This window comes from Phocoena sinus, chromosome 7 (assembly GCF_008692025.1).
Source record: "Phocoena sinus isolate mPhoSin1 chromosome 7, mPhoSin1.pri, whole genome shotgun sequence".
In the NCBI taxonomy this organism is placed as follows: domain Eukaryota; kingdom Metazoa; phylum Chordata; class Mammalia; order Artiodactyla; family Phocoenidae; genus Phocoena; species Phocoena sinus.
Genome location: NC_045769.1, coordinates 67004458 through 67148236, shown reverse-complemented (window position 1 = coordinate 67148236; position 143779 = coordinate 67004458). Strand labels below are relative to the sequence as shown.

Below are 143779 nucleotides of genomic sequence, written 5' to 3'. Positions count from 1 at the left end.
GCTCCAATTCCTTCATCAACCTACTCCCCTAACATCATCTTCAGAGCCTATTCAACCATCTTAGGTCCCCTGGTGAGAAAATGACTGGTTTATGCTCCAAAGGAGAGCATCCCCTGACACACTGCCCTTTAGGATGATGGGTTCTGCCTAGTGCCAAGCGCTCTAGACTAAAAAAAAAAAAAAAAAAATTGTCTTAAACAATACCTTATCTAATGGCTCTCCAGTTTTTTCATCGGCTCAGACCCTTACGCTTTTCACAAACTTCCAAGCCTTTTTGCTACTATACATCAGAAGGTGGAGATCTTTGTGTACTTCTAGAGAGCAGATGTCACACATTCCTGACTATATTTAAGTTAACTTAGCAATCTGAAGAAAGCTGCAAATGGGAGGAAAAAAATAGTTGCACTGGCAAAGTTGTCCAAACTTCCTATCATTGCATAGGACTGGTTCAAAATGTGGGCTGTGGAAACAATTGATCTTAGATCAAACCTGATGCCACTATATACTACCTATGTGACCTTGGGCAAGTTACTTAACCCTGAGCTTTTATTTCCTCATCTAAAGAGATAGAGATAGTTATAGTTATCTTCTTCTTGTGGTTGTTGAGAGGACTTCATGACACAACAGCGGAGCTCAGTAAATATCTTCTCTTGTTACCACACTGTGGTCCCAACGCTCAGACTTATCTCTGCTGTCACTCAAGGACCAGGTCCTCCAGCATCCCCTAAGCACACTACACATACCTTTCTCCTCTCCCCAAGATGTCCTCCTGGCCTCTTGCAACCTCTCATTCCCGAGTTGGCATTATCCAAGCTCAACCTGTATCTCTCAAAGTGTTGGCTAGGAATAAGCGGCACTGGAATCATCCGGAGGACCACTTGGCCCTATTTCAAATTTTACTGACAAAATTAGAATATGGAATTGGTGAGTCTACATTTTAACAAGCTCCAGGTAGTGCTATCAGATAAAATACAGAATTTTCAATTAGCTTTGAAGTTCAGATAAACAATGAGTAAGTTTTTTTAGTATAAGCATGTCCCATGCAATATTTTGGACATGTTTATGCAAAATTATTCGTTATTTAACTGAAATTTAAAATTAATTGCATTGCAATTTTTTTTTTTTTTTTTTTTTTTTTGGGGTACGCAGGCCTCTCACTGTTGTGGCCTCTCCCGTTGCGGAGCACAGGCTCTGGATGCGCAGGCCCAGCGGCCATGGCTCACAGGCCCAGCCGTTCCGCGGCATGTGGGATCTTCCCAGACCGGGGCACGAACCCGTGTCCCCTGCATCGGCAGGCGGACTCTCAACCACTGCGCCACCAGGGAAGCCCTGCATTGCAATTTTTAATTGCTGAATCTGGCAGACCTATCCCAGGGATTCTGATGTTTACTAAATTTGAGGACCACCAGTTTAAGAGATTTGGCAAAAATGTCAAATTCAACTTTGTAAAGTTCCCCCTTAAGGGAAAAAAAATAAGAAAAAAACAAGCCCACAGAAATAATCTAGGTATCTCACAAGTCCCCAAAACAAATATGCAGAAGAGCAAGGGTACAGTTTTTTCTTCTTCAGAATATGTTGCCTTCTGTTCCAGCAGCTACAATAAGCAAAAGTAGACAACCCAGCAGCCAGAGAAGACGCCACATCTTTATTTCTCTCATACTATTCTGTATGTAGCTTTGGGCTGGGCTTTAACTATCTCCTCTCTCTCTCTCTTTTGTTTTCTTTTTTGGTTGTTTTTTCGGGGTTTTTTTTTTTTTTTTGTTCTAAGATCCCCATACTCATCTTCCATTGGGCACTTCCTCTTTCACTCTCCCAGAAGGCATCTAGGGTGCATCTTCCTCTGTCTGCCCCAACTTCCCAAATATCAGAATACGCCACCACATAGCCAATTTTCTCCTAATATTTCAGTACGGTCTCTCTCAATTTCAGTCCTCTGATGAGAACTTCCTAACTCACAATCCATTCTCTTTTATGTGCAATATAGTAATGCATTGTGTTTGTATGGTTTGTATTTACAAAGTCCTTAAAGTAAACATTATCTTAGTTGATTTTCACAATAACCCCATAACCTAAGTAGATGAAGCACTGAGGCTCAGAAAGTTTAAGAAAAGCTAGGACAACAAAGGGTCTTGTTCTAATTCCTAGAACAAGACCCTTTTCATTCATTGGTCATTTTAGGACAGTGATTAAAGCATAGCTGTGGGGACTTGGACAAGTTTGTTTAACTTGTCTAAGCCTCCATTTCCTCATTTGTAAACCTAGGTTAACAATAGTACCTACATGGGGGAACTTGATTTAATGGGATGATCCAAGTCTTAGCACGGTGACTACATGTTGTCAACACTTAGGAAATATTAGCCATTATTAAAACTATACTTTGGGCTACTTCCTTTCCAGACCCAGCTCTTCTCAGTGTTGTGTTTAGTAAATAGAGACAGAAAATGGGAAATTTAGAATAAAATTGGCACAAAGAGAAGTATCAATAGCTGTACAAGGAGGTAATGATGATCTATGCCACTTTTTCTCTTAGCAAATACTTCCTCTTTCATACTAACCCCCTCCCTGAACTCCAACAATTTTATGTTTATGTACAGTTAAAAATATAGCCTTTAGAAACTAGACTTGACAATTCAGAGAATAACTGGTTGAAATATTAGGGTCTTTAGTCAAGAGCAGGAACTAGAGTGTAGTACCAAGAAGATTAATTTTAATTATTTGCATCTTGTCTAACTTTTGCATTTATACTAGCCTCGTTCACTTTTCTTTTGCTCCACAGTAATTACAGTATCCAGGGCCAGCTATTTGGAGACACAATATTGTTACTATGTTCATCTTTTTTTCCCATTAGGATCTTTTTATGTTAATAAGCAATGTGATATCTTGATATCCCCAATGGATGAAATAGAATGCCCCATACACGGGTGACCTCAAAGTAGTTTTTTGCATTGCCTCTATTAAAACTATTTTCTTCAGAAAATACTCAGGCAATGCTGCTGTGGGTAATGGGAAATAAATGGTGGGTTTTGTACAAGAATAATGCACATCAAACTATTGAACAAGGAAAAGAGAGGCTACCTAGACCAGCAGGTCTCAAGTTAGGGTCACCGTACAAAGCAAAGAAGTTCTCTTTTCATGACTGGATGAGCACTTGTATTACTGTTGCCTTCATCTTTAGAGGCAGCACACAACTATCCCGAAGAAAAACAAACAACATGCTTGAGGCACAGCAGAGCAGACTCCTCCAAAAACTTTTGTGAAAGAATTTGATATCTGATCCTTTTTGGAAAGCCTAAAAGTGATCATCAGTGGGAAAAATTAGCATTTTATAAGACTTTGTTAGGTTTATTTTTGGCTTATAGTTTTGTTTTGAACTATAGTTCTAGAAAGGTAGAGGATAGGTGGATATCATAATCTTTGTTTGTTTGTTTAGAAACTCTAAAGGTCTTAATCAAATTTAGATTAACGCTGCATAGAGATTACTTGCCTTTTGCCATTGAGATAGAGGTCTCATGAGCCCCTTACTCCTCTATCTGGAGAATACTGATGTTTTTCTTCTAAGACATGGAATTTGTCAGCTTCATTGCTCCTTCATGTCTAACAGGTTAGATTATGCACAAGAATTCTACGTGGGCTCTCCCATGAAAACCACCTTGGAAACTTCCAGTGACTCAAATGCTCTGTCTTTGAATGGTACCAGGAAGTAGAATATACCTGGGGCATATCCTTGACCTTTCTCTGCCTACTGGGGTTCTAACACTTTGGTGAGGCCCACTTTATTTGCTATCTTGTCGAACAGTCCAATTTCACAAATAGTGAGTAAGCAAGTACCATGTGCAAGGTATTCAGCAAATATTTTCAGCCTCTACTAGGTATCGTGCATGTGAGATGTACTTACAAGAAAAAGAGGAGAAAGAGATAAAGAAGAAGAGGGAGGAGGAAGAGGAAGAAGAAGAAACCATTCCTTCTTTCAAGGAACTTCAAACCTTCCTGAGAAGAAGACATGTGACCACAACAGGAATGCAATTCATTTGTTGCCTCCATGTGCTGAGGGTAAGAGGGGGTAGATCCTTGAAGGAAGAACATGGTGCTACTAGAAAAAAGGAAAATGGATGCTGGGCAGGCAAAAACTACTGCTGAAAGATACAATCTGAGACGTTACCCTAGGGAAAGGTAGGACTTTTATTCACGTTGAGGCACAGGCAGTAGAAAATATATGGACTTGGGAATTAAACATAATTTTGATCTTGTTTTTGCCAACAAGCTGTGTGACCTTGGACATGCTATTTTGCCTCTCTGAGCCTCATCTCCAAAACAGGAATTGTGATGCCTAGCTCTAAGTGTTAATGTAAACATCTGCTCAAGCCTCTAGTCAGTCTCAAATAATGACCCAGAGTGTTTGGTGCCAACACTTAGCAATGAACTTGGGCAAGATACTGAACCTGTCAGTGCCTCAGTTTCCACATCGGACAATGGGAATGCTAATACTAGCAAACCTACCTCCCATGGTTGCTGTGAGAATTAAATAAGTTAATTATGTAAAGTGCTTGAAAGAGTGCCTACACACGGTAAGCCCTGTGATCATTTGCTATTATTACCAAGTGTTTAATGATCCAATATGAGCCATTAAATTAGCATCCTGCCCAGATAGCAGACACCCAGTAAGCTTTTTTAAAATGAAATATAGAGCACTGTGCTAAACGTTGTGAGAGATATAAACTTGTATTTTTAGAGAAGACAAAGAAGGAAATGATAGCCTAGTTGTAAATAATATTCATAAGTAACCATGACAAAAACAGCATGTGATAATATTGCAAGAAAGAACACATAGTTCAGAAATACAGGAGGTCAGGAAGAAAACAATACAAATGAAGGAATTCCCTGGCGGTCTTGTGGTTAAGACCTGGCGCTTTCACTGCCGTGGACCTGGGTTTGATCCCTGGTTGGGGAACTAAGATCCCACAAGGTGCGTGGTGTGGCCAAAAAAATTAAAATATATATATATATATTTTAAATTTATATATATATATATATACACTTATATATGTGTGTGTATGTATTATATATATAAACTATGATGGAGATATTCCCTAGAAGCATGGGAGTGTAGGGGAAGGAAAGGATGTATTTTCCTGGGTGGAATGAAAAAATAATGATCTATTGAGTCAGCAATGCAAGGATAAATAGGCTATTGCTGGGTGGACTAATATAAGGAAGACATTCAAAGGCATTGAAACTGGAGAGGGCTGTGTGTGTTACAGAGAAAAGCGAATCATTCTTGGAAGATGAGTCATAAGGTGTTAACTTGGGGCCATCACTTGACTGATGGAGATACAAAGATGAATAAGACGTGTAAGAAGTCTTTTAGGATGATGCAGGCTGGAGATTGTTTTTCATGTTCCTTCTTCCTTGCTTTCCTCCTATCCTTCCTCCATTCTTTCTTCCTTTGAAATAATACTTATTAATACCCGTAATATGCTAGAGAAATGTGTCTTCCCTTATATCACTGCTTACTTGACATAGCTTTGGCATGTGAGAAGTGACATGATAAAGATTTTTCCACGTTACAGTGAGCCCTCCTTCCCCCCAGATGAGTCGGTTTCACTAAATACCTTGCCTGTGCAGTTATCTTCTCTCACTCTCAGGTCCCTGGCCCTGGCCAGCAGGGACAGTATACAATTCTTTTTACAGTCCATTGGGCTTTATAAGGAGTAGGCAGGCAATAAATACTTGCAACATTGAATTAAATTGCTTTGAGAACTTAAATGCTCTAGAAGTTATCCTCTTCACAACTTGGTGGCAAATTCTTTCAGGAGCTGAAAGTTGGCTTTTTTTTTTTTAAGGAAGTGTAAGCTTGTAGAGATTCTTTCTCTCTGGTTTAGTAGCATCTATGTGCTGATTTTTGGGGGGCCTTGAACATTCAAAACTGAGTGTTTCATTGACCTTAAATCAACAACCATCACTGTTTCTATTTTATATAGTAAATTCCTTGGTTTTTCACATTTTCATTGTGAAATGATTCAAGTGAAAAGACAAAATTTTGTCAAATCTACTAAATAGGGAGAATTTAAAATGAGCTACAGACTTTGACCTAGCAACTCTACTTCTAGAACTTACCTACACATACTTACACATACATGCAAAGACGTATACATCTGAAAGTTTATTGAAGTGTTGTCTGTAGGAAAAAAGAAAGAAGCAAGTAACAGCTTTCTGTCCTGCAACAGATAACTGATTAAATAAATTATGGCATAGCCATATAATTAAATATTGTATTCTATTTTGCAGTCATTAGAAAGAATAATGTAGAATTATGTAAGCTTATTTGGATGATCTCTAGGATATACGTTTATATATTTTTTTAAATATAAAAGAAATAAAGAAAGAAAAAATAAAACTAGGTAAAAGGAAGAAAATTCCCATTTGTGAGACATACAAATATCTCTGTGTATGTTTTTTTTTTTTTTTTTTTTTTTTGCGGTAGGCGGGCCTCTCACTGTTGTGGCCTCTCCTGTTGAGGAGCACAGGCTCCGGACGCGCAGGCCCAGCTGCCATGGCTCACGGGCCCAGCCGCTCTGCGGCATGTGGGATCTTCCCGGACTGGGGCACGAACCCGTGTCCCCTGCATCGGCAGGCGGACTCTCAACCACTGCGCCACCAGGGAAGCCCTCTGTGTATGTTTTATATATTAATTTATTGCATGCACATGTGTGTGCACAGAAAATTTCTAAAAAGATAAGCAAGAAAGTACAAATAGTGATTACTTCTGGATGGGAATCTGGACTACGCAGCAGGTATACTTCTCATTGCAAAGCCTTTGTATTTGCATTTTTGCAATTCCAATGTATTTTTCATTAAAAACTAATTAATTGAAGAAAGAAAACTAATGGAAAAAGCCATTTTTGGTCAATTCTATGGCAGCTTGCTGGAGACTAAGTAACATACAATCTTGATATGAATGTCCATATTTATATACTAATATTTCCCAGCCCTGGTTTTATTACAAGGACATTTCCAAATAGCTCAAGTATATGTAGTATTATTTTAAAGATATCAAAATAAAAATAAATAGTACTTTACTTTTGTTTTAAAAGGAAACAAATTTTACTTTGGGAAAGAGGGAGGTATTGTTTTCCAAAAAAAACCAGTGCCCTAAAGAACAATCCATTTGCCTTTCTGTGTATTGTTAAACTGAGTACAAACTAAGAAAAATTGTTCTTCCAGACCACACAGTAAAATTGCTTTAATTTTCCTATATTCGAAGGTCAAAAACACCAGAGAGCCTATTGCTCTTCACTTCAGCTCATTTGAGTACATTTCTCCTTGCTCTGGAACACAGTTAGCTCCTGGGGAAAGAGGCCAACTTTTCAGTTTCTGCTTTTCATGGTTTCTGTCCTCCCCTGGGCTTCAGCGCAGGTCACTCACACAGATAAGCATTATGCCCAGAATAAGACTGGCTTTGTTTATCTGGACTAATAAATGAATGGAACCAGTTATTTTCATTGGCTTGGTCTGGAAGGAAACCAAACTAATTTCCACAGACCTTAAATTGGACCTAAATCAAGCTCCTTGTCTTCATTAGTAATAAGAGCAATAGCGGTGAACTCCAGTATAAAAGTAAAAAAAAAAAAAAATTTACAAAGGTAATACATATTAACTACCAGGAAAGGATATTTGGCTAAAACTACGAACTGACACTGGGGGCTCTGAAAGTTCTGAGAAGATGTATTCATTTTCATTTTAATGGGTTTGAGGCTTGCAGGTCAACAGAACCTTTCTTTCTGTTCTAGAGGCTCCAGTTTCCTTGTGGTCAATTATCCTAATTAGGTTATTCTGCCTTATGCTGATGAGCAGAGAATATTTGTGTGGTATCCTCAGAACTTTTGTACAGACCTCTGTTTTACTCTGGAAACTCGTAAAACTCACAATTGCATTTCCAGGGTTCCTGACAAGTCGGTATGCTTTATTTCCCAATTCATTAATGGAGCAGTGAGATTCTGACTTCCATTATGCACATATAATAAATAATTTTATCAGTGACCTTCAGTTTATGAAAGCAGCTACTGCTTCTGTCCAACAGGTATAGCTGTCCCCAGGCAAGATTCATGGCTGGCCTTTTAATTATACTCCCAACATTGCCCCTAAATATCTTCCCATTAAAATAGACAAAAGTGTTATCTTGTTCAAAGATAGCGACAATTTCTTAGTCCTGCTTCCAGGACTATTGTTTTATGATTTGAAAGTTGTTTATCTATTTTCCTCAATAGTTAATTTGGATATATTAAGAATGGAATAAACTCTTACCAAAAGGATTTGTAAAGAACTTTACAGGGCTTCCCTGGTGGCGCAGTGGTGGAGAGTCCGCCTGCTGATGCAGGGGACACGGGTTTGTGCCCCGGTCCGGGAAGATCCCACATGCTGCGGACTGGGCCCATGAGCCATGGCCGCTGAGCCTGCGCGTCCGGAGCCTGTGCTCTGCGACGGGAGAGGCCACAACAGTGAGAGGCCCGCGTACCGCAAAAAAAAAAAAAAAAAAAAAAAAGAACTTTACAAACTTCTTTACAAAGAACTTTACAAATCATGATTTGTAAATCATGATTTCCCACAGTAGGTATTTTTAAATGAAAATGATTTATTCTTTCTGTGATTAAAAAGTGATACCTATTTGTTGTAAAACAAAACAGACAATTCATTAAAATGTAAAAAGAAGAAAGAAATATTCCTAAGCACCCAAAGAAAACCACTATGAACGTTTTCATGTACATCCATCCAGACATTTATATGGATAGACATTAGATACACACACACAGACACACACATTTTTAAAGACAAAGATGAGGTCATACCATACTCTTTCGATTAACAATATACCTGAGCTATTTAAAATATATAAAGATAGATAATTAGATAGGTATATAGATAGATAGACCATCTCCACCTCACTATTTATAATTCTTCATAGTACTATTGTGCTTATTTCACCAATCCAGTATTAATGAATATTTAAGTAATTTCAGTTCAATTTTGAATACTGAAATATCCATGTGTGTTTGTCTGATATCTCTTTAGATTTTATTCCAGAAGATTTTTGGCTATGAAAATTTTAAATGTTTGAAATGTATTCTCAGCTTACCCTCCAAATATGTTAAAACCCATAGTGTGGCTTTAATATCCTTAAAGGGTAGTTTCTACTTCATAGGAAAGTTATCTGGAAAGAGCCTTTGGGTGACAGGTGGTGAGGAGGGAAACAGCACTAAGAGATGAAGACAATACTAGATATATTTCTTAAAGAAGAAAAATTGTCTGTGAGAAGATAGAAAAATGAATATAGTTTGGAGATTTTTTTTTTTAAGTAATGAAAAAGGTATGTGTTACATGAAGTCAGGCACCAAATTCAAAGAAGTTGGTGAGAGAACGCTCTTATGTGCCAACAAGCTACTCAAAGGCGAGAAACCCAAATAGTTTAGCTTGAATGAGCTGGAATGTTACTGTTTTGCTCTGTGATTGGACAAGATAACAAGAGATCTTGCCTAAATCTATTTTCAAATATAACATTCCCAATTTTTCACTGAGCCATAAAAACAAGCCCTCCTTTTCCGATTACACTTAAAAAATGCATTGTCTTCTTTTTCCCTCGCACATCTTCAGTTTGGACCAAATCTAATTAACAAATGTCCTCCAGGAGAAGATACATCTAGAAATAGAATTTCTTATTTTGAAAATTTTCCAAAGTGAATTAAGATACTTCTTACACTTCTACAAGTATTTAAATCCAGATGTGTTTATTAAATGGATAAAACTACAGAGGTTACTAGTTTTGCAAAACAAGCTCTCAGCAAATCCATGAAAGAGAAAAATGTATCCTCCTGGATACAGTTTTTCAATCTTCCTACTCTTTTTCAGATGTCCAAACTCACTAAATGACACCACTTTGCCCCTGCAGACCTCTCCTCCCCCAGTCCAGCTTGGTCCCTTCAAGACAGGACGTTCAGGTGGGGATCATATTTACCTCAGTCTTTACACCTGCTGAACACTTTAGTTTTTGACTTTGTTTCCTCAGGGCACTCGTAAATGGTGCTCACTTATCTGATGAACCCCTTTCACAATTAACGACTGATTATAGTTCAGCCCTGTTACTACCCCAGATAACAAGAGCAATTTAAAAGTGACCCTTCATGCCTGGATGGAAAGAAAGTCTGTTACATAAAGGGAAGTCAGGCTTACTGCAACAAGATGTTTTCAAGTAAACATCAAAGTGTTGCCAAGTGAGACAACAGCTCCTGGTTTCTATTCACAATTATAGCCGCTGGTAGAAAGGTATGGGAAGATGCAAGAGTCTGTGCTCATTGAAATTATTCCTTAGTTACGCATCTTAATTATCTAGGGCCAGTATCCTTTTTTTCTCAGTGCTGAGCTCCCCTTCAGAGCGCAGGGGGTGACTGCAATGGCAGAAGGTTTGATGGCAGGCAACATTCTCTGTTTAGTGAAATGGCAGGTGACATTCTTTGTCCACAATAATATGTATCCCCCAATTTTTCAACTACTGTTCACAGTATTGACTTTTCAATTTGAAATACCATTACTGATTGATTTCCCTGCATTTAGAATGATGATCAAGGGGTCTGACTCATCTCTCCTACCACACGCCACAAACACAGGTCCCTCTTTCCGTCTTCCCACTGTATTTATAGCACACTTTCAGGGAAAATCAGTGTTTACTATTTACATTGCTAATTGCACATATCACTAATAGCCGAACTACATCATGTTTTGCAACTTACATTTCTTTTCTTATATTAATTTTTGCTTTCCCTGGACTTTAACAGAGCCCTGCACTGTTTTATTTCCCTAGTCTCCTATGAACCTATTATCCACACATCCTCAAATTTTCTGACACTGCTGTTAAACTCCTAGTAAAATCAGACCCATTGGGTGATCTATCAGTACTACTTTTTTCATGGAAATAGTCTTTCCGGCACTGTCTGTCCTTCTGTGCTCCAGGCCTGCGGCACTGCTGCAGTTCTGGAAATTTCCTCTGTTCTTATCCTGAGCATTCCCATCCATTCTCATTTGCAGTCTACCCCTCAGAGTTCGGATTTCATGTCTTCCTCTTTTTTATGTACTCCCTCATTTTGAAGAAGCAAAGAGGTGTGTTGAGAATGGGGACTTGAGAGCTAAATGTGTCGAGGGATTGCATGTCAGAAAATACCTTTATTGTGTCCTCAGGTCTGGTTGTGGTTTGGCATAGCATTCAAGGTTGGAAGTCATTTTCCCTCAAAATGTTGAAGGCAGTGCTCCAACTGGAACATGGCCCATGTTGCTGTTGAGAAGTTCAGTGGAATCTGATCCTCATTCTAAATCCTTGTCATGAGAGCTTATTTTTCTCTCTGGAAAACTATTAAGGTCTATCTCTGGCTTTTTGATGGTGAGTCTTGATATAGATCTTTTTTCACTCATTGTGCTAGACCCTCGATAGGTCCCTTTAATCTGAAAATGTGTCCTTTAACTCCGAACATTTTTATTCTTTTACTTCTTTGATAATGTTGTCACCTGTGTTTTATCTCTTCTCTGCTTGTAGAACTCCTATTAATTGGCTATGCAGCCTCTCATTTTCTTGTCTCTTCCATCTTATTTTTCCATCTCTTAGCTTTTTATTCGAGTTTCTGAAAGATTTCCTCAAATTTTGTGTTATAAGCCCTCTGTTTTTATTTGTACCATTACATTCTTTTTAATTTAAAAAAACTCTTAATGTTCCTTGTACATAGCATTCTTTTCTTGTTTCATAAGTGCAAAACCTACTTTTGTCTCTGAAGATACTATGTATAGAGACTTTTCCTGCTGCTCTGTGAATGGTTTCTAGTATATGATGTAATGGTTATGAGCTTAGAGTCTGCAACTAATTCAAATGCCAGTACTGCCACTGACTATGTATGACCAGTGACCTTAGGCAATTTACCTGACCCCTGTTTATCAGTCTTCTCAGTAAAAATAAAAGTAATAAGAGTACTCATTGCATAGAGTTTTGGGGAGGTACAAATGAGATTAGTATGTACTAAGCACTTAGAATAGTACCTAGAAAACAGTAAGCCTATATACTATATTATTATATCCACTTCTGAGTCCCCCATCTTTTTTTTTTTTTTCTGTTTTGTTTTAGTCTTTATCTTTTGTGTTACACACTTTCCTCTAATACCTGGTGATCCTTGGCTGTGTGTTCCTATTTAAGAATGAGGAACTTAAAAGCTGATTGGAAACTCTTTGTGTGTGCCTTTGGGCCCCTGAATTGCCATGTTGGAAATCTGATTCCCTGAAGCTGTTGTGCTAGAGAGACCACGTAATGATACAGAGAGATGCCCTAAGAGTGCCAACCGTCAGGATCACCACATGCAGCCACAAGAGACACCCCAAGTGACAAGCACCTTGCTGGGTCCAGTCAACCTCCAAAACGATGAGAAGTCATAAAAATAATAAATGATTGCTGTTGACTTATGCCACTAAGTTATGCAATAACCTATGCATAACTTAAGTTATGCAATCTGGAAATAATATATAGGAGAATAGGCTCCGGAATAAGTAAAGGCCCCACCTTGTATCAGATCCTGTGACTTGTAAATTTCAATTAGTTGTTCAGAAATAGCTTCCTAATCTCTATTCTTTGAAAGTCTAGTAGACAACATCCTTGTTTGACCTCTAGACGTTAAAACTGTTTATCTCTCTATTCAGTTCAAAATAGTCATAGAATCATGACTGGGGGGGTACAAGAGGAGATGCACCTCTAAGGCATAGTAATTACTTATTTTCTAAGTATTGAGATAATGCATAATAACAAACCACCTACAGCAAACGGTGTAATTTTTACCTAGATTAACAGCACGCTTTTTCTCTTTTCATCTCATCGGTTCTCTCACTCATCTAAATTCATTCTTGTGCCAGAAACAGGATTTCAGGAAAGAGATTTCTTTGCAAACTCAAAACAGTACTTACAATTAAGGGAAAGGAAAGTGAAATGAGAATGCCAGAGAAATCCTCTCAGAAGGTAAAACAATCCTTTGAAAAGAGATGCCCACAAAAATAAGCCTTGACTATTAGATTCAGATAATTCAGCATTAAACGATGTGCAACATAATTGCTAAGAGTGTATTTGTTTAAACCGTGGTGCAACTATTACACTATGAAGAGGGATTTTGGACTTCGAACATCTTGACAGAGACCTTGTGTCTAAAACATATTTCTTTCAAGTCAATAGACATTGTTTACATTTCACTGCTCATTTTATTCCCACACTGAGAATGAGATTAGGCTTCCCCTAAAGAAGCCATTGCTACAAGGATGAGTAAAAGCAGAGTAGTCAAGGAGATCTCACAGGGAAGGTAACCAAGTATCCAAATTGAAACGCTTAAATTTAAACAGCTGTAAACCATGAAATCAGCCATTCAGAATGTAACTGTCAAATTCAGCTACACTTATTGAAAATTTTACTCTGTGTTTATTTGAAATGTTTCAAAACTCTGAGTTTAAGATAAATATCATATTAGGGTAGCAGGGAAAATTTTATCTATTCTAATCTTATTCAATTACAGTGGATTATGGGGATCTACTGTAAGTTGCCCAGAAGATATTTACTGAAAACTACTGTCATCACCATTCACTGGATAAACCTTAACCCTCAGCAGTTAAGTACTGTGTGTAAGAACACGCAGAGGATGAACACCTATTCTTTAAGTGATTTATAGTCAAAGAAAAGATTTATACCTTTCAAAATCTTACCCTGTCCCCAAAATAATTCAGCCACTGTTTTAATAGATCACCTTCTTGTGAAGTGGGCCTGGGCCATGGGTTGTGGTCTAGCCGTTGTAAACTATGGTTTCAAACTTGAACATGCATTAGAATTACCTGGATGGCTGGATGAGCCACAGATTTCTGAGCCTCATTTCCACAGCTTTCAATTCAGTGAGTCTGGAGCGGAGCTTGAGAATTTACATTTCAAACAAGTTCCCATGTGATGTTGACGCTGCCAGTCCAGGGACCGCACTTTGAGAACTACTGAAACAGAGCAATCAAAATCATCATCATTTAAATTTTGTGTTTGTGTGTTATCAAATACACACACAAAGAGCAAAACCTGCTATTTCAGGAGGAACCACTTACAATCTCTGATAGTTTACATGTGTTCCCGCAAAAAAGTAAGATAAAGTAAAATAAAATGAAAGTGAATACAAGCTCAGTGGAGATAATAAAACCCAAAACAAGATTGGTGGCCTAGAAACATGCTATAATCACCTTCATAGTGAAGGCACCATTGTTAAGCACTCTACTTATGTTACCTTCTTTAGACCTTATAGCACTATTCTGATGCATGTGTCTATCCTGCCCCACCAACCCCTACATATGAGGATACTGGTGCTTAAAGAGGCTAAGAGATAGGATAAACAACCATCCTGGTGTGCCTAGGACTGAGAGGTTTCCCGGGTTGGGACTTTCACTGCTAATACCAGGAGAATCCCCAGCAAACTAGGATGATTGGCTGCCCTACACATCAGGTGAACTACAAGTAACTAAGTGGTTAGGAAAAGACATGGCTAGGCCTACCACACTGAAAATTTGAGAACACTCCATGGCAGCAAGCATTGCTTTGTTACTAGGGTAGTTTTTTGAGTTTCAACTTAGATTGCCACCGATCCTTAGACCAGACAGATCTCATTCCTTGTATGATCTGTGAAACCATCAAAATTTGAACATGCTTCTATGCCCCCGAGAGGTTTAAAGGGCAGAATTCACATTTATCTCATATAATACCTTAATTGTATTATAGAGGAAACAAACCTGGAGAGGGCAAATTGCTTGACCGAGGTGCCATTTAACTTGACTTCTATAAATTACCTTGGAAGTGAAAGGAATAGGAATAGATTGTTTATCCTCTAAATTAAATATTCTTAATTCCTGGTCTAGGTTCAAAGGGTGAACTGTCAAGAATATAAGATCATAGGTCTCTTTCGAGAAGAAAGAGAATATTTCAAATCAGTGGTACTGAATGAAGAAATACATAATCTATAATGTGTGCTTACTACCTTGTTTCAGAATACTTAATTAAGCTATAGAAGACGAGAAGACAAATGGGATGGATAAAACTCAGAAGATGATTAAGCATAGATTAAGTAAATAGTAACCTGTGAGATATGTTAAATACAAATAGGGTATATAGAGCATGTGCATTGAATATAGATAGAAAGGAATGGAAGGACAAAGTGACATTAGCTATACATCATACACTAAATATATCTGAGTTGTGTGAGGCACCAAATAGTCACATTACACAAAGTATATGATTTACCAGGGTAAGCACTCAGAAGAGTAGCTCTTAAACCAGGTGTGAAAGGGAGAGTTCCTATAAGGGCTGATACCTGAACTGAATTATAAAGGCTCAGAGGAGGTGCAGTGGAGAGGGGCATTCAGACAGAGACAATCAGTAGTTGGTTGAGTATATAGACCCAGTTTTAGTTGATTCTATGGAAATAATCAATGTCAAGAGGAAAGCACAGACTAGGCAAGTACCCAGGGTGGAACTCAAGGGGCTCCCAGACTGCTGAGGAAATAGATAGGACAATATATAACCTTTGACTTGCTTATATTGAAAAGAGCTCAAAGCATATATGAACGCCATCAGTAATACTAGATCCAGGTTGGGCCTTGGGAATATATGTAGATTTGAACTTATCAGAAGAAATTAAAGTTCAAAAATGTTATGAATATGTTATCATAGATGTCTTTACTGAAGGTTCTAAGGAGTTTTCTTTTAATACAAATAGAGTAACTGGAAAGGGCAAAATCCTGACTAGTGCTTCTCAAATAGCTAATATTATCACCATTGTTCTAGTTGTCATCATCACTATATTATTTAAATGAATCTGCATTGCACTAAATAATTAACATGTATTATATTACCTATTAGGAAACACTGTAAGATAGGTATACTTAAATTCATCTTAACTGAAAATAAGGCTGAGAGAGTGAAATTTATACAGCTAACAAATGGCTAACCTGGTATAAGAGCCCTAGTGTTTCTGACTCCAAAACCTTACTGTGAAATACATTCTGGTAATGAATGTTTTAACAATTAGAGTTTAGTTCACATACATCAATAAAAAATTCGACAATGTTTGATAGTTACAGTTGTTATTGCAAGTGCTTTTCATTATTATATGACACTTTTACTTTCCTCACTAGCCACATGCAAGAGGTAAAAAATAATCTTAGTGCCAACCCTGCCCACAATGTTCGGTAGCCACAGGTTTTCTTTGATACTCCAAATTACCTATTATAGACTTATCTACCACCAATACCACTGTGAAAATTTATTTAGAATCTTCATGGTCTTTGCATTCTTCTCTATCAATATAACTCTTTGTTAAAAACTTCTAACTTCTCGCTCTGTGTATCCATTCTTCTCCGTAGTGCTTCGATCATCTTTAAGATCCCTACTCTGAACTCTTTCTCGGGGAGGTTACGCTTCTCCACTTAGTTCTTCTTATGGGGTTTTATCTTGTTCCTTCATCTGGAACATATGCCTCTGCCACCTCATTTTGCCTAAGTTGCTGTTTGTATTTTTATGTACCAGGTAGGTTACATTTCCCAACTTTGGAGACGTGGCCTCCTGTAGGAGACATCCTACGCATCCCAGCAGTGCACTCCCCCTTGTCAGCTGAACTATATACTCATATAGCTTCCCCCTGTGAGAGCTCTCTTAGATTCTCTCTATGAAAGCTGTGTGGGTCCTTCTGTTGTGGCAGGCTAGGTGTGTGTGTGGGGGGGGGGGTCTAGTAGGCTTGGTTGGCAAGCCCCCAGTCTGGTTGGTTGCCAAGCCCTGCCTTGTGCGGAGGCTTCCAGCTACTGGTTGGTGGGACTGCGTTGAGAGGCGGCTTGCTGCAGGACCCCAGTGGCTCCCTGGGGCTAGTGCTGACTCACTGGTGGGCAGACTCAGAGTCCAGAAGGATCCAGGGTTGTTGCCCACTTACTGGTGGGTGAAGCCAAATTCTGGTGTTAGTGCCAGACTAGTGGCAGGGAGAGCTGGGTCCTGGAGTCTGGTTGCAGAGTCCATGGATCCCAGAGCTGGTGTCAGATGGCTGGTTGGGGATGGGGAGGGGCAGCTCCTGACACAGTGGATCAGGGTCTGAAGTGTCCGGAAGCTCGTGTTGTCCTGCTAGTGGGCAGGGTCTGGCTTGTGGTTTTCTTGTATCTGGTGTCTGTCCTTTGGTGGGTGAGGCTGATCCAGTGGCTAGAACAGGCTTCTTGAGGACAGGGCTAGGGCCCAGGGGATTCTGTGGCTGGTGCCGGCCCACTGGTGAGTAGAGCTGGGTCCTGAGGGCTCTGAGGGCAGGGCCATGTCCAGAAATGGCTGTGGGTTCAGGAGGTCTTTAGGCAGCCTGTCTGCTGATGGGAGGAGCTGTATCCCTGCCCTGTTAATTGCTTGGCCTCATTGTCCCAGCACTAGTGCCTACAGGCTGTTGGGTGGGGCCAGATGTTAACACTAGAGGCAAGATTTCAGAATGGCGTCCGCCAGCCCCAGCGTCCACAGCTCCGGCGTCCACGCTAGGATGAGCTCCCGAGAACGGCTGCTGCCAGTGTCTACGTCCCCAGTGTGAGCCACCGCTGACCCCACCTCTCCAGGAGACTCTCCAAGACCAGCAAGCAGGTCTGGCCCAAGTTTCTTGTCAAATTATTGCTTTTGCCCTGGGTCCAGAAGCATGTGGGATTTTGTGTGGGCCTTTTAAGAGTGAAATCTCGATTTCCCCCAGTCCCGTGGGATTCCTGAAATTAAACCCCACTGGCCTTCAAAGTCAAATACTCTGGGGGCTCATCTTCGCTGTGCAAGACCCTTGGGCTGGGGAGCCCAACGTGGGGCTCAGAACTCTCCCTCTTTTGAGAGAGCCTCTGCCATATATTTGTTCTACAGTTTATGAATCACCCACCTAGGGGTGTGGGGCTTGACTATATTGCCTGTCTGCCCCTCCTACCCATCTCATTGTAGTTTCTTCTTTATGTCGTTAGTCGTAGAGGATCTCTTCTGGTAGGTTCCGGTCTTTTTCATCAATGGTTCTGCAAACAGTTGTGATTTTGGTGTGCTCGTGAGAGGAAGTGAACTCAGGGTTTCCCTACTCTGTTACCTTGGTGAATCTCAGGGCTGGTTTTTGGAGCCAAATCTTTCCACTATCAATATTAGAAGGTAAAGATGATGATGTCAAACCTGCAACTTTTTCTTTTTTTTTTCTTTTTTTTTTGCGGTACGCGGGCCTCTCCCTGTTGTGGCCTCTGCCATTGCAGAGCACAGGCTCCGGACGCGCAGGCTCAGCGGCCACGGCTTACGGGCCCAGCTGCTCCGTGGCATGTGGGATATTCCCGGACCGGGGCACGAACCCGTGTCCCCTGCATTGGCAGGTGGACTCTCAACCACTGCGCCACAAGGGAAGCCCCAAACCTGCACCTTCTCTCCAGAGTAATCTATGTATCATTAAGTGGTAACACATTATATCAAAGGAATATATGCTTCCAGTATTGGAATTTTAATCATTGACAAATATCCTTAGGAGAGCTTTTGTGTTTTTCTCCCTTTTAAAGCAGAGAAGGGAGATAGGGATAGGATGACAGGCTGTTGAGGCAGAGAGTAGTTTGAAGGAAAGGAAATCAATCCTCTCTTGCCAAAGGCCTCCCACTTTATTTGTAGTTAATGACTCTACCTGTGGTTCAAGAGTTCTGTGGAAAAATTGTTAATGAGTGTGGATTGTTGTAAGTGAGAAAAATAGAAATTTACGAATCTTAACCTTTATCTATGTATCTACCTACACATATGTATGTGTGTGTTATAAATTTGCCACTAAAAATATCAAGCATCCATGGGGACGGTTATCTGTCTCACTAGGTAAGATATTACTATCTGTCAAGGCTAAGGGCCTGGAGTGCTGGGAAATGGAGTGGGGTGGCTTCATGGCATAGCAGGAGAACTCCCACGATTGATGAAGGGTCTTCAGCTGAGTCACTTCCCATAGCGCAACCACATTCAGTTGAGTGGTTGAAGCCCTTGAGTATGCCACCTGAGATTCAGCCGTTTCAAGGGCCAATTCCACTTAGAATGCCAAGAAAAATGCCTCTATATCTCGCTTACCTGCACAGAGCCCAAGGAGCTGCTCTAAATGAAAAGAAACATCTTCCTTTCCAACCTGAAAAGAGCTAGCTAAGAGTAGGCCAGTCATTCTCCCTACACTTGGTTTTCTCTCTTACTTCCTAATCAAAGGAAGTTGGAAAATCTAGGAGCACTAAAGACATTTTGTTTTCTCCTAGTCTTGGGATAAAATGATCTGCTATGGAGGAACGGTAAAAGGAATGAAACCTATTAAGGGCTTTAGAATGAAACCAAATATGTGAAAACTTCTTAGCACCAGCTGGTTATTCTTTCTGGGATTGGCCTGAAATTCAATTAATCTTTGAAGACAGAACTTCATTTGGTCTCCAGGATGAGAAAAATCTGGGCTCATTCATTTCTTTATTCAACATAATTCATTAATTATTTCAATAAATATTTACCGATGAACTTGGAGGTAGCACAGCACTTCCATGTCCTTTTGTTGCATGTTAGCTCAGAAAGTGAGTGGGAGACTAACTCTGACAATCCAGTGGCTGACACCAAGAAAGTGGAAAATCGAAACAGAGATGGGATTTGGTTTTTGTTTCCTCCCAGTGTTTTGAGAAGTCCCTGTCCCTCCTGCCAGCTGAATTTCCAGATGAAGTTATAGAAGTTTCATTGTGCGACGACTAGGGAATTCCTGGGTCCTTAGACCTTTAGAAGAAATGATCAGGGCCATGGGTCACCGTGGTTCCCACATGCTTGTAGTAAAAATCTTTGAGTGGGGAGGTTAGGGAACCATTTACTTCCTGAGCTTCAAGTTCCTCAGGTTTCAAATGGGCATCACAACAAAACAAAACCGACTTCATTTCACAAAGAGTTGTAGATACCTTCCACCAAGAACCTGTTTGTCACATGTGAGATAATACATCCAAAATCACTAGGTCAGAAACTTGAACCAAGTACTGTCTAGTTCAACTTATAAGGAATCAAAAGTGTCATATGATAGTGTCCAGCAAAATGTTTCACCAATTCACAGGGTGAGATGATTTGTTTCTCCCTGGAGCTCCCCACCACTCAGGGCCTATTGGAGGTGTTTTGAGAAATGATGTTACAACAGTAAAATCAGGTGGCTCAGCCTAGCCTTCTTCTTAGAGTCAAGCCCTAGAGATGCCCCTTAGTGTTTTTGCTGATGAGAAAGAAAAACAAGTTCATGGAGAATTAAAGCCTTACTCTCCTCTTTTGATAAAGACATTTGGCAAAAATCACCATACAGTTCCACAAGCATTAGTCATTGAGGGATCTAAATCACTGAAAAATGGGAAAACCTGTTGTTACAAGTTTCCTGACTTGGACTGACCAGTCTGGCTCTTCCACCTAATCTGGCTGCTGGTTCTCAAAGATGTAAATTTTCAGGGGTGTGCTTAGGTCATGTTTAGCTTTAAGCATATTGAACAGCCCCACCGTTTTGACAAAATTGAGGAAATGATTTGTATGCGTTTGTCTATTGTATCTAATGGGAAGAGAGACAGCAAGCTCCATGACAGCAAGAACTGTGTTGTGCCTGGTGCATCACAGGTGCTCAGTAAGTGAATAAATAAGTAAATGCCAGCAAAAACCTGAGACAAGATTAATGTGATTATATTTGGGGGATTTTTTTAACACCTTTATTGGAGTATAATTGCTTTACAGTGTTGTGATGGTTTCTGCTGTATAACAAAGTGAATCAGCTATATGTATACATATATCCCCATATCCCCTCCCTCTTGCATCTCCCTCCCACACTCCCTATCCCACCCCTCTAGGTGGTCACAAAGCACCGAGCTGATCTCCCCATGCCATGCAGGTGCTTCCCACTAGCTAGCTATTTAACATTTGGTAGTGTATATATGTCAATGCTACTCTCTCACTTCGTCCCAGCTTACCCTTCCCCCTCCCTGTGTCCTCAAGTCCATTCTCTACGTCTTTATTCCTGTCCTGCCCCTAGGTTCATCAGAACCTTTTTTTTTTTAGATTCCATATATATGCATTAGCATATGGTATTTGTTTTACTCTTTCTGACTTACTTCACTCTGTATGACTGACTCTAAGTCCATCCACGTCACTACAAATAATTCAATTTCGTTTCTTTTTATGGCTGAGTAATATTCCATTGTATATATGTGCCACATCTTCTTTATCCATTCATCTGTCGATGGACACTTAGGTGCTTTCATGTACTGGCTATTGTAACTAGTGCTGCAGTGAACATTGTGGTACATGACTCTTTTTGAATTATGGTTTTCTCAGGGTATATGCCCAGTGGTGGGGTTGCTGGGTCATATGGTAGCTCTACTTTTAGTTTTTTAAGGAACAGCCATACTGTTCTCCTGGACCGGGGCACGAACCCGTGTCCCCTGCATCGGCAGGCGGACTCTCCACCACTGCGCCACCAGGGAAGCCCCAATTTAACATATCTCTTGAACATCTTTCCATGGCAATACATATCCATCTATCTCATTTTTAAACACCTTCTAGGAAGTCATTTAAACGTTTTTACTAATTAATTATTGTAAAATTATTTGTAAAACAAAGGAGATTGTCCTTAAAATAATAGTAGAAGCAACTTCTTGACATTGTGAGGATTCCATTAGATAATTCAGGAAAGTGCTTAGCAATAAGTCTGCCACACAGTGAGTGATCAATAACTATAAATATTAGCTGTTAAGAATTGATAATAATGTAATTAAAGTTGACCATTTTTTGGACCTCAGTCTCAATAAATTGCTATTGTCAGAAAAGTGGTTTTATATATATATATTACTATATATAATATTACTATAAAATATTACTCACTATATATAATATTCTTCATCTTATACTTTCATTTTAAAGACCCCACCTGGGCTCCGTTTTATGGAGGAAGTGGGCGTCATGTTCTGGAAGGATTCTCAGACTCTCCAGGATCGGCCCAGCCGTGACTACCCAGTTCAGTGCCAAAACTGAACAAAAAACACAGTCCATCCATGTGCCAGCTGGTGAGGCAGCGAAGAAGGCATTTAGCTTCTAGGGCATTTGGGAACTTGAATGCTTGTAGGAAGGAGAGACGCCTGCTGGGTGGAGCTCACTGGGCCTTTGAGACCGGTGGGGATTTAAATAAGTCAAATTACTCCTGGATAGCTACCAGGTAACCAGTGACACAGCCTGACCTGGGGAGATAAATCACAGGGGTATCTGGGCTTTCAAGAAGGGGATTGACTGCTGATGGAGGGCTCTGGGGCAGAGGAAGGGCTGTGACAGGAGCTATCAGTCAGAAGAGGAAAATGATAAATTTACCTCAATAGATGGTAGGCTTCTCCTTGTAAATCTGATAATTTTGCCAGTCCCCAAATGTTTTAAGTGTAATTACATCAGAGCCTGAAAAAAGACTAGGTAAGGGGAAAAAATGAAATAGAAATATTTGAAAATATACAAATGTATAATCCTACTTTCAAAAATGTTAGGTGCTCAGGTAAATTAAAATAAAATAAATCCAAGAGCACCTTACTTCCTATACTGGAGCGCTCAGGAATTTACATGGATCTGAGGTGGGTTGTGACAGCAAACAAATCACCGCCTCATCCTCTTCCACCACATTTCTGATATCTTGTGAAGCTGGAGCTTTGAATGGTCCTAACTGGATCAGAAATAACACCAGACTCAGTACCATCGTATACTTTTTCCTCTCTGTCCGAGGGCATCTGAGGCCCTGAATCCAACCCTCACTGCTCTTGAAAAGCACTTGTGCCTTGAAGAAAAGACACCTTTCTGTAAAGCATCCACCAGAAGGGGGAGCCTTTTAATAATTCACACAAAGATTTTGCTAGTGGAGGTCTTACCTGGATTGGCTGGCTGACCTGGGCTTGGATCTCAGCTAAAGTGTCCTCCAGCACCATCATTTCTGTTTATGTAATGCCATTCTCAATCATAGAATCATGGAATTTAGAAACAGTTAAACATCTTAGAAATGATAATCTCCAACTCATTTTATAAATGAGAGAAATGAGCCATAGAGAAGTCAAGAGTTCTAAGTTTAGATAGCTAATAGTAATTTTTATTCAACAACATTATAATCTTTTATGAGTTTGTTCATAAATTCATTTTTACTGATGCATTGCTAAAACTTAGGTACTTAATTTTTAAAAAATTTTATTGGCGTATAGTTGATTTACAATGTTGTGTTAGTTTCATGTGTACAGCAAAGTGATTCAGTTTTATATATATATATATATTCATTCTTTTTCAGCTTCTTTGCTCATATAGGTTATCACAGAATATTAATTAGATTTCCCTGTACTATACAGAAGGTCCTTGTTGGTTATCTATCTTATATATTGTAGTGTGTGTATGTTAATCCCAAGCTCCTGATTTATCCCTCCCCGCCCCACATTTCCTTTTTGGTAACCATGAGTTTGTTCTTAATATCTGTGAGTCTGTTTCTGTTTTGTAAATAAGTTCATTTGTATCATTTTTTTAAAAGTAGATTCCACATAGGAGTGATATCATATGATATTTGTCTTTCTCTTTCTGCCTTACTTAGTATGATAACCTCTAGGCCCATCCATGTTGCTGCAAATGACATTATTTTGTTCTTTTTTAGGGCTGAGTAATATTCCATTGTATATATGTACCACATCTTCTTTATCATTCCTCTGTTGAGGAATATTTAGGTTGCTTCCATGTCTTGGCTATTGTAAATAGTGTTGCGATGAACATTGGGGTGCATGTATCTTTTCGAATTATGGTTTTCTCCTGATATATGCCCAGGAATGGGATTGCTGAATCATATGGTAGTTCTATTTTTAGTTTTTTCTAATGTACTTAATTGATTGAGGTTTAAGCTATAATTTCAAGCAGACAGGTGAAAATACAGTCAATTCTGCTTGCTGTTTAGGTCACAAAAAATGTTTGGTCCTTAGTATAGAGTTTTACATTCTGCTCTTTTACTACTATTCTAGGTTTTTAACTAAAATGTGGTCACTTCCTCTAAGAAGTTTTTCCTTTCCCCTCCAGAACAGTTTGGGTATTCCTCCTACATGCCTGCCCATCACCTTGGGCTTTCTGGCTGATAATATATGTGACACTATATTATAGTTGTCATTTATAATTTTGGTTCCCTGTAATCTGTAAGCTCTGTGAAGATGACTTACTGGGTATTTCTTTACACCATTGTATCCCCAGTATTTAAAATAGTTTTTGGAACTATAAAGAGGGCTAAATAAACATCTGCAGAATGAAAGAGGAAAGGAAGCAGAAACAGAGGAACTCATGTAGAAATTGGGATGAAAAAATGGAATTTATAAAAAGTATGTTTAGGAATAAGAGTTAGAGGTAAATATAAATGTAAAGAAAAAAATAGTTTCCTAATTTGCTGGCTTGTTGAAATAAGCCAAGGGCAAGCCCATATGGCAAGGAGTTGCAAGTGGCCTCTAGGAATCGGGGTGGCTGCTAGGAGTTGAGGGCAACCCCCAGCCAACACTCAACAAGGAGCCAGGACCCTCAGTCCTACAACTGCAAGGAGATGGATTCTGCCAACAACTTGAATGAACTTAGCAGTTCTTTCCTAGTTTAGCCTCCAGCTGAGAATTCAGCCCAGCTGACATCTTGCTTGCAGCCTTGTGAGACCCTAAGCAAAAGACCCAACTAAGGCATGCCCAGACTCCAGACTCACAGAAGCTGTGAGATAATAAATGTGTGCTGTTTTATTAAGACATTAAGTTTATGATGATTCATGACACAGCAAGAAATATATAAGTTGTTTGTTAGGTTATAAAGAAGCTATAAAAATAATTAATCCCCCACTGGGAGGGAGGGAGGAGGGAGGGAAGGAATATAGCCTTAGTTAAACTTCTGGATTTTATTTTTTGACTTAATTTGGTGATTTTAAAATCTGTGTAGAAAACATCCAAAGAAATTATCTTGTAAGATTTTTTTTAAATTGCAAACATCAAATATTCATCTGACCTGAGAGGGAATGTAAGAAATCTGACAACTCATTGCCACTAAGGTTTAAGCAAATTTATATGTGTGAATTCTGTGAACACATAGGACTGGAAAAGAGCTTAAGAAGACAGGTGATCCAGTCAGAAAGAGAAAAACAAATACTGTATGCTAACACATATATATGGAATCTAAAAAAAAAATTGGTTCTGAAGAACCTAGGAACAGGAATAAAGATGCAGAAGTAGAAAATGGACTTGAGGACACAGGGAGGGGGAAGGGTAAACTTGGACAAAGTGAGAGAGTGGCATGGACATATATACACTACCAAATGTAAAATAGCTAGTGGGAAGCAGCTGCATAGCACAGGGAGATCAGCTCGGTGCTTTGTGACCACCTAGAGGGGTGGGATAAGGAGGGTGGGAGGGAGATGCAAGAGGGAGGGCATATGGGGATATATGTATACATATAGCTGATTCACTTGGTTATACAGCAGAAACTAACATAACATTGTAAAGCAATTTTACTCTAATAAAGATGTTTAAAAAAAGACAGGTGATCTATATTTATCTTTAGATAAGGCTTTTCCTAAACTCTCCCAATATACAATGATGATGATGGCATGAATACTATGTCAATAAAATTCTCAATAAATGAGAATTTATAATGAATATATGAGAAATTTTCTCAATAAATAAAAACATGAGTGAAATAAATAATATTCTCAATAATAAACTCAATAAGTGGGCTTCCATTTATTGAGTTCCTCATATATGTCAGACAGAATAGGAAGAAACTGACCTTATGGAGCACCTACAATAGTCCATGTACAGTACCACAAACTTTATATAAATGATCCTAAATTAAGAACAATAGGCCTTTCATAATAGGCCACAAGTATTATTTCTCCTATTTTACACACACACACACATGCACAGACACACACACACACACCCATACACTTGCAACCAGAGACATACAGAGATAGAGTAACGTTCTCCAAGTCAGCTAGCAATTAAGTTGTGAAACTGTGATTGAGACCCATATTTAACAGTTCGCACTATCTGGAAATTCTCCCAAACAATCTGATTTCCAACTTTCATGCAATATTTTAAGCCCAAGGATATACAGGCAACTATCCCAATTCACTCCTCTCATTTTGTATTAGAAAAAAACACTGAATATGCTATGTTGTAAAACAAATTTAAATATTGGGAAAAGATGTGAAAAGGCAATTCACAGATGAGAACTCCAAATGGTTAATAAGTATGCAGTAGAATGGTCATCCTCACTAGTAATCAGAGAAGCACAAATCAGAATGAGATGTCCCTTTATACTCATCAGATTTGTAAAAATTAGAACCTTCAAAAATACCAAGTGCTAGGTAGACGTGGGAAACTTTGTACAAGGTTAGTAATTGTTTAGAATTGATGAGATCAGTCTGCAATATTTGGAGAAATTTAGCCCTTGTATACCCAAGACCCAGCACTAGATTCTACTACATAGTCTGTAGGAGCTGGGAGCTAGGTGTCAATCTAGATCTATTGTTAGGGGAATGGGTAAGTAAAATGTGTTGGATACATACTGTGGAATAATACGCAGTGATTAGAAGCAATGAATTGGTACATATAGCACCATCTTAAAATACATAACATTGAGTGAATAAAAAAACATAGCATTGAGTGAATAAATTGGCAGAGAATGAGGTCTGTTGTTACAGTACCACTTATGTAGATTAAAACATGCATACACATAACAAATTTATTTTTCAAAGATATTTACATATTTAATGATATATATCAAACTCATTAAAATGGCCATCTGTAGGGAGGGGAAAAATGGATGAGGGGGATGGGGGTGGAATGAACTGAAAAAACACGTAAAGGAAAACAAGCAACGGGCCTCGACCAGACTGATGATTGTTCATTATGAACTAAAGGGTATGTTTAACTCATCTCTCAGCCCTTGAGGTCCCCCAAAAGATAACTAAAATTGCTGTGGAATGAAGGTCTATTATTATTGGCTAAAGACCTTATGCCGACCTGAGATACTAAATAAGGGTACCCAACTTTTTATTGGGAGAGGAGACACATCAGGATAATGCACTCTCAAAAGCTGAGGGGACTGAAGGGAAATTGTTTCTAAAAATAAAATGGGTAATTTCTTAGGTTTGTATTTAGAGAAGACACAATGACTAATGTTTTGGCAAGGTATTAGAACTTGTGCATTAGTCTTGTCTTAATGGAAGGGAATCTGTTTGACAAAAATTTTCCATTTGAGCAGAGCAATCTTGTGGTAGATCATTACTCTGTATAAACAGCCAAAAGAGCCCTTCAACCTGGATTTTATGGTGCATCCCACTCATATTCTCCAACCAAAGGCTATGGGACTGCGTACTCAGGTCTGTGTGGATACCCAGCTCAACAAGGGAGGGCAAACCGATGGAATTGTTTTGTTTTATACTGGTCAGTCTGATTCCCCAAGGAATAAATTACTAGGAATTGTTGATATATTCCTTTCCAAACAATCATACACATTTGACATTATTTAGACATCAGGCTCAGAATATAATTTCAGTCTAGTGTTTCTAAAACACTAGACTGAAATTATAAATGAATTTCGACATGAATTGGAAATGATAAATGAATGAACAAACAAATGAAAGCAAACCAAACAGAAAAAAATAGGATATGTGTCCTTGCCTTAAATATAATTATCACACTTGGCTACAATTTGAGGAAATATGCCCCACAATAAATGTTATCATTTGGCTCAAAATATTTTTTGCCTATTTGTATAAGTAGCAGATAGATGGAGGAAAAAGAAAAAAATGAAGTGAATAAGAAATTACTTCATTTTTCTGTTCCTTTAGGAAATGATGATAGCCCTAAACTTCTACATGTTTATAAACCCAATGCACCTTTTATTGGTATCTTCTCTCTCTGCCTTCTGTTACTTCTTTCTGCTATGATTTTTTTTTTTTAGCTGTTCCACCCTTCCTTGGCCATCCCCATGCCTGCTGCAGACACATCCTCTCCTATGGGAAAAAAATCCATGGGTTTCATGACAACCATGGAGAGAAATTATTTTCTCCTTACTTCCAGGTATGAGGGTGTGTCTGGTGCACATACCCACATACCCAAGGGAAACTCTAAAAGCTTAGTGGTATCCTTTCTGTTCAAAATTATTTAAATCAAAATGTCATGATTTTTATTAGGATTTTTCTATCTACATATGTATATATATATATATCCTATTTGGAGTTCATAGTTCATTTGGTTCTACAAGGTGATCAACCAAAAGTACTGGATAGAATTTTAGTAGTACCTATTTTATTGTGCAGTTCCTGTATTTTACTAATGAGTTCAAAGTAAATATTTTCTTTTCTCTCTTCTGCTACTGCCAAAATTTTCAGAGACTAACAAAATCTGAATTTTATTTGCTCCTAGTTACAACAACAGCCAAGTTTAGCGTTGGAAATTACAAACATTACTTAATCTGAAGAGATAGCAGTAGAACTTCCCAGGCATTTTTCTCATTAGAATGCTACTCTCCAGATATAGAGTAAGTGTCATGAATGAGACTATGTCCACAGACTCAGCAGAATTGTATCAAAATTACAGTGACCAACTTTTCTTTGGAGGTCCTCTAAAGTGGCACTATTAGCATGGCTAAGAGTATCTCGAAGTCAACCTGCAAACAGAAGCTTTTCATATACCAAATACAGTGCCCTCTTCCCGGTAGATAGTCTATAAATTGTAGAGCACAATATCCCTTCCCTTAATCTCTCCCCAAAAGCCTTAACTAGTAAACATTTTAATCTCATTTTTAAGAATGAAAGAAAAATAATAGTAATTACCATTTGGCCCCAGTTAGTCACTATGAAAGAAGATAGAACTGACTACCCAGGCTGGTCACAGAAGCTCAGTGGTGAAACCATTTCTGCATTGGTCTGAATGCCCCCAACTTAGTCTCCCTTAAGCATCAGACACCATCCCTCTTTGCAGAAGTGCAACTATTAGAGTTGAGGAAGGGTTGAGTGGTCTGGGCTCTGCACCACATCATGCACTGCCCGTTCAAATGACCATCTGAACAGCATGAGGACCACTGAATGCCTCTGCGAGTGGTTCTCACTGTGTAAGCACAGTCAGGGGAAACAGGAGAGTGACACAAAGTCTAAAAAACATAAACCGCAATATGCTGGGCTGCTACAATCACTCTCTTCTAATCCAGTAATGTCCTAAACCAGTTTAATGGAAGGTCCTTTTTCAAGGGTTCACAGGTTATTTTTCCGAAAGGAATGAAAAATGCTGCAAGATTATCTTCCTACCTATTATAGGAATAGGTAGGAATTATAATTCCTACCTTCATTTATTTAATGTTACTAAATAATAATGTACAGTCAACTCTGATGTCATACTAAGACAATATTTTTGTGTAAATCTAACATATTCATTACACTCACAAGCCACAAATATTGTATCACAAATTTACATGTAATACATAGTTCCCCCCCACCCCCAAAAGAACCCCATTCCTTTAAAAGTGACAAAGCATTTAGGCATATTTCTGAGCTACATTCAGATAAGATTACCAACAAGTGATAGGTGATAATTTTCAAGGAAGAAAATTATCAAACATAATCGAATCAGTTTACTATTTGTGACAGAAATTAAGTAATCCATACTTGATGCATTTCGTAGTACCATAAAAGCTTTTCAATAATGGTACATGCGAAAATAAATGTATATCTAATTTTTTTCTTCTGGTATACATAGAAATTAGAAGGACTATAATGGTAATTAAAAATGTAATGTAACTTTAAAAACTTGATTTCAGAATGTCCAGTAGAAAGCCACTATTAAAGCATAATATGACAGTAATGAAAATATCTACAGTCCATTAAATTCAAAACATCATCCTTACATTTTCCACATTAAAGGTCAACAACTCATCTATGTTACCATAATTTATTTTGTAATTTATTTCAATTTAATACTTTCAAGATTAACTTGTCTAAAACTTCCCTTTCATATTTTAGGTCTCAAACTTATTCCCAGGTTTCTGAAAATATTGATATTTTCTCCCCCTTGATGTATAGAAGGAGTTGTTTTTAAAAAAATACATGTGAAATGTGAGTGGGCATTTAGTTATACACTATCTTAGTTTAAATTAGAAGGGTACGGAGGGAAAAATACAAAAAGATAACTATCATGCAGACTCTTTAGTTCATGGTGTATTCTCTTTTTTCCTTTCTAATGAACAAGAGGAAAATAAATCTTTGGAATTCCAAGGATGATTCTGAGGTGTAACCTCCATCAGATCATCTAGATACACAACTGTCTGACATTATAATAAAGGCAGTAAATAATGTTGTTCCAAAGACCAGCTGAAAAGCTGGAATTTTCGTCAGTGACAGTGACGAAAGCTCATGATTTGGACACTATAGTTGAAACCTCAAAGACTTATGCACTGAGCAACAGTGATGATACTGTATAATCAACTAGGAGTACAGCAAAACACCACCACCAAAAAAAAAGTGCTTTCAGCTCATAAAAGAAATTATTATCATGAGGAAAGAGAAGTGACTGCTGGATTTAAAAGGCAATCTGGGAGAATTTTTAAAACTAAATATAAAGAATCACCACCTTACCCCAGAAGATGTTAAAACCACAGAGAAAACTGTCTAAGGGAAATAAAATAAGCTCACAGATGAAAAATCATTTACAGGATACATTTTAGGATGTACACTTTGCTAAATGATCCACAAAATTAGAAAAACGGATTCACTGTAGAGGTGCATTATCTGAAGAGGACACAGTGTCCAGAAATTCTGTTGCTGCTTTCATCACAATCAATGTGAGGTTTGCATTAGTAAGGATGCGAAGTTATTTAAAGAAGGAGAAGGCAAAAAAAAAAGCTACAGAACTAGTATCAAGTCAAGAAGCAAAAGGCAGTGTCAACAATGTTCATTTCCCAATGTGATGGGGAATTATTAAAATATAATAAAGTACCATTTTATCCTTCAGCTAATATATAAAAATTTAAAACCTCAGTATGCTTGAAAGAAGGCTTTTTCTACAAATGAGGTGCTTTCTCAATACCATTCAATAGCTGTTGTTGAAATTTGGCTCGTGAAAAAGCTGCAGTTATATTTTTCATATACCTCTATGCATGTAAGTTAATTATGCAATGTTTTGCCACTGTTTTGTTTCATGTGCACTTGCGTCAACAGTTTGTAACACTGGTTCTTTACTTTTATGCTTCAGTACACCTGATGTAAATATTATTTTCCCATCAGTGACAGTGACTCGTTAAGTAATCATGAAATCTTTTGTAGGAGACAATGTTAAGTGTTAGAACCTCTCTCCAGTGGGAAGTTTTTTAAAAAAAATTTTTATTTTATATTTCAGTATAGTTGATTAACAATGTGTTAGTTTCAGCTATACAGCAAAGTGATTCAGTTATACATATACATATATTCATGCTTTTTCAGATTCTTTTCTCATATAGGTTATCACAGAATATTGAGTAGAGTTCCCTGTGCTATACAGTTGGTCCTTGTTGGTTACCTATCTTATATATGGTAGTGTGTGTATGTTAATCCCAAACACCTGATTTATCCCTCCCCACCACGTTTCCCATTTGGTAACCATAAGTTTGTTTTCAATATCTGTAGGTCTGTTTCTGTTTTGTAAAGAAGTTTATTTGTATCACTTTTTAAAATTAAATTCCACAGATGAATGATATTTGACTTTCTCTGTCTGACTTACTTCCCTTAGTATGATAATTTCTAGGTCCATTCATGTTGCTGCAAATGGCATTGTTTTGTTCTTTTTAATGGCTGAGTAATATCCCATTGTATATTATATATGTACCACATCTTCTTTATCCAGTCTTCTGTTGATGGACATTGAAGTGCTTCCATGTCTTGGCTATTGTAAACAGCATTGCAATGAACATTGGGATGCATGTATCCTTGTGAACCATGGTTTTCTGTAGATATATGCCCAGGAATGGTATTGCTAGATCATATGGTAGCTCTATTTTTAGTTTTTTAAGGAACCTCCATACTGTTCTATAGTGGCTGTATCAAGTTACATTCCCACCAACAGTGCAAGAGGGTTCCCTTTTCTTCACACCCTCTCCAGCATTTACTGTTTGTAGACTTTTTGATGACAGCCATTCTGACTGGTGTGAGATGATATCTCATTGTAGTTTTGATTTGCATTTCTCCAATAATTAGCAATGTTGATCATCTTTTCATGTGCCTCTTGGCCATCTGTATGTCTTCTTTGGAGAAATGTCTATTTAGGTCTTCTGCCCGTTTTTTGACTGAGTTATTTGTTTTTCTGATATTGAGCTGCATGGGCTGTTTGTAGATTTTGGAGAATAACCCCTTGTCAGTAGCATCATTTGCAAATGTTTTCTCCCATTTTGTGGGCTGTCTTTTTGTTTTGTTTATGGTTTCCTTTGCTGTGCAAAAGCTTTTGAGTTTAATTAGGTCCCATTTGTTTATTTTTGTTTCTATTTCCATTACTCTAGGACATGGATCCAAAAAGATATTGCTGTGAATTATGTCAAAGAGTGTTCTGCCTATGTTTTCCTCTAAGAGTTTTACAGTGTCCAGTCTTACACTTAGATATTTAATCCATTTGAGTTTATTTTTGTATATGGTGTTAGAGAATGTTCTAATTTCATTCTTTTACAGATAGCTGTACAGTTTTTCCAGTGCCATTTACTGAAGAGACTGTCTTTTCTCCACTGTATAGTCTTGTCTCCTTTGTCTGGAGACAAGGACTTTGTCTGGACTTTCTGTCCTGTTCCATTGATCTATATCTCTGTTTTTGTGCCAGTACCATACTGTTTTGATGACTGTAGCTTTGTTGTATTGTCTGAAGTCAGGGAGCCTAATCCCTCCAGCTCCATTTTTCTTTCTGAAGATTGCTTTGGCTATTCGGGGTCTTTTGTGTGTCCATACAAATTTTTAAATATTTTGTTCTAGTTCTGTGAAAAATGTCATTGGTAATTCAATAGGGATTGCATTGAATCTGTAGATTGCCTTGGGTAGTATAGTCATTGTGACAATATTGATTATACCAATCCAAGAACATGGTATATCTTTCCATCTGTTTGGGTCATCTTCAATTTCTTTCATCAGCATCTTATAATTTTCAGAGTTACAGAACTTTTGCCTCCTTAGGTAGGTTTATTCCTAGGTATTTTATTCTTTTTGATGTGATGGTAAACGGGATTGTTTCTTTAATTTCTTCTTCTGATCTTTCATTGTTAGTGTATAGAAATTCAAGAGATTTCTGTGCGTTAATTTTGTCTCCTGCAACTTTACCAACTTCATTGATGAGCTCTAGTAGTTTTCTGGTAGCATCTTAAGGATTTTCTATGTATACTATCATGTCATCTGCAAAGAGTAACGGGTTTACTTCTTTTCCAATTTGGATTCCTTCTGTTTCTTTTTCTTCTCTAATTGCTGTGTCTAGGATTCCTAAACTATGTTGAATAAAAGTGGTGAGAGTGGACATCCTTGTCTTGTTCCTGATCTTAGAGGAAATGCTTTCAGCTTTTCACCATTGAGTATGATGTTAGCTGTAGGTTTGTCATATATGGCCTATATTATGTTGAGGTAGGTTCCCTCTATGCCCACTTTCTGGAGAGTTTTTATCATAAATGGGTGTTGAATTTTGTTAAAAGCTTTTTCTGCATCTATTGAGATGATCATGTGGCTTTTATTCTTCAATTTTTTGTGCACCATGCTGATTGATTTGCAGATATTGAAGAATCCTTGCATCCCTGGGATCAATCCCACTTGATTATGGTGTATGATCCTTTTAATGTATTGTTGGATATAGCTTTGCAGTGTTTTGTTGAGTATTTTTGCACAGTATTTTTGATGTTCATCAGTGATACTGGTCTCTAATTTTCTTCTTTTGGTGGTATCTTTGTCTGGTTTTGGTGTCATGGTGATGGTGGCCTTTAGAATGAGTTTAGGAATGTTCCTTCCTCTGCAATTTTTGGGAATAGTTTCAGAAGGATAGGTGTTAAGTCTTCTCTAAATGTTTGATAGAATTTACCTGTGAAGCCATCTGGTCCTGGACTTTTGTTTGTTGGGAGTTTTAAAATCACAGTTTGTATTTCAATACTTGTGATTGGTCTGTTCATATTTTCTATTTCTTCCTATTTCAGTATTGGGAGATTGTATCTTTCTAAGAATTTGTTCATTTCTTCTAGGTTGTCCATTTTATTGGCATATAGTTGCTTGTAGTAGTTCCATATGATCCCTTTATTTCTGTGGTGTTTGTTGTAACTTCTCCTTTTTTATTTCTAATTTTGTTGATTTGAGCCCTCTCTTTTTTTTTCTTGATGAGTCTGGCTAAAGGTTTTTCAATTTTGTTTATCTTTTCAGAGAACCTCTTTTAGTTTCATTGATCTTTTGTATTGTTTTCTTCAACTCTATTTCATTTATTTCTGCTCTGACCTTTATGATTTCTTTCCTTCTACTAACTTTAGGTTTTGTTTGTTCTTCCTTCTCTAGTTGCTTTAGGTGTAGGTTAGGTTGTTTATTTGAGCTTTTTCTTGTTTCCTGTGGTAAGAATATATTGCTATACACTTCCCTCTTAGAACTGCTTTTGCTATGTCCCATAGGTTTTGGATCATTGTGCATTAGTTTTCATTTGTCTCTAGGTATTTTTGACTTCCTCTTTGATTTCTTTAGTGATCCATTGGTTGTTTAGTAGCATATTGTTTAGCCTCCCTATATTTGTGTTTTTTACAGTTTTTTTCTTGTGGTTAATTTCTAATCTCATAGTGCTGTGGTTGGAAAAGATCCTTGATATGATTTCCATTTTCTTAAATTTACCGAGGCTCGCTTTGTGGCCTAGCATGTGATCAATCCTTGAGAATGTTCCATTTGCACTTGAGAAGAATGTGTATTCTGCTGCTTTTGGGTGGACTGCTCTATAAATATCAATTAAGTCCATCTGGTCTAATGTGTCATTTAAGGCCTGTGTTTCCTTATTGATTTTCTGCCTGGATGATCTGTCCATTGATGAAAGTGGGGTCTTAAAGCCCCCCACTATTATTGTGTTGCTGTTGATTTCTCCTTTTATGGCTGTTAGTTCATTGGGAAGTTGAGAAGGGATGGTGGAGTTTAACACATTCTTCAGGGGATTCTGACACAACCCCCAGGGGTTATAAACCCCTTCCCATTTTGAAAATCAGTAATCTTTGAACAAAAAAAAGAATTTATATTTTTACTTCATGCCAGGCTAACAAGCTTCTAGAACATGGTGTGTATAGGCTAGATTCACCAAGGGCATTTATGATCCCACATTTGGTAGGGCTTGCACTTTGACTGATACCTATATCTATATAATTGATATCTATATATTTTTTTCTTATAGCAATGAAGTAGTTATGCCTATCCACCACTTGGTTGTGATCACTAGCATAAGGAGGCTGTCTGGGAATAAGGGTCTAATCAGGCCATGGGATAGAAAAGTTTCACTTTAGCATATTTGCTCAGCAATTCTAACCAAAGCTAATAAACCATAAATCAAAGCCATATGTTGACAGTAGTATTAATGGCAGACTCAGGTCCAAGTAAATAATCTAGACCTTTCACTCACATGTTTGGCTGTCAGGAAGGTGGAAGGAAGAGGTCAGGCCAAGGTTTGGCTGTGACCACATTCACTAGCATCTGAAACAATTAGCTTTAGTAGCCACACAAGTGCTGCATGGCTATCTTTCTATCCCAATGAGGGAAAAACTATGTGACAAAGCAACCTCCTTATAGGTAGGCATCATCATCCTGCCAGTGGATGCTGTGGTAGGTCCCATCTCCCTATTCAGGATCAAGGTATTACTTTCCCCAGGGGCCAGTAGTGTTGGCTGCAGATGGCTTACAGCTTACAGCTAAGCCCCAGGAATGATCCTTGGCCTAAGATCGTCTCCCCTCCTGGAGGGAGGGGAGGGACAGCCTGCACACAACACATGGCCAGTAGGAGAGTGAAGCAAGTGAGGAATAGGCCTCAGTGCTAGATTTAAGGGAGTATCAAAAAACTCAAATCAAGATAAATAATATTTTAATGTACTATTTTTAAAAATCAAAAATGCAAATAGTTCATAATGCTCAAAATATCACAATTTTAAATAAAAACAATATCAGTAATGACCGATTCATCCTTTTGCTTGAGGATCATTTGTGACCCTGCACAGCACTCTTACTTATACTGTCTTTACTCAATATGTTCAGTATTTTGTTCATTGTGGAATTTTGCATTAACTTAGATTTTTAAAAATAGTGCAATAAAATATCATTTATCTTGGTTACAGAGTTTTTGGCACCCCTAAATTTTGTCCTTGAGGCAAGTGCCTCCCTCTCCTCACCCTTGTCCCAGCCATGGCAGGTGGTAACAATGCCTGGCTCGTTTGCCCTACAAGGAGACAATGCTGAAGGGTCATCCCAGCAACAGAGTTCCTGTGGGACCAGCGGGAGGCTGTCTTATGACTTCATCCCAGTCCAATCCTGCTTCCCTCACTCCCTTACCAGTGTTACTCCCAAGAGCACTCATGTGGGCAAGTCTCTGTCTTGAGTCTGTTTCTCCTAAAACATCTCATAAAAGAGGTGACAATTGAAGCTCAGAGAGGCCAAGGGGCTTGCCCAAGTTCTCAGAGTTCCTAGGTGGTGGAGATGAAAACCCAGGTTAGTCTAACTGAAAGCCAGTGCTCCTCATTGTAAAACCCTATAGTCCAGGGCCAGGATTTGGGACTATAGTCAAGTAAGCCAAGGTCAAACCCAGACACCAACAATCCCCATGCACTCCTCTGACTGAAATTCCTAAGCATGGACTAGAAATCAGTCTTTCTGATTTCCAGGAAGTAAAGCCTCCAATTATGTCAGACCATGTGGCTGACAGAGAAATCCAACCCCCACTCTGCCAAGATATCAATATCCTAATCCTCAGAACCTATGAATGTGTTAACTTACATGGCAGAAGGGACTTTGCAGACATGATCAAGTTAAGGACCTTGAGATGCAGAGATTATATTGTATTTCCAGGTGGACCCAATATAATCACAAGGGTCCTTATTAGGGAAAGAGGGAGACAGGAAAGTCAGAGGAGATGTGATGATGGAAGCAGAGGTCAGTCATGTGACCATGGGCCAAAGAATGCATACAGCCTCTAGAAGCTGGGAGCATCGAGGAACAAATTCTCCCCTAGAGCCTCCAGAAGAAGCACAGCTCTACTGCCACCTTGATTTTCTCCCCGTATATGAGACCCATTTTAGACTTCTGGAAGCCAGAAGTCTAAGAAAATAAATTTGTGTTGTTTCAAGCCACTCAGTTTGTGATGATTTGTTACTACAGCAATAGGAAACTAATACTCCTAAGGCAGGGCTTTTTCCCTGACATCACGGCATCACTCACATCACTCTGAGTTGTCATGGATCCCTAACAGAAATCAGACAGAACCACCAGAGGAATTTGACAATGTCTTCTCAGTTGCATTATATTTGTTAAATTTAAAAAAAAGTAACTTGGATGTGTGGAAGGATTGATGATCTGTTCTGACTCCAGATGGTCCTGTTCTGCTGATGACAGATAGAAGTCCAGGTCAGGCAACGCGCATCTATCTACATGAAAGAAGGAGGGAAATGATTGATGTAGGAAGGCCAGCATGACACAGGAACTCTTCAAAGCACACTTTTTACTTTTCTGACTCTTTAGTAATATCTTTTGAATTGTAGATATTCCATTCCTGTTACAATTTTAATTCAGAACCAACTGTTCTGTTCTTCTTTCCTAACTTCACTCAACGAGTTGGGATTTTAAGCTGCTACTTGAGCAAAAGTAGACATTTTTTTGTTGTTCACGTCATTGATTAGATTTGGGGTCTGATGTGCCATCAAGGTTTAGTATTTAAAAAATCTGAATATTGAAGAGATTTTCTTTTTTAGATTAGTTATATGAAAGAGGACAAAATACTTTGGCTAGAAGCCAGAACAAGAGAATTTGGGGCATCAAGAAAATATCTTGAACAGAAACAGAAAAAAGCACAGGGCTTCACTCCAGGCAAGGAAGAGGTTCTAGGATGGGGACAGACAAGAAGAAGAGAGAGGAAAACACCATGTATAAATGAGTAGGGGGGTGAGGGAGAAGGGGCAATGGGTGGTGGCTATAACTATGCAGATGGGACCTTGGGCAACCTTGCAATATTCTTGCCCAAGTGTGTGCTGGCAAGATATGGTCCTACTCATAGGAGCAGAGATATCACTGTCTCTGCTCACTGAGCAGACCAGCCTTAAGTTTTATCCAAAAGAGCATCCCCTGCTCCTGGGGCTCAGTTAGCTGTACTTGCCTTCTGCTTCTCCTGAAGATTTCACTCCATCAGCTAACATCTTGTTTGGGTCCTTCCTGAAAAAATGATTCCTATCCATTTCCTTAAATTTTGCTTGGTTTCTAACTTACCCTCACCTCACAATGCCCCAGGACACATGTAAGCTCAAGAAACAGAAGGCAGGTAATGATGAAGTCTTTGGATTGTTCGTGTTAGCAATGTGTCTGGGCTTTCCCTGTCTACCAGTGGCACGGCACATTTTGAGTTGGCTGCAGCTATATGTTTGTTTTGGATAAACTGTGTGCAAGGGAGGTGATTTGGAGTTGGGGTTAAGAGCACAGGCTCTGGAGCCAGGCTGCCTTGGTCTTAACCCCAGTTCCATCCATTCCTACCTCTGTGGCCTTGGCTGAGTTACTTGCCCTCTCCTGACTCAGTTTCCTCAACTTCAAAATAGAGATCATAGCACCTACCTCACAGGGTTGTTTTGAGGATTAAAATGGTTAATACATGTAAATCTCTTAGAATAGTATACAGTTAGTACTACCCAAGTTGGACATTCTTAAAAAAAAAAAAAAAGAAACAGAAGGCAGGTAGGGGGAGAGAAGGGGGAGTCCTAGACACTTAATGGGATGGCATAACAAGGCATCCTACAGCACTTTATGGATCCAGCCTGATTTATTCCCCTCCCAGCATCTCCCTCTCTTTCAATGAGCTGGGATAATGGTTAATGGCTTCCTTTTACCTGATAATAATGTGTAAATTTAAGAGTCAACTTGCACAGAGGAAGGAATATAAAGGTCAAAAGTCTTGTTATATTATCAACATACTTTTTGAAATAGCTTACTAATCAATTTGGAGAAACACGGGTCTTTATGGAGCCTTTCTCCCTGATTTGGAAAAGTACTGGCCTAGGCAGTTACCAAGTTGTTGAGACTCTTGACAATACAGACTCCACTAATCTCCTGGTTAAACTGAAGTAGTACAGCCCTTTACATGTCCGGGTTTGGGTTTTTTAGACATCTGGTAGAAAGAAAACAGGTGGAAGAATGATTTTGAACGAATAATTTACCACATTGAAAATTATTTTATTAATGAAATTTATTTTCTCCATTTTTTAACTGAAATTTGTGCTTTTTTTGTGTAGTTGGTCAGCTATGCTAGTGCCTGGGTACTTTAAAAAAAAAAAAATACTGGCTTAAGTACTTTGGAGGGAGAGGTGCAAAGGGATCAGATGACATGCTTGTAGAGGAGCCTGTGGGATTGTCTGCCCAGCAACTTTCCATAGAGGTAGATCTGAGCGACTTGTTTCACTGGGTGCCCACCCTCCTCCCCAGAGTGAGGTGGGGTCCGGGCTAAGGGACTGTATACTTGAGTCACTGCATATGGCTAAATTTGTAACACGAATGGGAGCAGTGAAATATCTGTGAGAGCTGAAGAACACGTCTGCTCAGTGAGGGTTCAACGTCGGGCACAGAATCGGTCTTCAGTGAGTATTTGTTGAATGACCTGACTTAGTAAATGGGTGAACAGATGAATACAGAAATGCCCAAAGCAGCAGACATTCCAGCCCCTGGTTCCAGTTGCTTCCTGCCTCTTAGCTTCCGTGCAGATCTTAGTAAGCCTCCATGATCCTTGGGTTTTTACACATAACTCAGGCCATCTTATGTTGGTTTCTGTTACTTGCAAATTATAGTCACTATTAATAATGAGGAGCTTGGAATTGACTTTGAGATAAACAAGAAAAAAAATCTATAGAACTTATTCTCTCTTTATATATATGAGTGTATATTTATGAGTGTGTATGCACGTCTGTGTAGTGTCATGTGTGTAGGTATTATGCATATATACACATATATCCATATGAACTGGATAAATCAATGTCCCTGAGCTCCATTCCTTATGTCTAAAATAAAGGGGTTAGACTAATGATCTGAATTAAGAGGTTATACTTTTAGGGATTATGTCAATGATTTGTTAGTAAATCACCAGAAGATATACCGTTGCCAGAAAAGAGAGTCCAAGATAGGCACTTTGGGAGTTCACATACTTTCCATGTTGTTTCATTGCTGAAAACAGTTTGGCAGATCTTTTGGAAGTGCATTCTCTGGTGGTTGCCTGTTATTTTAACTCTGCCCTTGGAAGGTGATCTCCAGTCTATGGTGACTCAGGGTGCTGGTAACACCAGTTTGGGTAAAATAGCAAAATTTAACTGTAAAGTAGCAGTGAGACTTTTCCCCGTGAATTGGCCCTGGAGGTAAACCATGAGGAGTGCCACGTCAGTATGGACAGAATATTGGTGGGAATGATGTACTAAATTGAAGTGTCCACAGGGTGAGTAACCAGCAGTTGGCATCCCCAAACTTGGCTGCCTTCTTTTTGATGGGACCTCAATATCCCTCACACGTAAAGCACAATGCTGGGTGTGGCCCAGGTGTTCAATAGTGACTGAACACTCACTGTGATTGATAAGCCAAGTTCATAACGTTAACCAGCTGTCATCAGTGTTTGAATCCTTATAAATGCCAACTGTTTTACATATTTTTTTACATGTATTTTCATATTTCACACTGTCAACAATCCTCTTTTTAGTCCCATTTTAATGTTAGGAAATCGGGACTTAGAGAATGAAAGGAACTTTCCCCAAATCACACTGCTGATAAGTGGCAGAGAATGCTAAGCCAGCTTGTCTGACTCCAAAGCTCACTATGCTATACTGCCTCTCTCTTCTCAACCATATTTGGAGGCAAGTGAGAATGGCACAAAGCATTGTGCCTTATACCTGATTTAACTATCAATTATAGACTCTTCACAGACCAATATGGATCTGAATCGTAATGTGCTCCTGAATAGCATTGGCTGCCTAGCAAATAAGTTCAGGGGGTCATAAACCGTTCAAAAATTGTACATCAGTGTTTTTACAATGTGGAAATACATGGATTTCTAGCTGTTATTTTTGCTGTGTATTTTCAGAATGTCTGAAAGGGCAGCTTATCTTCTATGGCACTCATCTCCACGTGGCTCAGCTGTTCACATGGACTTTACTAGCATGTGTCATTGTTCTCCCTTTTCCTATATGCCCTAAGGTAGGGCACTTCTGCCACCCACTGAAGTTCACTTCTAAAAAACGAATAGCTTTGGGGGAATAGCAGAGGGGTTATTTATTTTTTCAAGTTAGTGTGGAGAAAAGGGAATAGAGCAGATTCTTCCCAGATGCCTGATTTCTAGTCAGCATGCTGCTTGAGTCCCTGATTGAACACACTTCAGCCATCCTGTGCCTAAGGAGAAAAATACTCCTGCCTCACGTCGCTATGGTAACTGATGCTCAGCAGGCAGTTGCAGTTTCATTTAACATAACTGGCTTTTAGAACTTGAGGGGAAAGTATGCTTTCATGTAAGAAAATGGATGACAAGAGATTTAATTAATGTGTTTCAGCTTAACGTAGGGATACAGGTCACTTCCACTGTTTGATCGTAGCGTGTATAGCTCCATTTTATATCTGTATCAGATCTAAGGCATCAAAAGGTGGACCATTTCTCTCATCATGTGTGAAGTGCATAAAGTGGGCAGAAACGGAGAGACAGGGGTTGTGCTGAAGCCTTTGCAAAAGGTTTTTCACTTTATAAAACCATCTCGGCTTGAGTGTGTATGGGAGAATTGCTTCCTCTTCTCGCATCCACAAAGGAGGCCTGAGTGATGGGTTGCTAGGCAACCTCACACTGAAGACTGGGGCACTTTGAAATTAACATAGCTGACCTCCCCATCATCTCTGCAGCTCTGCTCTTCAAAAGCATTTTGTGAGGCCATAGGACTCAAGAAAATAGATATAAGATGTAAATACAAAAATAAAGAATAGGGGAAATAAATCTGAATTTTTCAACGACCAGGATTCACTCAATGAAAAAAGGCAGCAGTTTGAAAAAGCAGGTTGAGGGTAAAATGGTGTTAGTTGCTATAAACCAGAAACTAGTATTTTGAATAATCTAAGAAGAAAATTTCCCTATGTTTTTAGAGACGTTTATAACTGCCATGTAAACTATCACAGCAAGGGGTCTGAAAATACCTAAGGGCAAACAAAAATAAATCCATTTATGATCATATATATCTGCTACATATTTTTTTAAAAATCTTAACTCTCAATCCTCAGCACATGATGTTTCGCTTAAGCTGCAGAGTTTCCGACTCTTTTTCTTGCTACTGCATCATTAATATGATACTGGTTGGTGTGGGAAGGGATGGTATTTATTTTGCAAGTAGATGAATATTTGGAAGGAAACTGCAAAGCTGGTCTATGGAGCAGACACACCCTCCTGTCATCAATAAATTATTTAGTTGGATTTTTAAAATATCTCATACCACTGGGAAAGGCTTATGGTAACATTTTAAAATATGCTGTTAAATTTGTAAACATCAAAATCAATCAAAATTGGTGGTACTGGGAAAAGTGGGAGACAAATCCTGAGTTCTTTTTGGTAGGTTTTCTTTTGTTGTGAGCATCTGGGTGAAGCAATTTTGAAACTATTTTAGATGGATTATAAGACTGAAGAAATGACCAAATATGATGAAGTTGTTGGGACTCAGGGTCTCATTGTGGAAGAAGGGACATGGGAACACAAGAAAGAACCCTATGGTGATAAACTGGATTTGGAGGAATTGGTGTAATTTTGTGATTTCTGAAACATGTTTCAGTATGTGTGTATTTACACCTGTGTATGCATGTATATGTGTGCACATATATATGTGTATATATGCATGTGAGTGCATATATACATGCATATGTTTTCTGTTTGCTGAAAGGGTTTAGAAACAATTCACCCTAGTGGCAGTGAGCACACTTTACACTAAGTTTTTGATCTCTAACACCTTTGCCCCACTAAAGGGAACCAGGGCTCCTCAGAGAAATGGCTGATTCCAGGGCTGGGACAGGGTAATTAGAAGTTGAACCTGGGATATTTTGTTATGCTAGGAATGCAGGAACATGCTAAAAAAAAAAAAAAAAAGGAAAAGAGAGAAAGAAAAAGATAGGGGTAGTCACAAGGACACCAAAGGAGCCAACTTGAAGTGGTCCTGCTGGCCAAATCTGAAACCATTTGAGCACCAAAATAATTAAAGGCATTAATGAATTATGAACCAATGAAAAAATAGGAATTCATGAACACATATGATATTAAATAATAAATATGTAAAAAAAAGTAAAAAGAAAAATAAGCAAAGGAGGGGCTCTTGTTTATAGTAAAATGCTAAGGGCTGACTGGTTGGAACATGTGGAGAAAGTGGTGACGTTAGAATATCATCATTTATAATCATCATGGTGAATATTAGATCAGGCAGGAATCAGGCTAATCTAGGGGAAATTTTTTTTTTTTTCTTGCGGTACACGGGCCTCTCACTGCTGTGGCCTCTCCTGTTGCTGAGCACAGGCTCTGGATGCTCAGGCTCAGCGGCCATGGCTCACGGGCCCAGCCGCTCCGTGGCATGTGGGATCTTCCCGGACCAGGGCACGAACCCGTGTCCCCTGCATCGGCAGGCCGACTCTCAACCACTGTGCCACCAGGGAAGCCCTAGGGGAAATTTCTGAAGGAGCAGAATATTTGTAAGATCTTAAAGTGTCTTCTCATAGATTGGTTATTAGTTGCAAGGGAAAAAATAACAATTATATGGTAGAAAAGTTTGACATGTGTAATCAAAATTAATGTCTCCAATGAGGGCAGGTGGACATTGTGTTTCCAGATGTGATACCATGAGGACACCACATCACTTATATAGTATTATGGGCAGAAACACTCAACTCAGATTGAATCTTAAGGAAATATCAGGCAAACCCAAAACAAAGGAACACTCAAATTAAAAAAAAAAGGGGGGGGCAGAGGACTGTATTTTCAAAAATAGCTATTTTATAAAAGACAGAGGAAGGCTGTGGAAATGCTCTGGGTTAAACAAGACTAAAGACATGACAAGTAAATGCAATACCCAATCCTAGAATGGAACCCAACTGGAGGGAAAAGATGCTGTAGAGGATATTATTGGATCAGTTGGCGGTAAATAGTGGCAGATTAAAAGTTTTGTATCTATGTTAAATTAACTGATGGTCATAACTGTACTGTCATTAAACTGGAGAATATCCCTATTCTCATGAAATACACAATGAAGTACTTTGGAGTACAGAGGCATGTATGATGTATGCAACTTACTCTCAGAATGTTCAGAAAAAACATTTTACATATAGGTGTGTATATGTGTGTGTGTATAAATGTATATACAAAATTTGTATATACAAAGAGAAGATGCAAATGAGGTAAAATACTAACAATATTTTAGTATGTATCTGGGTAAATGGCATGTGGGTGCTCTTTGTACTTTTCTTATTCACGAAACTTCTTTAAGTTTGAAATGATTTCTAAATGAAAAATCAACCAAAAATTTTGTGTGTGGAAAAAACCCAATTTTTATTGGAACTAAAGCAATGAATATTTACATTTTAAGAAATCTGTGGAAACAGCAGTAAGCTAACTCACACAAAAAAGATACTACACTTCATAAGAGACAGTAGAGTTACTTGTTCAGCACAGAGAACTGATATCAGGACCCAGACACATCTCATTGGTCACATTTCTTCTCCTGAAATCTGTGTGGTCTGTGCTCCATCATTTTAACTTTGCTCTTGGGTGTTCTCAATATCCTGGACTTTCCCCAATCCCCGTGTCCCCCTCAAATTATCCTCTGCAATTTGTGACAATGTGAAAAATTGGCTGGAAACTTGTCAAGAAAGTATATGTCAGGGAGTTTTCATTCATTGACTAGAGCAACTTCAAGTATTTAACTTAAATTGTTTGAAAAGAGCATTGTTGTAACTGCTTAGCATTTTAGCACACTTTTTCCTCCAGTGTTCTTTAAGCTTAGGGTGTTTTCCAAAAAAAGTTTAATCTCTACCTGTGAAACAGGACCTATTACTCATTATAAGTGAGGATACTACTGAATACTTCACAGCCCTGTTCTTAGTGTTTCAAGTTTTTGTTTTTGTTTTTTAAGGTTCTTACATCATTTACCCATTAAAAATAAAACTAGCCTGCCTCTGGCGGAAACTGAAATAGTAATTACTTTCTTAAAATACACTTGTTTTTTTAAAACAGAGTTTCTATTACATTGCCAAAAGAATTTGTTTGAAGAAAGATAAAAATAACATACACACTATTTGAAAACAGCCTCGTTTAAAGGTTGCCATAGATTCTAAGGTTATACCACTAGAAGGAAGACATTTAGAAGCTGCTCATTCCTCAGCTTTCCTCATTTATGGGATCAAATTGTTTTATGGGCAGCGTGGCAGATTCATTTACGTGCACTGTAAGACAAATTGTAGAGTCAGGCATTTCTCTAGAAAACATCTGGTTCTTAAGAGTATTAAAAGGTGGGTAACACTTTTTTGCTCGTAACTATGATTTATGATGTTACAGTAACCCCCCTCTAATCTGGCAGGCAGACTTCCAGCAACCACAATCAGGAACCTGGAAGTAAGTGAAAATACTTCAGAGCTCAAGGAAAACAGACGCCCCCAAATTCCATGCATATGAAGGAGTGGTACTGCCTTTAGGTCAAAGTCCACTTCATTATAAAACTGATGGAGCAAATTAGCATAAGGGCTCCTAAGCCCACCTTTATATATCTAACACCTCTTTCTACAGTTACTTTGTTCCTTTACTCCCTTTACAGAAATCACACATCCCTCTCAACTCTAATTCTTCTAAACCATCCCCTGGACCCCTTTTCCTCCTCAGGCTTCCCCCTTTTCTCTTTCTTATACCTTCAGTATCTACTGACTTTTCCCCATAAATATTCCAAGATGCTCAAGTAGCTCCTGTCTTGAAAAACAGAAAACAAAAACCCTTTCATAAACCTCTGTAGCCATCACTCTATTGCTCCCTTACCCTCAGCCCTATAGCCAAACATTTTTCTCTTCTGTCTCTAATTCCTCACCTTTCATTCAAACTTTGTTCCAATTAGTAAGGGATCCTCTTCCTCCAAGGGGGTGCAGTTGCATTTGTGAGACCCAGAGTGCTAGCTTCTGCTCCTCTGCTACCCCCTCGGGTGGGTCAATCTGTCCAGGGCTCACACGACACAACTGCACGTTGTGGCCCTGTGTGATTTCGGGTATTTCCTCCGGCTTCTTATTAGTTACATTCGGTAGGATCATCATTAAAACTCGGTTACTAGTAACAGTGAACTCCTATTACTGTTGCTATTGCCATTCTCCTATTGCCATTTTCCGGCAGTCTTTTTCAATCTTCTACTTCCTGAATCTTTTTCTCTGACAACTGAAATAAACCAGATTACATTTTGTACAAACCATTAAAGTGTGGGTGTTAAGAGTTTTTCTATTCCTCTTTAAGAAAGCTATTCTTTTTTTTTTTTAAAAAAAGGGAAAAACCCTAATTTTTAGTGTGTGTTCCTTGCAGTTAACTTGAAAAATGGCAAATTTTTCATCACTCAGATATAACTACTGTTAAAAATTGGGTTAGTTTCGTTTAGTTGTGTATCTTACATATACATCTATTTATATTCTTTTGCAAATTAATGTTATATGAAGTTATGTTTCTTGTATTTTCACTTATTTTGTGAAAATCTTAGCAGTTAAAAATCTTTAAAATTTCTGTAAAAAATAGTAAAAAAAGAAAAAATCTTTGAAAACAGTTTTTGATGACTACATAGTACTCCATTATTGGGTAAACTAATATATTTGACCACTTCATTTATGCTGAATGTTTTGGCAATAACCAAAAAACCCAAGCTCTTTGCTTCTACAGTGTTTTAAACCAAAAACCTTTGAGGAAATTTCTGAATGTCCCCTATGATAAATTTCTCTAAGTGGGATTACTTGGTCAAAGAACAGAATCTTAAATCCATACTTCCAAATTCCCTTCCGAAAGGATGAATGTGGTGGTTTTCTTGCACTGTTGCCAATCTTTCATTAAAAACGAAAAGCAAAATAAAACATACAAGCATTTGCTACTTTATCAGCACTAGCACTGTTAATATGATCCTGTTATAAGGCTCTTCACTTATCTCCAGACCCAAACTAGGAGAGTTCCTGTCGGTCTTAACTGGTCTTTTGGTTTCCATAGTGACTCTATTATCTATTCTAGTGCAAAGTTAACCTAGCTTCCTCAGCTGTCCATACATAAAACCCTTCCAGAATTGCTCTAGCTTCTTGACTAATGGGAAAGAGAGCTGTTTCCTTTTGGGACCCAGTTCACCATACTAGCTGGCCTAAGGTCAAAGGGCATTGAACCTAAAAATGCTTCCTTACTATGAGGGTGGTGGTATTCAAACCCCAAACGCACAGAAAATTGATTCATGTTGTGTCCCTCCCTCCCCGTCCTCCGTGTGGGCCCCAAACTATCATTGAACATGCCATGGGCACTGATTCCTTCAAGCAGTTCAGTTTGAGTTCCAGCTTTCCTGGATGTACAGTCTTGGGCGTGTGCACAAGAAAAGTGTCAGAGATTAGTTAGTGCTAAATAGTGTAACAAGGGTGACAGGGTACAGACTGACGTGATGGCTACTTTAGAGTGTTGGCCTGGACATGGACAGGGCCTCTGAGAAGGTGATAATAAACTGGTACCTGAATGAAAGAATAAGCCTAGAGAGGGAAGCTTGGAGACAGTAAGTGGGGATTAGGGGGAGAAATCCAGCAGAGGAGAGAAGGTCAAAAGTCTGTTCGAGATGAAGTGAGATTTATGCATGCAAAGCGTGCAACATAATTTCTGGTGGGGGAGGGGAGCGAGAGAGGGAAGGAGGGAGGGAGACAATGAATGAGAATCTTGACTCCTGTACGGCTGTGCTTCTAGGGGAACTGACTAGTCCTCTCCATCTCTGCTTTGCCTGCATTGTCTTTTTTCTTCTGTGAAGGTTCTTCTCAACTGCAACTACTACTTGACCCTGTTCGGTTTATAATAAGTAAGTAGAGCTACTATTTATTAAGAGCCCAAGTGAGTTAGATTTCATTAGGTTTTATGTACGTTCTTTCACTTAATCCTTACAACAACCCGAGGAAGGTTATTATCCTGATACATTACTTTATGGATAAGAAAAGCAAAATGAGGCTCAGAGAGCCTATGTAACTTGAGAAAGTAGTAAAGCCAGACTTTAAACCTAAGCCGGTCTGACTTCAGAGCCGTGTTCTTCACTGCTACACTACACTGCTCCTCCCTTACACTTCTCGGTGGCAGCTGCCACATGTGTAAGAACGTTCATTCCACTCAGTTCTTCTTGTTCCTCATTACCTAGCCACCTCTGTGACAGAACACTCAGTTTCATCTGCTAGCCACATGCAGATAAAAGAGTTTTTCTTATAGACAGTGTCTCTCTTAGTTATGGAAGGCATCTTAATATAGGAAAGGCTGGTGTGGAATCCAGGTTCTGAAAATTTTTCTCTGACCTTGGGCAAATCACTTAGTTGGAGCCTCATCTCATCATCTGAAAAAATACTATTTCTCTGGAGAGCTGACTGAGAAATAAAAGACCTAATTTAAAGAAAGTTTCTAGAATAGTATCTAACAAATGGCAGAATAAGTGGCTGCTTAAGAAACAAAAACAGGGCTTCCCTGGTGGTGCAGTGGTTGAGAGTCCGCCTGTCGATGCAGGGGACACGGGTTCGTGCCCCGGTCCGGGAAGATCTCACATGCCACGGAGCGGCTGGGCCCGTGAGCCATGGCCGCTGAGCCTGTGCGGAAAAAAGAAACAAAAACAAACTCCTCATTTTACAGATAGGAAAACTGATTTGGAAATGTCTTGCTGGGAGAAGAGATGTTCTACTTTCTCTATCCAATTTCCATGATTCTAGCATTCCATGATGCAGGCTCACTGGAACTACTAAGGGTATTCTGTTATATCACGTCTTTAACAATGTCCATTCAGGCTGAAAGGTTATAGCTAAAGAGATAAATCTGCCACAGTGCCAGAACTGTAAAACAGGGATAATAATGTCTATATTATAGGACCGGGGGATAAATGTAATAAGACATGTGAAAGCATTTTAACAGGCATGACATGTTTCATAAATGCTCTACTTATTAAACATTTTCATGGAATACCATACATAAAAGAATGACTAGAATTTTATAACATAATTGGAATTAAAAGGACTTTGGAAAATTGGAGAAGTGATCAGAAACTAGAATGTAGCTCAAAAGAAATAAACATGAGGTACTTAAGGAAAAGCAAGAGACTTGGAAAAATACTGTTTATTGAAAATGCAATTAAAATTGAAGACTGTTTATTGTATTTTTAAAGGCAACTGAAAAAGGTATAGATAACATACTAAAAATGATGTTAAGAATTGAGTTTATGAAGATTAGGTTAAATTCAGTGTAAAGAGTGAGTGCTCTCCCAGGGTGGTGGCAGGGATTCTAGGGAGAGCGGGGTCTGCAGCTGCGTTCACATGGTGTGCTTTGGGAGTCCCTACTGACCAGAAATATTCTCCACCAGATGTTACAGTGTCTAAAGTTACACCAAAAGACCTCGTCTTTGGGCTGAGGTTAAATATTGCTATAAAGGTTTACCTATTTAAACTAATTTCAGGTACTGGTTATTTCTTAAAAGGGATCACATAGGCATTGGGAGCAGGAAGAATCAGTTCAACAGAGAAGGGAAACACACACACTCTATACTTTTCCACAAAGATTTTTCTAGGAAAGCCACATTTTCTGTAATACTACGCATTAACATGGGGAGCCTACCCTGATTTTGCAAAACTCACCATGTCTTTTGAGTTCCAAGAGGAATACAAATCATAAATTTATAAAATCTTTATTAAAAAATATATTTTCTTTTTCATAAATATTTACAGGGAAATTTACTCAAACCTTTGAAATAACAGAGACTATCACAAAAATGTTTAACAGAGAACAACAATTTTGTAAATGTATTTCCTGAAAGAAACAACTAATGTTCCTTAGAAAAAAATAGGATACTTAACTACCAAGATTTTAACAAAATATTTTTTATAGAAGTGGGTTATAATCTTTACCAGAGTCACCAAATCTGCACCTAATCAAGAGAATCAATTAAATAAACCAGCTCTCATTCACCTTCTCCATCAGGAGACATCCATTTAACATAGTGTTTCTCTTTATATACAACAGCAGCCTCTGCTGGAGAAAGAAAACTATGCTTTCTATTACAAAGTATTAGCTTAAACCTATTTTGAACTGGAAGAACTCAGATTCTTTTCATTTCTTGCTTAAAAAAGCTAAAATAATTTTCAAGGTCTTAAAGATGTACGAGCCTTATCAAGTATATCTTTTCTGATTTTGGGGTAAGTTGGATGTGCTTCGAGAACCTGCAAAAACATACACACAAACAAAAAAACAAAATAAAACAAAAGCATAAGAACTTGTAATTCATTATCAAGAACTGCCGAGTCACAAAACTTACTAGAAACAGCATTACAGTTGAGATTTCATTATATTAAGACTACAAATTTAACAACACTTTTTAAAGGTGATATCTGAGATGCATGTGACATGATGACTCATTTCTATTAACAGCAATTAAATGAAAAAGGTAGAATATAATACTACACGTGGAAAATACAAATATAATTATTTCCTTAATAGATCAGTTACAGAAAACAATTATGTATCGATGATTTAAGATACTTTAAATAATTTAGCTATTTATGCATGATATTTAATAAACCCTTAGTTATTTTTACCCAGGAGCACACATCAGATTTACCTGGAATGATTTTGAAACATACAAATTTCCAGGTCTACTGAGTCTAGGAGTAGGGGAAATTCATTAAAACAAACAAACAAAAAAAAACCCTCCATAAATGATTCTAATGTATAACCTTACATTAATGTACAACCTTAACCTTAATGTGAAATGCTGCCTTATGCAGAGACTCAGTAATCAATAGCAATCACTGGGGCCAAGTATTTACTATAATGATGCTCACACAGCTATCCGGGATAAGGCACATTACATAATTCTCTGCTAAGGAGCTTTTCTTGGAGCTCCCAACAATGTTTAGTAAAATGCCTTATATGGAATATCAATGTGACAATGTACATAAAGAAACTGCAAATTCTAAAACTGCAACTTAAATATTTGTCATTTTAACAAGGGATCATTTAGTCAGGAATCAATTCCAGAAGTGTAATTGAATGACTTCTAAATGACAAAAATACCTCTTCAATTTATAAATCTGAATCCTCTAATAACCAGAGACTTAGACACATACATAAGAACTTCTATTCAGAACAGTGATGTGGAGAATCTATAACAATCCTGAGATATCTTCTGACTTAAGGATTAAGTTTTATTTAACATGCTTCTCTAGCCTCTTTCTTTAAATTGACGTAAACATTTTATTATTTGAGCCCAATTAAAAACATATGTTTTTTCAATTTAAGTAAACTTTATTTTCTAAACTTTGAAAACTGGTAGTATCTCCCAGATATATGTGATGAGTCATTTAACCAAAATATGACATCTTCTATCTCTATTCATGTACATCTTGACATTAATTAAAAGTAGGAAATAGTGCATCTGAAAAATTTTAAGAAATCTAAATTTAAGTTTTACCTGGTGACATACGTCAATTGCATCCACAAATCTTTTTGCTTTTAAGTAATTAAATGCCAGTTTGTATCCTGTAAAGACAAAAAAACCAACGATGATATAGTACTATTTATAGAGCATACTGTTAATATTACCTTTTTTGGCCTCCTCCTTTGTTTGCTTACTCTAATATTAGAGAACTCTTAGTGGAGGCTGGTGACTGTACTATGATAGAAATGATAAGATAATAGAAGGTGGAGTGACATAAAAGGGAACAGGTAGGAAAGAAAATGGAGTTGTAACAAAGGACCACAGTTGGGTTAGAAGATGGCCGGCCATCCCACAAATGCGGTTTTGCAACTTACTAGAAAAGTCCCATTTGTTTCAGATTATGGTAAAAACTCATCATAGGGCAGTAAATGATAACACAGCTATTCATTTATACAGTACAGATTTACTTAACACGTCAGGCAAACTGGTTCCTTCAGTCACGAGGTTTACACTCCATTAGGAAAGAAAGTACCTTATTTAAGTAATTATGTAAGTATGTGAATAATTTCAAAACTGAGATAAATGCTGTGATATAAAGGTACAGGCCAAGAGCACTGTAATAAGAAACCTGGTTGGGGAGGGGGTGGGAGTCAGGCAAGGTCTGAAATCTGAAGGAAGAGGCATAAGGTAGACCAAGGGGGTGGGAAGCAAGAACACTGTTAGGCAAAAACTGCACACGGAAAGGCCAGTGGTAGAGGGAGACATAGCAACCAAATGGACCTGGAGTGCAGGAGCGGAGTGCAGAGCGGGGGGAGAGCGGCTCAGAAGACACTGGGTTAGTCATTAGATAGCCACATCAGCGATGAGTAACAAGCACCACAGTTGCTGATAGTGAAATGTCACATTTCAAATACTGACAATTTAGAGGAAAGTTTTAAGACATTCTTAACTGACTGTTGTTCTGTAACAATGCCATAATAGTAAGCAAACTAAGGAAAAGGACAAAAAAAGTGGACTCAATAAATAAGATACAACACAATGTAAAATAATATGTAACTAATAAATGAAATATCTTGCTTTACCATTTAGAAATATGAAAAAGGGAAATCTGAATGTTGCTCTTAGGCCTTAATCAAAGTACCAAAGCAAGTTTTTAGAATTTCAGAACAATGTTTTAAAAGAATTGCTGGCTAATGCAATCATACGGTAGCAAAAAGGAAAAAGAATTATCTAAAATTCATTGCATTCGATACACACACACACACACACACACAAATGAGAAATGTCCAAGATGAAAAAAATAAGTGTCAGAGAGGTAAACTTGGTATCATTAGAAAATAATTATAAAACAGATTAATAAATAGAGTTTATTAGAGACCTGGACTCAAGTCATAGGTTTCTTTCAGTCTTAGTGTCACCTCAGAAGAGTTATCTGAAAACAAGCCTTCTGTACTTCAAATTAGTTGATTTGAAATAGTTAAGAATTGCTAATGATGTGTTTGCAAACATGTGAAGTAAATTGAATTTAATGTTGAATACTTTCAAGCATTCACCTAATAAAGCCACTGTTAAGCATTGAAAAAAAAAAAGGAACATTTAAAAGGACATTTAAAAAGGAAAACAACATAAGATGTCATGCCAAACATGGAAACTAGAGCCAAAAACACCTAGACTTAACTTTTGGTTTCTGGCTTCCTGACTAGCTTTGAGACCTTAGACAAGTCACCTGAGCTGTCAATCTCAAGTTTCCTCATCCAAAAATGGAAGGATAACTCTGCTCTTAGTGTAAGTTTAAAGATCAAATGAAATACCTGTTGTGAAATGCTTTTAAAAATTTGAGTACCACGCAAATATTAGCATTTTTTTTCTGTGTAAACACTAAATTAGAAGCACAAAGTTTTCATATTGAAAGAAACCTGATAGAATCATTTCCTTCAAAAAACTTTAGAGAGGAAATGAAGAGCTAGAAATGGCGAAGAACACGTGTACCGCAGCTGCATGATACCTGTCAGGCTTCTAAGAATTCAACTCTTTAGAATCAGGAAAAAAAACGGGGGAGAGAGAAAGAGTGCGCTCGTGAACACGAACAATGTGAACAGCCTAGTGACTGTCACGTAACCTGGGAATGACTGAAGGGAGAAACATGACTGTGTTCTCCCCTCAGTGGATCTCAGTTCCTGGTGCCTTTCACAGTTACAGTACTCACGCCTGAATCCTATGAAAAGAACACAACCATGATTTGAAGGATTTCCTGACAAGTGAAAAAGTGAAATAAATGCATCATTAACTTGGCCAGGCAGGCTGCGGGTACTGGATGCAATGATAATCGTAAGGAAGAAACTGTGAGAATTAATTTAGAGCCTCAGAGAAATGCCAACTAAGGAGAAGTCAGAGGAACTGAAAAAATCACCTATAAAACACAAAGATAACACAGTGAAGGAACTACTGACTTGAAATCTCTTTATTTGCTGGTCTTCCAAGGAACAGAGTATTTAAATAACTGAGCTTCTAACTGTATTCCTTCTGGGGAAAAAAGCACCAAAATTAAATATATTTTAAGGATTTTAAGGAATGTTCATTTTACAAGCTGATTTTATTCTGTAAGACGCACAATATCTGAGAAGGAAGCGTTAGTTCCTGGGCTCTATACAAGTCTAGTAAAATAACAGACCTCAGAAAAATACAAGGTAGGGGAAGTCCTGAACTGACAGCAGTAAGTCTAAAGATGACCAATCTGACTGCATATTAAATCTGAGTCATCACTGTGCCACGGCTGCTAAAAAGACAGATGCCATCTTAGGTTGAACTATCAACTACTAAATGTCTAATTTAAAAACATAGCTTCGTTATACATACAATTCGTTCTTAAATCATACTTAAGAACTTGTCTGTTTCTGGCACAACAGGTCAAGAGGGACATGGACAAATAAAATTGCCTTTTCGAAACCTATTCGGCCGTGGAACCTCATCTCCTCACGCTCAACTCTCTGTTTTTAAAGAAATAACTATTAATATCTCAGCCAGTATTCCAAAGCAAAGTTTGGGAAATACTATTTGAGAGTTTCCAGGAGACAGCAAGGAGGGTGAAAGACTTGAAAGCAAGAATGGACAAGCACCTGAGGATGGTTTGGAGAGAAACTGAGGAGAGACAATGACAGAGTTTGCAGTTAGAGGGCCATTACGCATTAGGGCGGAAGGACTCTGTGGGTTGCTCCAGAGAACAGACAGGGCAGTGTCAACGAAGCCTATTTCAGTGCAACACAAAGAAAGAGAGGCCTGGGGAGGAGCTCCCTCACACTGTGGGAGACAGGAGTCACTAAGTATATTCCAGATGCTGCCCATCTGTTACAGATACTGGAGACTAGCCTTCCTCAAACCAATGGGCTACCACTGGAACCAAATGATGTTTATAGATGCTCAAGAGAAAAAAAAAGTTCCGTAGTCAAACTACTGTGGGAAACATGTCCCCTCTGTGATATCCATCACAGTATATATAAGGGTTTAGAGGCTTTGAGAAGTTCTGCAGTAAAGAAACCAGGAGGACTTGATTTGATGCAATGTCTTCCCACTTCCTTCACAATGGAACACCTTCCCCCCACAGCATCACCATTCTGGAATTAGAGGGTGAAGGGAAAGAAAGGGCAGAATTAGATCGGATGTCCTTTAAGGCGACTGAGGTGGAGTTTGAATCTCAGGAAACTACACCTAATAACTTAGTAGCTAATAATCTATTATAAATATAAAATTTATTTTTCAGACGGTCCGACAAAGGATGTTGGCTCTTAATGTGTATTTTGTCCTTAAAGAGAAAAAGCAAATGCATTTAAATGAAGATTTACATATAAAACCCACGTTTCCTGTGAAAACCTAGTGTCTAAATTTTAAACTCACCTACTGCTGGATTTGTCTGATTGCCATGTTTCCACGCCATCTCATAGTTTAAGGCAGCATCTGTATATGCTTGCTCTTTTTCCATAATGTATCCCATATATTCATAAGCTTTGCAGCAAGACTGAAGAAAAATGCAAGATGTATCAACAGATTATACTTGATATCACTAAGATTTTATGGAGTATATGACTATAGAGGTCAACCATATCAACTCATTTAAATGGCACATAAAACAGTGGTTTTCAACCTTGGCTACGCAATCCAATCATCTATGGGACTTAGAAAAAGATTCTGATGCTGAGCCCCTATCTCAAACCTGTAGAATCAGGATTTTTGGGTGAGAGGGAAGGAGATGTTTTATACATATACATGTACACTTTTTATTACAAATAATTCTAACACATATAGAAATTACAGTATGATGGACCCCCTGAACCCATGTCTTCAACAATGAACTCCTGACTGATACTGTTTCACTACTCCATACACTTGTCCTTCTGTATTATCAGATAAAAAACCCTCAGATACTACATCATTTCATCCATAAATATTTTAGTATGCCTTTTTGAAAATAAGGACTTTCTTTCAACATAACCACAAATTATCACACCTAAAATGTAACAACTCCTTGATATCACCAAATATCCAGTCACTATTCAAATTTCAAATAGTCTTAACATACTTTTTTGTTTGCATGTTAGGATGAGGATTCAAATAAGGGCCACACACTGTGACTGGTTGAAATGTCCCTAAACTTCCTTTTGATCTATAAGTCTCCTCTCTGTCTCTTTCCTTGCAATTAAATGTAGAAGAAACAAGAATGTTCATCCTAGAGTTTCTCACAGCCCAGATTTAGGTGAGTGCATCCTTATAGTGGTTATATAATATATTCCTATGTCACTGATATTTCCTGGAAATTGTATTAGATCTAGAGGTTTGTATCTGATTTTGACCTAAGGGGAAAGAGGTGAAACTACTTACTTCATAGATCAGTGCTCAACCGAGCCACACTGCTCCTTATGAAAAAGCAAAAATGCACAATGCTGTGTACATGTTTTTAGGTATTTTTTAATTGCTATTTTTTCCCAGAGTGTTAATTTTAAAAAATAGAAAAGTAGGTATATTAAAATTCACTGCGTTATTTTAAGTTTGAATATTTTTTCTCTTTATCATAATTTTACTTTCCTTATTTTAATGCAAGAAGATACATCACTAATATTTTCATGAAAACTATTAACCATTAAAAAATACACACAAACATGGATCAGGGCACACATTTTCCCTTTTTGCTTCAGGCTTCAATATAGCTCAGCACAGCACTGTAAGATCCTACCTGTTTTACCTTTTGATACTTTGTTAAAAAAATATTGCATTAAATGTCATTCATCCTGATCACTACATTGGACTGAGTGTTTATGTTCCCCCAAATTCATATGTTGAAATCCTAGCATCCAGTGTGATGGTATTAGGAGGTGAGGCTTTGGGGAGGTGAACAGGTCGTTTGGGTGGAGCCCTCCTGAATGGGATTAGTGACCTTATAAAAGAGACCCCAGAGAGCCCCCTTGCCCTCTTTTTCTGCCATGTGAGGACACAGTGAGAACTCATTAGTCTGCAACCAGGAAGAGGGTTATCACTACAACCCAACCATGCTGGCACCCTAATCTTAGACTTCCAGCATCTAGAACTGTGAGAAATATTGATAAATTTCTGGTGTTTATAAGCCACCCAGTCTATGGTACTTTGTTATAGCAGCATCAGTTAACTAAGATAATCACTGAGATTTTAAAAATATATATATATATATTTATTTATTTGGCTGCGCCGGGTCTTAGTTGCAGCACGTGGGATCTTCGTTGCTGGTGCGGGATATTCGTTGTGGCATGTGGGATCTTTTTAGCTGTGGCATGTGGGATCTTTTTAGCTGTGGCATGCGGGATCCTGTTTTTTTTAGTTGCAGCATGTGAATTCTGAGTAGCAGCATGTGGGATCTAGTTCCCTGACCAGGGATCGAACCCAGGCCCCCTGCACTGGGAGCACGGAGCCTTAGCCATTGGACCACCAGGGAAGTCCTGATAATTACTGAGATTTTAAGTGCTCCTTTAAATTTCGGACCTGGAGTGAGTGTTTCACCTGTGTCACCCCACTCTGACCCTCTCATAGATGGTGTGTTCTTCCATCACGTGACACATAATGTCTTGTGATGTTATACCCATTCATTAATTCATCATGGTTGGAAAATAGTGACATTCTATCACTCTTTCTTCATTTATTAGCTGGGAAACATCTATAATGAGAAACACCTCCTTTTCCACTATTTTATTTCCCAGCAGTATTGTTCATACAGAAAAGGCAGGATAGATGCTTAATTCTTTCCCTTTATTTGCCAGCTTTAGAAATAAGTCAGTTTATTAGCATATTTCAGTGGTGACAATTAGGGTTGTTTTTTTTTTTTGGATCTTTGTAAACTCATGGACTTAGACATATTTGGTGTGTTCCAACTCAATGCAGTTATTACTGATATCTAAAGTGTCTCAACTTTGGCTAGTGGGAGTGTCCTCAAGTTGGCTCTTGAGTCCCTGACATGACTCCAATTATCACTGATAGCTTCCTTGCCATCTGGTATGACAAGATGGTCTAGTGTCATCTTGCACATTTCCTGCCCCAGATCTGGATGATCTCCATTTTTTAATTATATAATTCAAAGTTTCTAAGCTCTGGTTCCTGAATTTCATGCTTCCACTACTGTCATGCCTCAGCAGTAGGGCTGACGCCTCTAAAGCAACCGTCATGTTCAATCATGCAATGTATTGCTGTCTGCATTCTGGCAAATTGAAATTCTATCTGCACTGAAACCTTAATTCCCATGAAATCTTGCTTAATCCTAGATTAGGCATGTAAGGGTTAGTTATTTGGCAGTTTAGATTTTTCAGAGCCTATTAATAAGTATTCTGTTTTTTAAGGCCAATGTAACTTAAATTACATGTATAATTACATAAATTGATAAATGGCTTGATATTTTAGGTTTTTAAAGTCCCCAAGAAAATAACTTAATAGTATTAGACGATCATGACTCCTCTTTGAAAAACAAATGATCTATTTTGTAATCTAACTGGCTCAAAGGGAATAAAACATAGATTTGCTGTGATTAAGATTTTGAAGTAACTGATAAGTCTCTATAAAGATAAATATCCTCAAGTTTCTAAGTTGAGCACAATTATTTCTCAATAAATAGTAACAAATTCTTAACTTAAAACATGTTATAAAAAGACATCCTTTTCTGGGCAATTAAATACCAAAATGCACTGTTAGTAAAGAGCCTTAAATTCTAAGGACTTGAAGATTTTCAGTTTTCTACCTAAGATACACACTTTTCTACCTAAGATACACACTTTTCATTAAACAAATCAAATTAAATGCTTAAAACACTTTTCCCTACAAAATATATTATGCAGAGTGGATTCTAATAATGAGAAAACAACACGCAGCTGCAGTCAGTTCATCAGGAGTATTTAACAGGAGGGACAGACGTCTGCAATTAATGCTCTTCTGCAACTTTCATTAGCTCTGGGATGAGATGGATAATCACAGGCAAACGCTTGACATTCCAAAACACTTTCTGTAAGTAGGGCAAACCACAGCTGAAACCTGAAACTGCAGTCTCTCTTTCTTTATTTTCAAAGGCAAATGGCTTCTTTTTTATTACTAATATTTATTTCCTGATTGTGGTAAAAACAAACATTTAATTCTCTAAAAACACACAGAAATCCCTAGAAATGGACCAACACTCTATAAAAACTTATATAGAGGGCTTCCCTGGTGGCACAGTGGTTGAGAGTCCGCCTGCCGATGCAGGGGACACGGGTTCGTGCCCCGGTCCGGGAAGATCCCACATGCCACGGAGTGGCTGGGCCCGTGAGCCATGGCCGCTGAGCCTGCGCTCCGCAACGGGAGAGGCCACAACAGTGAGAGGCCCACGCGCGCAAAAAAAAAAAAAAAAAAAAAGCCTATATAGAAAGCTTATACAACAAAGGCTACCAATTATTTTTCACTCCTCAGTCACCTACCCTATTATGACGCAGGCACCTTTTTAACAGCTCTTCTGCCATGTCGTACTTTGCTGATTGAATATAAATGTCAGCCAGCAGCAGCCAACTCCTCTCAAAGTCCTCAGCATCAATAGGATTCCAGTTCATTTTTGCAATCCTTTTCAGCTGGTTTCGGGCTCGTGGAGTTTGTTTCAAGATCATATAAGCTGTTGCCATTCCCAAAAGTGCTGGAATATGATCCTTCTATAAGGAAACAAGAGTTGAGACCCCCAGATACACAAACATAAATGTGCCATGTTTAAAAGAAAAACACATGGAAAGTAGCAAGTGCTACATAATATAAGGACCGGCCTGTGGATTCTATTGCTGGCTTCACTTAAATACTGCGATATGGTCATTATGTAACACATCCAGTAACCTCAGGCTACCAGGAGGAACCATCTGGTCCAGGTAGTTCAGTAAGAATGCAGGTGCGGTAACCACGCAATTCCAGACAATTAGGAAAACTTCTTTAGTGAGACTGACTGGTTGTTTTGGTTTTGTACAGAAACAGAAAAAATAAAATTCTATCTCATTGTAGTCCTAATTGAACATTTATGTTTCAGATTCAGCATTCTGGCTCCTTAGTTCTTTCACCTATAAAACAGGACTTAACAGAATGATTTACCTGCAAATGATATTCCTTATCTATACTGACTTCTATTGCTCTTTTCCTCCTCCCTTTTCATTTTATTCAAAAGTCTCTTCTCCCAATAAAGTTTGGTCAATGAAATGTTATAAATAAGGCATGCAATTAATTAATCATTTGGAAACTATATGAAATAAACTCATGCCTTAAAATATGCTTTTAGATTTGGAGTCTGCAGCTCCTTGATAGTAACTATAAAAGATGATATTCTTTTAGACAGAGCTCAGAGTCAGAAAATGTCACTCTGCGAAACCAACAAGCTATTAAGAATTGGTATAAAATGGAGACCATTAGCAGTCTATCCAGAAAACTAACATACCTAAGCAGTTGTGTGTATGAATCTGATAAAGTGCTTCTCAAATTTCAGCAGAGGGACCGTGATGCGTTTATAAAGAGAAAGACTTCCATTTAAAATATAAATAAAAGATGAGAAACTGTGATGTAGAAATTATAATATCATGACTATAATAAAGGTGCACTGTAAGACAGCAAGTTTCAGTAACTAATAACGAACAGAAGGAGAGCGGAGTGTTAAATAGTTCGATGTCCAACACTGATCATGGTTGGAAGTCAGAAATAACCCTGGAATAGAGAAGGGCAATTCACTAGAGTCTGATGAACATGGTTTGTAGGAATATAAAACTTCCTTGGGTCTAATTTTATGTCTATCAGTCAACTCCCAATATGTAATTTGTTCTCCTGATTAAGGAATGGCAGAAAGTTTTTTATTTGAATGCCAAATACCACCAATTTGGTAGTAGATTTTGAAGATGTGTGGGATATTATTAATTATTGAACAGTATCCCCCATCCCAGGAGGGCTAGGGAGGAAAGAAAATACAGACCTACTATGCATTTGTCAGCCAGATCCTAGGACAGCCCAAGAAGAGAAGGGTCCTGGAAAAATGTCCAGACCTATTCACATACTAAAAATATCCCACACTATACCTTTAAAAATAAACTCTCTGATTTAAAAATCACACACTTTGAGTTTGATTAGAATGAATCAACTCCTCACAGCTTGAAATCACGCCTGAGTGAACTGAAGAATGCTTTCTAAAACTGCAGACTTGCATTCTAGCCCCCGCACTAGGCCCATGATGCCTTTTCTGGTGCAGACATCCTAAGATGTTCAGCCAGCTTTTCTCTCTCTGTCCCTCTGAACTGCAACAACTTTACATCACAAAAGACAATACAGCTCTATTATAAACAGTGTACCTTTATGGTTCAAGGTGAGGGGAAGAAAGGAAGGGGAAACATTTTAGCTTGGGTTTAATGCTTCTTCCACTGGTTCCTCCCATGTCTTCCTGTCATTTTTCAATCAATGTGAAGGCCACATAGTGCTGTGAATCTACCCTATGCTTCGATGCCTCCCTGCCTTTGTTCACATTTTCCCCTTAACTTAGAATGCATTTCCTCCAACTCTGCCTGTGAAAATGCAATTTACCCTGGTTCTTCTTAAATCATACCTTCTTCCATGGAAGGGGTCTCTCAGCTCTCCTTATACTATCTCCTACAGCAGTGATCCCCCAACCTTTCTGGCACCAGGGACCAGTTTCGTGGAAGTCAATTTTTCCACGGGCGGGGGGCAGGCGGGGGGATGGTTCAGGAAGTCACGCGAGCCACGGGGAGCAGCAGATGAAGCTTCGCTCGCTTGCCCGCTGCTCCCCTCCTGCTGGCTGGTCCGGTTCCTAACAGGCCCCGGACGGTCCGCGGCCTGGGGGTTAGGAGCCCCTGTCCTACAGCACTGTTATTTGCAACTTTAGGACAGAATGTAACAGATTTTGCTTTGCATTACACTCAGTATCTGTGTCTCATCTTCCCTAGACTACGAGAAACTTGAAGAAAGGGTCTATATGTGGTTTATCTTTGTGATTCTGACTATGCTCAGCACCTACCGGTTACTTAATGAATATTCATTATATTTAATATATGCAGCCTAGGAGTTAAAAGGGAAAAATGCAAGATAAAATTCACTTACTAAACTTCAACTCATACATCAGTCTTTGGACAGTATGGCCAGTAAACAGATTTGAGGACCGTATATTACTAATCACATATGTAAGAATGATAAGAAAAATAATGTAGTCTCAGCAAAACAAAGAACTGGCACAGTCTCTCTAGGAAACAGCTGTGATGTCACTTACTGCTTTTAGTGTTCTCTCTCAAACCTCACAGTTTAAACTCTCCTTACATGATAGAATGTTACCTCCCAACATTAGGGAGCTATGACACCTTACTTGCAATGGTGCTTTATCATGTTTTACAGATTTTCTTAGACTTACAGGACAGTCCTATTTCTGGTTCTGTCAGCTGCTGTCATCCATCTGCTGCTGCAGTCAATTCAACTGAGCACTGCTTCAATGTCAGCAGAGGGGCTCTGATTGAGGATGGAACTGGGCCGCTGCTGCCTTGCTGTTTTGTCCCCAGGGCGGCTTACAGTGGTGGTTAAGTGCCACCTTGGATACTTGCACCCAAACAACAACAGGAGTTGCAGGTTTTCCAAAGCCCTCCAGGGTCCTGGGAGGCAGGGGGGAGGGGTCACTGTAGGAGGTTTTGGTCATTTACTGCTGCTGCTGTGACCTCTGAACCACAAGAAAACACAGCAAAATTCTGTACATCCTGTGAGAGGCCCCACATGAGTCTCCCATGGCTTACAACACCAGTGAGTAGAAGAACATGAAATCCCAAGTGCGTGCTTAGAACTAGCTACTACCAACTGTTGATGGGATGGGTACCTAGAATTCCTTCCTTAATACCAAGTAATTGGAGAAATACAGCACTGTGTGAGGGAAGGAGAAATAAAAGGCCCAGAGGGTGAGAAGGGCAGTGGATCTGAATGGGCTGAAAAGAGGAGAAAGCCTTTGATCTAATAGTAATAAAATAATTTATTATTATTTAATATTTATTCCTATTATCACAGGGGGTGATTTCAGTGTCACTAAAGAACATCATTATCTGCATGACTGAATTATAAGTTGTCACTACTGATCTCACTTAGCTCTAGAGCTGGAAAAATTTCAAGTTCACGTAAGTGAAAAGGTGAGATATCAAGGCAGCCAGGTGTTTGTTTTCACTTAGTAAGTTAACCTAGGCTACACTTAACAATACAGAGGATAAAGCCATTCCCTTGAGAATTAATTTATGCCCTCTTGCAGAATTTCCCTTCTCTAGAACTCACTGTTCTAATAGAGATAAACATAACAACACGTCAACATGTAACAATGTCTCCTCTGAAAACAAAGGTACATGATGTAAAATCATACCAAACTATATATCTAATTTTTAATAATAGTAAATAATGAAGTCAATCTTCAGAAAACAAATAACTAATTAAGTACATATTTCAACACAACCAAGGAAAGCTAACATGAAGTTGAAAAAGAAAATCTACTAACCTCTGATGTTGCTATTTCAGTGAAGGTATTCAATGCCTGCTCGACATTAGATTTCTGTTTGGTAGCCATTAGGCAACAGTTTTCCATTATGCGAAGCTGCACGTGACCCTGAACAGTCTGAGGTTTTAGTTCCTTAAGGAGCTTTTCTGCTGTTCTCACTGCTAACTGCACAGACTCTTGCTTCTCAGTTGAATTACTGTATACAATACAAAATAAATCTATGTCTATTACTCATTAAGTAAAATTCATTGAGATTAGGGTACATTGGTTTCTATTTTTCTCACCAATTTAAAAGTAATCCTACTGAAGAATGTCACTCATGCTCTTCTAATACAAAGTAAAGCACAGTTACAGTTTTAAAAACAAAACTAACATAGCTTCAATAAAACACCATTAAACATTTATTCATTTTAGACTGAAAACAAAAATTGGATACCGTCCACCTGTGGTAAATGTGTTCATTTTAGCTAATATAAAACTAGAATTCAGGGTAAGTAGAATTATACAATTATCAAATAGCATACCTACTCAGAAAACGAAAGAAAGAAGGGAGACTATAAAATACTGTAAATCAACTATATACTTCAGTTAAAAAGTAATTAATTAAAAAAAAGGAGGGAGCAGAAAGTAACTAACTGTGTTAAAGCACTTCCTACGTGCCAAGCACTGTGTTATTTCATTCAGTGTATGTTGAATCCATTTTACATATGAGAAAACCAAGGCTCCAACAGATGAAGTAATTTGCCAAAGATCACATAGCTAATAGATTTGAATCTAAGTTTGCCAGACATATAAAGTATACTAATGTTCCTCACACAGTTGCCTATTAGGTTCTCAGAAAAGAAATTCTTTACTTGTCAAGAGGTTATAAATTTTAAGTGCAATAATTTGAATGTGTAATAGCAATTTTCTTATATACATACCCACACCCAGATATAATGTATAAATAAATCAATTAATGAAAGGAAATTAAATTCTTAAAGCCTAATCACTAAAGCTATTGATCTTCTCCTCAGGCTTTTATCTTCTCTAAAACATTTTACACTGTTGGTAATCTTCTTTCAAGCTCCCCTCCTTTTGTTTCTTCTGTAAGATTACAGTTTTCCTTCTCTTTCCACCAGTCATTGCCCTATCCTTACCTCCCTTCCTCCGATCTCCTTAAATGTCAGCACACCCCAAATTTAGTTCTCAGACTTCCGTCACTACATTCTACTCGAAAAGAGGCCATTCATGGGGTTCCAACTACCCACTCTGAGCACCTATCCCCCAAATCTGTATCTCAAGCTGTGACCTCCCTTCTGAGTTCTATATTCCAAATTTGGTGTTTTCAACCTATTGCTGAAGATTTCCATGGGGACAGCCTATAGTTGCAAAACAGAATGTTTCCTTAACCTTTCTAAAACAAACAAAAATTAAAAATGCCTCTCCCCCGCTCTAAATCTTTCAATGGTCTCTGTAATCCAAGCCTTCAGGACTGCCACTGAAACCTCTCAGCAGTCAGGTTTTCATTTCTCCCACTCCTCTATGCAGCTCCCCCTGACTGCTCTGCACTATGTTTTCTATGAATTCCTGCAACACTTAATAACAATTTAACTCACTTCTGTTTTGTTGCAAGATTGAATGGCTTCAGACACTGTCTTGCCGACCAGGTAAACTGCATGCATGCTCCTGGGGGCAGAAATGACCTCTCCTACTCCCCTTACACCCTTATACACTCCCCACCCTGCCTTCCCTGACCCTGAGGAGAGGGCGAGCAACAAGTGCAGCCTAACAGAAGTAGAACCACTTACCCGCAGTGCACCACAGTGGCCAACAGCTGGCGCTCTGAGGCCAGGGAGGACTCAGTCTAAATCTTGCCTCCACCATTTTCTAACTCCATCACGCTAGGTTAACTTGGAGCTTTTTCACACATTGTTAAAGGGAATAAATAAGGCAATGCATATACAGTATACAGCCAAGATCTGGCAGAGAGCCATCTGTGAAGAAGTTATTATTATGCGGACAATTTTTGCCAAGGTAATCACACACTACGATTCATTCTATTTTCCACAGAGCAATTAGGGGAGTGTCTTCAATAGCATGTCTGTTCTGATTTAGAAAACCTTCTAAAAGTATGTCATGCTTGTTTCAGAGAACAGTTATTCCCAGCTATGATTTATTCGCTAAACTGCCATTAGTGCTATCCTGGAATTTAGTTCTCTTTTATAAGATATCCTTGATTATCCGCAACAAGTGTTTATGGAAAAAAGAGTAACTTGTCAAATACTACTCACCCCAGGTCTCCATCCAGATTTTCAAATACTTCACCTCCAACAGTTTCATTATCTGGATTCAAACAGATTTCTATCATATTATAAAGGGCATTCTGGCCCCAGTCACTGTCTTTCCGAGCCTTATTAAAATGTCGAAGGGCATCATTTGGTTCTCCAGTATACCTTGTTAGATGTTTAAAAAGAATTACTTATTGCAATCACTAACTACAAACTTTAAGTCGTTTATAATTTGTTTTGTAAATAAAACTATTATATTTTAAAATATAGAATTTTTAAAATTCAAAGTGTATTCTACTTTAGTCACAATGAGGAAAATAACCTATTATGTAGAATTTATTTGCCAATAAATTTACCAAAGATATAATCCTTTACAGTACTGAAATCCTGGCTCCAGTTTTGCTCTGGAGTTACGTTTCTCAGCCATTAAGAAAAATCTTGGAACATCCTCAAGTTTTCCACATCTTCTTAGGAGATCAATTAAACGAGATAATGTCATATAATTATCTAGAAACAAAGAACATTTCAGTTATGGACATTTTATAGCTTTTGCTTTGATGGTTAAAATCCTACTTCATTAAAGTATACTTTGCTTCAAATGAAGTGCAATTTAAATATAAATTTAAATTTAGTGCCTTAGAGGTTGTAAGTCTCTAAAGAGACTGCACAGACAATGGATGATTTATCAAATGATAAGGGATGGGTTGGTCTGTTCACAGTGAGAGAATGTTCAATATAGGCAAATCTATAAAAATGTACATTTGTTGTGTCTTACTTTTCAATTGTCATTCCTGGGACCCAAACCTAGAAACAGCCTCTGTATAATCTAAACTCTTTAATGTAAAATTCAGGAGGATCAATTTGACTGCACAGGAGAAGTCTACCTCTGAGACCTGCTTCCCTACTTACTGCAGCTAGGAAGCGGGTGAGAACAGTACACGTTGATGATAATGTTTAGGGTGGGCAATAATTTTACTCCAGACTTGCCTTAAGGTGTACATGTACCTAACACACTCGATACCAGCTTACCCTATTATAACCTTAACATACTAGTCCCAGTATTTTAATCCTATTTTATCTTCTAAGGAAAAAGAACTAGTTATTTAGTCCCAGGTATAATTTCCTGCCAGGTTTCTAGAATGGCTTCTTCTAATTCTATTCAGTTCTTTCTCATCACTAAGATACTAAATTTTGAGAATCATGTTAATACATTTTAAGATAGTGAAAATAATGTATGGACACTTTAGAAAATCTGGAAAAGTACAGAAAAGTATAAAGGAGAAAAAAACCACTCATATTCCCACCAATTAGAGATTACCATATTTTGGTACTTTTCCTGTCATATATTTATGAGTAAAAAAATCAATCTATAAATATTTAAATGTAAACAGTGAAATACGTTGCTTACATATATACAAAGTTGGAGTCACACTTGGGGTTCTGATTTTGATTCAACATTATATAGTAAACATTTCCCAACTGTCATTAAATGGACTTCAAAAACACTTTAGTGACTGCACAATATTCTATTATATTGATGGCTCACATTTTATTTCTCTATAGTTGTGTTTTTTATGTATTAATGTCTGGGCTCACAAGTTTCAATTAGCATAGGACTCATAGTAGGGAATTTATAAAAATCCTTATTTATATAAGCTATTTGATTCACTTTGATAGGGTGAATTCCTAGAATTAAAACAAACACACTAACAAAAACTTTTAAAAGAAATTTATCCTGTTTCTATTTTCCAAGAAAAGAGAAGATACCATATAATCCAGCACTTCCACTTCTGGGTATATACCCCCAAGAACTGAAAGCAGGCACCTAATCAAATATTTGTATACCAGTGTTCACAGCAGCATTATTCACAGTAGCCAAAGGTGGAAACAACCCAAATGTCCACCAATGGACGCATGGATAAACAAAACATGATATATACATAAATGGCATATTATTCAACTTGAAAAGGAAATTCTGACACGCTACAACATGGATAACCCTTGAAGACATTATATGAAGTGAAATAAGCCAGACAAAAGAGGACAATACTGTATGATTCCACTTGTATAAAGTATCTAGAGGAATCAAATTCATAGAGGCAGAAAGTAGCTGGTGGTTGCCAGGGCCTACAGGGAATGGTGAGTTAGTGTACAGAATTTCAGTTTGGAATGATGAAAAGGTTCTTGAGATGGATCATGGTGATGGTTACACAAAAATGTGAATGTACTTAATGCCACTGAACAATACACTTAAGAATGGCTAACATGGCAAATTTTACATATGTTTTAGCAAAATATCATTAAAAAAGGAACCTCTGTAAGCTTTGCATCTACTCTTTTACATGATGTCAAAATAATCCAGGTTGACATCATCATTGGCCTTTTAAAAAATTTTTGTTGATGTATATAGTTGATTTACAATGTTGTGTGAATTTCTGCTGTACAGAAAAGTGATTCAGTTACACGTATATATACTTTTTAAAATATTCTTTTCCATTGTGATTAATCACAGGATACTAAATATAGTTCTTTGTGCTATACAGTAAGACACTGCTGTTTATTCATTCCACATATAATAGCTTACCTCTACTGACCCCAACCTCCCACTCCAGCCCTCCTCCAGCCCCCTCCACCATGGCAACCACAAATCTGTTCTCTACGTCCTTGAGTCTGTTTTGTAGATAGTTTCGTTTGAGTCATATTTTAGATTCCACATATAAGTGATATTATATGGTATTTGTCTTTCTCTTTCTGACTTACTTCGCTTAGTATGATAATCTCTAGTTGCATCCCTGTTGCTGCAAATGGCATTATTTCATTTTTTATGGCTAAGTAGTATTCCATTGTATATATGTACCATATCTTCTTTATCCATTCCTCTATCAATGGACATTTAAGTTGTTTCCCTGTTTTGGCTACTGTGAATAGTGCTGCTATGAACACAGGGGTGCATGTTTCTTTTTGGATTAGAGTTTTGTCTGGATATATACCCAGGAGTGGGATTGCTGGATCATAAAACGTAATTCTATTTTTAATTTTCTCAGGAACCTCCATACTGTTTTCTGTAGTGTCTGTACTAACTTACATTCCCACCAAAAGTGCAGGAGGGTTCCCTTTTCTCCACATCCTCTTCAGCATTTGTTATTTACAGATTTCTTAATGATGGACATTCTGACCAGTGTGAGGTGGTACTTCATTGTAGTTTTGATTTGCATTTCTCTAATAATTAGCGATGTTGAACATTTTTTCACGTGGCTATTGGCTATTTGTATTTAGTCTTTGGAAAAATGTCTATTTAGGTCTTCTATCCATTTTTCAATTGGGTTGTATTTTTATTGTTGAGTTGTATGAGCTGTTTGTATATTTTGGAAATTAAGCCCTTGTTAGTTGTATCATTTGCAAATATTTTCCTCCTTTCTGTGGGCTGTCCTTTTGTTTATGCTTTCCTTTCCTGTGCAGAAGCTTTACCCTTTCGAAGAACCAGCTCTTGGTTTTACTGATATTTTCTATCTCTTTAATCTCTATCTTATTTCCTTTATGATCTTTATTATTTCCTTCCTTCTGCTGAGTTCAGGTTTTGTTTGTTCTTTTTCTAATTCTTTTAAGTGGTATATTCGGCTGTTTAAGATTTTTCTTGTCTTTTGAGGAAGGCCTATATTGCTATAACCTTCCCTCTAAGAAATGCTTTTGCCATACACCATAGATTTTGTATGGTTGTGTTTTCATTGTCATTTGTCTCCAGGTATTTTTTAATTTCCTCTTTGATTTCATTGTTTACCCATTGGTTTTTTAGCAGCATGTTGTTTAGTCTCCATGAAACCGTTTTTTTCTCATTTCTGTGATTTCTAGTTTTATGCCATTGTTGTCAGAAAAGGTGCTTGAGATAATTTCTAGACCCTTAAATTTGTTGAGGCCTGTCTTGTGCCCTAATATGTGGTCAATCCTAGAGAATGTTCCATGTGCACCTGAGAAGAATGTGTAGTTTTTTTGGATGTAATGTCCTGAACATATCAAGTAAGTCTGACTGTTTGACTATATCACTTAGGATCTGTTGCCTTAGTGATTTTCTGTCCAGAAGACCTGTCCATTGATGTGAGTGGGGTGTAAATGTCTCCTACTATTATTGTATTCTTGTCAATTTCTCCCTTTAGTATGTTTTATGTATTTGGGTGCTCCTATATTAAGTACATATATGTTGATGAGTATAAAATCCTCTTCTTGTATTGTTCCTTTTATCATTATATAGTGTCCTTCTTTATCTTTATGGTCTTTGTTCTAATGTCTATTTTGTCTGATATGAGCAATGACACTCCTGATTTCTTTTTATTTCCATTTGCATGAAATATCTTTTTACATCCCCTCACTTTCAATCTATGTGTGTCCTTTGCCCTAAAGTGGGTCTCTTGTAGGCAGCATATTGTAGGCTCTTGTTTTCTTTATCCAATCTGCTACTGTGTCTATCGATTGGAGCACTTCCTCCAACTGTGCTCTATCGATTGGAGCACTTCCTCCAACTACATACATAGTTATTGATACGTACTTATTGCATTTTAACCTTGTTTTCCCATTGATTTTATATTTCTGCTTGGTCCCTTTTTTTTTTTTTTTCCTTTTGTGGTTTGATTATTTTCTTTTGTATTATACTTATGTTCTCTTCTTTTTGGTTTCTGTGAATCTAGTGCATGTTTTTGACTTGTGGTTACCTTGTTTTTCAAGTATGTTAACCCCATCCTATATCTACTTGCCTTAGACTGGTAGTCATATATGCTCAAACACATTCTAGGAAATGAAAAAAAAAATCCACTTTTTCTTACTCTCCTCACCCATCTTTTTACATCTTCATGTTGTTCCTTTTGCTGTTCATTGTGGTTATCATCACTTTCACAGAAATTTTCTGATTTTTTTTTTTTAAATCTGTGTACTGGCTTATTCAGGTGATTTGCTTTCCAGCTGTGTTTTTCTCTTTCCTATATATTCTTACTTCTTTTCTATTTAGAGAAGACTTTTCAATATTTCCTTAAGGAAAGGTTTAGTATTGCTGTATTCTTTTAGTTTTTGCTTGTCTGAGAGTTTTTTTTTTTACATATCAATAAAGCTGTTTTTATATATATATTTTTTAATTTTTATTTTATATTGGAGTACAGTCAAGTGTTCAGCAAAGTTGATTCAGTTATACATACACATGTATCTTTTCCCATTTAGGTTATTAGAGAATACTGAGCAGAGTTCCCTGTGCTATACAGTAGGTCCTTATCTATTTTAAATATAGTAGTGTGTATGTATCAATCCCAAACTCCCAATTTATCCCTTCCCCCCAACCTTTCCCCTTTGGTAACCATAAGTTTGTTTTCTAAGTCTGTGAGTCTGTTTCTGCTTTGTAAATAAGTTCATTTGTATCATTTTTTTTTGGATTCCGCATACAGTGACATCATATTTGTCTGTTTGACTTACTTCACTTAGTATGATAATCTCCAGGTCCATCCATGCTGCTGCAAATGGCATTACTTTGTTCTTTTTATTGGCTGAGTAATATTCCATTGGATATATGTACTACATCTTCTTTATCCATTCATCTGTTGATGGATGTTTAGGTTGCTTCCATGTCTTGGGTACTGTAAACAGTGCTGCAGTGAACATTGGGAAGCATGTATCTTTTTGAATTATGGTTTTCTCTGGATATATGCCCAGGAGTGGGACTGCCGGATCATATATATGGTAGCTCTATTTTTAGTTTTTTAAGGAACCTCCATACTATTCTCCATAGTGACTGTATCAATTTACATTGCCACCAACAGTGCAGGAGGGTTCCCTTTCCTCCACACCCTCTCCAGCATTTATTGTTTACAGACTTTTTGATGATGGCCCTTCTGACTGGTGTAAGGTGATTCCTCATTGTAGTTTTGATTTGCATTTCTCTAATAATTAGTGGTGCTGAGCATCTTTTCACGTGCCTTGTGGCCATCTAAATGTCTTCTTTGGAGAAATGTCTATTTAGGTCTTCTGCCCAATTTTTTGATTGGGTTGTTTGTTTTTTTGCTATTGAGCTGCATGAGGTGTTTGTAGATTTTGGAGATTAATCCCTTGTTAGTCACATCATTTGCAAATATTTTCTCTCATTCTGTGGGTTGTCTTTTTGTTTTGTTTATGGTTTCCTTTGCTGTGCAACAGCTTTTGAGTTTAATTAGGTCCCATTTACTTGTTTTTATTTTCATTACTCTAAGGAGGTGGATGAAAAAGATATTGCTCATATTATGCTGAAGAGTGTTCTGCTTGTTTTCCTTGAAGAGTTTTATAGCATCAGGCCTTATATTTAGGTCTTTAACACATTTTAAGTTTATTTTTCAAAAGGGTATTACATGTACCAAAATGTTCACTGAAACTCTATTTACAACAGCCAGGACAAGGAAGCAACCTAAGTGTCCACCAACAGATGAATGGATAAAGAAGATGTGGCACATATATACAATGGAATATCACTCAGCCATAAAAAGAAACGAAATTGAGTTATTTGTAGTGAAGTGGATGGACCTAGAGTCTGTCATACAGAGTGAAGTAAGTCAGAAAGAGAAAAACAAATACCATATGCTAACACATATATATGGAATCTAAAAAAAAAAAAAAAAAAAAACGGTCATGAAGAACCTAGGGGCAAGATGGCAATAAAAACACAGACCTACTAGAGAATGCACTTGAGGATATGGGGAGGGGGAAAGAGTACGCTGGGACAAAGTGAGAGAGTGGCATGGACATATATACACTACCAAACGTAAAATAACTAGCTAGTGGGAAGCAGCCGCATAGCACTGGGAGATCAGCTTGGTGCTTTGTAACGACCTAGAGGGGTGGGATAGGGAGGGTGGGAGGGAGGGAGACACAAGAGAGAAGAGATATGGGGACATATGCATATGTATAACTGATTCACTTTGTTATAAAGCAGACACTAACACACCATTGTAAAGCAATTATACTCCAATAAAGATGTAAAAGAGAGGGCGTTAAAGAATGTTCTAAGTTCATTCTTTTACATCTAACTGTCCAGTTTTCCCAGCACAATTTACTAAAGAGATGTCTTTTCACCATTGTACAGTCTTGCCTCTTTTGTCATAAGATTAATTGACCATAGGTGCATGGTGTTATTTCTGGGCTTTCTATCCTGATCCATTGATCTATATGTTTTTGTGCCAGTACCAAACTGTCTTGATGACTGTAGCTTTGTAGAATAGTCTGAAGTCAGGGAACCTGGTTCCGCCAGCTCCATTTTTCTTTCTGAAGATTACTTTGGCTATTTGGGGTCTTTTGTGTCTCCATACAAATTTAAAATGTTTTGTTCTGTGAAAGATGCCATTGGTAATCTGCTAGGGATTGCAGTGAATCTGTCAACTGCCTTGGGGAGTATAGTCATTGTGATAATATTGTGATCCTTCCAATCCAAGAATATGTTATATCTTTCCATCTGTTTGTGTCATCATTGATTTCTTTCATTGGTGTCTTATAGTTTTCAGAATTACAGGTGTTTTGTCTTCTTAGGTAGGTTTATTCCTACTTTAATATTTTTGATGTGATGGTAAATGGGATTGTTTCTTCAATTTCTCTTTCTGATCTTTCGTTTTTAGTGTATAGGAATTCAAGAGATTTCTGTGTATTAATTTTGTATCCTGCAACTGAATTCATTGATGGATTCCAGTAGTTTTCTTGTAGTATCTTTAGAATTTTCTACGTAGAGCATCATGTCATCTGGAAACAGTGAGTTTTACTTCTTTTCCAATTTGCTTCTCTGATTGCCACAGCTAGGACTTCCAAAACTATGTTGAATAAAAGTGGCAAGAGAGGACATCCTTATCTTGTTCCTGATCTTAGAGGAAATGCTTCCAGCTTTTCACCATTGAGTATGATGTTAGCTGTGGGTCTGTCATATATGGCCTTTATTATGTTGAGGTATGTTCCCTCTATTCCCACTTTCTGGAGAGTTTTTATCATAAATCGGTGTTGAATTTTGTCAAAAGCTTTTTCTGCATTTATTGAGACAATGATAATGGTTTTTACTCATTTGTTGACATGGTGTATCACGCTGACTGATTTGCGGACACTGAAAAATGTTTGCATCCCTGCGATAAATCCCACTTGATCATAGTGCATGATCCTTTTAATATATTCTTGGATTTGGTTTGCTAGTATTTTGTTAAGTGTTTTTGCATCTGTGTTCATCACTAATACTGGCCTGCAGTTTTCTTTTTCTTCTAGTGTCTTTGTCTGGTTTTGGTATCAGGATGATGGCAGCCTCATAAAATGAGTTTGGGAGCATTCCTTCCTCTGCAGTATTTTGGAATACTTTCAGAAGGATAGATGTTAAGTCTTCTCTAAATGCTTGATAGAATTCACCTGTGAAGCCATCTGGTCCTGCACTTTTGTTTGTTGGAAGTTTTTTGATCACAACTTCAATTTCAGTACTTGTGATTGGTCTATTCATATTTGCAATTTCTTCCTGATTCAGTATTGGGGGATTGTATCTTTCTAAGAGTTTATCATTTCTTCCAGGTTGTCCATTTTGTTGGCATATAGTTGTAGTGTCTCTAATGATCCTTTGTATTTCTATGGTGTCCGTTGTAATTTCTCCTTTTTCATTTCTAATTTTATTGATTTGCATCCTCTCCCTTTTTTTCTTAATGAGTCTGGCTAAAGGTTTATCAATTTTGTTTATCCTTTCAGAGAACCATCTTTTAGTTTCATTGATCTTTTCTATTATTTTCTTCAACTCTATTTCATTTATTTCTGCTCTGATCTTTATGATTTCTTTCCTTCTACTAACTTTAGGTTTTGTTTGCTCTTCTTTCTCTAGTTGCTTTAGATGTAAGGTTAGGTTGTTTATTTGAGCTTTTTCTTGTTTCCTGAGGTAAGCTTGCATTGCTATGACTTCCCTCTTAGAACTGCTTTTTCTGTGTCCCATAGGTTTTGGATCACTGTGCTTTTGTTGACATTTGTCTCTAGGTATTTCTTGATTTCCTCTTTGATTTCTTCAGTGATCCACTGCTTCTTTAGTAGCATATTGTTTAAGCTCCATGTGTTTTTGTTTTTTACAGTTTTTTCTTGTAGTTGATTTCTAATCTCATAGCATTGTGGTTGAAAAGATGCTTGATATGATTTCCATTTTCTTAAATTAACCGTGGCTTGCTTTGAGGCCCAGCATGTGATCAGTCCTGGAGAATGTTCCATGTGCACTTGAGAAGAGTGTGTATTCTGCTGCTTTTGGATGTAATGCTCTATAAATATAAGTTCACCTGGTCTAATGTGTCATTTAAGGCCTGTGTTTCCTTGTTGATTTTTTTGTCTGGATGATCTGTCCACTGATGAAAGTTGGGTGTTAAAGTCCCCCACTATTATTGTGTTACTGTCAATTTCTCCTTTTATGGCTGTTACTATTTGCCTTATATACTGCAGTGCTTCTATGTTGGGTGCATATATATTTAAAATTGTTGCATCTTTTTCTTGGATTGATCCCTTGATCATTATGTAATGTCCTTCTCTGTTTCTTGTAACAGTCTTTATTTTAAAGTCTATTTTGTCTGATATGAGTATTGCTACTCCAGCTTTCTTTAAATTTCCATTTGTATGGAATACCTTCTTCCATCCCCTCACTTTCAGTCTGTATGTGTCTCTAGACCTGAAGTGGGTCTCTTGTAGACAGCATATACATACAGGTCTTGTTTTTGTACACAGCCAGTCTATGTCTTTCATTTACATTTAAGGTAATTATCGATATATATGTCCTGTTACCATTTTGTTAACTGATTTGGATTTGTTTTTGTAGGTCTTTTTTTCTTCCCTTCCTCTTTTGTTCTCTTGTGATTTGATGACTAACTTTAAGTGCTGTGTTTGGATTCCTTTTCCTTTTCTGTGTATCTATTGTAGATTTTCAGTATGTGGTTACCATGAAGTGTTTTTTTTTTCTTTAAAGATTTTTTGATGTGGACCAATTTTAAAGTCTTTATTGAATTTTGTTAACATTGCTTCTGTTTTATATTTTGATCTTTTGGCCCCAAGGCATCTGGGATCTCAGCTCCCCGACCAGGGATCAAACCTGCACCCCCTGCATTGGAAGGCAAAGTCTTAATCACTGTACCACCAGAGGGAAGTCCCTATCATGAGGTTTTGATATAGCAGTCTATGTATAAATAAGATTGTTTTAAGTTGCTGGTCTTTTAATTTTAAATGCATTTTCAGTATCCTGTGTTTGTACTCTCCTCTTCTCATGATTGCTGGTTTTGATGTCATATTTATGTGTGGATGATTTTCTACCTCTGTGCTTCCTGTACTGGGTTATCTGTTTCCTTCTTTAGGTTTGGGAAGTTTTCTGCCATAATTTCTTCAAATGCATTTTCCATCCCCTATTCTCTTTCTTCCCCTCCTGGAATCCCTATTATGCATAAATTTGCATGGTTTATATTATTCCATAGGTCTCATATTGTTTTCATTTTTTTTCATTTGACTTTCTGTCTTCTGTCCTGATTGGGTGATTTCCATTACTCTATCTTCCAGGTCACTTATTCATTCTTCTGCATTATTTCTTCTGCTATTCACTGCCTTTAGTTCAGTCTTTGTCTTGACAAATGAGTTTTCTAATTTTTCTTGGTTCCTCTTTATAGTTTCTAGTTCCTTTTTACAATACTCTGCATTTCTTTCGACAGCCTTTCTTAATTCCTTCAGTATTTTCATTATCTCCTTTTTGAAACTGGTGTCTATTAGACTGAAGAGATCTGCTTCATTGTTTGTTCTTTCAGGGGAATTCTCTTGGTCTTTTAACTGGGAGTGGTTCCTCTGCTTCTTCATTTTATTTATATTATTTCTCTTATTCTGTGAGTTTAGGAGAAACAGTTGTCTATTGTGGTCTTGGAGGGCTATTTATATGTGGGAGCATCCCTGCGTAGCTCGTGTGGGTTTAATATTTTTGGTGCAAGGGCTGTTTTTAGTATGGATGCCTGTCGCCGCTTTCCTCAGTATGTGCTGGTCATTATCCCCTTGAAGGGGGTGCACAGATGCAGCAGCTGGTGCCTGGGCTGTGGGGTTTTCAGCAGTGGTGACAGCTCACGTGCATCCCTGGAGCACACAACGGCAGCAGAGGGGGCTCACAACTGCTCCTGGAGTCCAGCAGGGTGGAGTTGGTGGCTTGAGACCACTCCTCAAGTACAGGGGCGGTAGTGGCTCACAGTTGGTCCTGAAGCCTAGGCGACAGTGGTGGCTCACAATTGCTTTTGGAGCTCATGCGGGCTGTGTCTTGCCACCTGAGAGCTCACACAGGAAAAAAAGCTGTAATGGCGGGCCCTACCCCTCCCCTTGCACACCACCTACACAATGGCGCCTGGCCTCTAAGGCAGCCCAGGCTTCCTGTGCGTACGCCCGCGGGTGCAGCTGCACCAGACTCCAGCCTCTTCAGGGAGTTTCCACGCAGCCCACCCCAGTCCTCTCCCTGGGTCTGATCTCCGAAGCCTAAGGTTCCGCACCCAGCCCCCACCAGCACCAGCAGATGTGTGTTTCAGGCTGGGGAGTGCAGAGTGGTGGCACTGACAATCTGTGCAGGTCTCTCTCCATTCTAGCTGCTGCAAACCGGTTGCTGCATTCTCCTCTGAGGCTCAGAAGCACCCCCTCTGTAACTGCTGATCTCTCCATCAGGGGACTTTCCTGGGTGCAGGAACCTTTCCTCTTTCATAGCTCCCTCCCAGGGGAGCAGGTCCCATCCCCAATTCCTTTCTCACTTTCTTTTTTTCTTCCTTTTTAATTTTGTCCTACCTGGTTATGTGGAGATTTTCTTGCCCTTTCAGAGGTCTGAGGTCTTCTGCTAGCATGCAGCAGATATTCAGTGAGAATCATTCCACATGTAGAGGTATTTTTGATGCATTCGTGGGAGGAGATGAGCTTCACATTCTACTACTCCACCATCTTGATCACTCCCCCCCACCATTTGCCTTTCTTGACCCATAATCTTGGGTTTCAAAATGTTGTTCTGTCTGCCTTCTGGTATCACTAAAAAGAGGAGCGCGATCAGAGTATGGTTTCAGAAAGAGGATTCGAATATTGGTCTTTTATGCGAATTCCAGCACATTACTCAAATTCTCTGAGTCTAGAATCACTTACTTTCTTAAAACAGGATTATAATGTTGACCTTCAGAGTGCCATGGAAACCAAATAAAAGCATGAAAGAGCTTTAAAACTATAAACGTCAATAGTAATATCTATAATGCCAAATATTTTGTTAAGAACTAGGATGACTACCCTATAATGAAGCCACAGAATCTAGAAGCTAAATTGGATTAGACAGGAAGTAAAGGTTGAAATTTCTGGCCCCCAATTGTTTGTATGATTTTGCTAATGTGTGTGATATATAATATTACTGATATTATCTAAAGTCAACCTTGGGAGGCCAGTTTCTTGAATAATTATCACCTTACAATATTACTGAAATGCATTCATTATTAGTTGAAGTTATAATTACCACTGATAGGTTAGATTACATTAACTTGTCTTTTGGTTAACCATGAAATCTGACAGAAGGCAAATTTCTGCACTTAAGAAATGTGTCGAAAGCTAAAATGTATTATATTCTGAAAAGTTAGTTCATGTTTATTAATGAACAGTGAGAAAACATCAAGAAAAACCATAATGTGATGTGATTAGGCATGAAGTGCTATGGAATTACAATGCACAGAATTCCTAACTTTGCCTGGGGGAGGCAGAAGAGGTTTCACAGAGGATCAGACTTTTGAGTCTTGTTAGGCAGACAAAGGCATTCCAAGGGCAGGTGGCATGTGCAAAGACAGGGCTGAGAAGAGCATGGAGAGTGCTAGATGCTGAAGTAGAGGAAGAGGGATAAGAAATATGGATGGAAGGGTAATCCTGGGGTGTATTATTATCAAAATAATGCTGTAGTTTAGACTTTACCCTGGAAAGTCATCCTGAATTTTAAGCAGAGGGCTAGTTTTCGATTTTTTAGAATTAATATGATAGTTCCTACAATGGCCTGGAACAGCAAGAGACTAGAGGCTGGAAGATCAGCTGGGAAACTGCACTAGTCCAGGTGAGAGGTAATAAAGTTCTTCATTAGAGTGGTAAGCTAGGAGAAGATGGACAGGATGTGATAGTTAGTTATTCAGCAGAGAGAACTGATAGGACTTGTTAACCAATTAGTGTGAGGGAAGGGGAGAACTCAGGATGATTTGAAGATTCTGAGAGAAAAGGTTTGTAATCTGTCAAGAGAGCAGTAATTAGATCTATATGGAGAATTTTCTACTAGCTAGGTTAAGTCAAATTAGATAGTACATTTCTGAAGTAAGCTCAAACACAGCTTTAAAGTATAAGATGTGCTACTGAGGATGACCTATATAACACATGACAAAGTAAGTATAGATGCACAGATTTTAGAATAATTCTGAAAAAACTGACTAGTGGGTAAGTTTATAAAATCCTATTAGGAATAAAGCATAGAATGCAAGATTAAATACAAAATATCACATAGACAATAAAAATGTACTTAAAACTTTGTATTTTTAAACAACTTGGTATTTCACAGTCATTCATTGAGCCATCCAACCAGTAAACAATTACTTTGCACCCTCTATGTACCTGGAAATATACCTGATGCTGGTGGTTGTATGTTGTTTGGTATTTCTGGAGTACTAGGTCGTTCTACTGAATTTATAAATAAATAATTCACTTTATATTTGTTTTTAAGTAGACAGTCCAGAGCACCACTATTATGTATTTGGAAAAAGTGCTGGGGCCAAGTAACCTGGGTGATACAAAAGTCACGTGACAGATGAGGGGCTTCCTCAAATCTTACATGCAAGGGCACTGTTGACACCAATGGCTTAAACATATTCACAAGGAAAGAGGTCTGTTTTTTAAAGAAACCAGGTTGGATCACTGACTCAGAGGGAAATGCTGCAATACGGGAACAGCTTGAGATAGTCAGAATGAAAATATTACGTGCATTACCTTAAACAGTAGTTCAGAGAAGAAAAAAAAAACAAAACAGAGTATAGAAACCAAGAGAGAACCCATGGCAGGAAGACAACTTAGGCCTGAAGAAAGTATGAGTAAGGTTTGGGCAAATGAAGTGGGAGGATGGCCCATATTTTAGACTTGGAGTAAGCAGAAAAGGTAAGAAGTTAAAGGAATTAAGAGCAGTCTTTCAAATAACATCTGAATATGAGCTGGAGCAGACAGTGTGAGAAACGACATGACCTGAGGAAGTCCAAAGGTGGGAGACAATCTTAAAAGATGATAAAAATAATGAGAAATTTAAAGTGTTGACATCACCATAAGAACAAGACTTTTTCCTTCTAATCTTTGCCCTAACTAGGAATTAGGAATGTTTTATTTGTAAGCAGAAGGGACTGTTCTATAAATTCAAACCTTCAGCGAGTGACAGCATTAGTAAGTGGAACAAGTCGAGTGTATCTGGTTCTCTGAGCTGCCCTCCTTGAGGCATGCCCACCTCTGTGTGCACGCTGCCCCACCCAGGCAGCTCTGACTGCCCATGGCATCATCCCGAGACAAGGCACAGGGGTTGGAAGAACTGAACGACAGCTTGAGGACTTCCTCTGAGATCACAAACTCTTCTCAGCCAGTACTTTGACACATAAGTAACATATATTCCCTTCCCTTCCCCCTTTCTCCCATCTCCCTTTTTTCCTTTTCTCCTCCCACTCTTCTATTCATCCAATATTTATACTCAGCCAGATACTGTTCTGCATCTTCATAGCAGTGAAGACCCAGGTCCTGGCCACTTGATGCTTATGATCTATTATTTGTTTTGCTTTCTTTTACAAATGCAATATAAAACAAAGGACTGAGAACAGGATAAGAGGATGGAGGGCAATGAGGTGTTATTGACATAGGATGGCTGGGGAAGGGCACCCTCAGGAAGAGGCAGCATGAGAGCAAAGTTCTGAGTGGAATAAAGCAGGACATACTCCAGGAAGAGGGAACAGCAACTGGAGCGTCTCAAGGAACTAACCTGCCTGGGCTGTTGCTTACCTAATATCTACTATCCCTTCCTTTTTCACTATCAGAGTTCTGATTTTATTCTACGTGGCACTGTGTTCAGCTAGAAGATGACATTTCCCACTCTGTTTTGCAGCTACAGAGGTGCTTCTAGAAAGGTTTTTTTTTTTTTTTTTTTTTTAAAGAAAGAAAAGATGACTCACTGAGGAGGTATGCCCTTTGGCCCACCTCCACCTTCCCCATCCAGGAACATCAATGCCTAGAGCTACAGCAGTCATCTTGGACGTGATACTTAAAATGGAAGTTTGGCTAATGATGGTAGAAGAAAAAGACAGAAGGACTCAGACTTCCTGATGATACCGTGGAATCTCTGGGCCATTCCCAGCACAATCTACTTTTAAATTTCTTTAACATAAGAGAAAAATAAAAGCCATAATTATTTAGGCCACTAGAGTATGGGGGGGAGGATAACCACTACTTTCAGCTGAAAGCATTTCTAAACTATTTGGAGGCAAGGCATAGAAACAGGGGTGAGTTGTGAGAATACTGCAGTAATCTGTGTGAGAAATGACCAGGGTGGCAGCAGTAGAGGTGGTAAAAGTGATGGGATTCTAGACATATTTTGAAGGTAGAGCTAACAGGAATTTGCTGACAGACTGGACGTGGTATATGAGAAGAAAGATGAGACAAAGGTAACTAGAAGGTTTGGGACTGGAGTAAATGGATAAATGGTAATGCCATTTACTGAAATGAGAAAAAGAGAAGGAGTAGATCTGGAGGGAAGGAAAAGATCCAGTATTGTGTTTTGGACAGGTTAAGCTGGACAGCCTCCTAGGCAGCTGAGTGGGAATGCAAATAGGCAGTGGTGTAGATGAGTCGGGACTGGACACTGGACGTAAAGCTGGGGGCCTGGATGAAGTCACCTAGAGCAGTGAAGGTATTAAAGGGGAAAACGTTTGAGAAATGGTGTCTAGAACACTCTGACATTTAAAGGTCATAAAGAGAAGACAGATCTAACAAAGAAGAGTGAAACAGAGCGGTCAGCTGGGAAAACACCAGGTAAGCCCAGCATCCCGGAAGACAAGTCAAGGACATCTTTCATGAAGGAGGAGGTAAGCTGTGCTAAGTACACTGTCAGGCCCAGAAAGCAGAGAACTGAGAATCAGACCTGGGTCTGGCAGCACGGAGGGCACTGGCCACCCTGCAGAAGCAGCCTCCCTGGAGTGCAGGAGTGGAGGAGACAGTGAAGACAGCAGACAGAAATCCTTCAGAGGAAATTTGCTACAGTGGAAAATGGAGCTGTAATTGGAAGGGGAGAGTAACTGGAGACTTAAGAGCTGGGTTTTATTTACTAATGTCTTTTAAGTGGGCAGGTGTCACAGCATATTTATATGCTGACTGGGAAGAAGATGATGGTACAGGAGAGACAGAACAGCAGAAGTAAAGCCCTTCAGGAGGGGAGGGGAGGGATCCAGTGCCCACAGGGAGCAGCTGTTGCAGGTGGGGTGGCAGACCTGGGGAGCAGGCCGACCTGGGGACAGGAAGAGGGAGACGTTCTCTTCCAGGTGCTCACGTTTTCTCAATGAGGTAGGAGGCAAGGTTTCTAGCTGAGGACAAGAAGAGGGGAAAGGGTGTCAGAGGTTTGTGGAGAGGAGAAAGTATAAAAGGGGGATGGAGTGAGTGAATTCATTAGACAAGTACAGTAGGATTGCCAGGCAGAATCTGAGGGCCCATCTGGGGTCTCTGGTCATGATTTAAAGTGAGACCAGTCACTTTAATGACCAGTCATTTTTCTTATAACCATTTCAGCTGCTCAAGGGCAGGTGTGGAATAAGCAGCATACCAAAAAGAAGAGAAAGGGAGTTGATCGCATTACAAGGTATAATCAGTGGATATTTACCTGGTTTTCGTTCTAAAAGCTGTTGTAAATGAAACACGGCTTGTTCGTAGTCCTGTTTTCTGAACATGAGATCTGCCATCATCTATAAAGGTAAACGTTGGTTCTAAAAATATTGCCATATATTTTACAAAGCATAGTATTCCTATCAAGATTGGTTGCTATGAAAACACATATGAGAAACATGAGGAGGGCAAAGTTTTATAAAACGGAGCCATTTAAAAGTCAAGTTCAAGTACACCTTAAGCAGATTAGCACTGAGATCAGTATAACAGAAGATAATCAAGGATGTGAAACATTTCTGTTTGCAAAAACTGTATTTTTAGCATAAAATATGTTTCAAGTAGTTATTCTAAAAACAGAAACTTGAAGGGAACTGCACACTCTCTGTCTCACTTGGCTAAAATAACGAGAAGATTTTAAAAGAAAACGCAGAACATTCTGAAACCTTAAGTATTTCAAAGGAATTTAAAATGAGCAAGTGCTTTAAAAGGGGGAGGTCTTATATTTCTTCTCAGTTACACTGACTCATTTGTAAAATTATTAAATGAACCTCACAAACTGTCATCTATGTAGCTGTTTGAAAAGCTACCAAAAACCTCAACCCAGGTAAAAATGAGAAAGAAAAGCAAAACTCTATTTAATAAACACACACCTTAAAATGATACATGAAGAATTTTTTCTGTAACTCAAACTGGTAACAGTTAGTCTTTAGCAAATTAGAGCTTTACCACATGAACTCCTCCTGACCAAGCATAAGGAAAAATTAACTAGGCCCAAAAAAGGCAAGCAAAAACCTGACCTAAGTTCACCATTCTCATAAAATAAAGAGAGTCTTGGTGTTTATTGGTAAAATATACTAATAATGTTAAAAGTGTTATTTCTTCCAAAAGCCAACATGAGCCAGGCATCTCATCTACTATTACTTTTATCAGTTAAAATTTGAAACTGCCCCATGGAATAAATATAAAACACAACTGCCTTTATAGCAGTGAAGGCTCCTGGACTAACCATGGTGGCAGCTTCATTGTCCTGGTCACTCTGGAGAAGCAGAGCACAGTGCCGCAGGCAGGCGTCAGGGTCATCTTGTGCCAGGTATAATCGTGCCAGCTCCAGCATTATCTACAGAGAAGAAGGGCAAGATTAGTCAGAAAATGTTTGGAATAAAAAGTGAAACAAGAAAATGTGTAGGCACAGATGAAACTTTATTTGACCAAAAGTTATTGCAATAAAAAGGCCAAGCATGATAAGCAGGAAAACTATAGGTTTGCTCATCTCTAGTTTCACTTATACTGGAAAAAAAAAAAAAAAAAAAGGAAAAACAGGCTGTGCCTCACTTGAAAAGTACAGAGACACAAAGCATTGTGAAAAGAACACTGGTCTTAAATTAGGAGCTACGATTCTAGTCCAAGCTTCTCCATGATGGGGCCCTTTACCTCTCTAAACCTGTTTCCTCATTTGTAAAATAAAACGCTTGAAGCAGATATGCTCCAGATGTACAACTATGATTCCAGTTACTTCAGTCACCACTGAACAAGGTACCTATTTGGTTATGACTTAATAAATATTATCTTTGCCTTACATCTGAAAGAGTTGTATTATTTCAAAACGTCTAACCTTAAACTTTAAATTCTAGAACACGGTTGTCTCATGTTCTACATCACTTATTTAAATATTTAGCCATTTACTAGCGTATTGTTTTAAAATGTTGATCATCTATCAAGATCTGAGAGTAATAACATTTTAGTTTATAAAACTGGCCATGACAACCAGTGGATCACTGAAGAAATCAAAGAGGAAATCAAAAATTACCTAGAGACAAATGACAATGAAAACATCATGATCCAAAACATATGGGATGCAGAGAAAGCAGTTCTAAGAGAAGTTTACAGAAATACAATCCTACCTCAGGAAATAAGACAACTCTCAAATCAACAACCTAACCTTACACCTAAAGCAACTAGAGAAAGAAAAACAAAGAAAACCCAAAGTTAGTAGACGGAAAGAAGTCATAAAGATCAGAGCAGAAATAAATGAAAGAGACTAAAAAAAATAGAAAAGATCAATGAGACTAAAAGCTAGTTCTCTGAAAACATAAACAAAATTGATAAACCTATAGCCAGACTCTTCAAGAAAAAAAGGGAGAGGGCAAAAATCAATAAAATTAGAAATGAAAACGGAGAAGTTACAACGGACACCACAGAAATACAAAGGATCGTAAGAGACACTACAAGCAACTATATGCCAACAAAATGGACAATCTGGAAGAAATGACAAATTCTTAGAAAGATACAATCTCCCCATACTGAATCAGGAAGAAATTGCAAATATGAACAGACCAATCACAAGTACTGAAATTGTGATAAAAAAAAACTTCCAACAAACAAAACTGCAACACCAGATGACTTCACAGGTAAATTCTACCAAACATTTAGAGAAGAGTTAATACCTATCCTTCTGAAAGTATTCCAAAATACTGCAGAGGAAGGAATACTCCCCCAAACTCATTTTATGAGGCCACCATCATCCTGATACCAAAACCAGACAGAGATACCAGAAGAAAAGAAAACTACAGGCCAATATTACTGATGAATACAGACGCAAAAACACTCAACAAAATACTGGCAAACCAAATCCAACAATACATTAAAAGGATCATACACCATGATCAAGTGGGATTTATCCCAGGGATGTAAGGATTCTTCAGTATCTGCAGATCAATCAGTGTGATATACCATATCAACAAACTGAATAAAAACCATATCATCATCTCAACAGATGCAGAAAAAGCTTTTGACAAAATTCAACACCGATTTATGATAAAAACTCTATAGAAAGTAGGAATAGAGGGAACATACCTCAACATAATATAGACCATATATGACAAACCTACAGCTAACATCATACTCAATGGTGAAAAGCTGAAAGCATTTCCTCTAAGATCAGGAACAAGACAAGGATGTCCCCTCTTGCCACTCTTACTCAACATAGTTTTGGAAGTCCTAGCCCTGGCAATCAGAGAAGAAAAAGAAATAAAAGGAATCCAAATTGGCAAAGAAGGAGTAAAACTGTCACTGTTTCCAGATGACATGATGATACTATACATAGAAAATCCTTAAGATGCTACCAGAAAACTACTAGAGCCCGTCAATGAAATCAGTAAAGTTGCAGGATACAAAATTTAATACACAGAAATCTCTTGCATTCCTACACACTAACAATGAAAGATCAGAAAGAGAAATTAAAGAAACAATCCCATTTACCATCAGATCAAAAAGAATAAAATACCTAGAAATAAACCTACCTAAGGAGGCAAAAGACCTGTAATTCTGAAAACTATAAGACACCAATGAAAGAAATCAATGATGACACAAACAGATGGAAAGATATAACATGTTCTTGGATTGGAAGAATCAACACTGTCACAATGACTATACTCCCCAAGGCAATCGACAGATTCACTGCAATCCCTAGCAGATTACCAATGGCATTTTTCACAGACCTAGAACAAAAAATTTTTAATTTGTACAGAGACACAAAAGACCCCAAATAGCCAAAGCAATCTTCAGAAAGAAAAACGGAGCTGGAGGAATCAGGCTCCCTGACTTCAGACTATTCTATAAATCTACAGTCATCAAAACAGTATGTTACTGGCCCAAAAACGGAAATATAGATCCATGGAACAGGATAGAATGCCCAGAAATAAACCCACGCCCCTATGGTCAATTAATCTACAACAAAGGAGTCAAGACTATGCAATGGAGAAAAGACAGTCTCTTCAATAAATTGTGCTGGGAAAACTGGACAGCTACATGTAAATGAATGAAATTACAACATTCTCTAACACCATACACAAAAATAAACTCAAAATGGATCAAAGACCTACATGTAAGCCCAGACACTATAAAACTCTTAGAGGAAAACATAGGCAGAACATTCTCTGACATAGATTGCAGCAATATCTTTTTGGATCCACCTCCTAGAGTAATGGAAAAAAAAAACCAAAAACAGATGGGACCGAATTAAACTTAAAAGTGTCTGCACAGCAAAGGAAACCATAAACAAAAAGACAACCCACAGAATGGGAGAAAATATTTGCAAACAATGCAAATGACAAGGGATTAACCTCCAAAATTTACAAACAGCTCATGAAGCTCAACGTTAAAAAAGCAAACAACCGAACCAAAAAATGGGCAAAAGATCTAGACATTTCTCCAAAGACATACAGACGGCCAAAAAAGCACATGAGAAGATGCTCAACATCACTAATCATTAGAGAAACGCAAATCAAAACCACAATGAGTTATCACCTCAAACTGGTCAGAATGGCCATCATCAAAAAGTCTACAAACAGAAACAGATGCTGGAAAGGGTGTGGAGAAAGGGGAACCCTCCTACACTGTTTGTGGGAATGTAAATTGGTACAACCACTATGGAGAACAGTGTGGAGTTTCCTTAGAAAAAAACTAAAAATAGAACTATTGTATGATCCAGCAATCACATTCCTGGGTGTATATCCAGAGAAAACCATAATTCGAAATGATACATGCATCTCACTGTTCACTGCAGCACTGTTTACAATAGCCAAGACATGGAAGCAACCTAAATGTCCATCGACAGAGGAATGGATAAAGAAGATGTGGTACATATACACAATGGAGTACTACTCAGCTATTAAAATAATGAAATAATCCCATTTGCAGCAGCATGGATGGACCTAGAGATTATCATACTAAGTGAAGTAAGTCAGAAAGAGAAAAACAAATATCATATCATATCACTCACATGTGGACTCTAAGTTTTTAAAAAATGAAACAAATGAACTTATTTACAAAACAGAAATAGACTCACAGATATTGAAAACAAACTTATGGTTACCAAAGGGGAAACGTGGTGGGGGAGGGATAAATCAGGAGTTTGGGATTAACATACACACACTACTATACACAAGACAGGTAACCAACAAGTACCAACCAGGACCTACATAGCATAGCACAGGGAACTCTACTCAACATTCTGTGATAACCTACATGAGAAAAGAATCTGATAAAGAATGAATATATGTATATGTATAACTGAATCACTTTGCTGTATACCTGAAACTAATACAACATTGTAAATCAACTATACACTCCAATATAATTAAAATAAAATAAAATTTTCAAAAAAATTAAACTGGCCATGTGTATAAATTTTCTATACTATTATCTTTACATTTATTCTCACGCTGTGCCATTTGAAGTTAAGAGATTCAATCTAGTTGCTTCTGTATATCCAGCACCAAACAGCAATGAAAATACAATAGCTGTTTAGTAAACTGAATCGAATCCTCTAGATTCAGATATTTATTTGAATTTGAGAATTGTTTTAAAGTAATTATTAAAACACAGATGAATATAAAAAGAGCTTACAGATTTACTTTATATCACTTCATAATAATTTTAGACTAACATTATTAGGGCATCATGTACTTTGAAGTATTTCTGAAACCAATATTAATATTTTAACTTGCATTTTTATTACATTTCTTTTCAAATCTTTATAAATAAGCTGTTAAGAAGTTTACATTTGGGGAAATTAGATGACATCTGGAATATAAGGTGCTTAAAATTTGATAAAAGTACTGACCTTATTATCTGTTTCACAATGAACAAGAGCCTCTCTATAAAATTTAATTGCTTTTTCATAGTCTCGCTGAGCAACAGAATGTTTTGCAATCTCTGCACAAATTTCAGCTGCTAAATGTTTCTGTGCAGGAACTGCATCTGGCTGTTCCATCTGAACACGTTTTAGTACCCGAGCTTGTAATTCTCGAGCCTAGAAAAATATAAGGATAAAAAGGAATTTTAAAAAGAAATTAAACAATTCTCAGTAACTCACATGTAGCATAATTTTACAGATTTAAGCATTAATGGCCCTCAATCTAACAAAGCCTGATCCAAAGAAAATGTCTTAACTGAGGTTTTTAAAAGGTACTTGTTTGCAAATAAGCCAGTATGCACTTATCTTTGCAACTGAAGTGCTATAAAAGTACTGAATCTTTTCCCACTGTTATAAGAATATGCACAGGAAACTCACTAAGAGGAAATGCAACCATGAAACAAATATTTAGAAAAGATGTCTACATGTTGTAATTAAAAAAATGAAAACTGTAAATGTTTATTAAATTAATAAAATAGTATCTAAAAGTTATTGAATCAAATACTGGCATGTTTCAGGGAGTAAGTACATCCACGTATTGTCAATGGCATATAAATCAGTCCCGTCTTTCTGGGGAGCACCCTCGTAAAACATACTAACTCCCTAAAATTAACACACTATTGAACTTAGCTGTTTCATTCTTGGGAAGGTATTAAGGACATCACTTAGAAGGAAAAAAGGAAACATGTTATTTGTTATTTAAAAAAATGGCCTGTTGTAAAAACAAAACAACAACAACAAAACAAAAACAAATCTGGAAGCAACCCAAATGTCTGATGATAAGGAAATGCCTAACCAATTGATGGTGTATATACCTGGTCCCACACTATGCACAGACACTCCTAAGGAGGTAGAGTAATTTGCTAAATTGGAGGAGTATCAGCCTTCCCGCCCACAAGTCTGGTTTCTGAAACATCGAGACCTTCCTTTAACAAGTGACAGAGAACTCCTAGGCGTTAGGCCTTTACAATAAACTTTAACTTTGAGCTAATCATTCACTCATGCATTCATGCATTCATTTAATGAACAATAAATGCCCACCATCTGCCATACATTATGCTACACACAACAAGCCCTTCTGGGGACTCCTGTCAAAACGTTGGTTGACAACTGGTATTTGATGAAGATGGTCTAAAGCTGATTATTTTGGGGAACCACAGGTCATAATATTTTAGGGTATCATGATAAGCATTCTTTTGGAAATGAAAGAGAAAGGATTAAAAAATACTATATATATAGCATGTGGTAAAGGTTAACACTGTTTCATGAAATTTTAATTTTGGTTATATTAATGTGTGTTTATAAGTATAGAGGTATGTGCACGTTTGTGTATTTGATGTTTTATATTATGCATGTACCAGTGTGCACGGTTTTGCATATGTGCACACACACCCACACTCACAAAGAACTCTGAAACAACTGGTCTAAATGGGGCAGTACCCTTTTATACCTGTTGTGCCAGCTTAATTATTAATTCTTCTTTCTTTTTCAAAAGTATTCTGGCTTGAATGATAAATTATATGGTTGCACTAGGTTAAAAGATATGCACTTCTTTCTCTAGACAGTGTGAGTTTTATCTCTGCATCAACTAAATCTCTAAATGTCAAATAGGTGGACCTCATGAGCTTAACTTCCTAGAGAAAAACCTTTATAAGTTAGGCTTTGTGATACCTTGCAATTTTCTTATAAATAATTGGGGGGTTGGGAGGGGGTGGATCTTGAGCAAAAGTTTTTTTCATTTTTTATTAAAGATATCATAAAACAATGCTCAATTTCTCTAAGTATAATCATTAAAAAACATTTTCACATAGAATAAAATTTTCTTGAAGAATTGATACCATTCCCTATACTTTTCCTTGCTTTTATCAGAAATAAATTTCATGGTCTTTTACAATAAGCATATTAACCCTGATCTGTCAACACCATTACTTTTCCTTCCCCTTTCCTTTATTATAATATTCTTCTAAATTCCATCAAACCCTTGGGTAGAAGAAAGTATATATATAAACATCTTATTTCAAAGAATTCTTAATTTTCCCTTTTTATTTCAATAGCCTTATTGTATCTTACCGAAGACCACATCAAAGCAAAATATGCCAATAAAATCAGAATATCACATTACTTTTTATATGATGAAGATGGAGCTATACTGGAAAAATCCATACAAATGAATGTTAAGTGAAGGAAGCAAACACAAGTATAATCTGTACATATTAACTAAAACTATATCAAGTTATAATGTCCTAAAATTGTTAGTGTTTTATGGCACATAGGTTTTTTATTTCTAGTTTAGATTTTATTTTCACAGAAAAGATAATGCCTACACTAAAGTGATTTTTCCTTTAACTGTTCCTGCAATTAATTAAAATAATCTATGATTTCCTTTCAGCCATTCAACAAAAATTTCAAGCTCCTATCATGGTGATCCATGTGAAGATGGATCCCATGATTTTCACTTCTATTGTTCAATAAGAGGATGGGGATCAGTCAGGAGGAGTCTGGGCTAAAAGATAATAATAGATAAGGCTAAAAGATGACAGAGAGGGATGAAGAAATGTGGAGTTATTTTGGAAGTCTGAAACATATTTCATGTTTAGCAACTATGCAAAAATATTATGATGCAACTCCCAAGTTCCATAATGTGGAGAATTAAGCTCAATAAATGGCTGCTGAATAAATGAATTTAAAATATCAAACACTTTGATTACACTATTTGAATTGTATTGTAATTCTATATTCAAATTCAAATTGTTTGTATTGTACCTCAAAAAGATTTACTTTTTCAGAGATCAGAATGCAAAGAATATTATAGCTGAAAAGAACGTTATAGCTCTTCAAATTTTATGAAAGGTGAAAAATCCCTGTGCTATAACATATAAACTTAAAATGAATTTGATTTTGGTTTGTTGGCATTGTCTAACCACAGTTTGTCTTTTAGTGTTATTCAATGTGTCTGCTCATAGAACACAGAAGCTCATGCAACCAGTCACTGAGACTAATGCTATTCATAATGGAATGAAATATGCCAAATTCACTTCTAAAATGTTTTGAAAGTCTAAATTTATGAAAATTACACTTTCCTTTTAGCTAATGGTAGCTAACCTCAGGTTAAGTGCCATTCCTTTATCACATAATTCAGAAAACAGGGATAAAGCATACCAACAATTAAGGGTAAGATATTACATTGCTGAAGATTACATATCTTAATGAAATCATAAGCTTACATGGGGTTCACAGAAATCTAACAGTGTGAGCTCCATTCATTCACAATTTGAACAAAAAAATATTATTGGACATCGCCTGAAACACACACATTTTGTGTGTTGAAATCTAGAGATATTGAATCTATTAATAAAAATCTTGTCAAAGAAACCTCAAGGTCTCAAAGGTGCTAATACTGAATTGTTCCAAACATTAAAGAAATAGCGTGTCTTAGAGACCAACCTTTCTAATGAACATAATATATGCACAAACCTTGAACAAAATATTAGGAACTATCTTTAAATTCCAGCAATGTCTTTTGAAAAATCACAACAGTGACATTTATTTCAGTACTGTAAGGATGGTTTAACATTCAAAAATCAATCAATTTAATAAACAGGAAAAAAAATTGGAGAAAAGTCACATGACCATTTTGATAGATGCAGAGTGTATGAGACAAAACTGTTAGCTAACTAGAAATTGAAAAATCATCAAAACACATCAGCCACTTAGGAATACATCTAAGGAAATGAGTACAAAACCTCTACATTGAAAACCACAAAACATTAAAGGAAATTAAAGAAGATATAAATAAGTGGAAGAAAAAAATGAGTTCAACTCCTGCCTATGACACTAGTCATGTGACTCTTCACACAAGTTATTAAACCGAGCTCCCTCAGCTATAAAACAGGATTAAAAATATCAACCTTCCCTAATTGTTAATAATTAGCAACAATACATTTAAACAGTACAATCCACTGGCATTCAATCATTATTTCTATTTGACTTATTTTCTATGACAGTTGGGCCAAAAGATTGTCTTCCTTTTACGTGTGGCACATTTCCTTCTGAGACCATCACCCACCCTTAACCCCTTACAAACAAAGGCATTTGTTTACCTGTTGTAATGAAGCAACTGCATCACCAGGTCTGTCCACTTTACTATAAACTTTTGCTAGAAGAACTTGAGAACGTCCATCCTCTGTGAGAGCTGACAGTTCATTTACTATGAAAGAATAAAATATAATGGGAAAAAATAATAATTCATTTTAAATAAATCTTTACATTTTTCTGTAAGTTTTTATACTTGACTTTGAAAAATAGTGAATAAAGTTTAAAAAGGTTCAGTAAATTAACTGAAGAATGGCCAAATTGGAAAAAAAAAAGATTTAGGATAAAAACTGGCTGGAAGAAAAGTTAAAGAACTGGAGGCTTTTCTTAGACATACAAGAGGTAACAATACAACAACACAGAGAAGAGTTTCAATTTCCATTCTTTTTTTTTTTTTTAAAGATTTAATTAATTAATTAGTTTATTTGTTTATCTGTCTTTGTTGCTGCGCACGGGCTTTCTCTAGTTGTGGTGAGCAGGGGCTGCTCTTTGTTGCGGTGCATGGGTTCCTCATTGCAGTGGCTTCTCTTGTTGAGGAGCACGGGCTCTAGGCGTGTGGGCTCTAGAGTGCACAGGCCTCAGTAGTTGCGGCGTGTGGGGCTCAGTAGTTGCGGTGCATGGGCTCTAGGGTACACGGGCTCAGTAGTTGTGGCGCATGAGCTTAGTTGCTCCTCAGCATGTGGGATCTTCCCAGATCAGAGATCGAACCTGTGTTCCCAGCATTGGCAGGTGGATTCTTAACCACTGCACCGCTAGGAAAGTCCTCAATTTCCATTCTTAAGTGTATAAGCACCTCTGTTTATTGAAGTCATTTAAAAACAAGATGGGGTAGTTAGTATATGCAATTAAGAAGATAACTGCTATTTATTTTTAAATAACAGAACTTAATAAAGTATACATATATATACATACATATATACATAATAAACACTGACTTTGATGCCAACCTGTCTGGTTTCAAATCTAGGCTTTATCACTTTCTAGTTAACAAGGGCCTAGTCAAACAAGGTAGTTATCTATTCTGTGCCTCCCTTTCCATCTGTAAAATAGGAGAAATAACTACCTATCTCATAAGATTACTGTAAAATTTAAAAAGTTAGTAAATTATTAAATAAGCTAATATATGCAAAGCAATTAAAGTCTTGTACATGTCAAGTGCTATTTAAGTATTTGGTATTATTATTTTGTAATCTAAGAGTAATAAAAGAACCCTAGATAATTAACAAAAAGATGTTTCTTCTACCATTTATCGACAGCATGGCCTGAGCCATATTCTGTTTGAATACATCATTATTTATTTAAAATCTCAACCTGAGAAGCAGGTTTTGTTATTGCTATTTTACAGGTAAGAAAAGCTCTAAGGTGGTACAAGGAACAAGGGAGCCGTGACAATGGTGAGAGCAGGCTGGAAGGAGAGGTCAGAGGAGCAACAGCATGCATGTGTGAAGGCCATGTAAGCCACTGTAAGACTTTGGTTAACTCAGAGAAATGGGAGACATGGGGGAGCTTGAGCAGGTGTGATCAAACTTTGGTTGTTTAAAAGGTCCAATAGTGCTGCTGGGTTGGGAAAGGCTGTGTCCAGCTGTGGGGTTGAGGATTGGGTAACAGAGAGACCAGGTGTAGGCTACTGCTTTCATCCACCTAAGAGACGATGTAGCTAGGACAGGGTGACAGTAGTGGAAATAATGAGACACAGGAGAATTCTGAAAGTATCTAGAAGGCAGAACCAAGAGGATTTCCTATGGGCAAGGGTGAAGGCAAGGATTTTGGTTCTTCAAAACTACAAAGAAGGCTGGAGTTATTGAGATAGAGAAGGCTGCACATAGAACAGATGGGGGAGGCAGATAAGGAATTCACTTTCAAATATGCTAAGTTTAAGATGTTTCTTAGAACCCTGGTGCTACTATATCAGCTAGGTGAACCTGGATAACTCAAGAAAATTGAGTATTAGATGCTAATTTAAAAATGTAGATAATTTTATTTGTCTCAAAAACTAATGTGAGCATTAATAACATATAATGAAATGCACATGAAGGCATCTAAGTACACCATTGGATGTGCTCAGCAAATTATTAAATGAAAGTATTTATACTGCATAAATGTAATATACTTATGCCCATATAAGTAAAACATACTACTTGAATCTCTCCTCCTCTACAACCTTTTAAAAAATGCATATCCACATTTAGGCCATCTGTAGTGTTTCAAGCAAGGTCTGACAAGACTCATGCAAGTATTTTTATGGAATAAGTAAATGCATTCAGATTAGAATTTAAGCATCAACTTCAAAGCTAAATTAAAAGACCATTTTAGACATATTAGAAAATTTAGAGTTGGCTTGCCTTATCTATGTATCCAAACATATTTTAAAATCACAGAAAACATGGTATTGGCAAAAATAAAAATGGGAGGGGAGAAGGAAGGAACTCAAAACAAAAATTCCCAGAATCAGAGTGAAATGTATAAAAAAGCTTATAATATGATAAAGGTGGCATTTCAATAAATGACACTGAGATATAATTGGCTATCCCTTTGGGAAACTATATAGTAAAAATTGTATGTGAATTAAAGTTCTTCATTATAAAAATTAAAATTCTCCATTACACAAATTAAAATTACAAAAGCCCCAGAAAAATATAAGAAAACTTTTTTCAATGTTAGGATTAGGGAAGCTTTTTCTGAGCATGACAAGAAATTCAAAAGTCAAAAAGAGAAAAGACTGGTAGGTATTATATATGATAGTTAAATATTCTATTTGACCAATGAAATGATAAAGTAATTTGATAAAGAAAGGACAGCCTGGGAGAAAATATCTGTAACATGAATAATAGGTAAAAGATTAATGAATAATAGGTAAAGGATTAAGACAAAGGATATGAATGAAATAGTGAAAATACGATCTATAGATATAATACTTAACCTTATCAATCATCAAAGAAATGTAAATTAGAAGTTTGTTTTCTCTATAATTAATACTACATAATGTTGGGACATTTTTACCTTTAAGAAAAAACAATGGAGCAAGATTCAATTCTAGGAAGTACATAGTGCTATATAAACAAGGATTCTATCTCAGTAATGTTTTCTTCTATCTAAATGTCTATCAATAGGGGAGTCATCAAATAAATTAAGATACTAACAAACAGTAAAATACACTACCTATGTTAAAAAATTTTAAAGTGCTATATCTGCCAAAATGAAGAGAGGCTATTAAATGAAAAATGCATACTGCAGACCTATAGATATAATATGACTTTTTGGTAGAAAAAAGTGTTATGTAATAGTGTGTGAGAGATAGGGGCAGGGAGATTGATCAGGACGTGGTTTTCTCTGGAGAGTGGGAGAGTGACACAACTTTCATTCACTTCTATGATCCTCAAATTTTTCCAATGAACAAGCACTAGATTTTATTTTAAAAGTACAGATCTTTAAAAAGTAAATTTGTATGAACTTTTAAGAAGGCAATTTGATAGTATCCAATTAAAATTTAAGTACACATACCCTTTAACATAGCATCTTGCTCTTAAGAAATATAAGCAAGTGTATGCCAAAGAATGAGATACAAGGATATTCATTTTTTTTTTTTTTTTTTTAAACATCTTTATTGGGGTATAATTGCTTTACAATGGTGTGTTAGTTTCTGCTTTACAACAAAGTGAATCAGCTATACATATACATATGTTCCCATATGTCTTCCCTCTTGCGTCTCCCTCCCTCCCACTCTCCCCATCCCACCCTTCCAGGCTGTCACAAAGCACCGAGCTAATATCCCTGTGCCTTGCGGCTGCTTCCCCCCAGCTATCTACCTTACTACGTTTGTTAGTGTGTGTATGTCCATGACTCTCTCTCGCCCTGTCAAAACTCACCCTTCCCCCTCCCCATATCCTTAAGTCCGTTCTCCAGTAGGTCTGCGTCTTTATTCCTATCTTACCCCTAGGTTTTTCATGACATTTTTTTTCCCTTAAATTCCATATATATGTGTTAGCATACGGTATTTGTCTTTTTCTTTCTGACTTACTTCACTCTGTATGACAGATTCTAGGTCTATCCATCTCATTACAAATAGCTCAATTTCATTTCTTTTTAAGGCTGAGTAATATTCCATTGTGTATATGTGCCACATCTTCTTTATCCATTCATCCGATGATGGGCGCTTAGGTTGTTTCCATGTCCTGGCTATTGTAAATAGAGCTGCAATGAACATTTTGGTACATGACTCTCTTTGAATTTTGGTTTTCTCAGGGTATATGCCAAGTAGTGGGATTGCTGGGTCATATGGTAATTCTATTTGTAGTTTTTTAAGGAACCTCCATACTGTTCTCCACAGTGGCTGAACCAATTCACATTCCCACCAGCAGTGGAAGAGTGTCCCCTTTTCTCCACACCCTCTCCAGCATTTATTGTTTCTTGATTTTTTGATGATGGCCATTCTGACTGGTGTGAGATGATATCTCATTGTAGTTTTGATTTGCATTTCTCTAATGATTAATGATGTTGAGCATTCTTTCATGTGTTTGTTGGCATTCTGTATATCTTCTTTGGAGAAATGTCTATTTAGGTCTTCTGCCCATTTTTGGATGGGGTTGTTTGTTTTTTTGTTATTGAGCTGCATGAGCTGCTTGTAAATTTTGGAGATTAATCCTTTGTCAGTTGCTTCATTTGCAAATGTTTTCTCCCATTCTGAGGGTTGTCTTTTGGTCTTGGTTATGGTTTCCTTTGCTGTGCAAAAGCTTTGAAGTTTCATTAGGTCCCATTTGTTTATTTTTGTTTTTATTTCCATTACTCTAGGAGGTGGGTCAGAAAGGATCTTGCTGTGATTTACGTCATAGAGTGTTCTTCCTATGTTTTCTTCTAAGAGTTTGATAGTTTCTGGCCTTACATTTAGGTCTTTAATCCATTTTGAGCTTATTTTTGTGTATGGTGTTAGGGAGTGATCTAATCTCATACTTTTACATGTACCTGTCCAGTTTTCCCAGCACCATTTATTGAAGAGGCTGTCCTTTCTCCACTGTACATTCCTGCCTCCTTTATCAAAGATAAGGTGTCCATATGTGCGTGGGTTTATCTCTGGGCTTTCTATCCTGTTCCACTGATCTATCTTTCTGTTTTTGTGCCAGTACCATACTGTCTTGATGACTGTTGCTTTGTAATATAGTCTGAAGTCAGGGAGCCTTATTCCTCCAGCTCCTTTTTTCGTTCTCAAGATTGCTTTGGCTATTCGGGGTCTTTTGTGTTTCCATACAAATTGCGAAATTTTTTGTTCTAGTTCTGTGAAAAATGCCAGTGGTAGTTTGATAGGGATTGCATTGAATCTGTAGATTGCTTTGGGTAGTAGAGTCATTTTCACAATGTTGATTCTTCCCATCCAAGAACATGGTATATCTCTCCATCTATTTGTATCATCTTTAATTTCTTTCATCAGTGTCTTATAATTTTCTGCATACAGGTCTTTTGTATCCTTAGGTAGGTTTATTCCTAGATATTTTATTCTTTTTGTTGCAATGGTAAATGGGAGTGTTTTCTTGATTTCACTTTCAGATTTTTCATCATTAGTATATAGGAATGCCAGAGATTTCTGTGCATTAATTTTGTATCCTGCTACTTTACCAAATTCATTGATTAGCTCTAGTAGTTTTCTGGTAGCATCTTTAGGATTCTCTATGTATAGTATCATGTCATCTGCAAACAGTGACAGCTTTACTTCTTCTTTTCCGATGTGGATTCCTTTTATTTCCTTTTCTTCTCTGATTGCTGTGGCTAAAACTTCCAAAACTATGTTGAATAAGAGTGGTGAGAGTGGGCAACCTTGTCTTGTTCCTGATCTTAGTGGAAATGCTTTCAGTTTTTCACCATTGAGGATGATGTTTGCTGTGGGCTTGTCATATATGGCTTTTATTATGTTTAGGAAAGTTCCCTCTATGCCTACTTTCTGGAGGGTTTTTATCATAAATGGGTGTTGAATTTTGTCGAAAGCTTTCTCTGCATCTATTGAGATGATCATATGGTTTTTCTCCTTCAATTTGTTAATATAGTTTATCACATTGATAGATTTGCGTATATTGAAGAATCCTTGCATTCCTGGAATAAACCCCAATTGATCATGGTGTATGATCCTTTTAATGTGCTGTTGGATTCTGTTTGCTAGTATTTTGTTGAGGATTTTTGCATCTATGTTCATCAGTGATATTGGCCTGTAGTTTTCTTTCTTTGTGACATCCTTGTCTGGTTTTGGTATCAAGGTGATGGTGGCTTCGTAGAAGGAATTTGGGAGTGTTCCTCCCTCTGCTATATTTTGGAAGAGTTTGAGAAGGATAGGTGTTAGCTCTTCTCTAAACGTTTGATAGAATTCACCTGTGAAGCCATCTGGTCCTGGGCTTTTGTTTGTTGGAAGGTTTTTAATCACAGTTTCAATTTCAGTGCTTGTGATTGGTCTGTTCATATTTTCTATTTCTTCCTGATTCAGTCTTGGCAGGTTGTGCATTTCTAAGAATTTGTCCATTTCTTCCAGATTGTCCATTTTATTGGCATAGAGTTGCTTGTAGTAATCTCTCATGATTTTTTTTATTTCTGCAGTGTCAGTTGTTACTTCTCCTTTTTCATTTCTAATTCTATTGATTTGAGTCTTCTCCCTTTTTTTCTTGATGAGTCTGGCTAGTGGTTTATCTATTTTGTTTATCTTCTCAAAGAACCAGCTTTTAGTTTTATTGATCTTTGCTATTGTTTCCTTCATTTCTTTTTCATTTATTTCTGATCTGATTTTTATGATTTCTTTCCTTCTGCTAGCTTTGGGGTTTTTTTGTTCTTCTTTCTCTAATTGCTTGAGGTGCAAGGTTAGGCTGTTTATTCGAGATGTTTCCTGATTCTTAAGGTGGGCTTGTATTGCTATAAACTTCCCCCTTAGAACTGCTTTTGCTGCATCCCATAGGTTTTGGGTCGTTGTGTCTCCATTGTCATTTGTTTCTAGGTATTTTTTTATTTCCTCTTTGATTTCTTCAGTGATCACTTCATTATTAAGTAGTGTATTGTTTAGCCTCCATGTGTTTGTATTTTTTACAGATCTTTTCCTGTAATTGATATCTAGTCTCATGGCGTTGTGGTCGGAAAAGATACTTGATACAATTTCAGTTTTCTTAAATTTACCAAGGCTTGATTTGTGACCCAAGATATGATCTATCCTGGAGAATGTTCCATGAGCACTTGAGAAAAATGTGTATTCTGTTGTTTTTGGATGGAGTGTCCTATAAATATCAATTAAGTCCATCTTGTTTAATGTATCATTTAAAGCTTGTGTTTCCTTATTTATTTTCATTTTGGATGATCTGTCCATGGGTGAAAGTGGGGTGTTAAAGTCCCCTACTATGAATGTGTTACTGTTGATCTCCCCTTTTATGGTTGTTAGTATTTGCCTTATGTATTGAGGTGCTCCTATGTTGGGTGCATAAATATTTACAATTGTTATATCTTCTTCTTGGATCGATCCCTTGATCATTATGTAGTGTCCTTCTTTGTCCCTTTTAATAGTCCTTATTTTAAAGTCTATTTTGTCTGATATGAGAATTGCTACTCCAGCTTTCTTTTGGTTTCCATTTGCATGGAATATCTTTTTCCATCCCCTTACTTTCAGTCTGTATGTGTCTCTAGTTCTGAAGTGGGTCTCTTGTAGACAGCATATATAAGGGTCTTGTTTTTGTATCCATTCAGCCAATCTGTGTCTTTTGGTGGGAGCATTTAGTCCATTTACATTTAAGGTAATTATTGATATGTATGTTCCTATTTCCATTTTATATATTGTTTTGGGTTCGCTACTATAGGTCATTTCCTTCTCTTGTGTTTCGTGTCTAGAGAAGTTCCTTTAGCATTTGTTGTAAGGCTGGTTTGGTGGTGCTGAACTCTCTCAGCTTTTGCTTGTCTGTAAAGGTTTTAATTTCTCCATCAAATGTGAATGAGATCCTTGCTGGGTAGAGTAGTCTTGGTTTCAGGCTATTCTCCTTCATCACTTTCAGTATGTCCTGCCACTCCCTTCTGGCTTGTAGGGTTTCTGCTGAGAGATCAGCTGTTAACCTTATGGGGATTCCCTTGTGTGTTATTTGTTGTTTTTCCCTTGCTGCTTTTAATATGCTTTCTTTGTATTTAATTTTTGACAGTTTGATTAATATGTGTCTTGGCGTGTTTCTCCTTGTATTTATCCTGTATGGGACCCTCTGTGCTTCCTGGACTTGATTAACTATTTCCTTTCCCATATTAGGGAAGTTTTCAACTATAATCTCTTCAAATATTTTCTCAGTCCCTTTCTTTCTTTCTTCTTCTTCTGGAACCCCTATAATTCGAATGTTGGTGCGTTTCATGTTGTCCCAGAGGTCTCTGAGACTGTCCTCAGTTCTTTTCATTCTTTTTTCTTTATTCTGCTCTGCAGTAGTTATTTCCACTACTTTATCTTCCAGGTCACTTATCCGTTCTTCTGCCTCAGTTATTCTGCTATTGATCCTATCTAGAGTGATTTTAATTTCATTTATTGCATTGTTCATCGTTGCTTGTTTCATCTTTAGTTCTTGTAGGTCCTTGTTAACTGTTTCTTGCATTTTGTCCATTCTACTTCCAAGATTTCGGATCATCCTTACTATCATTATTCTGAATTCTTTTTCAGGTAGATTGCCTATTTCCTCTTCATTTGTTAGGTCTGGTGGGTTTTTATCTTGCTCCTTCATCTGCTGTGTGTTTTTCTGTCTTCTCATTTTGCTTATCTTACTGTGTTTGGGGTCTCCTTTTTGCAGGCTGCAGGTTCGTAGTTCCCGTTGTTTTTGATGTCTGTCTCCAGTGGCTAAGGTTGTTTCAGTGGGTTGTGTAGGCTTCCTGGTGGAGGGGACTAGTGCCTGTGTTGTGCTGGATGAGGCTGGATCTTGTCTCTCTAGTGGGCAGGTTCACGTCTGGTGGTGTGTTTTGGGGTGTCTGTGGCCTTATTATGATTTTAGGCAGCCTCTCTGCTAATGGGTGGGGTTGTGTTCCTGTTTTGCTAGTTGTTTGGCATAGGTTGTCCAGCACTGTGGCTTGCTGGTCGTTGAGTGAAGCTGGGTGCTGGTGTTAAGATGGAGGTCTCTGGGAGATTTCCGCTGTTTAATATTATGTGGAGCTGGGAGGTCTCTTGTTGACCAGTGACCTGAAGTTGGCTCTCCTACCTCAGAGGCAGAGCCCTGACTCCTGGCTGGAGCACCAAGAGCCTTTCATCCACACGGCAAATTTTATAAAAGCTGTAAATCTACATATTCAAGAAGCTTAAAGAACTCCAAGCAGGATAAACTCAAAGAGATCCTCATACTGCCAACCCAATATAATCTGGGTAGCGTCGGAAGGCAAGAGGACCGGGGAGCCCTCAGGAAGAGAAGGAGGCGGCAGAGAAGGGGCTGCCCAGGCCTGCGTCTGCTGCAGCTCCAACCCCTCTGCGAGGAAGCGCTTGTGTGAGAAGAGCCCTCCCGCTCCGCGCGTAGCCGGGAGACCAGGATATTCATTTTAACATGGTTTATAACATCAAAAGACTGGAAGACTAACTGGGGAAAAGTTAAATAGCTTACGGAGTTATACAATATTGTGAGTCTATTAGATAGAATAATATGGATGTACTGACATCAAACTATATCTGCAACATATTGTATGTGAAAAAAATTGCTGAATAGGAAGAATGATGCATTTTGAAAAGAACAATATGCATACTACACTTAGATATTTACATAAATATATATAAAATATACACTAAAACACAAAAATGGTTACCTCTAGGGAGGTCTGAGAACAGGGCAAGTAGAATTCACAGGAGAAACTGGAGACTTGTACATTATACTCTTTAATAATGCTGAATTTTTTTTAAAAAACAACTTTAAAAAACGATTATAAAAATGTTTACTTGTTTAAACACCGGTTGTAGTTACAATTTATAGGAAACTTCCAACAAAGCTACAGTAATCAAAACACAATGGTACTGGCACAAAAAAAGAAATATAAATCAATGGAACAGGATAGAAAGCCCAGAAACAAACCCACGGACCTCTGGTCAATTAATCTATGACAAAGGAGGCAAGGATATACAATAGAGAAAAGACAGTCTCTTCAATAAGTGGTGCTGGGAAAACTAGACAGTTACATAAAAAAGAATGAAATTAGAACATTCTCTAACACCATACACAAAAACAAACTCAAAATGGATTGAAGACCTAAACCTAAGACCAGATACTATAAAACTCTTAGAGGAAAACATAGGGAGAACACTCTATGACATAAATTGCAGCAACATCCATTGCTGGATTTTTTCAATCCACCTCCTAGAGTAATGAAAATAAAAACAAAAATAAGCAAATGGGACCTAATTAAACTTCAAAGCTTTTGCACAGCAAAGGAAACCATAAACAAAATGAAAAGACAACCCACTTCAGAATGGGAGAAAATATTTGCAAATGAAGTGACTGAAAAGGGATTCATCACCAAAATATACAAACAGCTCATGAATCTCAATATCAAAAATATAAACAACCCAATCAAAAAACGGGCAGAAGATCTAAAAAGACATTTCTCCAAAGAAGACATACAGATGGCAAAAAACACACGAAAAGATCGCTAATAATCAGAGAAATGCAAATCAAAACTACAGTGAGGTATCACCTCACACTGGTCAGAATGGCCATCATTAAAAAGTCTACAAACAATAAATGCTGGAGAGGGCATGGAGAAAAGGGAACCCTCCTACATTGTTGGTGGTAATGTGAATTGGTACAGTCACTATGGAGAACAGTATGGAGGTCCCTTAAAAAACTAAAAATAGAGCTACCATATGATCCAGCAATCCCACTCCTAAGCATATATCCAGAGGAAACAGTAATTCAAAAAGATACATGGGGCTTCCCTGGTGGTGCAGTGGTTGAGAGTCTGCCTGCCAATGCAGGGGACACGGGTTCGTGCCCCAGTCCAGGAAGATCCTACGTGCCGTGGAGCGGCTGGGCCCGTGAGCCATGGCCGCTGGGCCTGCGTGTCTGGAGCCTGTGCTCTGCAATGGGAGAGGCCACAGCAGTGAGAGGCCCGTGTACCACAAAAAAACAAAACAAAACAAAAACAAAACAAAAAAGATACATCTACCCCAATGTTCACTGCAGCACTATTTACAATAGCCAGGACATGGAAGCAGCCTAAGTGTTCATCGACAGAGGAGTGGATAAAGAAGATGTGGTACATGTATACAATGGAATATTACTCAGCCATTAAAAAGAATGAAATAATGCCATTTGCAGCAACATGAATGGACCTAGAGATTATCATATAAAGTGAAGTAAATCAGAGACAGACAGATATCATGATATTACTTATATATGGAATCTAAAAAAATGATACAAATGAACTTATTTACAAAACAGAAACAGACTCACAGAGTTTGAAAACAAACTTATGGTTACAAAAGGGGAGAGGTGGGAGGGAGGGATAAATTAGGAGTTTGGGACCAACAAATACACACTACTACATATAAAATAGATAATCAACAAGGACCTATTGTACAGCACAGGGAACACCACTCAGTAATCTATAATAACCTATATGGGAAAAGAATGTATACATATATATATGTATAACTGAATCACTTTGCTGTACAGCTGAAACTAATATAACTTTGTAAATCAACTATAACACAAAATAAAAATTAAAGAAAAAACTAAAGGGAATTTTATGTCACTTTGGAAAGTAGTTTTCTATAACACAAACTGTTTCACAAATCTGTTTTAAGATTTTTAAAATATCTTATTTTAGTAGAGTGACATTCTGACAAATGAAAGAACCAACCTCACATACACTAACAATACAAATACATACTAATATAAAAATAAAAGAATCAGATATATTAGGTATACGTTTTCAAATAAGAAAGATTTTCATACCAGGTTCATGAGCTAGTGCATGTTGAAGAACTTTTTCTGCTTTGTCATACCATTTCAGTTTTAATAAGAGCTCAGCCAAGTCATAGAAAAGATAATTTTGTTGTCCATTTTTCAGAGCAGCTTCATAATAAGTGATTGCCTAAACAAAATCCATTTCAGTTAGGGGAAAAAAAGGCAATGAGAATGGCATTCAAGCATAGATCCTACACACATTATGACTTAAAGCAATTGGAAGTAACCTAAAAGCAGCTTATGCATGGACTTGCACAATTGATTAAGTGTGACATTTTTCTTACAGAATCCAGTATTACACAAGACAACTAGCATTTCTTACAACAAGTAACTAAAGCAAAGTACTTTGTTAAAATTTTTTCCAGTTTTATTCCAAACGTTAGCGAATGCAAATACTTTGCTAGCTGTTGTATATATGTTCAACAGTTACCAGGAATAGGGCAAGAATATAACTAAAGGAAAATCTATTATCCTTACTACAAAACAAACAAAAAAACCCCTCAAAGCACATGGCTTACCAAAACTGGTTCAATGGAAAGGACATCTATTATGCTTTGTCATATGATAAAAGAGATGTAACAACAGCAAGTTTATCATAATTTATTTCATGGCAGAATTTTGCTATAAGGTGAAACCTGAAGTAAACTTTAGGGTCCAAAAAGTCTTTGCAAAATGCAGCAGAGAAGAATCTGAGACACTGAGAAAGTCTTTAACACAAATTCCAGTTTGTAAAGACAAATTTGGAGTTTCCAACCATTAAGATACAAACAGTGCTTGCTGAAGATCTTTCACAGAGCAGGGTTTGCAGATTTGTTAAAACAGATACATTTCAAAATATAAAGTATTTACCTTTGAGTAGTTGTGAGTTTTGACAAGAGCTTTCCCAATTTTGCTTGCCAATGCTCCATCCTTTGGGTTCTGATTTAATGCTTGCTCATATGCTACTATGGCTTCTTCAGGCTAATGTTGGCAGATAAAAAATGAAGCAATAAAATAACAGCTTAGGTGGCTCCCATTAAATGGCAACACTTCTATAATTAAGGTCTACATTTGGAATACTTACTAAGATTAATAAAGCACATACTAAGTCCAGAAACCTTAATAATTTCAGAGAGCTGATAATCACTAGTGCAGGTGTAACTCACTAGTATAATCCCACCCATGTTACTTAGGTCCACATCCTCATAAATAGTCATATGAGAACTAAGAGACAGCTTCTTGACAGCTTTTCATCTGGCATCATTATAAAAGCCAGAACCAGAGGTCAGAGGATTGCTTCCCTTTGAAGAAAACACCACCTTAGCCAGTAGCTCTTTTCATCCTTTTGTTTAAAGGTGACTCACCTTACTTCTGGTATCATCTCTATTTCAAATGATAGTGCTGAATAACTGGATCTCAATTTGAAAAATAACTATAACTTTTTTTTATGCGGGCATCCCACTGTTGCAGTGCCTCCCGCCGTGGAGCACAGGCTCCAGACGCGCAGGCCCAGAGGCCATGGCTCACGGGCCCAGCCAGTCTGCAGCATGTGGGATCTTCCCGGACTGGGGCACGAATCCGTGTCCCTGGCATTGGCAGGCGGACTCTCAACCGCTGCGCCACCAGGGAAGCCCTGAAAAATAACTATAACTTTTTAATTGTAATGGTTGTCTCCCTTTTTATTGTGATGACTGGATCTTTGACTATTAAGTAAACGTTATTAAAATGAGGGGAGGGGATTTGGATGAAGGTGGTTAAAAGGTACAAGCTTCCAGTTACAAGATAAGTATTAGGGATGTAATGTACAACATGAAAATTAACACTGCTGTACATTATACGTGAAAGCTGTTGAAAGTAAATCCTGAGAGTTCTCATTACAAGGGAAAAATATTTTTTTTCTATTTCTTTAATTTTAAGCTATATAAGATGATGGATATTCACTGAACTTACTGTGATAATCATTGCATGATGTATTTAAGTTAAATTGTTATGCTATACCTTAAACTTACACAGTGCTGCATGTCAACTGTATCTCAATAAAACTGGAAGAAAAAAACCCAAATTCCTTTCAGTAGAATGTTATACTAATCACAAAGAAGAATTTTTGGTTTTTGTTTTGTTTTTAAATCTAAGTTCAGTAGTATCAGAAACTTTACCTCTTGAATATTCATGTATGCATCACCGAGGAGAATAAAAGAACGAGGGCTAGGCATCCTTTCAGCAATTTCTCTGGAAATCAGACGAACTCTACTTAGTGTATTGAATATAAATTTCTTCTTCTAAACCAATTAAATAAAAGATAAGCTTATTTTTTCAATGAACTAATAGCCTTCAGAGTGCCTTCTTTATATCCAACAGGGTAATATTGTTTAAAAACCCCAGCCATACCCACACTCAGATTGTTTATGCTAAGTTAACGATTTTTTTCATTAAATTTTTCTATTTCCTGAAATGCAGGTAAAAGTATACAGATAGTAAACATATAAGCTCTCATTATCCAGAAATACGTGATGTGGGAATGAAGTTGCAAAATATGACAAACACTTATCATCCTCCGTGCATCCTGAGCTCTGATATTCATGGCGTAAGTCACATACAACGGGTTACCTTAAAAAATATAAAACATTCTATTTCAACATTTGCTGCTTATTTTTTACCTGCAAAAGGTAAACTACTAAAGGTCAAAATACCAAGGTTGCTCACATAATGTGGCGCTAAGTCTTTAATGTACAATATCTCACTTAATTGGTCCAAAAACTCTGAGAAAAGAAAATTGTTACAATTATATAGATAATGCTGAGTTTACTATAGCTAATGTGTCAGATCTACTTGAAAAAAAAAAACCCTATGATTTTAGCTACTATACTACAGTGCATCCAAACACATCAACCCTATTTTATATATACATACATATACGCACTACCAAATGTCAAATAGATAGCTAGTGGGAAGCAGCCGCATAGCACAGGGAGATCAGCTCGGTGCTTTGTGATGACCTAGAGGGGTGGGATAGGGAGGGTGGGAGGGAGATGCAAGAGGGATGGGATATGGGGATATATGTATACGTATAGCTGATTCACTTTGTAATAAAGCAGAAACTAACACACCATTGTAAAGCAATTATACTCCAATAAAGATGTTAAAAAAAATAATAATAGAATAAAAGGTGTGAAGAGTGAAAAAAATTGTCATATCATTAGAGATGATAGTGCCGATATTTTAGAAACATCATAGAAAATATAATCTAGGAAACTCCAGTCCATCCATCTATACAGGGGGTGCTGCTCAGTTTCTTTGAATCACTCAGTACCTACAACGAATCTGAGCAGCTTTCTGGGCTTTGATATTTACAAAATATAGATGAACCAATATGACTTAATTCATCAACATTTTACTATTCTCAAGGATAAAACATTAATTTTCTCTCACATGGAATGTGTGCTTGTATCTTTATCTTTTTGTTTGGGGAGAAGTGTAAGAGCAACCTGTGTGTGCATGTGTGCACCCATGTCTCGTGTGAGAGAGTGTGTGTGTGTGTGCATGTTTTGTGTATCCCAGTAACTCCCAAGGGCATCAGTGTATGACACTTTTTAAACCCCTGCCACTTCTGTAATCCATACCTTAGTGTGGTATATACTAAGCCATAATTTTCTTCTGCTATAACTATGATACTGAGTGTTAAATATGACTATATAGCCCCTGAATTGTTACATTACATAATGCTTTTAAGCTATTAGAATACATGTAATTGTAGCTCTTTCAAAGTCCAAAAATAACATCTGATGAGAGAGGAGAGCTAAGAAACTAAAGTAAGCCACAGGTTGAAATAAATCATAATTACCATGATTTACATTTTAGGGAGAGTAACTTGGTTAGAGTTACTGTGTTTGGTGGTGGTAGAAGGAAGCAAGAATACATTAAGGAAGGGATCTATAAAGTATCTGAAAAGCAGTTAAAAGAAAGAAATTTGGGGATTAATTTTAGGAGATAAATGTCAAAATATAATGGGTTGAAAGAACTATTTACCTGTAACAAGTGATATATAACATCTTCTCTTTTCTGTGCTTCAGATATATATCTGCCATTTTTTCTTTGGTCTCTATGAAATAAGGCTGCTCAGATGTAACATTCCGAAGCATGCTTAAAGCCCGTTCCACATCTCCCTGGGCCAGAGCTAGGTCTGCGTTAGCAATAGTGACACGCAATTCTTCAGATGTCCCAGAAAATTCATGGATGGCATCTTGTAAAACTTTGGCCGCCTCATGCTGTAAAGGTGAAATTAAAGTAACATTCAAAATTTCAACAAATTACACTACAAACTAAGGTTTTCTACTAATACAGAATGAACAATAAATGCTAGCACAGTTATGATATTTGTGAAATAATGATAGATTTTTTTTTGAAAAGTACAAAACTTTAAAACCAAACTCAGACCAAATTAAGATGACATTATAAATATTTGTTAGCTGAAAAGTGTTCTCATAACTAGGACAACAGCAGTTGCTACCTAAGACTTGTTGCTACTATAATTTAATAAAACATTTACTTTGCACCCAGCATTGTAAATATTAACCCATTTAATTCTCACAAAAATCCTCTAAGGTAGTTACTATAATTACCCCCCACTTTGCAGTAAGTAAAATGAGATTCAGACAGTTAACAAATGATAGAACCAGCCTGACTCCAAAGCCTAAATTCTTAGCCATGTTCATTACTGCATCTTGGATGGGATCCAGTCCACAGTCACCCTCTGTACCCGATGGCTCTACATTCATTACCTAGCAGATTACGTTATTCCCTACACTAGGATGTCATTTTTGTTATACCCCAGGTGAATATATTTCCTAATTTCCAAATCTGTACCTCAATGACTCTAAAATGTCATTGATTTTAATTCATCTCAGCTTTAGAGATTTTAAAACATTCTGATTTAAGAAACGTTAAAATGTGAAAAAAACAGTGCATTTCAGAATCAACTATCTATAGTAGAATTGGTTCTTCTTATTAAGTGCATTTTACATTAATTTATTAGTGAACTGGAAATTCTTTGAGATTGGGCAAGTATCTGGACACAGTCTTCTTAATTTCCACTAAAATATGAAATAATGAAGTAACTGATTAGCAACAGCTGCAACTTAAAAAACAAATATAAATGGTGTTAAGTTCCTCATTTTCTACAAGGTTCTAATTCTTTTCTCAGAATTACATTTTTGTTTGCCTTCTTTCTACCTATCTATCCATCTACCTATCTATATTATCCTTTAAGTATTTGATTTTATGATCTATCTACATTTTTTAAAGTATTTGATTTTATGATTGTCCTGTTAGTTTAACAAAGCTGTATTATTTCAGCGGTTCTTTTATTTTCTCAGCTATTAGAATTTCAGATTGGTACTTTAATTTTATTCCAGTAGTACATTTGTGTGTGTGTGTGTGTTTCTGTGTATATGTGTGTGAACCCTTTTAGGAATTCACAGAATTATAACTATATTATATTATTACATTTCATGATAGCCAAAGTAATCATACATATTATTATATACATTATATTAATACATACTACAGTACATATTACATTATATTATTACTCATATTACACATACAGTATATATCTAGTATTACATCTCATGGTAGCCAATGTAAGTACACTGATACATAAAGTCACCCCAGTATAAACTATGTCTAAATTCAGGGGCTATAGAAAGTAACATGATCTGGTGCTAAGTGATGAGAAATAAATTTTCTAAACTTTACCACTTGGTCAAGCGAATAATTTTAGCTTTTTCATTTCCTATGACTCTATATACTTGAATAACAAAGTTCAGATCTGAGCCACTGAAGTACACTTGACCTACCTGTTCTCCATTTAAGCGGTGAACCTCTACCAACTCAAGAAAGACCGATAAACGATGGCTTGCATCGACTTCAGTTTTTCTGTATTTTGACTTTGAGGAAGTTCCAGTTCTCCTCATTCCTGGTAAACTCATTGCTATATGCAGGGTTTTAATTGCTTCTGATATTTCTCCCATTTTCTTTTGTGACTGAGCTTTTATCAAATGATATAAAGGATATTCTCTCACCTGAAAAAATAATATTCAGAAATACTTCCTTGGAGTGTTTACAACATCAATACATAGTTTACAATCCATCAAATGTTATAATAATAGGATCTTTGAGGACAGTCTACCCTGTGATTGTATGCATGAGGTCTATTTCTGTCCTCTTACTCATGTTCTGATCATTTATTATATTAAATCAGAATTCAGGTAACCTGATACTACCTAGTGTTCCGTTGGTTAACAAACAAGTTAAGTACTTCTACTATGAGAGGAAAGAAATTGCACACAAAGTTTATAAGGCTAGCAAATATATTCTAAGAAATTATTTTAGTTTTCAGGAAATGAATTCCTTTACCTCAGACTTCTCATACTGAGATAAAGTTATCAGATTTCTACACAGTTTCTTGTCTTTTCTTTATTTTCTAATTTTAAGATTAAAAATTTCAGGGCTTCCCTGGTGGCACAGTGGTTAAGAATCCACCTGTCAATGCAGGGGACACGAGTTTGAGCCCTGGTCTGGGAAGATCCCACATGCCGCACAGCAACTAAGCCCGTGTGCCACAACTACTGAGCCTGCGCTCTAGAGCCTGCAAGCCACAACTACTGAAGGCCGTGTTCTGCAACAAGAGAAGCCACCGCACCGCAACGAAGAGTAGCCCCCTTGTTGCAACTAGAGAAAGCCCGCGCGCAGCAACAAAGACCCAATGCAGCCAAAAGTAAATAAATTAAATAAACAAATAAATAAATAATTTAAGATTAAAAATTTCAGGACACGTTAATCAAACATTGGTTTTACCCTTTGATACTACTCTGAAACACGTAGTAATGAATCTTCTGTCTTTATTTTGGGTATCAACAGCATATACAGAAAAAATAAAGAGAATGACAAAAGATGAGGAAGGAGTCAGAGGGAAGAAGATGGTCCAGAATGAGATGATGTGGCAGCCATCTAACCTCCAGGATGGCTACAGTCCTCCTAATGCTGGGTTCTGAGCCGTAGCTAGGCACCGTGTTTACCTGTGGGCCTTGTGTAAATAATCATGCTTACGCTCTTCTCTCAGAGATTCTGATTCACTGGCTAGGGCACTGGCACTGGGGTCACAATGCACCACCAGTCTTGAGAACTACCGTCCTAAGAAGCAGGCATTACCTCCTGCAAACCTTGCCTGGAACTTGAATTCTCCAGTGCACTAAAGTGTTCTCACATCGAAGGGCTCAAGACACTGCCAACCAAAGCAAAAGTATGAGGAGCTCCTCCTTGATTCCAGGTTGCTCAGGAAGCCCCTGAACCTAGGACTTTCCATAATGCTCAGGGATATGAGATGTTCACACAGAATACCTTGGATAGAAATCTAGTGTGTTTATATCCTCAAACCACATACCAACTTTCAAAATGACTAGCTGTTCTCTGATGATGTATCTAAAAAGAAGTTATTAAACACCAAGGTCCAAGAAACAGGCAATAAAATAAAATCCTTATACATAAAAATATTTGGCACAATGCTCTACAGTGTACAATTATCTCTACATATTCATATTGCATTTAATGTTCACTATAATTGTAGGGTATTATTATATAAGTGTTCTAGAAAAGAAAACTGAGGTTCAGAGAGAGACAGGTGAAAAGACCAGACACTATCTCCAGGTCTTTTGTTGCCAAGTCCATATAGTTGTTTACACCACAGGTGCCTCCATTTTTTTCTCCTACTGCTAATGAGTTCAAAATATTTTCCATTATCGGCGTCCCTGGTGGCGTAGTGGTTGAGAGTCCGCCTGCCGATGCAGGGGACACGGGTTCGTGCCCCGGTCCGGGAAGATCCCACATGCCGCGGAGCAGCTGGGCCCGTGAGCCATGGCCGCTGAGCCTGCGCTCCGCAACGGGAGCGGCCACAACAGTGAGAGGCCCGCGTACCGCAAAAAAAAAAAAAAAATTCCATTAATAATGCATTTATTAGCAAAATATTACAGGCTAAGAAACAAAATAGTTGAATATGTAAACATTTGCTAAAGGTTCAAGGAGGGCAATATGTCTTATCCACTTGAGTCTGGAACACTTACCTTAAAATTATAGCTCAGACAAAGTTCAAGAGACTGAGAACACAATTTGAATTTTTCCTGAGACAAATAAACCTGAGCCATCAAGAGATGAGCATCTGCATAGGAAGGACTGTGTTCTAGGCAATGCTGTAGATTATTATAAGCTGCTTCAATATCACCTAATGAGAAAACAAAGCACTATTATAATACAAAATGATCAAGAGGAAACCTGAGAGAACAGGGAGAAAAGTATTTAGTCTATGGATAGTTCTGGTGTTTGAACTTAAAAGTTCTCTGTTCGTAAGGCCTTAGCTTAACCTCTACCTGCACTAGTCAGTTTCTTTTTAATATGAAAGAATATATCTAAAGCCAGGCCATCCCTTGGTCATAAGGAGCAAATAAGGAAAAGTATGTGAAAAAATCTGAAGCCCTTTAAATGTACCTGTATTCTCCTTGTCAAAAAAATTTTTTTAATTTACAATTTCATTAAAATAAGTTATGTAAGACATAGAAATTTAAGCAGAATGTTATAGTGCCACATCTAGGCTAGAAACTTTACTACTGTACAAAAAATAACCAAAAAAGGCATAAGGATATATTCCAGGGGGTTAGAAATGTGAGTTACAGATTTAAAATGCCTTTAAATACTAACTGAAACATCAGATGTTTTGGAACCACAGGTATTGTACATCTGGAAGACTTTTTCTTTTATTGTAGTTGGTTTGCAATACTGTGTTAGTTTCAGGTATACAGCATAATGATTCAACATTTTTGCAGATTATATTCCATTATAGGTTAGTAAGTACATCTGGGAATCTTAAAATAGAAGGATATGATCAAGATGAAAGTGAACAGAATACTGGAATCTACCTTGGGCTGACAGATAAGGTAGAAGAGGCTCTTCAGAGGAACAACAGCACAGACTCTAGGTGCTAGAAGTTTCGTGATGTCACCCACACTGATTTGCATTTAGCCGTCTCATAAACTGGCCTTAAGTAGGTAGGTGTAGCTAGGCCAGCTCCCCATGTAACTCTGCTAAGGTATCCATTCAATTACTCTCTGTAACCTTACCTAACACCTTAACAGACAAAGTAAGGCTAACAGTCAGGCCTTCAGTTCCCAAACGCTCAACTTTCTTCTAACAGAAATCCATTTAAACAGAAAACGCTTTCTTAGAGACAGAGGATTAATGAACAATAATTTAGCTGGGGTAGCACAATAACTTATTAAAACGTGTCGCAATTTGTCAGTTAACCATCAAGCATAATAAACATTAGATTCTTTTTCACTGTGATACAATCCAACACTCAGACCTGTGCAGACAAAACAAGAAGGGAAGATTAAGCATAATAAATTTGCATGCAAATTACCACCCCCATATTCTTTTAGGAAGGAGGAGGATTAAGGAGATAACTTGAAAAAAGAGGTTATTACTAAGTGGAGAGAGTACATAGAAAAGAATTAGGGTTTGCAAATAAGAGACTGGAAAAAACAATGAGGACTGTATGAATAACTGAAATCATAATCTTTTTTGTTTCTTCTAAAGATAAGGAGGAAGAATATGTCCGGTTAGCTTCAAGAGGCCACTAAGTATTTCAAAATGGAGAAACGGGTCATCACTGTTGGGAAAAAACAGGCCATAAAAACAAAGATCACATCAATATCACATTCTTATCTCTAAGAGCGGCCCAATTTCTTGAGAGAAAAATGGAAGAAATTTCTGTCCTGCAGTTCTGCCTTTGTCAGGTCCTATGTAATAAAGAATTTGGCTGGCCTTTATCCCAGGGAGACAGGGAGACAGTTCCCAGGAGACAGTCTCTAAATCTTGGAATTTCCCAAGCAATAGGAGAATCTTTGTTATTCATGGTGGGCCCTGAGAGCTTACGCTAATGATGTGACTCAGGATGGTGGCTGGCCATGCCAGAAAGACCAACCCTGTGAATAGAAGGGTAGGGCTTTGAGCCACCTATAATCAGCCTAACCTAGGGAGAGGGGAGCTGGAGACTGACTTCAATCACATGGCCAAAGATTCAGTCTGTCTATGTAATAAAACCCTAATAAAACTCTGGATTCCGAACCTTGGGTGAGTTCTCTTGGTTCCTAATGTTCCACAGGTGTCGTCATACATTGATGTGTCAGAAAGTTGATGTGTCCTGACTCCACAGGGAGAGGACAATGGAAGCTTCACATCTGGGACCCTCCCAGACCTCACCCTCAGCATCTCTTCCTTTTGCTGGTTTGGATGACTTTCAAATTTCAGTTTGCTATCATAACACTCTAATCCTAGATATAGTGCTTTTCTGAGTTCTGTGAGTCTTTCTAGTGAATTATCGAACCTGAAGGGAATCATAAGAACCCTTAAATTAGTAGCAAGCTAGTCAGAAGTGCAGGAGGCCCTGGGAACCCTGAACTTGTGGCTGCTATCTAAAATGAGGGCAGTATGATGGAGAATTGTGCCCTTAACCTGTGAAGTTTAGCCCAACTCCAGGTAGTTGGTGCCGGAAGTCACTGCAGTTGGCAATTTAGCAAGAATACTGCTATTCAGACCGTGCCACCACTGTTTCACATTATTTCAGGCTGCTCTTTCTAAAAATGGGGTTAATATAGAAGAGTTTCCTTCCTAAGACTTTGGCAATTAACTATTACTATATTGAAACTGATTTGTATCAAAATTCAAAATAAATAATGAGTGTTTACAAATTAATCACAGAACTCAAAGTCCCAGTTTGATCACCTAGTAGGTGATACCGGTTCTAACTGGGAAGAAAGTAGAAATATGATGTGGCTCAACAGAACTCAATCAGAGAAGGTAATAGAGAGTCACTTCTTACAACTAGAGTATTTTAGAAGTGAAACAAGCTTTTGTGATCATTTGGTTCTCTTTTTAAAACAGTTTAAGGGACTTCCCTTGTGGCACAGTGGTTAAGAATCTGCCTGCCAATGCAGGGGTCACGGGTTCAAGTACTGGTGCGGGAAGATCCCACATGCCCTGGAGCAACCAAGCCCATGCGCCATAACTACTGAAGACCGAGGGCCTAGAGCCCATGCCCCGCAACAAGAGAAGCCACCACAATGAGAAGCCCGCACACCACAACGAAGAGTAGGTCCCGCTCTCTGCAACCAGAGAAAACCCGCGCACAGCAGCGAAGACCCAGTGCAGCCAAAAATAAATAAATAAATTTATTTTTTAAAAACCCCAAAAGCAGTTAAAACAAATCCAAAAAATTAGTAAGGTCAAACTCTTAACTCGTTCCATTATGTACAAGAAGTAACTGTTAACGATAATGAACACCTTGAAGTTGGTTTCTGTCCTATAGGACTTTACAAACTTAACTTACTTTGCATAGCATTCAGCCAGCAAAGATACAAACATAAGTACCATATGATGGTCTATTTTTATATATATTGTCATACATATGTTTGTGTCCTAAAAATCTAAGGTTATAACTGAGGATATTTTTTTAAAACTATGTATAACCAATCACAGAAACTAAATAGAAATTAATCAATGAATTTCTTAAGGGCCTGAAACCTGGTGAACATCACATTTGGTCATGCCAATGAGTCAACCATTATAATCTGTTCAAAGGAGAGATTAAAGACTATAAATTATACTGCCAGGACCTAGTACCACCTGATGGACATTTTTTAAGTGGTAGAACTGTATTTTCCCAGAAATTCACTTAAACCACAGACGTTTATAGTAATTTTTTAAAGAATTAAATAGTAAAGAAAGTTATGCAGTTTTATTTTGGATAAAAATTACTTATCTGTGCACACGTAAAAGGTACATTTTATGTGACTATTCTATGAAGGCTATTCTATGACTATTTTATGTGACTATTCATATGAGGAGTTCTTAGTTTGTTTATACTAGTTCTTATCAACATCAGAATATAAAGGTTATTTTAAGATTCTAATGTATATCTTACCTGACAAATATTTCACTTTTGCTATTAGGAAGACAGCTTGCAGAAGACCAGGAACAGTTCTTACTATAGTCTCCAGGATTGAGGTACAACGTCTGAGAAGTGGAGAAAGAGGTTGCCCAGGACTTGCAGGCTAAACAAATCAGCAGATCATTTTTTATAGGTTTATAATAGTATTTAGCTAAAAATAAACACATATTAATTGTAATGTGAAGAGCAAAAATCACATATTTCTAAAATTTGTCTTATTCTATTTATTGCCCAATATTTTTACTATGACTGGACTAATACTAATTTATCTCCCTGGGATCTATGAACAGACTATATAAATGATGGCTTTTGCTCAGCAAAATAACTGTGAAATTATTATAGTTACTAATTTGATAACATATGAAATGAGCATATCTGTTTAAAAACTCTGTCGAGAAAACATATCTGTTCAAAGGAATGATAACGAGAAGTATTTTCTTGCTGGAATTGAGAGTCAAGGCAATGTGAGTTCTAACTCTAAACCTGCCTTTGTGATTTACTCAGTTGAGTAACTTGCACCACCCCCTAAAATACTGTAAGGTCAGTTTTTAGAGAATTCAGATTTCACCATTCTAGTAAAAATCCGAAGGTTGAACACTCACGTATACTACACCAAATGTCTCATACCTTCATATTCCCCACTTTTCCGCCTGGCATGTTGTAGGCCCTCAAATTTTTTTTCTCTTTTTATTAATAGTGAATACGATAACTAAAGCAGTACTAGACGACTTTTTAAAATTCTTTTAATGGCTGCCTATTCAACCCACCTTTATCCAGTGATTATTCACTCACAATTTAGAAATGTGATATTAGAGTTTAAATATCAAATGTTCATTCTCCCTGCTTTGCCTTACTAATGCTCCTTCCTTTATCTGAAGGATGATCCTCCCATCCCCCCAATCTTACACTCCACATACACAGATTCTTAACTGGAGCATCACCTCTTACTGACAGTCACTCCTACGAAGAGCCATTGTTACTAACAAGAAAGTGTGGTATCTTCTCACTATGTTGCGGCATCAAAAAAATGTGTGCTCAAAAGGATTTTCAGAGTATAAAACTATTGATGCCTAGAATACTTCAACTTCTTGAAATTTCTATAGTGCTTATAATCTATATAATAATTCAGCATTCTTTGTCTTATACAGTTCTATAGTGGTTTCATATTTAGTTTTGCCTCTCTTATAGGGCTAAGGGTCTTTACGTGTCTCAAAGATCAGACTTTTTTTTTTTGGCATTTGATCCATTTTATTTATTTATTTATTTTTAAACATCTTTATTGGAGTATAATTGCTTTACAATGTTGTGTTAGTTTCTGCTTTATAACAAAGCGCATCAGTTATACACCTCTTCCCTCTTGCGTCTCCCTCCCACCCTCCATATCCCACCCCTCTAGGTGGTCACAAAGCTCGGAGCTGATCTCCCTGTGCTATGCGGCTGCTTCCCACTAGCTATCTATTTTACTGTTTGGTAGTGTATATATGTCAATGTCACTCTCTCACTTTGTCACAGCTCACCCTTTGCCCTCCCCATATCCTCAAGTCCATTCTCTAGTAGGTCTGTGTCTTTATTCCCATCTTACCCCAGGTTCTTCATGACCTTTTTTTTTTCCTTAGATTCCATATATATGTGTTAGCATATGGTATTTGTTTTTCTCTTTCTGACTTACTTCACTCTGTATGACAGACTCACACAGTAATGGGTACAGAGTATATTCTTAAAACATTTATTTCTTCAGTGTAACTGAAAATAATGAAAGCATAGGTAAAAGGGTGAAGTTCTGATAATGTTCTCTGCCAACTGCTAAGAATTACTCATTGTTTTTTACTGTAATTTCACAGTGAATCATAGAAAAAAACCAGGACTTATATGGACAATCTCTAAGATAATATGTTTGATTTTAGAAAGTATATATATAAAAGGGCCAAAGTAGAAACGGAGCTGGAGAGACAGGTCTGCCTTCCTGATATTTCCCCAGGAAAACAGCATTTTAAATGCTAATTACATTCTTATCATGCTGATGAAGGTTATATTATGGAAAAATAGGATGTCTGTGGACTAGGGACCCAACTACCATTTAACACGTTATTTTTTGCTCCTTGTACAGTTCACTCTCGGCAGAGCTGCCAGAAGACTCCTTTTAAAATGCTGAACTGGATCATGCTGGAAGCCTTCTGGTGGCTCCCCACTGTACTCAGAACTGAAGCCAGAGGAGTTACCACACTGGTCTCTGTGCTGAGACCTCACAGTGACTACTCCCTAACTCCTCACACTGTCCTGGGCACACTCATCTCTGTGTCCCTTTGGGCCACCTGCACAACAGCTCCCTTTGCCTGAAACACTCTATACCATATTCCCACAACCTTCAAGTTTTTGTTCAAATTTTCCCATCTTAATGAGGCCTACCCAGACCACCTTATCTAAAATTACTACCCCCTCTGCCCTGTTCTGTTATTTTCTTCTGTGATATCTAACATGCTACATGATTGACTTAATTATATTACGTCTCCTCCTGCTAGTACTCATGTTTCAAGAAGGCAAGGGTTGTAGTTTGTTTTTACAAACTATTTCCCCAGCTCTGAGCAACACACTGGTGCAGGCATTTGTTGAATGAAATCTAAATACTGCATGAGTACTGAAAAATGCTTTCCAACTCCTTAGCAACTGAAAACAGATCATGACTGAGACTGAGATCAATCCCAGGTGTGATTCCAGACGGATTAGTTGAAAAAAAATAGGTCATCAAAGTCTGGAAAAGGACATGATGGTCAATGAAAGGCAGCATGAGTTCCCTAAGGGAAGGTCATGAAGAGTTATTGAAGTTCATTTACAGTTACCGAAGCTGTAAATCAGAGAGAATGCTAAAAACTATGCTTTTAGGAATGAAATATTTGCTAGTGCCCGTCACGATATCCCTGTGTCGAGTTGTGAGTTGAGTATAATAAAGTCAAGTCATCTGCTTACTGTCTGTAGTGAGAGTGTTGACTAATGGATCCACATTAACTGGGAATGAACTCCCTGGCAATACAACAGAGGGCTCCATTCTTTGTTCTACTCAGAGCTAGACAGGCAGATGACAATCAGGATCCAAAAGGACAAGGTAATCTGGAATTATGGGATAAATCTGGAGAGAGAAAATTTCACAGGGATAAATGTAGAGTCCTACACTTGGGTCCAAAGTTATAGTGAATAACCAATGTAAGGACTTCAGTTAACAGTTAATTCAATAGGGGTCGATAATGTAATGTGACTCACAAAAAGGAAGCTAGATGGACATCCAGAATTAGGGAGCAAAGAATCTCTTCTAAGTCTTGCAGTCCAAATCCATATTTGGAAGAGTGAGCTTAATGAGGCACTGATCAAATGAAAAACATCCTCAGGCTTACAACCAGCGTGCTCAAACTATGTCATGAATAAAGAAATGGCTGGAAACCTGGAACTGTTTAGAGGAACATGAAAACTAATTTCCAAAATCTGAAAGTGTGTTTTATGAATGAGGAATGGTCCTTGCCTAGACTAAGTAGCTGGACTTGCTCCATGTCACTCCAGAGCAGAAGAAGGACCGATAAATGGCTGAATTTTGTAATATAAAGCGAAGTCTGACTTAACATAGGAAATACAGTCTAATAATCACAGTTATACAATACAAACTGCATCTCTGAGTGCATCCAGAGATGGGATGGGCACTTAATGAGGATGTTGTGGAGTAGATTAGAATACCAGGTGGGTGTCTGAATTAAATGACTTCTAATACTTTGTTTAAATTTAAGATTTTAAGATTTTATGAATTACAAATGAATGTTTGTAAACCAACACATTTATTAGTTGATAGTAGTCATTACTGTAAATAGTTTCATTAAAAATTATTTCACCTAATATAGATACAAATACTTCCATTTTAAGATGCCGATTATAGTCTAACATGTAGAACATAATTTATTAGCATCTTTTATAAAACACCATGTAAATGCATCCTTGAAAATAAGTCCCAGAATTACTTACCTGCAATGGACAGAAATTCAGATATTCTGTAATAATTTCTAGCAAGAAATCAGGATTTAACTTCTCAAAATACTGTATTCCAAGAGGTAAATCTTCTAAGTGTGAAAAATGAGTGTCTAGGACATCATTTAACAAATTAATAACTTCTTCTTGTCGTTTATTTTTCTTCATAGCAAGAACTGCATGTAAATAGGTTAATTCCTGGAAAATAGGTGGTTTTCATAAATTACTCCATGCAGTTATAAAGCCATTTATTTCTACTTAGATTTCAAAAGTATATGAAGTGCTGTTTATGTACAGTATTTGTTCAAACTTAAATATTAGCTTGGATGGATTTTTAGAATCTTAAGTCTAATTATGCACAGAGGTAAATTAATAAATGTAATTACATATTAAAATTAATGTACAATAGTCTTCTAAAACCATTACTAAATATTAAGACATTAAAAATTTCATATTTTATAAATAGTAGTTAGGATCTACCATCTGATAAAATAAAATACTATACCGCAGATTTTCCAATAGACTGCTGAATTTCACTAAGGAATTCTAACTGCTGATCTGCCTCTTGTAGTTGCCCTTCTATTAATTGACATTGGATAAATCCTAAAAAAATAAAATAAACAAAAATGGTAAAAATCCACATCATTTCACGCACGTACACATCAAGCTAATGCAAACAAAATTAAACAAGATTTTTTTTGCCATAATACATCTAGGTTTTAGATTTAAAAACAAAGACAGAAGAAGAAAAAGAGTGAAAGCAAAGAAAATGGGTAGCTTTGTACCCACAGAAAATCAGTTACTACAGTATTCATAATTTATGTGAATTATCTCATAAAAATCTATTCTTTTAAGATAGTATTTAAGAAGTAAAAATTTTATTCTTAAAGGTACATGTTTTTTTTTCTGTTGTAGACAGTGGTGAACAGTTTAATTTTAGAAAACCATAAAATATGTCTTTTCTTCTTTAATGGCAGGTATGAAAAGCAATCATTACTTGCATCTGTATGAGGATCACTCAAAGATATGGTTGTCATACCAATTAGTGCAGAGACACTGGTTTCATCTAGTGTCATGGCAGTCTTATACCACTTCAATGCCTCTTTAACTTTCCCCTGTAAAATCATTTGGTATCCAAGTTCTGTAGCAAATTCTGATTGCTGAGGAGTTAAACTAAAAGCTCTCTCTAGTAATGTTTGGGTTTTTTGAAGAATCAGTTGACTACGTCCACACTAAAAAGAAAAAAAAAATTTAAGTTAGATTAAAACACTTCTACTCGGAAGAATTCATTTTTTCTAAATGTACATATAAATAATTTTTATTTCACAGATTCAGAATGTAGGAAGAATATAAAATAATTTCATAAAGAAAAATAAAACTACTCCATTTACTATCTAGACAGTGCAGCAAGAGTTCATATCCTATCAGAACTTAACCTTATGAGTAATGCTTTTAAAAAACAGCTATCTTGAAAAGTTTACTGCTTCTAATGATGCTGCACAAGCAAAATTTTCAGAGGTCTTTTTTCAAACTGTCTCATGATTGTCCTATAATCAGAAAAGAAAATCATTACTTTAAGGTTTTATATATATTTATGTGTGTGTATATATATATATATGTGTGTGCATATCTAGAGTAATATAGAGAAACATATATATTTTATTGAATATATGTATTTTTATTGAATCAAAAGCTAGGACAAGGATCTGCTTTACCCCTAAAGACAAGTATACCACCAGTGAGAACCACGCCTTAGAATCTTCTTGAAAAAAAGCCTTCAAAAATATTTCAAGAAATGGCAATGCTGTCAGAATGAGTATATACTTTTTGAACATAACAAGTTTGAAGAGTTGTTACTTACTGAATTGTTTGATTTGTTGTAAAGTAATAAAAACCATGTGTCTGGCAGTAGGTAAATAAAAAAGGTAAATACCCCCCCCTTAACTCAAACTTCCATAATAGTGGGGCGGCGGGGCAGGGACAGTTCCTCTAAATTTCACATGATCTGACAATCTTTGTTTTTAAATAAGAGAATTCAGTTTATTCATGTCATTTAACAATTAATATCCTTGATTATTTTCTTTCAACTTTATTTTAATAATTATTTTACTTACTCTGTGTCTCCTTTCCTTATTTATATTTTTCTAGTTTAGTTAACTTTTCAATCCTCTCATTTCTTGTACTGATTTTAAAATTCTGCTGTATTTTTCTTTTCCATTCCCAATTACCTTTTTATTGGGTGCTTGTAATAAAATCGTTTATTATTATAAAAAAATAAGATAGCAACCACTTCCCCCACCCAAACAGCCTATTACCCATTTCACAACGTTCAAAAAATAGTTTTAAAAACAAAACAAAGAACAACCCTAGTCGTAAATCCTACGCTCTGATTCCCATTTCCTTTGTCTGGAAGGCACTTCCCTATCCTTAAAGGATTCACGGGTACCACTTCCTCCATGATACCTCCATGATGGCTTCTGATATCTGGAAACTGTATCTCCTCTGAACTACCTTAAGAATGTATCACATATTTATAGACACATCACATTTTCACTCCAGGTCATGTGCTTTTTGGTGCCTCAACATTTGTGACTAATTTTATATTTCCAGCTACAAATAACAGAGCTCTGTTGGCACTCTTACAGTTCTGCTGAAGGCTATTGTGATATTATAAAAAAGTTGAGCATTCTGTGGTTCCATGGCATCTAGTGCATTTCCTAAGTTTTCCAGCTTGGTGGCAGCCTAAAACAAAAAGTATTCAGTATTATTTAAAAATAAACTAAGAATAAAAGAACATAAATACATGACATGTACACTAATAAATATTATTATTAATATTTAAAAAGATCTTTGCTTTTATAAAGTCCCCTTCTTCCAATGAAATCTTATATGTTGCAAGAGGATAAAAGGCCCTTTTCTAAAAAGTTGAATAATTATAAATAAATAACTGCATTTTAAAATGTGTTTCCTTAATAATTGTTATTGAATGGAAACCTTAGGGTTTCCTAAGGGTGGGTAAAGATACCCATAATATTCAATTAACTATATAAGCCAAGCTCCCTCTCCAATAATTAATTCATAACACATGAGATATGAATGATAACATATTTACAAACATTACTATAATATGAGATCAGTCCTTGGATAACCTATATAGCCTGGTTTATATTTAAAATGGTTTATATTTAAAATATTTTCTAGAACAGAAAAATCAGATACTTGACATAAATAATTTCAACGCCTGGAAAATTTACTGAAGAGTTGCTCCTCTAAGATTCTTCTAGTATTTACTGAAGTATTTACTAGGTACTATCATATTATCCAATTTAACCAGACTAAATACCAGTCTAAATCTATCACTTGTTATAATACTATTTACTTCAGACTGGATTTTGGCATTCCATAATCTAGTGTACAGTCAATGTGTTCACTAGCAGAGAAAACATGTGCCTTATAAGGTCCAATGGGATTTCATCCTAAGCCCATTTAACTTATGCAAACTCAATAAAATTGTAAAAGTACTATGAATTATATTTTGTGTACGTTCTCTTCCATACCCAGCATCACTTGTTACATTAATCATATATATTACTGCACATGAGTTTTACATAGAAACAGCATGTGCTGTAGTTAATAATTTTAAAAGTTTTCATAGGTAATTTTAACTATATGATATTTTTGCTTTACTAGGTGATTTAACAAACCCACCTCTTTGTTAAGGTATATTTCTAGGAATCAACTAAAAACTACCATGTCATACATTCTAAAACAGCACTTCAAGGCTCTTTTGTATGTGCATGTGTGTGTGTAACTAAATACATATTTAGTATAGGAAACATAAATATAATAGTACAATACAACTTACCTTCTCTGTATCCCCCTCCCTACACAAATAGTAAAGGGCCATCATTCTTAGTGCTTCCACATTTTGATTATCTTGCAGCATTAACCTGCAAAAAAAATTTCAGTTAATGTTATGTATTTTTATTTGATGCCTTGAAAACTTGGTTTGCTTATTATTCCACTGTTTAAATAAGTAATTTTAATTAGTAAAGTGACATCTCCTTTATGAAAATTATCAATCTCATTATTTAAACCCCAAAGAATCTCTGGACCTTAATTTTGATATGTTTACAGTATTATTAAAAGAATAATTCACCCTGACCACACAGATTTATTACAAGAATTCCAGGAATGTAAAGATGGACTGAATATCAAAAACTCTATTAACAGAATTCACAACATTACAATAGATCCAATGTGGTAAAAATAAATTAGAAAATGTTATTAAAAAATCCTTTTAATAATAGGAACAAAAACAAAACTTAGTAAGACATATGCAAAAGCTACAGAAATTCCTATAAAACTTTATCAAGGGTATTCAGAAACGGAACTGAATAAATGGGGTAACACACTAGGTTTCTTATCATGCACGGTGTGCTATGTTGAATTATTAGCTCCAGCTTTTTCACTCTCCCTGATTACATGCTTTCTGCCATGTAACTGAGCAGTTCCCCCTACAAATGCTGGCTTGTGCCTCACTGCCCCCAACTATAAACGTGGACATTTTTCTTGGCCAATGGGATGTGGACAGGAATGGCGGTGTGCCACGCCTGTTTCAGAGGCATCGCATATTTCTGCTTGTCCTCTGCAACTCTGCTGTCACCATAAGAAGGGCTTCCTCTAGGTAGCTGGTGTTCTTTGGCTGGAGCCCAGTGAAGAACACCCTTCGAGTGGACCAGAATCCAAACTGCAATGAGGTGCCACGCCCTCCCAGCTGGATCTGAAACTTGAAGCAGAGTCCCAGACACACATCTGGACCGGGTCAGTGACCCTAGATGACCCACACCAAAGTACAAATTAGGGCACAGTATCACATGCCCTGAGATGTGTGGTTGTTTCCTGTAGATCAATAGTTGCCTAATGATAATACTCATTTGGGGTTAAAAAAATTCTCCCCAAATAATCTACAGACTTAATGCAGTTCAACCCAGTATCTTATAGTTTTTTGTTATTTTTAAACAAGTTATTCTGATAGTCAACTGCAAAAGAAGGGCCAAAAAAGCTATCAAAAAAGAAACATGATGGAGAACTTCCCCTAAAAGATGTAAAAATCCATTAGAAATATAGGAAAGAACAGATCCCGTTAAAAAGAAAAAAAGAACCAGTCAATATACAGAAAAAAAAATAGCTTTTAGCATAAAAAAGATGCTCAATGGCAACATGATCAAGGAAATGAAAATAAAAATAAGTTACCATTCTTATTCTACCAGATTGTTTAAAAAACAAATAAAAAACCCCACATTGACAACAGCCAGAATTGGTAAGGATGGGGGTGGGCATGCAATAGACTACTAATGAGAATCTTAGTATAATTTCTTACAAGAACAATTTGGCAGCGTTTATCAAAATGTCAAATGTGTATACCTGAGGCAGAGGCTGTAATCTCTCCTCAAGTCCACCCTCCCCTTATTTGCTTGGGCTCAGGGCTAGCCAGCACTTCCCAGCCATCTCCGCAGGTAGCCATGGCCAATGTGAGAGGAAGCAGTTTATGGCATTTCTGGGCCTGGGCTTTTGAGAAAAGTGGAATGACTCCTCTACACTCTTTCCCCTCTTACCAGCTGGACACCGACGTCATGAGGTTTTAGGAAATGGCAGAGTTGCAAGATGGAGAGCTTGGGTCCCTTGAAGACAGTGTGGAAGAAGGCTGCCTGATCAAATCTTACACCCATTCAAAACAGTTACATGTGACCGAAAAACAAGCTCACTGTGTTAAAACATACGTTTGGATCTACTTTTTATAGGAGCTTAGCTTACCCTAAAAAAATATAATTCCCTTTAAATTAGTAATCCCTCATTTGGGAAACCATCCTTCAGAAATACTCCTATATGTGTATAAAGGTGTGTGTGTGTGTGTGTGTGTGTGTGTGTGTTCACTGCAAATATTTAGAACAGCAAAAAATTAGAAACATGCCTACCAATGGAGAAAGATAAAATAAACTATATTTATCTTCACTTTATAGATGCTATTCATTGTTAATAAACATAAAGGGGTATCCATGAAATACTAAGTTAAAGAAAAATCAAGTTTAAAAGCTATATAACAAGTCTATTTTTCATTTTTTAAATGCCCCCCAAGATATATGCATATATTTATACATTATGTGGATACCTCCCACTCCCACCCCCCCACCACACAGTGCCTAGAGAGGAAATCTGGAAAAATATAAACATCAGAAAGTTACTTATACCCAAATTGTGGTCTCCAAATACCATTTCTCAGTAAAAGGAATTAGATTGCCCTGGACCATGGCTGATACCTGAACAGGGCAGTAAATACACAAAATAACCCTGGTATATCTTGTCATACCAAATAGTAAGGAAACTATCAAAGACTACTAGGGTCATGTCAAAAAAGACTCAAGAACTAACTTGAAGAAGCTACTAATGGCCAAAGATAACTCAATCTGAGCAATTATAATAACCAAAATGGTTAGAAACACTCAAGTTTAATCCATGTCATATAAACAAACAAACCCAAACCACTATCAATCACCAATGGAGAATGCTAGGGATGCTAGGGGCCTTTTTTGTTTGTTTCTGAAACCTGGAAATAAGGGAAAAGACTCAAGCATTTATCCAACTTTTCTTACATGAACTATAACACTAGATAACCAATCAGCAGGCTGGAAGTTTTTCTTTATAGGAGGATTCTAGCTAAGAAATGCAGAAAGAATGACATAACCATACTGTAATCCTAAACCAAGTACCCAGGTATTGAGCTCGAATTGCTGCTAATACCACAAAAAAGAGAGACAAGCCTAGATTATGTCTCTGATGGAAGAACACATCAGCACTTATGAATTAACTGCCAAACAAAGAAACAGTGAATGTGAATCTAACCAAGTCTCTAGATCCATCACCAATTTATTAGAAATACTGAGAATACGCAATAAGCTGCACAGTTATGGCATACAATCAATACAATTCATATCATTCAAAACCTGCAGGATTAAAATACTGGTTTCTTTAACTTATTTATTAGCAAGAACAAAAAGAGGAGGGGGTTGTTGGGGAGAAAGAGGAACAAAGCAGGAAGGGAAGAAGGGAGACAGGGAACCCTCTAATGCCTTCACACTTAAGAAAACCCAAAATCTTTACCATGACCAACAAGACCCTGTGCTCTGACGTCACCGCCTAGTCATCTTGCTCCTTCCCATCCTTAACCATATGACACGTACTCTTGCCTCAAGGTCTCTGCACTTGCATTTGCTTCTTACTGCAGTCTTCCCTGGGATGTCTGCAAGCTGGCTCCCTCTGTCAAATGCCATCTTCTCACAGGCCTTCCCTGACAACCCATAAAATTGAAGCCCCTCCCCTCGGTCCCTAGTTCACTTTCCAGCTTTATTTTTTCTCCATGGCACTTATAACTTTTTAACATACTACATAATTTCTTACTTGTTCTGCTTATTATATAAGCTTCATGAGGTCAGGGATATTTGTCTTTCTGCATATAAAAGTCTTTTAGAATAGCTACCCAGATATTTACGTAAATCTATAAATTCAGCCTTTAAAAACAAGGCAACGTTAAGGTTTTCCTCAATTCTATATTGTTTGAAAAATTCAAATTAAAAAAACCTTATAAGAAAAAAATACACATAGATTTTCTTTTTTCTCAAAATTACAACCAGATCCAAAGATACTTGTGACATCTTTTTCTACTTAACCTCTGTGCTGTCTCAACCGTCTGGTCCCAATCCTGCAAGGCTAGCTGTAGTTTCATTTTCTTTACAAAAGCAGGAAGGAAACTTGGAAAGTTCATGATTATCTGGTTCACAGTCTCCAGAGCACCTGAATAATTCTGGCGCATCTCAAGGCACTGTGCCTAATGGGAGAAAAAAGAAAAAAGTGACATCAAAACTGTGATCATATATACTAAGGTCCTCACAGCAGTTACCCTGGAAGAGGTAGAGTTATAATATTTAACATTTTTTATATTTTTATTTTCTGACCTTTCTGTAAGAAATAGTTTTCACTTTTATAACCAGAAAAACAAAATAAGTCTTAATCAAACAAAATTTTAAAACATCACAGAATAAAAATATTTTATAAGTGACTGTTTTAAAATCCACTTTTGGGGCTTCCCTGGTGGCGCAGTGGTTGGGAGTCCGCCTGCCAATGCAGGGGACGCGGGTTCATGCTGCGGTCGGGGGGATCCCACGTGCCGCGGAGCGGCTGGGCCCGTGAACCGTGGCCAATTGGCCTGCGCTCCGTGGCGGGAGAGGCCGCAGAAGTGAGGGGCCAGCGTGCCGCGAAAAAAAGAAAAACAAAAATCCACTTTTAAATAACTGAGAAATATAACTACAGGATGAAAATTCTGAAATATTTTTAGAAACATCATAAGGAATGCTTCTATTTATAACAGAAAAATTACCTTTTAGAATAAAATATTTCCAGGATATTTGCAAGTAGCATTTAAAACTAATAGATATTGTATCTTTTTTTTTGATATTGTATCTTTTTTAAAAAATTACTTTCAGGCTAAAGAAGACAAGATTTTAAAGAATCAGCAAAATAAAGTACAAAAGTACCTCAATATTTTCACTCCTATGAATTATCTTAAGGACATAAATGGATAAGACCAAAAAGAAGCATATTTATGGCAGAACTATTTATAATAGAAAAAAATTAAAATAACCGGAAATGGCCACCTAGGATTAAATGATAGCATATTTACTTAATAAAATTTTAGGTGGCCATTAAAACTCATTATGTTAATTTGTAGATCGATATTTACTGACACGAAGAGATGTCATTTACAATATAATAGTTTAGCTGGTTATCTCCAATGGTGATATTTATTTTTAATTCAGATATTACTGTATTCTAAAATTTTTCTACAATGTACATGTATTACTTTCATAGTCAGAAAATATAAATCTATAAATATAGTAAGTGCTTTAAGAACAGATGATGAGGCATATTTATCATATGTCAGATTTTTAAAAATGTGTTTCTGAATATCCTTTAGGAATAAATTTAGTCCTAGAATATCTCAGTTCAAAATGAACATCCAGCCTCAACAGATGTACAGTAAAACCGCAATATATTCCCGAAATCAGTTTGAGATTATGTTCCCATATAATTAAAGGAAAGTATGAGAACCATCCAAAGATGCCACTATGTCAAAATAAATTATTATTTAAATTTCTCAATAGTGGACAATAATAGCAAAAAAGATTAATGCAGATAATTTTTAAAAATATATATGCCTTTGCAATCTGCCTAAATAGCTAGTAACATAAAATAACAAAATCATGCAAATAGACCACATCTAATACTTCCTTAGACCATCACCTCCCATATAAATGCAACATACTATATTAAATGAAACTAAATTTGCTATATAATTGGTTCATATCATTCCTAGTTGGAATTCAACTAATGCAAGCCTCTTGCTGAATGAACTGAAAAATAAATACATAATTGGAATGGGTTATATAAGAAAAAGAATTTAAACCAGTCTAAAGTATTAGAGGAAAAAGGTAAATCCTTCCTAAGCTGCTTATATTGACACTTGAAATAGCCCTACCTTAGATTACCTACTAGCTTTTCTTTAAGGAATAGAGGGGAGCAGAAATGATCAAGAAAAACTTCTTTAAAAATTTGCTAAATTCCCATAACCTCTAGCAGTGCCATTAGGCAAAACCTGAGTCCAAGCAGCACGAATACTAGTTGTACTGGTGGCAAACATCTGAACAAGCTCACTAGCCAGGGAAATTGACAAGAGCAATATAGGGACATTGGCAATAGCCAAGACACCAATAACCCTCTCTTTCTTTTTGATCCCCCCACACCAGATTACTGCTAATTTAATAGACTGTTTTCCTAATATAAATTTAATTCTTTTTGCTGAAATAAAAAATGATCTTTTTTTAATTTAAGGCATTCAGATGGCATCCATGGAATTGAAGAAAAAGTCCAAATTAAACATTTCTACCCACCAATGATTTCTAATGACACTGCCACTTGGTCATCCCTCTCAATCTAAGTTAGATCATGTTATTTCTCTTTTCATTGGCTGCCCATCTATCTGGTTCAAAGCAAAAGCCAAGGGCTTTACAGAATCAGCCAGTCTCTCCTCATTCCCCCCCCATGCCCACCTGCCCTGACACTCACCTTCTCTCCCTCTAGCCTTCACTTTTCTCCCCTTCACTCATTCTGCTTTAGTCTCCAGGCCTCCTAGCAATGCCTTCAACATGCTTAACGTATATAAACTCTCTACTCCCCTATTTGTAATGCATGCTCTCCCCAGGTGCCCACAGGGCTTTAACCCTCACCTCCTACATGTCTTTGCTCAAATGTCACTTTCTCTGACCATTTAAAACTGCAAGTTCATACCCCAGTTGTACTTCTCCTTCTTTCCTTGCTTTATCTTTCCATTGTACTTACCACCTTCTAATATACCATACAATTCACTTACTTTTATTATCTGTCTCCACCAGTAGAACATAAGCTCCATAAAAGCAAGAGGTTTTATTTTGCTTAGGGTATCCCTAGTATGTAGAGGGATGCCTCACACATATTAGATACATCATAGATGTTTGGTGAGTAAATAATATAGGAACCACCACAACTGCCAACAGCAACAACAAAAAGAATTAAAACTGATCCAGGATTCAGGAATTTGGCAGGGAGTACTTTTCTCTAGCTTACGTTCATCGTCCCATACAAACGCAAGTCCCTCCTGCAGTTGAGAGTTGATAAAAGTAACATAAAACCTATCTTTTTGAGCTACTTGGTTTTGTTGGGTTTCATATATTACAAATAAATTTTAAAACATCATTTTATTAATCTGACACCAACTCACCTTACCCAGCAGAGCAAAAATATCATTTCCATCTTGTAATCCCTCTTCAAAATACCTTAGTGCTTTCTTAGTGTAAGGTTCTTTTCCTCTTGTAATATCAAGCCATGCTCTCAAAACCTGTCCCTGTAAAATGAATAATTCTAAATTTTCATTTTTTTGGAAATGAAAGAAATAAATGTTGATGAAGAAGTTAAACTAAGCATCATTCTTATTTGTAATTAGTAACAAAAATCAGTCTATCAAATAATGTTATGAAAAATAAGACTGCAATAAAATCACTTTTAAACCCTTGCTAGCCTACAGTCTTGGAACTATTATGAATTTCAGCCTTTAAGATTACTACTGTGGTTAATATTAAGAAGCTTGTAAAATATTCCCTTAGTACTAAATAACCAATATTCTTACATGGGGCTTTGCTAATAAATTACTAATAACTACTAAACATGTAATTCAATACATAAATAAGAATTTGTTACCTCTTTTTGGGGAAATAGACCAAATGAACTAAGATGGGAAAAAAGAAGTGCTTTGCTTCACATTTATTAAAAATTAAGATAATTTGGCAACTATCTCAATCTCTTTGACTAGTCCAGTGAGCTTCAAATGAAAGGATAAAATGGCCTCAGAAATTAAAAAATGAAGAAACCATGAATGTTTACCTTCAGAAATGTTAGTGAGCCAACGGACTGTAAGGTTTATAGGATTAGAAAGAAGATGAATACATGTTGATTATTTTTCTTTTTAATGCCAAATAAAAAATTATGAAATCTGCTCGTCTGTCAAAAAATTTCTAGGTTAATTAACAAACCTTATAAATCTTTAACTAAGATCATACTTACTTCCCTATATTTCACCTGAAAGGACAGGTAAGAATACCTAAACAGGGTTTCCCTGGTGGCGCAGTGGTTGGGAGTCCACCTGCCGATGCGGGGGGATGTGGGTTCGTGCCCAGGTCCGGGAAGATCCCACATGCCACGGAGCGGCTGGGCCCGTGAGCCATGGCCGCTGAGCCTGCGCATCCGGAGCCTGTGCTCCGCAACGGGAGAGGCCACAACAGTGAGAGGCCTGCGTACCACAAAAAAAAAAAAAAAAAAACCTAAACAATGTTATTTCTCCTCATTAGATCACTGTACTTTCTTGAATCATTTCAACTGTGTGGATGATTCCCAACCTTTATTTCTAGTCCAATACCTTTTCTAATTTTTTCTCTTCTTTTTCTAGAAGTTCATCTACTGTCTCCATCTCACTGTTCTGTCAGAGCCTGAAATATAGAATGTCTAAAACCAAACACATCACCTCCCTCCAAGATTACCTTCTCATCCCAAAGTATTTTCTAGTCACATTAACTGGTCTCTGAATTGTCCAGGCTTAAAACCTCAGAGACATCCTTGATATCTGACACCTCAATATCTTTCCCCCCAATATTTATAATAAGTTGAAAAGTCCTGTGGGTATTTGATAATTCTCAAATTCTTACCTGAATTTGATACACTGAATAGTATTTTTGTGTAGGCCCTTAAAGCCTTCTGCCAGAAAGTACTATCTTTGGGGGCCTACATTCTGGTTTCTTCCCAGGTCAGTTCATCCTATAAACCTTTGCTAAATTCACCTTCTGAATTTGCACTTTAATAACATCACTGACATGATTAAAACTCTTCAATGACCCTCAGTGCATATTAAATTAGATACAAGTATTTGTACCTAGCCATCAAGATCCTTCAATTTGTCCCAACCCACTTTTCCAACCTTTTCTTCCACCCTCTTCTTCTCTGTACCCTGTATTCCCATCAGGTGTGAGGTTCTCACTGTACCCAGACCTACAAGTCTCCTTGTTCTTCTCCTTTCTATCTATTATCTCCCACCTTGGGAGTACCTACTTCCCTTTTCCATAATCTTTGCCTGTGGAAACTGTATCCATCTTTCAGGTTTTAGCTCAAATGCTACTTCCTTCAAGAAATTCTTCTTCATTCGCCTAACAGTTATCGATGTGATCTCTCCTTGAGTACATAAAATAGTGCCTAGCACGAAGTAAATGATCAATAAATGTTAACTATTATTTTCCTGCACATTTTAATCACACTTCTCTCATTCCATTTGTCCATTTTCTCACAATGTTAATTGGGTGTGTGCTCTATAACCCTGCTAGATGATCCATTCATGAAAGTAAAGTTTATGTATTTTTTATCTTTCTGTTATTAACAGTGCAAATAATGGTGCCTTGTACCCAGAGCAGTGGAGAGTGGGAGGGAAGGAAGGAAAAAGAAAAGGAGGGAAGGGAGGGAAGGAACCAGGGAGAGCTCTTGTCAAGAGTTAATAAATAACATTAAAAACAAACAAGCTTAGAGAACCAATTTTATAAAATAATAAAATATTAAAATAAGGCTGTTATTTATAAAATGAGAATAGAGTGGGCAATAACAAAGCTTTTATATAAATAACATAAGCTTCCTTTAATGTTAGTATTTTAAAATAAGAAAACCAGCTACCTCTTTACTACCATTTGACATTTTGATCATTCGGTCAACATATTCTCTCGCCTTATCGTGACGACCAATGTGCCACAAAAATAAGCCTGCATGGTACAAAGCTTTTGGTCCAGCTCCTTTACGCTGCTCCTTCACTCTGGCGTCTGATTCCTGAATAGCTTCTCTATCTGGGAGAAGGAAAAAAAGACATTAAGTGAAAATTAAATTCTAGATTTAGAGTTTATAATAGGTCAGATAACTAAGAGCAGAGAATATAGTTCTTCTCTCTACAGCAGCGCTAATAAAAATAAAATGCAAGCCACATATGTAATTTAAAATTTCCTAGTAGCCACACCAAAGAAGTAGAAACAAGTAAAATTCACATTAATAATATATTTTATTTAACCCAATATATCCAAATGATCATTTCAACACATAATTGATTTGAAAATTATTAAGAAGATACTTTTTTTTCGTCTTACTAAATCTTTAAAATCTGGGGTGCACTTTACACAAAGCACATCTCAATTAAGATGTGAAATTTTCTTCAGCAAATCTTTATAGGAGATTTCATAAAATTTATTTTGGAAAAAGCAGAATCATATACTTGTTCTAAACATAATTTTTCCAACTGAATCAAGCATCAGTTTTAAATTTTAAAGTAAATTAATTAGAATTAAAATTTAAAACTCATGTCCTCAAACGAGACACATTTCAATGTGCTCTACAGCCACCTGTGGCTAATGACCACTGTGACCACACTACAGTTCTATAGTTCATGTCATTCTCAAGACATAAAGCCTATATATGCAAATATTTTTTTAAATAGTAAGATGAAAAAGTTGGCAATGATTCTAAAATGAGACAATTATTAGGGGCAAATTCAGAACTAGGAGTCAAATTACCCTACTTCCTAATCCAATTCTAAAATATATAACCAAGCCAGGCTGCTGTCACGGGTTAATGAAAGGTAGTATAATTACTACTTATATAGTTAATACTGACTGCTTGACTGCTCCCTTAAAAAGATGGTCTACGCCTAGAACTCTAATCACTTCTATTTAACCTGTTATGTAAATGCTTGGGACACAACTGTCAGTTAGATCCAAATCCCAGGTCGAATCAAAATGTGGATCAGCTAGCCAACAGAAAGAAGAAATGTCAAAGTTGAGGACTGAGATTCTAACAGACTACCTTTCTGGTAATGGCTACCAAGGAAATGTACGTGACTCCTCCTTTTAACTCTAAGGATACAAATTTAAATTTAAATGTGGAATTACCAAGGTACAACTTTACGAGTTTAGGAAACAAAATTGTACTCTGGAGGGCTAGAGATTGCTTGGCAAGGGACCCCTTCTGCCCTGCCTACAGCACACCCACGGCAACACCTTCAGAAGTTCTCACTAAATAGGCATGATACAGAAACAGAACTTATGAGGCAGGAGCAGGCATTGTACCTTCCTGCCCAGTCAAGTCCCTAGAGGGGCATCAGCTAGCTGTAATAGTCTAGATAAAACTAGTTCTTTCCAGATATCAGCTCAAGTTCTTAATGCATCACAGCTCTTTAGTAAACAGGGCTTACATTAGCATTCAGGAAGAATGTACGAGAACAATGTAGGCTCTTCCTAGGCGAGACAGACAGACATCTGGGCCTCTCCTGAACTCAAGCACACTCAGCATTATTATGGAGGAAAGTCGAGTGACTACTCAGGTGTCTCTAAACAATCCCGGAAATCACATTCTCTAACAGAACCAGTACTCTTGGGAGTAACCAATTAAATAAAAACTTGATTCTAGGAAGAAAACAGTTTGTTAATTTCTCTCTCTCTTTTTTTTTCTTTTTTTTAAGGCTTACTGACTACAGCTCTCCTACACCAATTCTCTGCTCCAGCTACACACACCCCTGCTGGAACATAAAGGAAGGGGATCCAGAGATGAACCTAATCCTGAACCATTTCCACATATTTGCCCATCGAGTTCTCCTGTCTGAGAAGATCAAGTCCCCATTTCCACAGTCTTCCCAGCCTACTCCTATGGATAAACAGTACATGCCATTTCCCCACACTTTCTTAAAAGTTTTAGAAAGCATTTAGTCGTAGATTTGTTTATGAACTAAACATATTAGTGTTTTAAGTAACTTTTTATTTATTTGTACAAGTATATGTGGGTGAAGGATGTGATACTTTGCTTAAGAAAAAACTGTTTTTAATATTTAAAAAAATTTATGACATTTGGTAATTGTTTAATTATTTTTACAATGCTATTAGCTGTTACTGGATATATATGGATGAATACAATACAATTTCTTTTTTATTACCTATAATTCCAATACTGTTCTGCCTCAGCCATTAAGATATGCTATGTATTAAGACAGTTCACACAATTTTAACTGCTGGTTTATGTATAAAGTTCCTTCTTTAATTTAATCATATTTCCCAACCTACTACTGGATAAAAATTTACTGAATGTCTTCCAAAGAGCTAGCCCCCCTGGGGGATGTAAAGGCTTTTAAGAACCTCAAGATATAGTAGAAGAGAGAAACTGCATGTAGCTATATATGCACAAAACAAGTGGTAAAGTTGGTTGCTACAGAGTAATTTATGTATATACCTGTTTTGAGCTGTCCTTTCTTGGTTTAACCATTGCTAATATTTATTCACCTTTACATTAATTCAAACAATCCCTACATACTAATGAAACTTCTGCCATAGGATATAAGGAATATGAAAGCAACAGAAGACCCATATTTCTCATGCTTGATAAACTTAGTCTTGTCAGGAAGATAAAACAACTATGACAAACAGTATCTACAGGTAATACATAATACAGTATGATTAGACTGAATGTTAAGGTAATTGAGAAAAATCAAAATGAATTGAGTAGAAAAAACTGTCTAAGCATTGTACTTAAATACTGTACCTGGATTGGGACTCATTTTATGAGTGTATATTAGTGCAATTAGAGAACAAAGTGATACATCTTGTTTATTTTTAATAGCCTCAAATTCTCGAAGAGCTTCTTGAGTTTTACCTGAAAATCAAAATTACAAAGTGAAAATTGTTCTTTGTGCAAAACAAGAATTTAAAACTTACGGAAATGTTTAATAATTAGCACATACCTTCCATTAATGTACCATAGGCATAATAAAACCTGAAGACGGGATCACTGCCATACCTCTTAGTTCCCTCACTGGCAGCAAGTAACACATGATGGAAATATCTCTCTTGACAATAGTAATTAATCAAAGTCTAAGAGGAAATAAAGACTACATGTTAAAAGAGATTCTGATGTTCTGAAATACTCTAAGCAGATATTAACCTAAGATCTTGAATAATCTAAAACTTTGATAACGTATTTTTTCTTCCAACTTCCTTAAATACTGTTAAAGGCTAGCACTTAAGGAATGTAGAACACAGTGAACACAAAATTACTGAAATAACTCAATGTTTTCTAATAATTTCAATCTTTTTTTTCCTAAACTATTTCTTAACAATACTGAAGTCAGGGTATTTTCACCTCTTTCCTTTCCCCACATTTTCTTAAGGTTTTAGAAAATGGGAAAGCAGACAAAAAGCAGGAATTAAAAAAAAAAAAGACAAGAGGCTTCCACTGCCAGACCAGGTTTCTTTTAAAAACAAAAACCCTTCTATTTTGTTTTTATAGCATCACAAAGTAATGACCAATTAAACTCAGCAACTGATTGTCAAAGGTTATCTTGTTTTCTGAGTTCCACAACAAATAACTGTCAGTAAAACAAAGGATCTATTTTTTAATGGAAATCACTATCACTAGGCTTTTTTCAAAATTATATTATTTATACATGAAGCAGAAAACTAGTATCAGGAGATACAAAGTTCTGATTAATTGGATCTACACTTTTCACCATTTTTCTCAGGATCACGTCTAAGGCTTAGTTGCTAACCTAATCAAAGAGGGAAGCCATATTCACCATCACCGTGATATACCTGATTCACTCCCACAAACCAATTCGGGACATCCCATACCTCCCTAGTCTGACTCTTCAGCTGGTTCAGCAGGAGCAAGAAATACAGATGAAGCACTGATTGACAGGATTAAAATGAGTGTCTGAGCAGCTTTTTTTTTTTTTTTTTTTTTTTACAGTCCATTGTTTCTGGAGGGCTACAGTCCATGTGCTTCTCTAGAACAGTCTGGCAAACATCCTCCAACTTTTACTCTGCTTCCCTCCTGTGGTTACTGTTCTCCAGTCCCTTCTCAGCCACTGTTTCTTCAAAGTGTGATCTGGACACCAATTCCAAGACCCCCGCAGCACACCTCAGGAAAGTGCAGTTTTCCTCCAGAGCCCTTTCCCTAAGGTTGCAAATGACTTCTTAATTTGCCACAACTAAGGACACTTTTAATATGATCTTACTTGACTTCTGTCCAGCGTTTAGTATCACTAAGCACCTCTAACTCTCCTAAAAGGCAGTGGCATGGTATCGTAAAAAGGACATGGATTTTAAGACCTGTTTTCAAATTTCCTGTCCATCTTATAGCCGCTCAATTTTGCTCTTTTGTAAAATGCTGGTAGTCATTTGTAGGTCATTGTAAGGATTAATTGAGATATCATACTGTAAAACTCCTATTTCAAAAAAGAAAAAGTTCCTCCAAACCCCAGATGTTGATGATATATAAAAAAAAAAACACGTGTCCAGCCAAGACTTCTCATCGCAGCTCCAGATTCCTATTTCAATTTCCCCAAAACCCAAGCCAGACATCGCATCAGGAATCCTCTCTTCCTGTTTGCACAGTCCCCATAAGTCTAACCAGTCAGTAGGTTCTTCTGTTGTTCTAGTCTGCTTCCCACTCCCTGCACCTATTTCCACTGCCTTGGTTCAGGTTAGGTTGTTGAATCCAACAAACATTTACTGACTGCTACGAGTGCCAAGCACTGGGCTAGGTACGGTGAACATGAAGATGAATAAGATATGATTCCTGTCCCAGAAAAGCTTAAAATTTTCAACTGAGACTAGAATCTAAAGACTATTTGAACCCACGCACCTACGGTCAATTAATCTTCCACAAAGGAGGTAAGAATATACAATAGAGAAAAGACAGTCTCTTCAGCAAGTGATGCTGGGAAAGCTGGACAGCCACATGTAAATCAATGAAGTTAGAACACATCCTCACACCATACACAAAAATAAACTCTAAATGGCTTAAAGACTTAAATATTAAGACATGACACCATAAAACTCCTAGAAGAGAGCATAAGGCAAAACATTCTCTGACAGAAATCGTACCAATGTTTTATTATGTCAGTTTCCCAAGGTAATAGAATTAAAAGCAAAAATAAACAAATGGTACCTAATCAAACTTAAAAGCTTATGTACAGCAAAGGAAACCACAAACAAAATGAAAAAAACCTATGGAGTGAGAGAAAATATTTGCAAATGATGTAACTGACAAGGGTTTAATTTTCAAAATATACAAACAGCTCAAACAACTCAGGAAAAGAAAAAAAAGCCCAACAACCCAATCAAAAAATGGGCAGAAGACCTAAATAGACACTTCTCGAAAGTAGACATACAGATGGCCAAAGTGCACATGAAAAGATGCTCAACATCGTTAATTATTAGAGAAATGCAAATCAAAACTACAATGAGGTATCACCTCACACCGGTCAGAATGGCCATCGTTAAAAAATCTACAAATAACAAATGCTGGAGAGGGTGTGGAGAAAAGGGAACCCTCCTACACCGTCGGTGGGAATAAAATTGGTGCAGCCATTATGGAAAACCATATGGAGGTTCCTCAAAAAACTAAAAATAGAGTTGCCATATGATCCCACAATCCCACTCCTGGGCATATATCCGGAGAAAATTCAAAAAGATACATGCATCCCAATGTTCACAGCAGCACTATTTACAATAGCCAAGACATGTAAACAACCTAAATGTCTATTGACAGATGAATGGATAAAGAAGATATGGTGTGTGTGTACACACACACACACACACACACACACACACACACACACACACACAATGGAATACTATTCGGCCATAAAAATGAATGAAATAATGCCATACGCATCAACATGGATGCAACTAGAAATTATCATACTAAGTGAAGAAAGAAATACCGTAGGATATCACTTATACATGGAATCTAAAGTATGACACAAATGAACTTATCTATGACACAAAAACAGACTAAGACACAGAGAAGAGACTGATGGTTGCCAAGGGGGAGGGGGGGTGGGGTAGGGAGGGATTGGGAATTTGGGGTTAACAGATGCAAACTATTATATAGATAATGGATAAACAACAAGTTCCTACTGTATAGCACAGGGAGCTATATTCAAATAATTCAAATTTCAGTGTCCGTAAGTAAAGTTTTATTGGAACAAAGCCATGCTTAAGTATTGTCTATAGCTGCTTTCATGATACGATGGCAGATTCGATGCCACAGAGACCCTATGGCCCATAAAGCTTGAATATGTAACACCTGGTCCTTTAAAGTTTGCTGTTCTACTTAAGGCTTCTGTTCTAGAACGTTAAGTAGAACAGGGATTATTGGATAACAAGGTTAGAAGAAAGCTAGGGTCAAGAAGGGCCTCCTATTGAGTTGATCCTCTAAGAGATGAGGAGTTAAATCACAGTTTTTAGCATGAAAGCGTTTTTATTAAAAAGTTCATTTGGGTGGCAGTACAAAGGATAAACTTAAGGGGATGAAAATACTTAAGGGGATGAGGGAAGGTTTCACAGGAAGATCACGTAAAACTTCAGGCAAAAAAGCAAAAGACACTCCAGCACCCCCATCACTGCCAAACTGTCCTCCAACCACTCATCACCAGCTAACATGGTACACATTGCATTTACCTGTTTACCGACTGACTCCCCCTCCTCAAATGTAGAAAGGTTTGGGAGGGTTTTTCTTAGCTTTATTACTGCAGGGCTTATTGTCTTCACGCTTAGAATAGTGCCAGACACATGGGAGACACTCAGTAAACATTTGTTGAATTTAATTAAGGTTTTCGCCAACATTAGATTATAAATTCACAGTCCCTGTGAAGGCGGGGACTGTTTCGTTCTGTTCATCACTATCTCCAGCTCCAGTGGACAAACAGTGAGCCCTCCATCAATGTGTTGAACAAGGGAATCAGTGAACAAATGAATGGAGAAGATAATCATCCTAAAAAGTAACTTCTTTTACTTTCAAGTCTCATGTCTTTGTTTTCATATCATTTCTTACGTGGACCATCATTAAATATTTGCTGAACGTATGCATCAGTGATAAACAGAGAAGACCATCACCCTAAAATACTCCTCCATTTTCAAGCCTATGTCTTTAACTGATTTCGTATCATCTTGCCGTGCTCCTTTTACCGTCTCACGGGGGCAGCTGGCACTAGTTTGCTGTAAGTCCTTAAAAATTGCACCCGGGAGACGCACTAGGTGTCCTATGTTGACCAAACCTTCCGAGCAAACAGGGTACAAAAGTAAAAGTAAACACGACCAACAGGGTGAGAAAAGCACACTAACAGCAATTCGGAAAGCAGCGCGCGGGGAAGGCTGCCCAGACCTCAAGATTCCAAAGCAGGGCCCGCGGAGGGAGAGCAGGTGATGTAGGTTACAAGCCCGCACCCCAGGCGGGGGCACCGAGCCAGCCGAGGCGGCAGGTACCGCAGGGTAACAACGGCCTAGCTAGGTCGGCCCGCGAGCTCCCCACGCCCCCCGGCCCCTTGCAACCCCGGCACCCCCCACGGCAACACACTGCCAGCTCCTGCCCCCTCACCTTCAGCCCCTGCGAGTCCATGGCTTCCGAGGCCGAGCCGCGTGCCTCCTGGACGCGCGCCTGCCGAACCCCAGCATAAGAGCCAAGGGTCTCAGGGTCTCGCAGCCCAGGCCCAAACCAGCTCGGGCCGCGGCGGGAGGGGCGGGACGGGGCGGGGCCGCGCCGCCATTGGCTGCCGGCGGAGGGGGCGGGCCCTCGCGGAAGGGATTGCGGGGGTCGAGGCGCGGGCAGGGACCCCGAGGGAGGGCGGCGGGTGGGGAAGGAGGAGCGACCAACCGGATGCTGGGTGAGGCGGAGGTCAAACAGCGAAAAGAACCTGGGGGCACCGTGGGTGGGCGGGCCTGAGGATTAGGAATTAAAGAATGAAGGAAATGGGGGAGGACGTAGGAAAAAGGGCAAGTTTGTTTCCCATCTCCGGCTACAAAGCAAGACACCATTTTCTACACATTTGTGTAGAGGCGGCTTCCCGCAATGCGGCTATTTAGAAGGCCTGACCAGCTCAGAGAAAAGCCTTGAACTTTCACATGTAGTGGTTGCATTATGGCCACAAGGTGGAGCAGAAAAATCACAAGTTATTAACAGAAAGGGATGAGCTTCTTCCGCCCATCTTTGCAGGCAGTGCTGCAATCCCGTGTGTTTTGTTAGAAAGCACGTTAAATTAGTCTTTTTTTTTTTTTACCAGCCCTGATAATGCGAGGAACCAATGAAGTAAACCTATTTTTTCAGTTAAAAAAAATAATAACACTGCTGATTTTAAACTGAGAATAAAATTAATCCCTACGCAAACGTTTATGTTTGCACCGATCAGGCAACTGTCGGTTGCTCGTAGATTTCTTCAGTTATTTAGTGAATTGAATTGAAATAGAATGAACAAAGAGATTTCCTATTTCTGCTTAAAGATATTTTTAAAATAAGATTTGAGGTTTAAGTAATCTTTGTGGAATCTTTTACATGGATCCCAAATTTCAATCCTAGTTCTAAGTATCTTACTTTAGTTGATGTGATTCATAGTTGCCTTAATCAGATTTTAAGTTTGTTAAGCAGTCAACGAACATTAACCTTTTTTCCATGCCAGTAGGTTAGGTAATGACAATCTTGAGGGAAAGGGTGAGTATGACTACAGACTTCAGTGCTAGGCAATATTTCTCACTGGTTTCCCTTAAAAGTGCATTCTACCCAGAGAGGCACATATTATTTTCATGAGATTGCTTTTGTTTGTTTCCATCATTCATAGTCAAGCTAAATAGTTGTGATAATGGACAGCTGGTAATACCTGTTGGTCTGATTTTCAAAGCCTGTGGATTAATCTGCACTTGGTATGCAGCAGAGAATATCAGAAACTAAGATGCTCATCTGAGTATATAATCTTAACCTGTATACTTTGGGTTTCAAGTGAAGAGTTCATCCAGAAGAAAATTTCTGAGGATCATAGTTAAAGGAAGAGATGATCAAGCTACCTTTCTGAGATCTTTAAAGTCTAAACTTCGGCTGTCAGACTACTGGAAGGCTGTACACTTGGGCCTTATTAATTTAGCCCTTTATAAAATTTCCTTCGTTGAATTTTGTTCTAAGGTTAAAGTATTTAGCACAAAACACCATGCCTGGCACTCTATGAGTGTTTGTTGGATTAAAACTACTTTGGGAATTTGCTTTGACACTCCTGGTAAAATTGTTCCCTGCATAAAGCCTCACGTGAGTAGTTTCTTTTGGATCTCAGGCCAGGAAAAACTCTGTCTTCCCTGAAAAACTGAGGTGTTCTTTAGCTCAAGCATTTCTAC

General features: G+C 37.4%; 1 protein-coding gene across 2 annotated transcripts; it reads right to left on the bottom strand.

The window, feature by feature from the left end:
• Nucleotides 1-50205: 50205 nt before the first annotated feature.
• Nucleotides 50206-142122, bottom strand: TTC21B (tetratricopeptide repeat domain 21B). 2 transcript variants are annotated; one of them, XM_032637929.1, is made up of 29 exons: nt 142002-142122; nt 137362-137491; nt 137163-137273; nt 134265-134431; nt 131779-131901; nt 128636-128793; nt 124774-124858; nt 123552-123650; nt 121948-122140; nt 121414-121511; nt 120906-121106; nt 116877-117006; nt 112966-113123; nt 110704-110928; nt 108875-109113; nt 107005-107077; nt 105719-105829; nt 104858-104996; nt 92957-93063; nt 88785-88973; nt 84168-84278; nt 83160-83241; nt 66622-66772; nt 66269-66430; nt 63996-64191; nt 59929-60153; nt 55865-55985; nt 52007-52074; nt 50206-50756 (listed from the first exon to the last, which is right to left on the bottom strand). In XM_032637929.1, exons 1-29 carry the CDS (start codon nt 142020-142022, stop codon nt 50679-50681), a joined length of 3951 nt encoding a protein of 1316 aa, XP_032493820.1. In that variant the 5' UTR covers nt 142023-142122; the 3' UTR covers nt 50206-50678. The 2 variants fall into 2 exon arrangements, with proteins under 2 accessions (XP_032493820.1, XP_032493821.1); XM_032637930.1 differs by having other exon boundaries at nt 50209-50756; nt 59929-60150.
• Nucleotides 142123-143779: the final 1657 nt, after the last annotated feature.

Excerpts from the sequence above, each read along its gene's own strand:
- TTC21B (XM_032637929.1), bottom strand. The coding sequence starts at position 142,022 with ATGGACTCGCAGGGGCTGAAG. Across the intron at positions 123,651-124,773 it reads GGGAGGGGGATACAGAGAAG|GCTGCCACCAAGCTGGAAAA; the intron begins GTAAGTTGTATT and ends TTTTTGTTTTAG. Across the intron at positions 110,929-112,965 it reads GTCTGAGCTATAATTTTAAG|GTGAGAGAATATCCTTTATA; the intron begins GTAAGTGTTCCA and ends TTATTTTTTCAG.